Source organism: Phascolarctos cinereus, unplaced genomic scaffold (assembly GCF_003287225.1).
Source record: "Phascolarctos cinereus isolate Bilbo 61053 unplaced genomic scaffold, phaCin_HiC Scaffold_9;HRSCAF=440, whole genome shotgun sequence".
NCBI lineage: Eukaryota > Metazoa > Chordata > Mammalia > Diprotodontia > Phascolarctidae > Phascolarctos > Phascolarctos cinereus.
Window position 1 is genome coordinate 217516499 of NW_027556402.1, and position 144179 is coordinate 217660677.

General features: G+C 41.2%; 5 protein-coding genes across 6 annotated transcripts; all 5 read right to left on the minus strand.

Moving 5' to 3' along the window:
- Window positions 1-919: 919 nt before the first annotated feature.
- LOC144455206 (solute carrier family 15 member 2-like) lies at window positions 920-16379 on the minus strand. Its single transcript, XM_078148309.1, has 7 exons — window positions 16299-16379; window positions 16105-16151; window positions 5550-5657; window positions 5130-5226; window positions 4861-5004; window positions 4536-4640; window positions 920-1438 (listed from the first exon to the last, which is right to left on the minus strand). The coding sequence occupies exons 1-7, from the start codon at window positions 16338-16340 to the stop codon at window positions 1322-1324; spliced, it is 660 nt and encodes a 219-aa protein (XP_078004435.1). The 5' UTR covers window positions 16341-16379; the 3' UTR covers window positions 920-1321.
- On the minus strand, window positions 16376-26871 carry LOC144455207 (solute carrier family 15 member 2-like). Of its 2 annotated transcripts, none has more exons than XR_013483919.1 (4): window positions 26668-26753; window positions 26392-26473; window positions 25322-25456; window positions 16376-16463 (listed from the first exon to the last, which is right to left on the minus strand). XR_013483919.1 is itself a non-coding variant. In XM_078148310.1 (4 exons), the coding sequence occupies exons 1-4, from the start codon at window positions 26754-26756 to the stop codon at window positions 23611-23613; spliced, it is 381 nt and encodes a 126-aa protein (XP_078004436.1). In that variant the 5' UTR covers window positions 26757-26871; the 3' UTR covers window positions 22791-23610. The 2 variants fall into 2 exon arrangements, 1 of the variants encoding a protein (XP_078004436.1); XM_078148310.1 differs by lacking the exon at window positions 16376-16463 and adding an exon at window positions 22791-23685 and having other exon boundaries at window positions 26668-26871.
- A 9184-nt stretch (window positions 26872-36055) lies between these two features.
- On the minus strand, window positions 36056-63847 carry LOC110218903 (solute carrier family 15 member 2-like). The gene is made up of 11 exons (XM_021001895.2): window positions 57441-63847; window positions 57198-57282; window positions 52123-52264; window positions 49088-49177; window positions 48733-48832; window positions 46544-46634; window positions 44665-44739; window positions 39919-40001; window positions 39447-39533; window positions 38715-38804; window positions 36056-36115 (listed from the first exon to the last, which is right to left on the minus strand). The coding sequence occupies exons 1-11, from the start codon at window positions 57492-57494 to the stop codon at window positions 36056-36058; spliced, it is 957 nt and encodes a 318-aa protein (XP_020857554.2). The 5' UTR covers window positions 57495-63847.
- An 89-nt stretch (window positions 63848-63936) lies between these two features.
- On the minus strand, window positions 63937-70759 carry EIF3F (eukaryotic translation initiation factor 3 subunit F). Its single transcript, XM_021001901.2, has 8 exons — window positions 70409-70759; window positions 68285-68355; window positions 67917-67996; window positions 67242-67379; window positions 66294-66385; window positions 65352-65488; window positions 65032-65145; window positions 63937-64175 (listed from the first exon to the last, which is right to left on the minus strand). Exons 1-8 carry the CDS (start codon window positions 70728-70730, stop codon window positions 64098-64100), a joined length of 1032 nt encoding a protein of 343 aa, XP_020857560.1. The 5' UTR covers window positions 70731-70759; the 3' UTR covers window positions 63937-64097.
- A 52403-nt stretch (window positions 70760-123162) lies between these two features.
- LOC110218987 (transcription factor LBX2-like) lies at window positions 123163-129930 on the minus strand. Its single transcript, XM_021002029.2, has 6 exons — window positions 129545-129930; window positions 128895-128972; window positions 128026-128146; window positions 127081-127304; window positions 126652-126729; window positions 123163-123422 (listed from the first exon to the last, which is right to left on the minus strand). The coding sequence occupies exons 1-5, from the start codon at window positions 129698-129700 to the stop codon at window positions 126667-126669; spliced, it is 642 nt and encodes a 213-aa protein (XP_020857688.1). The 5' UTR covers window positions 129701-129930; the 3' UTR covers window positions 123163-123422; window positions 126652-126666.
- Window positions 129931-144179: the final 14249 nt, after the last annotated feature.

Below are 144179 nucleotides of genomic sequence, written 5' to 3' on the forward strand. Positions count from 1 at the left end.
TCCCCCCCAGAGGAAAGACATACAGCATGTAGTCACAGGTAACTTGTCAGAGAAAATGGAAACTTTTAGTGTTAGATGTAGGCCCTTGTCTGGATTAAAATTTGGCCCTTCATTTTTGTGGAGACCTCTGGAGAGATTTTCTTTCTAGGACTTTTGATTCCAGATACCCTAGAATGTAAAATTCTAGAGAAATTTGGGGAAAATATGTTGTAACTGTAGTTTTTTAATGCTATAAATGTATAGGTGTTTCTTTGTACATCAGTTCTACTGATTTAATTTAGCATCATTTTACTGCTACTGAAATGAATTGAGAACTCGATCTAGGACTCAGTTTGCAAGTGAAGCCCTGAATGGTGTTGCTGATTTGTGTAGTATAAGGAAACTCAGAGGTAGTCTCGTGTTTGTATGCCCCTTGATGATAAGACTTGTCCCTTTGTACCTACCTCTATCCCCAGCCATACAGTATTTGGCCTAAACAGAGGCATTCTATTCCTCCCCCTGCCACCTTTTATGGTCTGGACCCTTGATTCCATCCATATAGGGAATTCCCAGTGTACGGATTTCCCCAGCCACTCGTCTTGGAGAACTGAGAGTCTAGGTAACTTATTCATGGTTGCACAAGCCAGTGTATATTGGGGGCAAAGCTTGACCTACATCTTCCTGATTATCCATTATATTACAGTGCACCTTTCCTATAGCTTCTTTTCTTTCACTCCCTTCATATATCCTGCCCCTCCTACCCCCAGTAGCAAGGGTGAAAAAAGTAGGGAGCCAGATTTGTCTCCATAGGGTTTATTGTGTGACTTAGAACTTTATTCAAACTCAGGATGGAGGCACTTCCCTCCTGACCCTCCCCTCATTCCCCTACTCTGATCCTGGGATCCAATCACATAGCCAGCTACTGTTTCTTTGTCTTTACTCTGTTCTTCCCCAAATACCCTCCCCACACTCACTCCCCAGCTGGGGAGACATGAGTAGACGGTGGCCTACTGTTCGCTGAAGCTTTCTCCCAGTCAGCCTCATGAGTGAGAAGAGCTCATCTTGTATCTTTCCCCTTCCTTCTCACCTTGCCTTCCCCACTACCCCCAACCCCAACCTCTTAGCTCCAAGAACACACACACACACACTCTGACCCAGAGTTAAATGAAATTGGTCTCTAGCCAATGTGTAGGACCACTGAGGAGAAGGGCTGGGGAGAGAGAAAGTCCATAGGAGGGTCAGAAAGGGGGAAAGGACTGGGATGGGGATGATGGGCCTGGGTCAAATGTACAGTTTCTCCATCTGTTCCTCAAATGTGGTTGAGGGGGGTGAGGGTCTGAAATCAGGAGAAAGGGACTCTCCACAATTTCAGTACAGTTTCTTGGTAGTAATAGCTTATGACGAAGAAACTAATGACCACAGCCAGCAGGATGTTAGAAAGTAAGAAGTCCTCAATCCACTGTAGAAGGAAACAGACACAGAATCGGAATGGATTTAAGGAACTATGGAATCATAGAATGGCCCATATATACCATAACAGCTCTTGTCTGCCTTTGCACAGTATCCCCTATGTTGAGAAGGGGTGTCTCTCACCGTTGCCTCTTAGAACCCTTAGCTTCTGTCAAAGCTCAGCTCAAGTGCCACCCATACTTGAAACCTTTCTTGATGTCCCCAGGAGCTAGCACCTCTTCCAAATTATTTTATAGTTGTTTTTCCCTCCATTATCTTGTAAATGTGTAAATTGCTTCCACCAAAAGAATGTAAACTGCTTGAAGGTAGGGATTGCTTTGTTTTTATCACTATCTCTAACATGTACCAGAGTCTGGCACCTAGTATGGCTGGATATTTGTTTCATGAATGGAGCTACTATTAAAAGTCACCCAGTTCAACTCCAACTTACAGATGAGGAAACTGAGGCCTAAAGAAATGGACTTGACCAAGGCCCTCTGACTCCCAGCTCAGTGATCTTTTTTTTCCCTCTTAACTCCTCCAGTCCCATTTTCACTGGTAACTTTAACACTTCATGTTGGTGATCCTATAATACTCATCCCTTTGTGTTCAATGACTTTCATCTAAATCATACATTGGCCACTCCATCACTGTGGTTGTTTCCTGGCCTTTGTCAATATATGGTACAATTTCACTAGCTAGTTCCTCTTCTTCTACCATAAACTTTACTTGCTGTCTTTCTTCATTCATGTCATGCCTACTAACCATGGGTGTCCCCCAAGGCTTTGACCTGGGCCCCTTTTCTTTTCTTTCTTTGGTGATCTCATCAGCTTCCAGAAATTCAATTATCATCTCTATGCAGATGATTCCTAGAACTATATATCCAGCCCTAGTCTCTCTCCTGAGCTCTACTCCCATAAGCCTTTTGGACATCTTGAACTGTAGTACCTAGAAACATCTCAAACTAAAAATTATTAAATTGGTGTTTTATCTTTCTCCTAAAGCCACACTATCTTCTAAACTTCCTTGTGCTGTGGAATGCACTGCCATCCACCCAGTTACCCAGGTTCACAACTTCAATGTCATCCTTTACTCAGTTACACCCCACTAATCCAATACAGTGGCAAATCATATTGTTTCTAGCTTGACAATATAAACTCCTCTCTTTGTTTTAAAAATTCTTCCCAACCTGGCCCTTCCCATTTTTAATCTTATGCTTTGTACTTCTGCACAAATTTAATGATACAGCTAGCTATGTAACAGCCTATTTGCTGTTGCCCATACATGACACTCAGTACCTTTGCACTGGCTGTAAGCCATCCCTGGAAATGCTCTCTCTCCTGACCTCTGCCTTTTAAGTGTCCCTGGCTTCCTTCAAGACTCAGGTCAGCTCCCATCTTCCACAGGAGGCCTTTTCCAGTATTCCTATTGCTAGTGTCTTCCTGAGATTACTTTTCAACTACTGTGTGTGTGTGTTTGTGTGTGTGTGTGTGTGTGTGTGTGTGTGTGTGTGTGTGTGTGTGTGTGTGTGTGTAGGGGCAGGCTGTGTAGGTAGCTGGTTATTTATATGTTACCTTTTCTAACAGAATGTGAGCTACTTGAGAGCAGAGACTGTTTCCTCCTACCCCCTTCTTTGAACCTCCAGAAGTGCTTATCATGGTTCTTGACACATCGATGATTAATAAATACTTGTTGGCTGTCATGTCCCTCCTGTGATTAGCACTCCTGATGCTGCTGCTGCTGCTGCTCTGTGTGTGTGTGTGTGTGTGTGTGTGTGTGTGTGTGTGTGTGTGTGTATAAACTATACTATATGTATACTATAAATGCTTTGACAAACTGAACTTTCTGATAAGTCCATCATGTAAACTCTCAACCTTAGGTCTTTCTCCTTGTCCTTCTTCCCTTCCATTGATTCCCTAAATGATCCTCTTTAATCTGTTATGCTACTCTTTGTCTGCATCAGAGGGCATTGAAAAAATCACAGAACCATGCAGACATTGCATCCTCTGACATATGTTGTCCATCTTCAACTGAGTCCTTGGTATTGTTTAGAACTGGAGCCAGGAGATGAATGCAGTACCAAATGGAAAGAACATGATTTCCTCAGATAAGAGCTGAAAAGCTTGCTTAATTTGGGGTTAAGGAAAGGGCTGTGATATCATGACTATGGTGCTACTTTGACTTGAATACAAAGGAATGAATGAAGCTTGAAGGGAAAAAGACCTTTCTCTTCCAAACACCATACATCAGCAAGAGGATAAGGGTTAGATTCCCTATGGATAAAAATATATCAGGACATGAGGGTCTGTCTGCTTTTTTCATCCCCCCTCCCCACTTATTCAGTTATAGGCACTTGTCTTCATATACCATGAGCCAAGGTCCATCTTTACCCTGAAATCAACTCTACTCTAGAAAAAAAAGAAGCAAAGAAATGACCTCTGGGAGAGTTACCCCCAGATCTAGGACTAGCCTACTTTCTTTGTTTGGATGAATGGCTGAAGACAGGAGGAAGGCATCCAGAAGAATTCTAGCAAGGCATCTCCTAGAGCTGGTCTGCTTTGACTCCAAGAAAGCAGCTTGCTTTTCATCTTAGTTAGACCACCCCATGTCCCAGAGGCAAAAGCAAGCGGCCTCACGGCCAGCAGTAGGTGATGACAGCCTGGGGGCAGCCAGTGTGACTGTGCCATGGCTGCACCAACAGCTTGGGTAGTGCCACAGAGTTGTCTAGGAATGGATTCTGCTTGGCCTTAGTGAGGCCAGCCTAGGGCTGCCTTCCTTGAGGGAAGATAAGGAAGGGTGGCCATCACAGAATCACAGAATTTGAGAGATGGAGGGGACCTCAGTGGCAGTCTGGTCCAACCCATAGTGGCGTCTTAGCAGCAGCCAAAAAAAATAGCCCCTGCTATAGTTACCATGGTTATGGTGAGGTTTCTTACAATATTTGGATCTCTCCCATGCTAAGGGTCTGATATGGGTGCCAAAGACTGGGATTGGGGGCAGCATGGACCAGGGGAGGCCCAAGGCCCTAGAGAAGCTGGAGAGAGGTTCTACCTGGGTCTGGGGCACGTAGTCTTACAAAGGGCAATATAAGAAGGGGGGGTATATACCTCAGGCAGGAAGGAGATGTAGTTCACAAAATACAGGATCAGAGAACTGCTGAAAAGCGTGCTTGTCCACAAAGCCTGCATGGTAACTTTCATGCCTTCTGGGGCCTACAGCACAAAAGCCAGTTTAGTCACTCCCACCAAGATCCAGGTCCTGGCACATTTCCCAAAGACTTGAGTTTAAGCTTAATCTCCCACTCCTTCCCCCCTGTTTTTCCTTATCATTCCCCCTAGTCCCTAACACACCCCTTCCCCCCCACCTCCACCATCTTCTTCACCACTCTCCTTCCATTGTCTGTATTATTTCTAATCCTGAAGAATCTCTGACCTTGTAGTAGAAAAACTCCATGCAGGAAACAATGAGTAAATATTTTCCTATCCCCATTATAAGTATCTGTGGTAATTGCCACCCAATGCAAAGGGACTTGATTTCATTCTGCCTTGTTTTCCAGGTTTTCAGTGTTGGGGTATCCTGAGGAAGTAAGTGAAAGCCAGAGTATATATGGTGGTAGAGGAGAAAGAGTCTGGGGTGGGTAGGAGGATAGGGATAGGAAGCTAGGCTCAGACATCTTGGCTGGCCTTGCTTTGGTCACTCACCTCAGTAAGAAAGACCAGGTAAGAGGCTCCAAACTCCAGCAAGCCCAGTTTTATCACATTTTCCTTCTTCTCAATCATACAAAGCAGATTTACGTTTCTGGTGAGAGTCAGTCAGTCAATTAAATGCCTACCTTATGTCAGGCACTGTGTTAAGTGCTGGGGATACAAAGAAAGGCAAAAGACAGTCCCTGCTCTCAAGGAGTTCAGAGTGTAATGGGGAAGACAACATGCAAACAACTATGTAAAAAGCAAGATATGAACAGGATAAATTGGAGATAATCAAAAGAGGGAAGGCATAAACATTAAGGGGGATCAGAGACAGCAGGAAAAGTTTTGCTGCTTATACTAAGTGGTGATGGGGCCCAGGTTGCCCATTCCCCCAAATTAGTCATAGGGATAATAAGGGAGATGATAAGTCACCTGCTTATCTTAATGCTTAGCTCTGAAGAGGTCCCATTGTATTTCGGGAGGTTGTAGGTGTCCACAGGCAAGATGATATAAACATCTTTGTTCAGAATATTGATAATCCTGTGAATAAGAACCAAGTCTGAGTCTAAGAGCCAAAGGCATGCAAGTGCAACTCTCCCCAGGCCATCCCCTTGCTTCCATCTGTTCTGCTGTCTGCTAATATCTGCCCCATGCTTCCATCAGGCTTTTTGGGTGCCATTGCTTTCCCTCTGTCACCTAACACAGAATATCAGATTGGAGAGATGTCCTGGTTTCTGGCATCTAGAGGTCTCTGTTTCACAACCATTGTCCTACCACCCTGGCCAGGTGTGGTGTTACCCAAGTATAGTCTGTAGTCACCTGGTTGCCCCAATTTATGGCACTGGATCTAAATCAGTCTTCTGCTTGCAAGTCCAGTGATTTTTGCGTGAGCCAGCAACAACAACAACAACAAAAGAACATGGCCATAAAAATCAAATAGAGTGGAAGGGAAGAACAAGGCACAAACTCAGAAAAAGACAACAATGTGAAAATAGCGACCACCGTAGACCCGAAAAAGTGCTCATTGGATCCAAGCCCAACAAGAATTCTAGAAGGCTTAAAGAAGTAAGAGTGGTAGAGGAAAAATTAAGAAAGAAATGAGAGTGATGCAAGAAAATTGTGAAAAGAGAATGAACATCTTGGTAAAAGAGGCACAAAAAATACTGAAGAAAATATCAACTTAAAAAACAGAATTGGCTTAATGGTAAAAGAGGCACAAAAATTCACTGAAATTGCTGAAAAATAATTGAAACCTGTACTTTGAAAAGAAAATTACAAAATCCCACGGAAAAAGTAAGAGTATGATCAAAGCCAGTTATGTTATTTCAAAACTCACAGCTAAACATTCAAAGTGTTTTAGTCTTCACTAAACACCCTCACAAAACACCTTTGTGAATTTGTGAAATATATAGTGAAAGTGACTGAAATTCTTTGTGCTTAAAAAGTTAAAACTTTTCAGAATATTTCACTATCATGAAATATTGTTGTGGGAAGAATTAACGAAATTGCCACTGATGTCAGTGGAAAACTTAAATCAAAACTGGCAAATTGACTTTTTTTTTATTGCAGTCAATTAAAGTATGTGCATTAGTGAACTGGTTAAAGTAGCCTTATTTATTTGCTCATATGATGAAAATATTACTGTGAGTAAGGAACTGCTTAATATTATTTTTCTTAATGACACCATAACAGGTGAGGATATTTTTAAGTAAGTATGTGGACTTTTAAAAAAGTATAATCTTCCTAATAATCAGGGCTAGTATGTGACTGCAGATAATGCAACAGCAATGACAAGGATAACAGATGAATTTGTAGTTAAATTATTAGCTAAGAGAATGAAGTTGCTGCTGATGCTAAGTTTCATTATGTTCACTGCATTATATAGCAGGAAGTTTGTGTTCAAAAACAAAGAGAAGAATGAATTTAAATGTTCTTGAGGATTGACTCAATGACAGTTTTCTTTATTACTCTTGGAAGTTGAAAGTGAGCAGAAAGATTTACTTGATTAAACAGGAATTGATGGACTTCCCTTCCTGAGGTTTTGAACTGATTTTGGCAACTTTTGCAACGAAATCAACATGTTTAAGAAATGACGGGCATTAGCCAGAACAACTTACTGACAAGAATTGGTTTCAGGATTTGGCTTTCATTGTAAATATTACAGGGCATTTAAATGAGTTGAATTTAAAACATCAGGGTTGAAATTGTGTTTTAACATTTATGTACAACTGCACTCAAAGATTCAAGATAAACCTTGGTCTTTGAGAAAGGCAACTAAAAATTGTGCTTTGACTTTTTTCCACACGTAAAAATTATCAAGGTTCATTTGGGTTTTGTAATTTCAGCAAGTATGCCTCAAAGATCCAGTAATTATATTGAAATTGAAAGATGATTTGAAGGATTCAAATGTGTGAAAACAATTTTATTTTTACTATTTAGCATTCTGTTTTCTTTTGATGTTAAGAGATCAGCAAGTAACATTCAAATGGAATTTGTTCAATGTATCATAGTGCTAAAAATAAAAATATACTGAAGTGAGTATTCTAGATTTTTATTTTTACTTTTTTTTTAAGAATTTTGTTCAGATGTGCATGTTTGCTACAAGAATCTTAACAATGTTTGGTAGTGCATGCCTATGTGAGTATTGTTTTCATTCCTGAAGACTATTAAAACTTCATATAGGGTGAGATTAATAATAAGCATTTATCATACGTACTGAAGAAGACTGTTATGACAAAACTTATGCTCAATATTGATAAAAATAGTTTCTGGCAAAAGATGCCAAGTATCTAGTAAACAATATTGATTTTGAATCATGTGCTGAAATGCTTTATAATGATTTTGAATCTATTTAATATTAAAACAAAATTTTATGCATCTTTTTGCCAATAATTAATTCCTATCTGATTTGTATACATGCATGTAATATATACACACATAAATATTGGGAAAAAATTGTCAAATTTATATTTCTTTTTAGTATATTAGTTGTATCTAGTTCTTATCTGATTTTCATGTATTGATATATCAATAGAAATAAATATGTGTTTTCCTAAGTCAGTATGTGGCCCACAGGGTCCTTATGTACAATTTAATGGGATTTTGATACCAGCGCTATAGACTCCTTGAATCTGTGAGGAATGTGGGCATCTCACACACTCAATGGTTATTTTATATATATGTTTGCGTGTGTGTGTGTGTGTATGTGTTTTGTATTATATATTGTTATATTTTTATATAAATATATTACAGATATATTTTTTCTTTTGCTTCTATGGCTGTGAGTAAAGAATTATATACAATTTTCCTGTCCTTGTATGAATGACTGTATGATAGAACCTTGAAGAAGACCAGGTTTCCAAGTGAGTAAGGGTGCCACGAGTCCTTGAAGTCCAAATAGGTACATCTACTCTTATTATGCCCCTAGACTTATGCGACAAGTGCCGCCATCCACAAAAGGTGTAAAGCAATGTAAAGCAACTAAAAGGGAACTGGTATTCATAATCTACAATGAAGGGTAGTGTGGCATCAGATTCCTGTTAGGTTTGGTGTCAAGAGCTGGGAAGCCTGTACTAATTCCCTTAGTAGTTAGGGTTCTTTCCCTTTTCAGTGTCCTTTGTTGTATATACAGGTTGTATCCCCCACGTAACACGGTGTCTTTGAATCCTCAATGTCTTAACACAGTGCCACGTATATAGTAAGTGCTTAAGAAATGTTTGATGATTAGAATAGATTTGTATTTTGTTCCCCACTAGATTATAAACGCCTTAAGGTCAGATATGGTATCTTGTTTAAACTTTGTATCCCCAAGACAACTAGCTGAATTTTCGGTCTTCTCAGTGGGGTCTCTCTTAGCCCCTGGGCATATTCATCTCATTTGATTCTCTTCCAGGTCTTTACATAAATCCTTCATAGAAAAGATATCCGATCTGCTAAAGGCCTTCCTTGGGTTCTCTGAATGTTTCATGGATAATAGCGAAGTGCTCAGACCATTTGTGGTCATTGCTCTACAACCTCCATTTCTGCTCATACATGCAGGTAATCCCCCTTGGATGCCACTTTTCATGTTCTGTCTTCATTGGTGAGGTGCTTAATGTGTTTCTTGAGTTGAATTGTTCAGTTATTGAGTCTGTAGTATCAGAACACTTGGGTGTCTTCTTGCCTCACAAATAAATTTGCTCATAAATGTACCTGCCCCTTGGTCACAAAGGCACAGGAATATCCTTAGAGACATCAAAGGCTTAGGCAAATGCAGTTAAAAGCAAAAATTTGGCTGGAAGCCTGTAAACAAGCATGCACAGGCCTGGCCAGAATATGAGTGCCACCGAATCCTACAGGCTCTTCCATCTGTGGATTCCCTTTTTATCACAAGCTCTCTTTGATCTTGCTTATTACCCTTTTTGTATTTCTCACTCAGTGTTTTAGGACTGGCTTTCAATTACTAGCTTCCTATCATTCTGTGAAGCATCTAGGACTGCATTACAGATGTTTACTACCTGTGATCAAGGCAATGCACTGTATACCATGTTCTGTATCAACTACAAATACTACTGTGATCCTTTCCAGTGGGAAGAAACCATAATCTGCCAATCCTGGATTCCTGCTTGTAAAGCAATTATAGTATCGTAGATTTAGGACTAGAAGGGACCTTCAAGGCCAACGTCTTCATTTTACAAATGAGGACACTGAGGTGGATAGAGTTTGCACGGGGAAATATAGTTAATAAGTCTCTGAGGTGGGATTCCAGGTCTTCTAGACTCCAAGTAAGTGTCTAGGTACAATGTCTTTGGGTGTGAGGTTATGGGCCTAAGTATCAAACACAGGAACCCATCCTCTACTTCCACATTTCACTCATGGAATTCCACTGGTGTTATCCCACCATGCTTTAGTAGGCTTATCTTATCTCTAGGGAGAACTGCAAAGGACTTGTGATATTGCACCATGGATACTATGGAACGGATATATTTGAATTGGACAGAATCACTGCCATTTTCTTAGGCGGTGGACTTACTTTTGCTACATCTAGTATTGCAGGTGAGAAGTTAAGCAACTAGCCCCAGATCACACAGCTAATAAATAGAACTCAAATCCAGGCCACATGTCTCCAACTCCAGTACTCTTTCCATCACACCATGCTGCCTTCCTCATTCAACAAACTTTTATTAAATATTTACTGCGAGCAGAGCACTGTGCTTGGCACTGGGGTTGATACAGAGTTTAGAAAACCTCCCTCATAGTGTTTACAATCATGCATGGGAGTTGCCAAGTGAGCGAGACTATATAATAAATATATAGTATTTATAATGCAGACTAGAAAGAAATTTGTGCATAAAACAGGGACAAATTGTTCTCTGAAGTCTGGGAAAGCTGTTTCTGTTTGCATTAGGACTTTGGCAGGAATCTGCTAACTATTAACCAGAGGCAGCTGGGCCTGCCTTAATTAGGGCTTTCTGGCCACTAAATCCGAGTTGACTGAAGCAAAGATGGCCAGCAGAGGGCATGAAGAGATAGAACCCCAGAGCTGGTTAGCAGGGATCAATCTACCCAGCCATCACTGTGGGACCAGCAGACAATAATGACTAATTTTTTATTATTATTATTATTATTTACATACCAGTCTATTTAGTAAATTTTATTTCGTATTACTTTGATGTCATGAATTTACATCTGGTGGGCATAGGGAGGTGTCAGAGAGGGAAGAGGGGGCTTGAACAGTGATTTTTGAATAACAGTGAATCCAAATAGGGAAAAAACAAGAATAAAAATGATATCTTAGGAATGGATTGGTTCTGTTCTGAGGGGAAATAGAAGGGAGGATAAGAGGAGGTAGACTCTAGTGTAGTGTATGCTAGTCCTCATAATTTGCACACGTAAGAAGAATATACAGACATGAAGGAAGGGCTCTGGTCAGTGGGCACAAGATGAACCTAGGACCTTTCATAACCCTGGGCTTGACATGATATATGAATGAGCAGAGGTGGAGAGTGTCATGGCCTGATGGAAACTGCCGAGCTCCCTCACAAGTGCCTAGATTAATCTTTCTTGCACATATGTTTTGCAAACAAGGAAATAAATTTGAGTAAAGTTATACTCTTTTGATAGAAAAGCTTTGAAAATGAATTAGGGGAAACTATGCTCAAAGGGTTATGAACTGTGCACACCCTTTGATCCAGCAATACCGCTACTGGGTTTGTATCCCAAAGAGATCAAAAAAAGGGAAAAGAATCTTGTTCAAAAATTTTTATAGCAGCTTTTTTTGTGGTGGCTAAGAAATGGAAATTAAGGGGATGCCCATCAATTGGGGAATAGCTGAACAAACTATGTTATATGATTGTAATGGAATATTAATTGTGCTATAAGAAATGATGAGCAGTATGATTTCAAGAAAACCTTGAACTTACATGACCTGATACAAAGTGAGGTGAGCAGAACCAGGAGAACACTGTATATGGTAACAGCAATATTGTATGATGAACAACTGTGAATGACTTAGCTATTCTCAGCAATACAATGATCCAAGACAATCCCAAAGGACTCATGATGAAAAATGCTGTCCACCTCCAGAGAAAGAACCGATGTCTGAACACAGACTGAAGCATACTACTTTTCACTTTCTTTTTTTAGTTTAAGTTTTCTTCCACAAAATAACTAACATAGAACGATGTTTTACACAATTGTACATGTATAACCTATATCAGATTGCTTACCATCTTGGGTGGGGGGAGAGAGGAAGGGATAAAATTTGGAACTCAAAACTTAAAAAAAAAAGAATGTTAAAATTGTTTTCAGATGTAATTGGGGAAAAATAAAATGTTATTTTAAAAATCGATTAAAGGTGGTTAAAAGAGAAAACTCCCAGCCAACCACCAGGTTTTACCTTTACCTTCTTCCTTAGAAAAATTAAATTACTGTCAGCAGCCCTTGGTCCTACTTTTGGGCAATTCCCTCCCTGATGGAGAACACTGAAGTCACCCATTTTAGATACATCTCTGAGAATATAGGATCCTACTTTATTCATTGATTGACTACTAAAAATTGATTCATAAGGTAAAAACACCACTTTAAAGGCTCAGCTTTAACAAGGTTTTTCCCCATGTATTTGTCAAAATCATTCAAGATTCCTGGACATGTGTAACAACAGAGATAAATTCATTTGATGACCTTATGATTATTAATGTCAAGTTAGGTATAAAACAGAGAGATATTGTTGGCCATTGTCATAGAGAACATCTTATGGACAACCTAAACCAACGAGAGATTCTTTGTGGATGGAGAGGTCCTCTAGATGCTTCTGTTTGCAGATGACACTATTCCGATTGCAACATGCCTCACGGCATTGTAGAGCCTCTTAAATGAGATTCATAATCACTCAAAAGTATTTGCTCTAATCACACAGTAAAAATTAAGTTTATAAAGTATGACTATTGACCAGACTATAATATCAGGTTGGGATGGACAGTCCATTATACTGATCCTTCAGTATAGTGAGTATATCTTGAATATGCTGTCAATATAGTCAGTATATCTTGAAAATTCAAAGAGGTGGATAATAAACTATGCCAGGTATTGAAGGGGTGGGCAACATTGCATTTAGGAAATTGTACAGTGCCTTTGATGACACTTTCCCCCTCTCATCCCACACCCAAGCTAGGAAACAAAGCACCATCTTTTTCATTTCAGTATCCCTTCAAAGGTGCTATATATTATCACAAAGTTATGGAATATCATAATCTTTGAAGGGAAAAGTTGAGGACCTCCCAAAGGACAATACAGAGATGCATGGTAGGTATAAGTAGGTCACATTATCACTAATGATAATGAAGGTATCAAGAATATACATACATACATACATACATACATACATACATATATATATATATACGTATGTATGTATGTATATAAAAAATCAAAAATGAAAGCTGGCCAGTCATATGATGAGAGCAAAGGAAAACTGGTAGCCAGTGCAATGCTCCACTGGCCTTTATGTAACTTTGAAAAATCTAGAAGACGCCCTGAGAAAGTTAAGTGGATGCCCTATGGAGGAGGATTTGTAGGAAGGCATGGAGAAGTCACTGAATGAGAAAGTGTGGATGTGTTTCCATCTGCACAAATGAAGGGAGTACACATACTGACAAGATCACATATCCATTGAAATATTGAAGTGCGAAAGATCGATTAGAGGGGGAGGACACAGTGAAGGCAGGAAGACCTTTCAGGAGATGATTATAATATTCCAAGTGGTTGGTTCATCTCCTTAGAAGAAAAGTTAGGGGCAGCTAGGTGGTGCAGTGGATAGAGCATTGGCCCTGGATTCAGGAGGACCTGAGTTCAAATCTGGCCTCAGACACATAACACTTATTAGCTGTGTGACCCTGGGCAAGTTACTTAACCCCATTGCCTAACCAAAAAACAAAAAAAGTTAAAGGTTCTTAAGGAATGCTTCTCCACTCTTCAGGTCATTACAGAGAAGAAAGTATTCCTTTAAAAAAAGCAACATGGGAAAAGGGTTTCAAAAATAAACCAAAGGATTTGAAGAGTCAGCAGCAGCAACAGTAGTAGTAGTTAGTAGTAGCAGCAGCAGCAGCAATAATAGTAAATATAAAGAATGAGCAATGAAAGTTTGAGAAGCACTGGCATAGTGGTGTTTGAGAGGTGCCTGAGTTATCCTTTCAGGAAACTAGGGACCCTACCAGACAGAGGCGAGGATGAGAGTGCATTCTTGACATGTGGACAGCTGCAAAGCCATGGGGACAAGAGATGTAATGTTGGGCAGAGAGAAGAACAAGGAGGCTGGTTTGGCTAGAATGTAGAGTGCTCAAGGGGGAGTAATGTCTAATCTGCCTGAAAAGGTAGTCTGGAGGCAAATTGCGAAAGATTTTCCCTATCACATGGAGGAAATTGTATTTCATCCTAAAGAGGGTAAGGAAACACGCAGCTTCTTAAGCAGGGGAGTGTATATGGTCAGACTGGTGCTTTAGTTTGGTATCAGTTTGGTGGCTCTGTGGGAATGAGGCTGGGGCCAACTGGGAGTCTTTAGCCACAGATAGAGTCTAAAGGAGACAAGAGGTGATGAGGACCTGAACTGGGGTGTGAGGGAAGGGGAGTGGAGGAAGGAGAATGGATACAAGGATTGTCATGGAAGTAGGATTGATTCCCAAGGCTCCAGCATGTCAGAGCCCATTCAGTAAGGGTCAGCGGAAGAAGAGAAGAGCAAGTGGTGAAAGTTGGTGATAAGGAGTGATGAGACAGACCATAAGAGAAGAGAGGTCTATTGTCTCACCAGGGCAGATAGCCAGGCCATGATGGTAACTCTCTCAAGACTTCTCAAAGTAAATGAATGCCACCTGTTTATGCTGCTCCTGATTCACATGGGCACAAATGATATTGCCACAACTCTAGAACACATTGCCCGTGATGATGAAGTATTGGGCAGGAAACTGAAGACCTCAAAGACATGAATGGTGTTTTCATTTCTGTTGTTGATGACAGATAACAGACCCCACCTTCTTCCCCCAAATATCAGAAGGGAAGATGGTGTGTGAAAACAGGATATGGATTTCTACACCATGGCTTAAAATATGGGAATGGCTAGCTCTTGCCCTTAAGATTGTGCCAGACAAGGACCAGTTGAAGGAATTTGGGATGTTCGGCCTGGAGAAAAGACGACTTGACTCATGGTGGATGTGACAGTTGTCTTCAGGTTATTTGAAAGGCTCTCTAGACTTTTTCTGCCTTGTTCCAGAAGGAAGACCTAGAAGACATCTGTCTTGTTACTTATTTCCCTGCACACATACGGACTCTGTGCTTTATCCTGTTCCTCTCACACAACCCTCCATCTTTCCACTCCAGACCTTTATGCTGGCTATCTTTCATGCCTGGAATGCTCTCTCCTCCCTTTGGCCAAAAAGGAAGCCAAAAAAGCTTCCCTGGTTTCCTTCAAGACTGCTCAAATCCTGCTTTTTGCAGAAAGCCTTTTTCAGGCTTCCCTCTATTGATGATGCCTTCTTTCTAAGACAATCTCTCATTTACATTGTATATATTTTGTATATATACAGTTGTTTGCATGTTGTCTCACCCTTTAGAATATGAGTTCCTTGGGGGTAGAGACCATATTTTTGTTTTTCTTTGTATGCCCAGAATTTAGCACAGAGCCATACACATACTAAGTGTTTCATAAATGTCTTATGACTGACTGAAGTTGTAAAGAGGCAAGTTTATGCCCAATAAGAAAAATCTTTCTAACAATTAATGAACTTCTTGATCAGGAGGCAGCAAATTCTATATCACTAGAAGTCTTCCAAAGAAGCCTGGGTAACCAATTGTATTTTGTTGTATTTTATTGTAGGGGATTTGTATTCAGTGTTTTGTAATAGATGATTTTTATTCAGGTATAGGCCAGGCTAGATGGCCTCTGGGCTTCCTTCCAGATCTGAGATTCTGGGAATGAAGGTATATACTTATTCTGAATGGTGGCAGTAGGAATAGTGGTTACTAATGGTGGTTAGAATAACTAGTTATTGAATAGTTATTTCATTATGAGAAGTTATTATAATGATTATACTATTATATTAATGGTACTATGTTTTTATACTTTTTCTATTTCTTTAAATCTCCCTAAAAATATGATTTTCAAAAATTATTATTATAATATTATAGATAAGTAACTTGTCATTCTTTGTTAATTTAGCAAATAATTGTTTTATCTTTATGGAAACAATATAATTGAAGAATCACTTAAGGACAGCCCCTGTAAGGGCTCCCCATCTGAGATGCGTTCTTGGGCAATGGTACTGCCCATAGGGTGTTTCCCAATGTGAGACAGATGGACGGATGAATAGGTACTGACAAATATGTTAGGACTACAGGTGGGAAAACCTAAATATTTGCTCTAAGCCCATTGGATGTGATGGACAGGGCCTCAGGACATGCTGCCTTCCACTGCCCCCAAAAGATACCTTTCTTTAGTTGAGAACTGAATCATATATACCTCACATATGCAACTCCAGTCTCTGGTTTGGTAGTTGTCTCCTTGATCTAAAGCAAAGAGAGGGAGAGAAATCATAGACAGTGTCATCTTTCTTCTCTACTTAACCCTTCCTTTTTGTCTCCCCACTTCTTTCTCCCTCCTTCCCCCAGGGCTGCTCTGTCTCTTCCCATCCAGTGTCCACTCCCAGCTCTCACCAGTATGATTGAGTAAAACTTTCTGTTTCCATGCAGAATCATAGCATAGGTCGTCCTCTTCTCTAAGAGAATCTCTTCTTCTTTGACCAATGTATTGGTATGCAGTTTTATCTGGAAATACTGCTGGTCTGAGTCCAAGTATATTCTGTGGTAATCATCTGCATTCTAGAAGAAAACATTGGGTCAATTTGGGTGCCTCGAACGACTAAGAAAACCTCAAACAATGTTGTCCTCTGCAGCTCGTGTTCTGGGAGAGAGCTCGTAGGAGGTAGCAGAATATAATGGAAATGGCAGCAGATTTGGAGGCAGAAAACCTTGGGTTGAATGTAACTTTGGGCAAGTTAAGGACAGAGATGTACTCTTTGGGGAGAAAGCCCATACTGGTTTGCCAAAAGCTGATGATCTGAATCTATAGCTGTGTTGAGTGATCATCTAGTAACGGTCAGAGGAAGGACAGATTGGTAGTGATGACTGGTAACCACTGGATGACGGATGATGAAGTGCCTGTTTGTCAATCTAAATCTAATAGTAAAGAGGTCTAATACATCCAAAGGCATGGATTCAGGATGCACCATTAAGTCTTCCAGAATTCTCAAACTGGATGAATTCTGCCCTTTTTTGCTGATTAAAGTGGGCACACAGGATACTTACTGCCAAAAAAGGAATGTAGAAAGCATTGCTAAGGATTATGAAGTCTTGGGAGAGAAACTGAAGATTTTAGGGATATTTCCATGACTGCTAGTGATAAAAGACTGGCTTCAGAAGAGAAAGGCAGATAAGGAAATGAACGTTGAATAAGAAGATGATATCTGAGATTGAGATTTGGATTTCAGACCCATGGCTTAAAATACAGGCATTGCAAGCTCTTGGCTAAGGATAAAATGGCTCACAATGAATGGCAAGACTGGGTTGCCTAGAGTCTTATGATGCTAATAAAAAGAGCGTCATCTGAAAAGGAAGAGAGAGGGAGAAATTTATTTATGCCAAGACCCTGAAGAGCTACCAGCTTGACACAGCCTAGCAGTAGCAGAGACTCAGACTGATATAGCCATCAGCAATTTGGCATTTGGAAGTGACCTTGGTGGAGGTGAATGTTTTGTAGCAAATATTTCAAAAACCAGCTCTCACTCATGGACTTCAGTGGAATAGGGGAGATTGTGTATTTAGATGTCTAGAGAAAATGTTTGTAACTTCTGTTCTTGCTCTGTGTTCTCAGTAAGTATCCTTTTGTAAAAGGAAAAAACCCCTCAGTTCCTTACCCCCAGTTAATAAACAAACAAAAAACCTATGCATATCCACCAAGCGTGATAAGATTGAAAGTAGCTTCTATGTAGGAATAATAATAGTAGAGTCACTCAGAAATCCGCTGGAGACAAAATCCAAGCAATATATCGCTATGGCTTCAGATGTCTATATCCCAATGTACAAAACATGAGTAACAAGCAGAACCAGTGGTAAGTTTGGCTAGGAGATAAATTAGACCTTACAGGAGTAAGCTGAGTCCCAAGGCCCATTGGTATTGAGCTCTCTCCTCACTGGTGGAAATCAATGCCTTGCACCTAAACAAGGGGCAGATGGAGTTGGTGAGAAGCAGGAGAGAAGAGGGATTCTCTCTTCACTATTGTCTGGAGCAAAGATAATTTCCCGTCAATTATTTTTGCAAGAAATTTTGTGTGTGGGGGGGGGTGCTGGGGTGGGGAGGGCATTTGCTATTTTTTCTAAAACCATGCATGATTTACTTAGTATATCCCAAAAAGAAACTTTCCCCCTAAGCCTTCCCCTCTCCTACCTTTGGGCGCAGCTAGATGGTACAGTGGATAGAGTGCCAGGCCTGGAGTCAAGAAGACTCATCTTCATGAATTCAAATCTGGCCTCAGACACTTACTTGCTGGGCGACCCGGGTAAGTCACTTAGCTTTGTTTGCCTCAGTTTCCTCATCTGTAAAATGGGTTGGAGAAGGAAATGGCAAACCACTCCAGTATCCTTGCCAAGAAAACACCAACTGGGGTCACAAAGAGTTGGACAGGATTGAACAACAACTCCTACCCTCCGTATTTCTGTAGAGGGCAACACCATCCTCCAAGCCCATCAGATGCACAACTTAAGAGTTATCCTGGACTCCTTTCTCCCGATCCTCTCCCATATCTAAACCTGTTGATTTAACCTTTGCAATCTCTCTCACATATGCCACGTTCTCTCCTCTGACACTGCTACCACCCATTGGTGTAGGCCCTCATCACCTCATGCCAGGATTATTGCAATAGCCTGTTGGTGGGCCGGCCTGCCTCAAGTCTCTTCCCACTCCAGTCCATCTTCCACTCATTCACTAAAGTGATTTTCCTAAAATTCAGGTCTGATTGTATTTCCCTACCCTACTTAATAAATTCCAGTGGCTCCCTGTTGCCTCCAGGAGCAAATACAAATGCTCTGTTAGACAGTCAAAGCCCTTCATAACCTAGCCCCCTCCTACCTTTCCAGTCTTTCATCTTCCTCCTTGACAGGTACCCTTTCATTCAGTGAGATGGGTCTCCTGGCTGTTCTGAGAATAAAACACTGCATGTAGGCTTTGGGCATTTTCCCTGGCTGTCCCTCATGTCAGGAATGCCCTTCCTCTTCTGCTCCAACTACTGACTTCCTTGGCTATCTTCAATTCCCAACTAAAACCCCGCTTTCTACAGGAAGCCTTCCCTAACCCTTCTTAATTCCACTGCTTTCCCTTTTTTGATTATTTCCTATTTATTCTGTATGTAACTTACTTTGTATATATTTGTTTGCGTGTTACCTCCCCCATTAGATTGTAAGCTCTTTGAGTACAGTGACTGTCTTTTGCCTCGTTTTGTATCCCCAGTGCTTAGCACTTAGCCTGGCACAAAATAGGTTCTTAATAAATGTTTATTGAATTGAACTGAGTTGCTGATGAATCCTGAAGCCATCTCTTTTTTCTCATTTCTTACCGTAGCCCTTTGCATTTAAATGGATGTTGCCTCAGACAAGTTGTGTGAGCCTTGGGATGCTTTGGCTTAGAAAGATAGTTTCTAGAATTTTTTTCCCCTGTGGTCAGTTTTTGTTTTTGTTTTAGAAGTGGATTTTGTCTCCCCATTCTAAAAAAATTTTTTTTTTGCATTTTTTTCTTCGTAGGAAGCATATTTTTTTTAAGAGCTGTAGATAATTTTGTTTCTTCTTAGTTGTATCCTGGAATCTTTGAATGTATTTTTTATTCTTGTTTTACTGTTTTTGGAAGTAACAAGTTTATCCAAATTGCCTTGGCTTTATCTTACTGTTGTAAAGTTGCTGAATTTGTTGATGTAGTGTATTTCTTAAAATTTATAATTAATTGCTATATGTTGATTCATAAAAAAAGTAATTGGTACCATCTTCATGATTTTAATTCATGTCTTTTGCTGTACTGTTGTACTGTTTAAGCACAATATATTAATCCCATTTGCCATTGTTGCTGTAATACTGTACATTTATTAATTGTATTAATATTTGTATATTAATATGAACACATGTGGAGCGATCTCTAGAAATGATGGGAGTTAAGATAATTGAGGGGTAGTGTCTTTCTTTTGAAGTTGGAAAGCGTAGAGGTCTCCTAATATCAGGAGTAGACCCAGATGGCAAGAATGAGGATATTTTAAGGATATTGAGCAAACAAGTGAAAGGATTAGCTCAATTAAAGCCATTGAGCTTGAAGAAGGTGAGATGATTCACAAAGTTTTTTTTTTCTAATCCTGCCTGAGCATTTTCACTTCGGAGATAGATACTGAGAATCTGACAGGAGGAAGTAATTCCTCGGAATTTCAGTCTTGTCCACCCTCTGAGGGTGAAGAATTCCTTTAATGTAATTGCTAAGGTGTAGGAGCCCTTCTGATCAAAAGAGGCATCCTGATGGATTGACTGTCACAATTAAATCTTTATCTGTGAGTAAGACAGAGCCCATACCTGTGGTATACAGATATTCTGGGCTCCAAATTGGCATTTCTCTGGATGATGAACCATATTCCCTGGGAGAAAAATCCTGGGAGGCCTGAGTTGGACAGATGAGAGTGTACCTGGGACAATGGAAGGCCCGAGCCAGACAAAGTGATGAGACAGACAGATATCCTAAGGGTAACAGCTACATTATCAGTGGATGCTCTCATAGAGGAAAGGGCAAATGTTACCTGGCATGAATGTACACAAACTTTAGCTGAGATATTTGAGGGGAGTAGATCATAAGACCTCTATGTTAATTTTGTGTTAAATACTGTGTAGCACAAAGATGAAAAACTTGCTGAGTTCCTCCTCAGGTTGGAGCAATGGGTGCACAAAATAATACAGATAGGCCCTGTGGATCCTGAGAATGCAGGAAAATTTACACTGTAGAGGTCATTCCATGGCATGGTACATGACTCTCTTGTATCTGATGTCATCAGTTCTGTGCAAACACAGAAACCATTGCCTACCGTGACCGAGTTGAGACAGATTCTCCTGAGGATCAATATAATTCACAGGGCTCAGCTTTAGCAGGCTCCAGTCCTTCTCCAGCATGGGCAACAGGAGCAAAGCAGGTCAACAACACCCCAAGTGACAGAACCCGACACAATCAATCGAGAGGTGGACCAGTACACGATCCTATTCTCCTTGGAGGGGTGGAGGGCCAAGGGGATGGAAGTCACAAAAGAACACTTCTGCTGATAACCATCAGAGTAACAAATTCACATTTTGTTAATAATTGTGAATTAGACAGCCTTACTTATGGTGAGTAGATGGGCATAGAAAATGCAGCCTTAGTTACAAAGAAGTAAAAATCTTTAGCTTGAGGAAATCAGAGGACGGAGGTGATCAGCCATACTGACCGTATCATCAGTTCCTTATGGGCCTCATGCAGAGGCGTGGTAAAAATTGAGATTGTGGACTGCACTGCTGTCCTGGATGGTAGACTTCAAGTTAACATTATTTTCTCATATTTTTATGACAACTATTTGAATAAAATATCTTTAAAACATATGACAGGGCTTAGATTTGGTGGTTTAAGGGATAAAATCTATCCATACCTGGGATGCAGCCAGGGGAATTTCCCAGAGACATTGTTGGTATCAATAGAAAAGTAGACACTGTGGCTCTGGGATGTCACTCACTGGATTGTCAGCACTGATTCCAATTAATTCCAGTCTTTTCAAAATTCTAGCAGGATACTGCAGACAACAAACTGGGACCCCAAACTCTATGCAATTTGATCATCCATGCTCACTGTGTAGAGGCTTACAACATGAGAGGGGCAAGAGGTTCCAATGAATATGACAGGAACTCCAAGCATTCATCCTCTATGCTGGATTCTGAGGGATTTGACTTGGGGATACCCCAATACCACAGGAGTAGAAGGATAGGTCGAAGCTGGAACTCAGCAAGAGGATGGGTGTGTTTTCGTTGCATGAGTGGGATACAGAATGTGCTCAAGGTGCAGCCCGATTCCAGACCATTCAAAGAAAGCTCTAGGACAATTCCTGGGTCTATGAGGGAAGATCCCAGAAACCAGCTCAAAGAAATATTGGTTAATGGCATCAGCACAAAATCCAGCAGAACTTATACATTATCCATAAGTGGATAAATGGAAAGATATGAGTATGTGTGAATTGCCAAATCTTGAACAAAGGGTCTAAAATAAATCTGTACACTGTACCACGGGTGCAAGATACCCTGGACTGTGGGCTGGGCAGCCAGTGGTTCTCAGTCTTGGACTTGTGTAGTGGATACTGTGAGATTCCTATGCCCGAGAAAGACAAGGAAAAGACTGCTTTCATCTGTCCAGAACCTTACAAGTTAGCAGACTGTTGGAAAGCTAATCTATACAAAGTTATCGAGAGACTGGGTAAATTGCCTATTTACCAAATAGCCCCAGAGAAGAAAGTGTGCCCTATCGGGACTATTCACCATAACCACTTACTGCCCATAGGAAAAGTTACTTGGACTTTCTCATGAGCAGGTGGAGAAAACTGATGGACACATCCAGGCAAAGGCTGAGGAAAAGACACTGACCACCAGCTGTACAAAGACTTGCTGACCCAGATACCGGCATTGAATGATGTATTCAGGGAAGGAGACTGTGTATATTGTTATAGGGAAGGAGAATTGAACCCAGAGACTACCCCCTTCCTGCCCAAAACTGCTACAGCGACTCAGAGGGTACAGATTCAAACTACAGAGCTCAAAAATACTGAGAGCCAACTTGGAATGGTTGCCAGCCCAGGTGAAGATAAACAAGTCATTAATGAGCCTGAATGTCAGCTCATACCGGCTACTAGCTCTGTGATAGGAGCAGAGAGATCTGTCCGCAACAAGAGAATTAGGTCTAAAAGACCTATCACTAGGTTACATTATGATGTTACAGATGAGCATGAAGACATAGTGACACATAGATCTAGGCGACAATACTAGAGATCGCCCATGGATGGAACTGCATATATTTATTGCTGTACATGCAAATTGGGACAGCTAGGTGGTGCAGTGGATAGAGAGCTGGGCTCAGAGTCAGGAAGATCTGAGTTCAAATTTGGCCTCAGACACTTACTAGCTGTGTGACACTAGGCGAGTCACTTAACTCTGTTTACCTCAGTTTCCTCATCTGTAAAACGAGCTGGAGAAGGAAAGGGCAAACCACTTCAGGATCGTAGCCGAGAAAACCCCAGAGGGGGTCACAAAGAGTGGGACGTGACTGAAAAATGTCCGAACAACAGTATGCAAATTACTGCATGTTTGCATATGCTTGTTTTTTATTTTTGGTGTTATATTCATTTGATTATGTTTTATGTTCATGCTATAGCAATGGCTACTTGTTAATTGTCTGGCTTACATCTTACAGCTTATAGGTAAGCTGCATTGTATAGGTAGGTCTATTGATTGTGTTACTGCTACAGCTGGCCAGCTTTGTTAGGCACCTTTATTGGTTCTGATTGATTACTGTGTGCTACGGATATGCATGTGCTTTTGAAATGTGCGTGTACAATGTCCTGTATGTACTCAGGCATGTTATCTGTCTCCGTGGTATCCCTCCACATGATGCCCTGCAGAGTGACGTGTCTATTGCACGTACTGTTAATGTGCATTGGATTTATTTCCGATCCGCTGAACTGAAGGATGGTTATCTGGAGTGTCAATGCAGCCTTCTTGTTTTAAAGCGCTGATGCTTGTGTTTATACTGTAGAGTTGCACGTTTCAGAGTTGCCCCAGGTGATCTTTGCAAGGGACTACACAGAGGTTTGGCTCAGAGGAGGAATGTAACCCAAGAGATTGCCTCTTCTTTCTTGCTCAGTGATCTTGTCTCTTTAGTCTATTGCCTTCCTTTAGTCTCTTCAGCCTCTTTGGGCTCTACAGCTGCTGCTGGCACTTCTTTCTGGCTTCCAGCCTTGAGAGGGAAGATGGGTGATGAGAACTCCATGTTAGGGTCCTTAAGAGAGAACAAGATGGGGCAGCGAGGTGGCACAGTGGATAGAGCCCCGGCCCTGAAGTCAGGTAGGACCTGAGTTCAAATCCGGCCTCAGACCAAACACTTGACACTTACTAGCTGTGTGACGCTGGGCAAGTCACTTAACCCCAATTGCCTTAAAAAAAAAAAAACTATTCATCAGTGTGGGTATATATGTGTATATATTACACATACATACATGCATATAATTATAAATGTGTACGTGCATACACAGTCCATATATGTAGCATATGTGTAAATATATTATATATGTAAAATTGTGTGCATATGTATATATGTAAAATTATAAGCTTGAATAGGCCATGCAAATGGACAAAGATCTTAGCCTAAACTGAAGAAGAGGAAAGTAGGCTGGATTGCCTTTTAGGGAAATTGCAAAGTTCTTTGCATGATCTCAAACTTCTCCCTGAAACAAAAGGCCATCTTTTCAACACCAAGGTTTTCCTGATTATGCTATAAATCACCAAACAGTAGTTTCTGGAGAATTGAAGCTTAGGATTACCCAAAGGGCAATGGAATGGTACGTGTAAGGTGCAAGATATAAATGAGGAATTGCATAGGAGAGGCAGCATAAAGGAGATCATTAGAAAAATGGATGACTGGAAAAAAAAAACCACCCAAACCAGGTTGGTCATATGTGAGAGTGAGGGATACCCTACAGTCAACCCTCTTTTTCACTGGCATCCAAGCAATGGCAAGAGATAAATGGGGGGAGCCCTTAGCATGTTAAGCCCCCTCTAGAAGGCTGATAGATGGACATATTATGGGAAGAGTCAATCACGTTGGGCAGACACAGATGGGTGATGACCCTTCTTATAAAGACTCGCCATATGATGAGATCATAGGGCCATTGAAGTGTTTGAGCAGCTGGCCTCAGGTCCTTTCCAGCTCTAAATATATGATCTAGTGACTCTATTATTTTGCTGTTATCTTCCAGCCATTGAATCTAAAATGGGAAAGATAGAAATGCTAAAGCAATAACTTGTCTATCCGCCCATTTGATTCTCTCCTCTCTCTAGTCTATGCTGGCCATGCACTCAGCTGCTCAGGAATCTTCAGTGGCTACCTATTGCCTCCAAGATAAAATGCAAACTCTTCAGCTTTACATTTGAAGCCCTGCACAATATGGTTCCAAACTCTTTTGAGGCATTTCATGTGACTCCACTTTACCTACCCTCCATTCTAGCCAAATTAGATATTTGCTGTTCTCCTACGCAGGGACCTTGAAATAGGTTGTGGCCCATGGCCAGAATGCAGTCATGTCTGATCACAAAGCTCATCCCAGGTACCACTTTCTACCAAAAACTTTTCTCGGTCCCTCCAGAGCTTAAGTGTATGATCTTAAGTGTGTACTTAGCTGTATAGGTCTTATGGTTAAGTAAACAACATATAGGGTCTAGAAGTTACAGCTGAGACAAATGGGTAGGTAGTCTAATCCACCGTCAGAGTCCAGGATAGCACACAGATGTACAAAGACATTCACAGAAATGCACAAAGAATAAAGGCCTAGTCTCAAGACATACAAACACACGGAGATACATAGACACATACTCACCTGAAAAACTCGGGACACTCTGGAGTAGGACATAGAGCTGTTGTTTTTAAGAAAGGTCACATTAAATGAAATGTCAGCTACATTAATGATTCTCAGGAAGCTCTCTCTGGAGCCAGGCAGGATGTTGGGAGACTTCTGAAGGAACAAAGTTCAACCAGAGCCTCACTATAGCTCCACTCTGTTCCCACTGATCAACCCCATAGGAATCTAATGTAAGCATACCTGGACCTTTCATGTTCCCCCATATCCCTTCCATATATCTCTAACCTCTTCATATCTCCATCAGACCACATTCTTATATGCATGCCATGGATGAATATGTCCATGGTTGATGTCCTTTCCTTCCCTTTCCAAATAGCAGAATCCCAATTCAAACCCAGGTCCTAGAATTCCAAATCCAGCACTCTTTCCATAGGATCCCTTGGACAGGGAGGAAGGACCCATCACCTCACACTCCTTCCATGCATCCTTCCTTCCACAAGTCCCCCATATCCACACTCACCTCCCTATGTCCCTTCTGTGCTCCTCTTATCACTTTCTATCAGAATCTACCATTCAGGTGATAAGGGGATTTGGCCCTGCCCCTGAACTCCTCTCTCTAAGTTAACAGTGAGCCATTTATGGTGAGTTAGTGGCTACAGTTATTTGACCAATTCTGAATCCACCCAATGGTACTATTGTGTGCTCCATTTTGTCCATAAGGATAGCATTAAGAGATGTGCTTTAACCCAAGTATTCCCCTGATCTGCCTGCCATCCTACCCTGTCAAAAACATCCTCACCTTCCTACATCCCATCTCATCTCCTTGTCATGGATTACCTCCCTCCATTCATTCTTGGAATCACCCTCAGACCCTTTTTGTGATTAGGCTACTAGAGGGATGGGGAAGGAACATTCCTTCCCAAACTTATATTAGACACCAACTGCCCTATTGGGAAGTCCTTGCTGTGGAAAGCTCTCCCTAGTGGGGAGAATGGGCCCTTTCATGTCTGTTACCACTGGACAACCTCCCTGATTCCACTCAGGAAACTCCTTAGAGACCCCTCACTGCCCTCCCCATCCCCTTTCACCTCAATTTGTAGTTCCAGGAGGAATGATATTAGGCTTGAGAAGTAGATTAAGATCATTCCTATCATTGTTTTCTTTATTAATCTAGAAGGAGAGAGGGGGAAACAAAGTGAATTAACCATGCAGAGGAAAGTAAGGGTAGTAGCCACCATGGTGGAAAGGGTGAAGTTATGAAATACATATCGAGTTTCTCACATTTAGGACATTTAGAAACAAAGGCCCTCCACTCTCTCCCACCCTCCCCACAGGGAAGTCCAACCCAAGAGAGAGACACCTACGAGAAGTTTATTCCAAGCCACTCTGCCAAGGGGATGAAAACCAGTTCCATTAAAATGAGGTTGATCAGGAGGATAGCAGAAAAAATCATCTGGGCCAGGGAAGAAAGAAGGTCAGTGCTCCTCCCTCCTCACACCCCTCTCCCAAATCCTCTTTGTCCCTGTGACTGTGGCCCCTCCCCATATCACCCCATGACCAGCGGAGAGATTTCCAGGACAGAATCTACCATTCAGGAAGGGAGATGACTATTGGGAGGATGAGAGGGGGAAGGGAAAAGAGACCCAAGAAGAGGAAAGAGAAAAAGGATACCAAGAGACAGTGGGAGGAGGAAGGACGATGATCAGGAAGGAGAGAAGAGTAAAGATGAGACAGCATGTAGCAGCAGACTGGGTGCTAAGCCTGGAGTTAGGAAGACCTAGGTTGAAATCCTGCCTCAGACTTTTAGCAGCTGTGTTTCTCTGGGTAAGTCTCTTAACTACTCTGTGCTTCAGGGCTCTCATCTGTAAAATCAGGGGGTTGGACTCAATGTCCTCTAAGGTCCCTTCCAGCTCTGAACTTAGGATGCCATGATTCTGTGAATAAATACAGGGTGAGGGTGAGGGTGATAGTTTTAAGAAGGGGAGAAGGGTTGGATAACAAAGGAGGGGTAGGGGTGAGGCAAGGTAGAGGAAAGGAGATACCTTCATACTTGCATGCACTCATACACCTTTCATACCTGTACGTCCTCATTTTTCACAGAACGCCCCGCCTGAAACACAGTAAAAACACCTGAATGATTCAAGGATGTGCATCATCTGTGCATTAACATGTAGGCATCTAGGACCTCTGGAAAGAGCCCAAGAATCATAGGGCAAGGGACAAAATGATCACTAGTAGGCAGGCTGTGGGGGAAAGGCTGGGACCCATCCCCTTGACCCCAGAAGCAGTAAACAAGGATCAAAGCCAGAGAGCTCTCTTAGCAGCTAGTCTTCAGAAGGAAGCAGCTAGGTGCTGTGGTGATTGAAACATTACGACTTTCTGGGTTCAAATCCTGATTCATACATTCACCATCAATGGGACCACGTCACTTCTTGGGGCCTCAGTGTCCTCGTCTATAAAAGGCAAGGGTTGAGCTCGGTGGCCTCCAAAATCCCTTCCATTCTTTTCTAAACCCATAATCCTAAGGCTTCGTTGGCTTTTATTTGGGGCGAGGGAGGTGGGTTTGGGGAAGGGTACTTTCAGGATCTCTTCTTTCTCATCTGGGCCCAAGGCCTTAACAATCTCTCTTATTCTCATCCCTATCCATCCCTTGGCCTACTCTCTCTGCACCTACTCATCTATCAGCTTTTTCCTTTGTGTCCTCACAAATGTCTGTTTCATTTCTGTGTGCAAACTCTCCTAGCCTTCTATGTTTCCACCACTGTTATTTCCACCTCCTCATCATGATTGCCTTTCCCTTGATGATATCACTTCCAGTGGAAGTCATACTTTCTCCAGCTTCCTGGATTTACAGCAGGCAGAGGAAGAATTTTTAAAATTTATTTTTAGTTTTCAATACTCACTTCCATAAGCTTTTGAGTTTAAATGTTTTCCCCCTCCCTCCCCATCTCCCTACCCAAGATGGCACACAATCTGATATAGGCTCCACATACACATTCCAGAGGAAGAATCTGTCTACTCCTTGTTGTTCATTGCCAGTTCCATACCACAGCTCCACGACCATCACTCAACAGCCTCATTTTTTCATTAATACATATGCACTTATACCACACTCTCCCACATCCTCATTGCTATGGTCTAACAAGCTTCCATATTTACCCACATCTTCCTTGATGATCTCAGGACTTGGCTCACAATCCTCCTTTTTACTTTATCCCTTGCTATCATCAATACTGACTTCAACAATCACACTAAATATCCGAGGTGGTCTGGGAAGATGATGGGATAGGTTAGAAATTTTCAGGCTCTCCAGATTTCCTCCACAAAAAAGACAGAAAGACCATCTACCTTGACCATCAATATCCTCTGCACATTAGCTATCATGCTTACTGCTTACTTACTTATTACCATGTGACTCTGGACAAATCACTCAACTCTCTGTGCCTCAGTTTCCTCATTTCTAAAATGTGTGTGTGTGTGTGTGTGTGTGTGTGTGTATGTGTGTGTGATGGATTAGATAAACCTTAAGGCCTCTTCCACTTCTAAACATATGATTCTATGATATCTTCTCCACTCTTGTCTTTTCACCAGCACAGGCATATCTTGGACTACATTATCTCTTACAGTTATTCTAGATGATAGATAGGTAGACAGATGATGACAGATAGACAGCATTTATTATTCACTTATTGTGTGCCAGGTACTGGGCTAAGCACTAGGGACACAAATACAAGCAAAGTAGACAGTCCCTGTCTCAAGAAGCTTATATACTAATGAAGGAAGACAACACAAAAAGAGCCCATGGAAAGAAGGAAGGAGAGGTGGACACCAGTCAAGGAAGGAGCGGAGATGCCCGCCAGTTGCATGGAGGCATCACATGAAACTCATCGACAGTACCTGGCATCCTAGGGGCATAGTCTTAACTATCTAGTTGGGGTTGGGGACGAGGGGAGATGGGGAAGATAGCTGGAGTGCAAGAACCATAATGTAGATATGACTTGAGTGGATCTATGGCCAATATCTCCAACTTTAGTTCCTATCTTCCGATAAATGCCTAACCTTATTAGGAGGAAGTTTCTTCTAGTTATCATCTTCTTTGCCCCCATTATAACTTCCAGCCCTCAGTCCCCACGTTATGCTCCCAGATCACTGTCGCCTTCTAGCCTTGTCTTCCTAACCATTTCAAGTTCTCCCTGTCTCTTATTCTAGAATCCTTTGTCTCTTATCCTTCAGCCAAGTATGATATACTAATTTGCCATCCTGAATTGATTACTTCCATCATGCACTTTCTATGTCACTCGGTTTTTACAAATTCATGTTATCTAATCTCATCTGATCCTTCTCTGCTTCTCAGAAATCCTTTTCTTCATCTCCAGTTCACTCCATTTTTCATTCCCCAAAGAGGCTGTTCTGATCTTTTTGTTTTCACTTTGCCAAATCCAAATCCCACTTTTCTTACCATCTGAATTCAAGGCCATTTGATAAGGGCACTCTCAATTTCCTCCCTCCCTCCTTATCTCAAAATTGATCTTTTCTGAAGAAGAGATGACTTTCCTCCTTTCCAAAGCTAACACCAACCTCCACTTTCTCCACCTAAAATTCTTTTTCTGTCATGTATGCTCAGCCTCTCTCTTCACTGTCTCCTTCACCCATCTGCCTACAATGTCCAGTTCTTCCTCAATCCTTTAGGGAAAAAAAGAAAAGAAAACCTTCTTCCAAACCCCCAATTCCTCAAACTACCTTTTTGTCTATTTTGCCTTTCCCTGTCAAACTTCTGGGGCAGGGGTGGGGTAGGAATCGGGGTGGGGAGGTGGTTGATATTTGCTCCCTTCACTTCTTCACTATCCATTCATTAACGCTTTGCGTCCTCATCACACTGACATCTGTTTTCCTAAATCCAGTGGACTTTTATTTATCCTCATCCTCCGTGGCCTCTCTCTAGCATTTGACACTGTTGCTATTCTCCCCATCAACCAGCTTTGAAATCCCAGAATTATCTTTTTGATTCCTTCTTCATCATTACCTATATCTGTCTGACTGCAAGACTTTCACAATACTTCTGGCCTACACACACTCCCATCTATTTCTACCTCCAGTCTCCTAATTTAGGTACTCAGCAAATTTTGCCTGAACTACTTAGTATCCTCATAACTAGGTACCCAACCGCCAGTCTTTCTCTGCCACAATTCATCTTGCATGCCACTATCAAATGAATCTTCCTAATGAACAAAGGACCAGAGGGGGCTAAGAATCCCAAAATTTTTTAAAAACCATTTCTAAACATTCACTTAGTTATTATTACTCTAAATGTAAGACTATTGTGAAATGAGCAACAAGTAATGTCAATTTTGATGTTTTTGATATAAACAAAACAAAGGTAAGACAAAGGGAAATATCAGTTAAATAGTTAAATTAGTTACTAATTACTAATTAGTTACTAACTAAATTAGTTAACTAAGAAATTAAATAGAAGGATGACACTGATGCTCTCCTTGGAGAGACAAATTAAGAAGCTAGTGGGATTGGCTCTTTGAGTCAGAGACCATCTAGGTTTTGTCTTTATGCGTTCAGTTCCTGGCACACAGTAGGCCTTTAATAAATACTTATTAATTGGTGGATTAATTCATCAGTCCTTTGGAGTTGATTTTACTTAGCTGAGTTTCTTGCCAAGCTTTCTTTAAACATGTTTTCTTTCCCTGCTTTTCTCTGTTTCATGACATGATTCATGTCATGTCAAAGGCAATAGGAAATCTCTTGTTAGGGGACATTGGTCGTCTTGTATTGGAGTATTAATGATAAATATTTGTAATATGACTGCTGCGATAATGATTGCAGTTTATGTACCTCTATCTGTTGCAGAAATTTTAAGGAGAATTCTCTAAGACCCTCCAAGTTAAATCAAAAACTATTTTGATACTCAGTCACTGCAATGCAAAAGTGGGCATGGATAAGAATATTGCTAAAAATTGTGGTTCAGGAGTGAGGAATAAGAAAGGCCAAAGTTTTATAGGCTACAAAGAAACCTCACACCTCTGTAGCACTAATACTTCGTTTAAGAAAAGAATTGAGACATACTAGATACAGTCAGCATCAAATAAAACCACCAAAACCAAATTAAGATTGATTCTATTTTAATGTACAGGAAATGATTCATTATTGATGTGGGAATCATTCTTGAATCAGTCTGCATAATAATAATAACAGTGATATAGCCAACATTGACTGAGCCCTTAGAGGTCTACAAACTGCTTTATGTATAATTATCTGCTATTACTTACTCCCGCTTTATAGATAAAGAAACTGAGGCTGAGAGGATAAATGAATTACCCAGGGTCACACAGCTAGTAAGTGTCTGAGGTGGGATATGAATTCTGGCCTTCCTGATTTCCAAGTTTAATTCACTATGCCAAATGTCCAACTGCTGAACTTGTTAAGGGATCAAAATTAATATAAAACTAGAGGAAATAATAACAAAATGAAAAAAAAGATGTGGTATTGGAATGAAAACAACTCCAAAGTGACCTGTTTAAACAGTTACTGATGCTCCCAATGGGAAATGGAGAAAAGAACAACAGCACCGATTATGATGATTCTGTATAGAACTTTAACCAATGTAAATCAGTTTGCCATAATGAAGAGACTTAAGAAGTCTAAAATTTGTTTTAGTCAGAAAATACTTATCTCCTTGACAAATGAAGATGTGTGGCAGCTGGGGGGCAATACTAGATTAGAATATAAATTTAGAAACATTTAAAAACTCTTATGGAGGTAGATGGGAGCAGATTATGAGTGATATTGTTTCATGAAAGCTGCTAGGTGGTGCAGTGGGTAGAATGCCAGACCTGGAGTCAGGAAGACTCATCCTCCTGAGTTCAAATCTGGCCTCAGCTACTTACTAGTTGTGTGACCCTGGGCAAGTCATTCAACCCTGTTTGCCTTAGTTTCCTCATTTGTAAAATGAATAAGAGAAGGAAATGGCAAACCACTTTAGTATCTTTGCCAAGAAAACTCCCAATGGGTCTTGAAGAGTCAGACATGACTGAAACTACTGAACAACACAAATCATGTCATGAAACAGAGAAAAGCAGTGAAAGAAAATGCGTTTAAAGAAAGCTTGGATGGGGCAGCTAGGTGGTGCAGTGGATAGAGCCCTGAAGTCAGGAGGACCTGAGTTCAAGTCTGGCCTCAGACCAAACACTTGACACTTACTAGCTGTGTGACCCTAGGCAAGTCACTTAGCCCCAAATTGCCTAAAAACAAAAAAAAAATTTTTAAATTAAAAAAAAAATTCAAAAATTATAGAAAGCTTGGCAAGAAACCCAGCTAAGTAAAATCAACTCCAAAGGATTGATGAATTAATCAACCAATTAATAAGCATTCATTAAAGGCCTACTGTGTGCCAGGAACTGAACACATAAAGACAAAACTAAGATGGCCTCTGACCTCAAAGAGTTTACCCACCTTCCCTCATGGGAGATACAAGTTTGGAAAGAAATAAATACAGTATATGTATAAAGTCAATGCAGAGTAATATGATAGGAGGACAAGAAACAGATAACAATGGAAAAGACCGATAAAGATTTTTGAAAACAAATTCTTTTCACCATCAAAGACGTTTGGATTCTAACATTATGGTCCCCAGAGGCGCTGCCTGAAATAGTGGAAATAGCCTTGGAGAAAAAAAAAATCAGAAGGGACACTGGAGAAAAATAAAGATGAGAAAAGCAGTTGGCCCAGACAAAACATCTACAGAGGAGATAGGGGCTGGAGGTGACACAGTTTTGAAATGCTGAGGGATCAATTCTCAAAGAAAGTGGAGAATATATGAAAGGTGTGGAAGATTCTCACACTCAGCTGTTACTATCCTCTTCCCCTCAAAGGCAACTGGCACGAACACAAACAACCCCTTTTTTACCATCCATAGTTATGTTTTATGAAAATAATCTACATGTGAATTGAGGGCATCCTTGATGAGGGGCTAATCAGAAGGAATAAGTCTACATACAGGGTGTCCCAAAAGTCTTGGTTTTAATTGTTTATAACTACACTGAGACTTTTGGGACACACTGTATTTACTATCACTCAATTAATTTCAAAGAAGAAGTGAATACAAGACCCCAATGTCCGTGTTTATGGATTATTTTTATAAGCATTTCAGTACAGCAGAATGCTGTCTTACCATCCCTTCCTTCAACATGGCGTCCCATGCACATGTCAGAATTATCCAAGATTCCTCAGAAGATGTAACAACAGAGATGTTGTTCAACGACCGTCTGATTATTAATCTCAAGTAAGGCCAAAAAAGTATCTACCACTGTCATGGAAGAGATCCAGAAGAGTTGGTTTTGAAGAGGAATTCTCTATAGATAGAGACTTCCCAGTCACTGAAGATGGACAACGAAATGGGACAGAAATTGAAGAGAGTGGGCTGGGATGACTTTTGGAAATTGCAAACACTTAATAAATGTAATGATTTAAGAAACTGCAAAGCTTTCAATGACCCCCAAACTTCTCCTTGAAACAAAGGCTTATCTTTTCAAACAAAAAATGTTCTTCCTTTGAATCATGAGAGACTATAGCCTCTAAGGAGTCAAGTCTTGTCCCCCTACCCCCCACCTCCACCCCTGCCCTGAGGCAATGGAGAGACACGTGATGGCTACTGAGTAGGCTGCAATGTATTATGAATGATGAATTACAAACACTGAGAAAATTAAATTGGTTCGGTATCATTTTTATTGATCCTATTTACAATTAATTGATTTTGTCCTGTAACTGCCTAAGTCATGGTTCTTTGTCTCTAAACTTAGTTCAGAAATTCAGCTGGCTAGTAATGAGTTAAGTTTAGAAATCTAATTCTCCTACTAATCACTGTTCTGTTCTTGACTCAAGGAAATCTGCTATCCTTGAAGGATGCAGGTGGACACCAGGGAGTCCAGTCCACTATCTCTAACCTTGCAGGTGGACTCAAAAATGAACAATTTCATAGTCACAGGTGTTTAGCTACCTCTCTGAGTTAGTTAAAAGAAAATTTGTTATCCCTCATAACTTCAGCTCTTGAAAAATTACATGACATCTGTTTGCCACCTTTGAAGGCCTATAAGCTAACCTAGCACATTTCCAGTTGAGATATTGGCCATCCTTACCTATCTTTGCCCAATTAAAGGTATGTGGGGGGGTCTTATCTCCCTCTTAGGGGTCAGGGAGTCTTCTATTTCTGGTCCACTATCAATAGTCTCAGGATGCAGTTGGGTCCCATAAACCAACCGAACATTCCTGTAAGGCACAGAGGGGTGGTTGCTGGCTCCACATAAGTGTTGACCCACTCCTTTTAATATGACCAATCATGTCCTCACCCCCATGATGCTATCAACCCTATAACCAATTGTTTTCCTTATCTTTCCAGTTATGTTCTTTGTTCTGCACTTATAAAAAGGAGTTATAGCTCCTCCGCTGGGTCTTTTGGCCTAACTGAGGTAGCCATTTGATCCACTTTATGAACAGGTTCATGCCCTGCTAATAAACTGATAAAAGCTCAGAATTCTGTGCCTCAGTTTACCTTTATTAAATCCTATTGAGACCGCACAAAGCAGTGTAAAGGATGTCCGAGATAAGTATGCTTGGAAAAAGAGCTGGGCCCATCACATAGTAAAAGTGAGACAAATTGACAGCTCACATGCTGCCATGGCACTTATGTGATGCCAAGAAATGGAGTGGAAAACCCCCAGCACACTGGGGTGGATCCCTTGTGGAGGATTTACTGGAGAACACAGACAAGGAGCCCAGAGGATGAAAGAGTGTGAATAGGTTGTTAAACAAGTTAGAAGTTGGATGAGAAGGCAACAAAGATGGGAAAGTCTGGAAACTATATCATCTGAGGAATGGTTGCAATCAGGATTGCCAGGGCAAAGGCCTACACAAATCTAGACACAAACATACACATAAAAAAACAACACCCACAAGCCCATGGACCACATTCCACTTATGAGAAAGCCCATTCTGGGAGGGCTTGAGAATTCTTCCATACTTGGGAGTGACAGTCTTGTGTTAGTATTGCGGGGGGATCGGTGACCTCCTGGAGGCAGAGTGTGGTGGTGGCAGTGACTGGGTAAGTTCCTAGTATCTGGGGAGATCTAGGGGAGTGAGACAGAACCAACTAAGGTTATTGAAGGCCTTTCCTTTCTGGACATTCCCTTACAATGAATACATACACATGTTTATGAAATACATAATGTGCTAATATGTATGTACCCACATATAATATCATATATATTTGTGTGTGTGTGTGTGAACACTGCCACTGAGGATCTAACGCCACACTCTTCCCAATCCAAAGTTCTACCTTTGATTTCCGATGTGTTTGCATTAGTTGGAGGCATCTGAAAACACTCTTCTTGCCCTGGGATTGATCTGGCATCCAGGGTTATCTCCAAATCTAAGTTTCTCTTAATCACTCCCCCGAAAAAAGCATTTGAGCATGGATGACCTTCCTCTAGCACTGAGAGCTTTCCATACCCCTAGCGTGCAATGGAAAATCTTTTTTTCTGTACCATCTTTGCACTCATGTCTTTCCAAAGCCCTCTGGGAATACTCCTCTTCTCATTCCCATCCCTTTAGGGTTTCTGGCCACGGGTTACTTAATAGGGGTGGGGGCTGGAGTGGGGAGAGAGGAAACAAGGAATGAGAGAAATAGAAAATAAACACAAGGATGAAAACACACTACAAGGGAAAGGAGAGGAGAGAAGAGGAAAACAGTCATATAGCACTGACCACAAAACGATTCATCTTCTTAGCTTGTAAAATCCATTCTATTTCCTGAGGGATAAAAAGAGGTCTTATCATCATGTGCCTGTAAGAACCATAAGCTCCCCAAATTTTCCATGCTGGAGATCTCAAATTCATCTCTTGACTTCTACCTCCTTGCCCTCCCATATACAGCTCCAGAATTCCAGAATCTCAGAGTCACACAGTCCTCTAGAGAAGGTCTCCCCAGGGCAGAGTAAAGTAGGCCTCTGACTTCCCTAGGTCTGGACACTCTGTGTCCCTCAGCATAACTGGAGTCTGACTGGCTGTTTTAGTTACTATGTCTTATCATTGGCTTATTATTGCAGTCTACTAAAAATCTCAGATATGGCTGTCTAGGCCTGCCTTCTCCGTCTTGTATTTGTGAAGTTGCTTTGGGTCGCTTTGAAATCTAGTCTAATTAAACTTAGCTCAGTGTGTGCTACTGAGATCAACTTGTATCCTGATGCTGCCATTCAAAACACAGCTAGCTATCCCTCCCAGTGTCATGCGGATTTGATAAGTGCATCACCTATGACCGTATCCACGCCACTAATCAAACTACACGGAGATGATCTACTTCTGCGTTGATATCGAACCACTAATGTTTCCTTAGAGTCTTGAAACCACCTAATCATACGATTATCTAGCTCAAGGGGTCAGCACTGCCTGGTTGGTTTGTTTTTTAATAGCTCCCAAGCTAAGAATGGTTTTTACATTTTAAAATACAATAAAACTTTATTTAATGATACAAAAACCATTCATAGCTCACAGGTTTTACGAAAACAGGCAGCTGAATTTGGGCCACCTATGCTTTGCTGGCTTCTGATCCAGCCCACAGCTCTCCATTTTGTCCATAAGAAAAGCAGGAGACACTGGTTCAAGTGATTTCCTAAAACTGAGATAAACTCCATCAAAAGCGTTCTCCTGGTTGACCAGTCTAGTTACCCTGCCTGTCGAGAAAAGAAATAAAGCTTCTCTGGTATGGCTAGTTCTGAATGAAATTTTCCATGTCATGTCTTTATGATCACTACTTCCTTCCGGAGATGTATGCTGTCTCTTTCAAAATACATTCTAAAGTGGCAGGGTCTTAGTCAAGCTCAGTCTCCTGTGGAATGACCTTGATAGAATGCAAGCTCCCTGAAGGCAAGGCTGGTTTCATTTTTCTCGTTGTATCCCCTGTGCTTCCTAGGGTGCCTAGCACTTAGTAGCCACTTATTCAAGACTTACTGAATGATCATTTGAAAATTTCTACATGTTTCCTTCTATCTTCCCAATTTTTCCCTTCTCCAGTCCTGTGGGACTTTTCCTATTCAGTAGCTCATTTGCCAATTCTTTCAGTACCCTACTTATCTTCTGGGCTTGGTGACTTGAACTATCAAAGGTAGCTAAATGTTCTCTTACCATCATCTTATTTATATTGAATATCAACTTCCCTTTAGCCATTTTTGCTGTCCATTTCAGTCCAAAAGTCATTAGTTGCTATGTCCTGCCCTTTGTTGCTTTGTAATGTTGCCTAAATCCATTCCCTCTTTTGTGCTTCCATTTCTACCATCTTGGTTCAGGGCTTTGACTCTCACCTGGGCTATTGAAAAAGTCTCCTAATTACTTTCCCCACTTTCAGTCTCTCTCCATTCCAATGCATCCTTCACATATTGCCAGATTAATCTTGTTAACCATAGCTCTGGTCTTATCACACCACCTGCCCCCTTACTCAAAAAGTTTTGATGGCTCCCTGTTAGTAAATCAAATCTAAACTTCTTTACCCGGCATTCAAGTCCCCTTGGTCCCCCACCTAACCTTCCAGTCTTTATCTTCCCATTACCTCTCATCTATCCTAATATCCAGCCAAGCTCAACTGATTTATCTTCACCAAGCTTCCTTCCTCTCTGCTTTTGTTCACGCTCTTCCTTTCCTCTAGTGTGACGTCTCCAAGTCTCCAAATCTGCTTATCAAATGCCTACCTATATTTCAAGTCGTGGTTCAAATGTCAGCTTTATGAAGTCTTCCCTGATATCCCCATCTCCAAGTTCTCTCTCTCTACTCTGAACTAACATAGAACTATATACTTCTTTTAAATGTACTTTTACCTTCACCTTTATGCAGTTATTCATATTTGCTTCTTATTTCTCTACTACATTACTCCTTGAAGGCAGGGATGTAGCTTACATCCCAACTAGAACATAAGCTTAATGGAGAAAGTAATATGTATTTATCTTTTGACTAGACCATGAGCTCCCTAAGGCCAGAGACCATTTCTCCTTTGTCTCTCTTGCACCACTGTGCATGCAATGCTGCACACATGATAGGGGCTCAATAAATACATGAAACCCACCCTACTTCTTCCCCCAACACTACTCTTAGTTCTCCCTTGCCAACTACTGGTCTCCTACCTTCCTACACTGGCTGCCATCTACTTTTTTTTTTTTGCTAGGCAATGGGGTTAAGTGACTTGCCCAGGGTCACACAGCTAGCAAGTGTTATGTGTCTGAGGCCGGATTTGAACTCAGGTCCTCATGAATCCAGGGCCGGTGCTTTATCCACTATGCTACCTAGCTGCCCCTTGCCATCTACTTTTTAACGTCATTCCCATCAGCCCCTCAAACACAACTTCACCTGTAGAATCTCCTACCTGTTTTTCAACCAAGGCCCAGAAAAGTGGAAAGGGTGAGAGGAAGAGCAGCATGCCAAAGAAAAGCTTCACTTCACTAATATGATTCTCCTGGAGGGAACAGAGGACAGGGGAATAGGCATTTGGCCGTTGAGGGGGAAAAGGGTAGACATATTAATAGAAGGATAGATAAATAGATGAAAGGGAAAGACCGCTAGATTGGTGGGGTTAGGCAGAAGTTACCATCATCATCATTATTGTTATGGAAGGAAAGGTGAATGGAACAATATATAAGGGATGAACATGGATGGGGGATAGGAAGACGGATGGATGACTAGGGAGAGACAAGTGTAGGATAGGAAGATGGACAGGTAGGTAAGAAATAGAGGGATGAGTACATAATAGATAAGGCTGGAAATGGAGATAGGGACAGGTAAGGGGATGGGGTTTGTTGAAGGAGATTGGGAATAGGTCCAGGTTTAGAGAGATGGATAGGCTTAGGGATGGAAGGAGGTGGGGAGAAAAGGTAGGTGAATGAGGAAAAGGACAAGAGAATGGAGACAAAGGTTAGGGAATGGACAGAATGGAATGAACAAAGTAAAAAGGAGGGCAGAAGACAGGTGAATGGAACGATAGATAAGTGCCCCCCAAAAGTGGAATGTCCTTATCCAGAACCCACAGACACACAATGGGGTTGTACTTTCTATCCCTGTCTCCATCGTTCTTCTCTTGCTGGGTCAACTCTCTACTTACCGAGAACTTCTCTGATGCCCAATCCAGCCAATGATTCCTCCTTGGGGTCTTCCAAGAACAGTGACGGAGCTGATTTTTAATTGCAGACTATAGGATTGCATTAGAAAAGTCAAGACAGAAGAACAGGAAAATCCATTTCATGCACACCCAAACCCAACCCTCTTCCTCCACATAAGGGGAGCTCTTGCAGACTTTCTGTTGGTTAGATTTTTCCTGCCACACTGAATGCCTAGTATGCCTCTTTTGCCTCACTCCATTTCACCCCACTCTAGAGGGGGGAGAGAGAGAGAGAGAGAGAGAGAGAGAGAGAGAGAGAGAGAGAGAGAGAGAGAGAGAGAGACTGATTCCCAGGGCTTGAAGAACCTAACTCTAACCCAGATTCAGGACCCATCTAGGGATGTCAGGCTTTGGGAATCCAGGGGCTCATGTCCATTCATGTGGTTAGATGTAGGCACAAATAAACTCCACTCACCCAGATACACTTGAAGATTTTCAGTAGGTTGCTCTCTTGGGGGACTTCTATGAAGAATAATTTCTTGGAAAATATAAATGTCACTGAAAACAACACAGAGCATTCCAAGATTTGAGCCTCACATGCCCGCGAGGATACGTTGTGACCACACTGCTCAACAGGCTTAAGTCTTTGCATTAAAAAACCCAACCAACCAAATAACGAAACCAAACACTTGTGCTGAAGAGAGCCTGCTCTGGTAGAATCTTGGAGGTAGTTTGTAAAGGAAGCGGGGTCCAGGCCCTTCTCCCTCTCCGAACGCCTTCCTCTATCTAGTACTGCCATCTTGTCCACTCATTCAGTACTTTATTATAAACTTCCACCTTGTACTACATATAACTGGTCACATGAGTTTTCTTTGTCTCCTCTATTAGACTGGAAGCTTTTCTAAGACAGAAACCATGTCTTTCCAGTTTCTTATGTTCCCCTCACTGAGTACAGATTGTTTAACAATGCTGAATTGAACAATAAATCCTCAGAATGCTGACAGGAAAAGTATTTTAAATTTAGATTTCTAGAAACAGCTAACCATTTTCTCTAAGTACACTAACACCAGATTGTTAGGAGAAACTTATCTCCTTCCAAAAGGGAAAAATCAGTCACAAGGCTTTGGTATTTTCTTGGAAGAAATGTCATATAGAAACACAAATTTACATAAACAGCCTTTTGTTAGGGACATCAAGGCCATTCTACACATGGTTACTGGATCAATCTTTCTAAAACGATGCTTTCGTCATGCTCCTGCCCTGCCTGAAGACCTTCTATAGCTCACTCACCGCCATCCCTGGGGAGCATCTCAATGCTTGAAATAGCCTAATCCTTCTGTCCCTAACCTAAGTTGATCTGCATACACATGTGGAACACATTTCAGGAAATTTTATTTTGAATTTTTTTTTTTTGGTGAGGCAATTGGGGTTAAGTGACTTGCCCAGAGTCACACAGCTAGTGAGTGTTATGTGTCTGAGGTCGGATTTGAACTCAGGTCCTCTTGACGTGCCATCTAGCTGCCCCTTGAATTTTTTAAAAGGTAAACATTTATATAATACTCTGTCATGAACATTTTCATTCATCACACTAAAGATACTGAATTTTGAAAAAAATTACAATTAGCAACTGAACTTTCTTTAAAATATAAACTTAAACATGAAATAAAAAATATCAAATGTACTCTGTAGTGATAAGCAGGAATAAACAAAAATAAGTCCATTTTCATGATCTTTATTCTTAACCAGATAAGAAGCTAATGACTATAGAACAAAACAGATTAAAGTTTCTTCATCTTCCAGTCCCAGATAATTAGACATTGCTTACCAGGTGTTAGGGATTAAATTCTTCAATCAAATCCTCCAGTCCATGATCTATTAATTAATTAATTAATAGATGAGGCAAATTCTTCAACATACAAAACCATGAATGAGTCAAGGTGTGATGGGGCCACTACTGTTCTTAGCTTTTTTTTTTTAAACTTGTAATAATTTCTAGAAAAAAGCTCTTTCATATGAACAACTAAGACTGCAAAGCATTAAGTGAAATTGTGAAAGGCCTAGTACATGGAAAACCAATCTGATTCCTCTAAGAGTAAAACCAAGGTCTGATGGCACTCATAGCCTAACTTTTAGTTAATGCTTACAAACATACCTATTTCTTCCTGATCCTCAAAAAATTCTCCTTTAATCCCTGCAGTAGCTATTGTCCTATATAAACTCCTCGAAAAGACTGTCTCCAACTAATGCTTCCACTTCCTATTCTATCACTCTTTTTTTTTTAACTTCCTGAAGTTTGGCTTCCAACCTCATAATTCAACCTGAAACTGTCTCCAGAGAAATCAGTGATCTTTTAATTGCCAATTCTAAAGTCCTTTTCTCAATCCTTATCTTTCTTGTAGTCTCTGCCTCCTTTGACACAGCTGATCACCCTCTTTTCCTTGATACTCTTTTCCCTCTAGGTTTTTGTGATACTGCTCTCACCTGGTTCTCCTCCTACCTGAGCACTCCTTCTCAGTCTCCTTTGCTGGATCTTCATCCAGGCTGTGTCTGCTAATCATGCATGTCCTTCAGGTCTCTTTCTTGGGTCCTCTTCTCTTCTCCCTCTATACTATTTCAGCATCTCTAGTTATCCTGATCTATATCTGGCCACTGGACCCACATGGCTCTGGAGAAGAAAGTGAGGCTGGTGACCTTGCACAGCCCTCCTTCACTTAAATCCAATTCACTTGCAAGTCACCCGCCTCATGTCATGGTCCTCTTCAAGAACAAAGGACAAAAAACAACAATACTATTTCCCTTGGTGATCTCATCAGTTCTAAAGAATTCAATTGTCATTTTATGTTAAAGATTTTCATATCTACTTATCCAGTCCTAACTTCTCTGCTGACCCAAGTTTCTCATTTCCAACCACTTATTAGACATTTCAAACAGATATTCTGTAGACATCTAAAACTCAACATGTATAAAACAAAACTCATTATCTTTTCCCTCATGCCCTTCGACTTCCCGACTTTTTAAAAAATTACTGTTAAGGGCACCACCCTCCTCCCAGTTAACTGAGGCTCATAATCTAAGGGTCATTCTCAACTCCTCACTCTCTTTCCCCCATATTCAATATGTTGCCCAGTCCTGTCATTTTCACCTTTCCAACATCTCTCATATATCCCCTCTTCTGTCCTCTAATGCTGCCACCATCCTGGTGCAAGCCCTCATCACCTCATACCTGAACTATTAGAGTCTCCTGCTTCCTTAAGTCTCTGCCGCCATTTTGATCTTCCTAAAATGCAGGTCTGACCACGTCACCTCCCTATTCAGTAAACTGTAGTGGCTCCCTATCACCTCAAGGATAAAATATGAACTCTCCTGTTGGGCATTTAAATCTCTTCATAACATAGCCTCTTTCTACCTTTCTTCCTACACCATTACCCCCTTCCGTCTTCTCTGCAATCCAGTGATACTGGCCTCTTTGCTATTTCTTGAGCAAGACTCTCCATCTCTTGAACCCAGAAATTTTCACTGGCTGTCCTGTGCCTGAAATTCTCTCCCTCATCTCTGCCTTCTGACTTCCCCGGCTTCTTTTTAAGTCCCAGCTAAAAATACCACCTCCTACAGCAAGCTTTTCCTAATCCTTCTTAATTCTGGTGCCTTCCCTTTGTTAATTACTTCCAATTTATCCTACATACATCTTGTCTGCAAATAGTATGTTGTCTTTCCCCCTGGATCTCATGCCCCTTGACAGCAGGGACTATTTTTTTTTTTTTGCCATTTGTTATATCTCTACAATACCTGGCATATCATAATTAGAAGCCCTTAACAAATGCTTGTTGATTTGATGAAACAGATACATTATAAACCCCGAAACAATCTTACATAAGCTTACAACTCATTCAAGGTCCCTTTAAATTTGTTGGTAGTGATTTCTCATACCAATGTTAAAGCCTAGTGATATTCCCACCGCAGTCAGAAGTCACAAATTTTATAAGTTCCCTGTTCACGTAACTGGTAATCACTGAATCTAATACTGGGTAAAATGAAATTGGTCTTTCTTGTTTCTATCAAAGTGATGCTGGGATACAAATATATCATTAATATGAAAGGACATTTTCTATTCATATCTAGGGAAATTAACATAACATTCTCCATTCACATTTTTCATATTGTTATTGAAGATACTCTGCTGGAGTTGGAATAGAACCAAGGTGATGGTTTAGTAGTAGCAAGAACAGCCGAGTTCTCACTGATACCTCTTCCACAAAGATCTGAAAAATACACCAAACCAAATCCTGATTGGGAAATCCAAGAAAAAAAGTCACATTATGTCATTTTTTTTCCAGCCCAGGTCAGCATCAGGAGATTAGATGGAGAGGTGTGTGGGTGGGGTCTGGCTAAGGGCATTACGTTGTAGGGAGAGACAGGGCAAGAAGGAGTTCCACATCCATCCCAGAGGATGCTGGCTTGTTGTTCACTAACCAGTTCTAGGTCATAGATCCTGGGCAGATCCCTGAGAAGGGGACCTGGGCTGAGGAGTGATGTTCCACTGGTTTCAAGGGCTTGCAGGTCCTAAGCTCTCTGCTGAGCTAGGAACCTGTTCAGAGGCAAACAGTAGGTTTTCTTGGCAAGAGAGTGTCCCTTGAAGGAGCAGAGAAGGTGATTACTGGAAGGAAGAATGAAGGCACTTTGAGGAGCTTCCCTGAGTAATTGAATGCCTCCACATGACCAGGTTTGGTGAGTTTAAGGAGTACTTCAAGGCAGCTAGGTGGTACAATGGATGGAATGGTGGTCTTGGAGTCAGTAAGACCCAAGTTCAAATCCAGCCTCAGATATTTAACTAGCTCTGTGACCCTGGGCAAGTTATTTCATTTCTGTCTGCCTCAGTTTCCTCATCTGTAAACTGTTTTAAGTGTCATAGTGAGGATAAAATGAGATAATGATATTTGTAAAGTACTTAATAGGTGCTATATACATGGCAGCTATCATTATTATTAGTATTATTATTCTCAGACGGTATCATGTTATCTGACTGTGGCCAAATGGAGGGAGAGCCTTAACCACCTAGAAGTAGGCATTGTCAGTCAGGTGTAGACTGCCCTAGAGGTTTGCAATGGTATGGCCCATGCCTGGCTTTGGTCCACGGGCCCCTAGGCACCCCTGGCCATGGCTGCTGCCAGAGCAGTCCACCCTCTCTGTTCCCTACCCTCCCACCCAAGCCAGCACAGCCTACCTAAGTTAAAAGTCACAATGCCAGCTGAGGCGCTCAAGTATATCAAATAGCAGTCTTTGTAGAAGCAACTTTTTTCTGTAGAATGGAAGAGATGGAAAGTTACCCAGAGTCCCCAGCCTCCCCTTTGTTACCTCATTATTCACAGGGTCATCTGCCTTTGCTCCTTTTTCCCGGGAGGGAGTACTTCATTCCCTCTCCCTCCACCTGAGTGCTCAAGGTGTCTCGTGGCAGGAGGGGATAGCTAAGGAAGACAGCTGGTCTCCACTGCCCTGTCCTGTTCATACCTTCTGTGTATGGAAGTAAGGACAATTGAGTGCAGGAGGTGAGGGACTGCCATCCTTTGTGAAGAAAGAAAACATCTGAGAAATAGGCACCGAGCCAGGGCTCTCTGAAAAGCAGAAGACTCTTAACTTTTGAGGTCCTTCTCTTTTTCCTACGTGGTCTAGAGGCAAAAGAGGAGGAGGGAAGCACTTCTCTGGGACTACAATAGGTACAAAGGAATTGGTCTTTAGATCACATCAACATAAGTGAAGACAGAGTAACCAAGGTGAGAAGAGCTAAGAAAGATGGGATTTTAATCATACTAACATCTCACAGAGTACCAAGAATAGTACATTTTGTGAGATTTCTTGAAATTCTATACCCTTCCCCATTTAAAAAAAATGCTTTCTGCCAATTTCCCCATTGTTAAGAAAACATTCTAGAAGAATCCTTGGAAAACTTTGAAGGGTGGATTGGGTGCTTGTTTCAGGCACAGGGAAGTAGGAAATAATAAAAATGTGTTTTCATTCTGCAGGAATGAAAGAAAGAGGCTTTTGCTTGGAAACCCCAGGGAGTGGTAGCCAGGTAACCGGGGCTTTGCCTGAAATCGAAGCACACCCAAGAGCTGTGTGTATGCCCTTGCAGCCTCATGCTGGAGTCTGACCGCCCCGTTGAGTCACTTGATTTCCTCACCCTGCCTAGAATCCTGCCAACCTCACCACACCCCTTGTCTGAGACTCGGCTTTCCTCACTACTATATCCTACATCCCCTTACTGCTTCTCCCCTACCCTTGTTCCTCCTTCTTTCTGGGAGCTGTGAGTACTGAGGGTCAGGGGCTGTTGTTAGCCATTCCATGGAAATGCTGTTTGGGGATCAGGATCCCCTCTCTTCCACGTACATGCAGCTGGGTCAGAGGTTCTTTGTTGCACCATTTCAGGAGTTGTTTACCCACACCCTTCTGAGGGGGCATATCTCAAGTAAAATTGATGTTGCTGCAAACTGACTTGAGGTGGCATCCTGAGACTTCCTATTCCTCAGGTGAGCTCACCTCACCCTCAAATGAATTTTCTCTGAGCACCACAATTCCTGGTTATAGCTCTAAAGCTTTAGCTTCTTTTTGTGCTTTTCTGTGCCTCAGTTTCCTAATTTGTAAGCATTAGATGATTTCTAAGGGCCCTCCCAATTCTATAACTGTGACCCCATAGTCTTTAAAGAAAGAGAAGGTGCTAATGGAGCTGACCCAAGACAGAAAAGAAGGCCAATGGCCTGCGTGGACATCACATTCTTGCACACTCAAGGACCAGGTGACTAAGGAAGATGGAGAATCATTTATTCTAGACATGTCAAGTGGGAAAAAATACCTACATAATACTATGTGGTTCATTTGCCATCTACTATCTGTGCTTCACTTTCTGTGTCTATAAAATGTAGACAATTCCTGCTTCCCTTCACCCTTTGTGAGTTGTAATCAGAAGCTTTGCAGACATAAATTCTTATTACTTAAAAATTCACTATTTTCCATTCCTTCCTTGGATGTTATTTGGGAAAAAAAATGGAAGAACTGTGGTGCACTATGGCCTCTGCCCAACCTCTACAATCCCCAAAATAACCACTGACCCATAAATGAGGGGAGGGAGATGTCAGCAAAGAAGTTCCCAAAGACTGTAGACATGTATAAGAAGGAGAATGCCTTGTTCTTTTCTTTTACCTGAAATCAATAAAATAAATCATGTTCAATGACACTAGAGAACACTAAATCTTTAGTAGTTTGTATCTCAGTTTCCAGAATGTTATGAAAAATTCACAGCTCAACCAGGGTATTAGTATGTCTGTCTTCTCACAGCTCTGCTAACCATTCCTCTTTTAACATCATTGCCAATGTGAAGGGCATATGATGAAATCTCCAAACTGTTATCATTTTGGTATTAGTGATTTGAAGCAATTTTTCACATGGTTGGTTGATTGTGATTCCTCTTTGGCAAAATGTTCATTTCCTTTGACCACTTACCTACTAGGGAATGAACCCATGGCTTTCTTGACTTGTGTCCATTTCCTACATACTTAGATATCAAACTTTTTCAGAAATAGTTGATGCAAAGATTGTTTCTCCCCCCATGTATGTGGTATTAGGTATAGGCAAGGAGTCATATCTTCTCTAAGTCTGTAGGGATCACTGGCCCTGTACATACTCAGCATTTGAACACTGGGCAGAAAATCATTTATTTAGAAAAGATCACTGCTGAATGATAGGGAAATATGTACAGGAGAGGTTATTAATTTCCCTCTCCAGTTGTAACTATGGATTCCCCCAGAACACCAATTCAATGACCACTAATTGTAGAATAAATTACTGTTTACTTTTGGGTTTGACTAGATGACTTCTGAGTTCCATTCTAACTCGAAGATTCTGTGATTCTGAGTTGTCCTAAGCTTACTTTCCCAAGCTTTTTCTGTTCTATTGGGTAGAATTTGTTTAGCTCATATCTCCACAAGGAAGCCTTCCCTAACCCCACTTGCCTATATTCATCTGTCCTGCATCTGACAGAGACAATCATAGAACCTTAGAGCTGGGGTAACTCTTCATGTAAGGACAGAGAGGACAGTACATGTCTCTTTGTATGGTCCAAGTCAAAGTCAGTAAATTCTATGATGAATATGTCTTTGAAAATTAGAATTCCAGGTCCAGTGACATTGTCCTAATCTTTTCCTCCTCACATCTCATGTTGCATTGGTGCCTGTACCATTAATTTCATAGCATACCCTTTGCTTCTCATCATCTCCTATTTGCTCTGCCACCATCATTCAGCTGCTTTCCTTCCTTTGAAATTCCTTTGTATGAGTACACGTATGTGTGTGTATTTTCTAAAACTCCTCTGTGGTTCTGTTCGACTCAAGCTAATTTATCTGGATTTAGTTCAATTCAACCCAACATTTACAGATCACCTACCATGTGCAGAGTCCTGTGCTGGGTGGTTGGGGGAGATATAGAATTTAGATAAGATATAGACCCTGCCACAGTCTATATCACAGTCACAGTCGAGAAGGGGCACATGACCCAAACAGACAAGGGCAACGTAAATTACAGTTAGACTATTTACTAAGTTGGCATTCTCTGAGTATACCTCATTCTGTGAGGGGAAGCTACCTAGACATGGGTGGGGGTCAGGGGAGTACTAGTCAAAGATAAAACGTTGTCTACAGAATCAACTATGGGTTTCTAGTTATTAAAAGAGCAAATTCAGGACAGCATAATAAACATAGACCCCATATCAAGCCACAGAGCCTTAAACATGGCCTGCTTTTGACAGGTGACAAATAGAGCTTTCAAAAAAAATACTTTTTTAAAAAGCCCTCAGGTTAGGGGCAGCTAGGTGGCACAATGGATAGAGCACCAGCCCTGAAGTCAGGAGGAACTGAGTTCAAATCTGGCCTTAGGCACTTACTAGCTGTTTGACCCTGGGCAAGTCACTTAACTCTGCCTTTCTTTCCCCCTCTAAAGAAACCCTCAGATTGAATTTTATCTGTATTTCCTAGGAGCAAATGACAGCCTCTTACAGAGCTAAAGAATAAGCAGTGAATGTGGAGTCAAAGGACCTGTGTTCAGATGCTGGCTCTGTCACCTACTAGCTGTCTGACTTAGGCAAATTATTTCAGCATTATGGGCCTCAGTTGCCTTTTCTGTAACATGCAGATGACCTCTGAGGTCCCTGTCATCTCGAATTCTCTGATACTCTGATCCTGTAGCTGCTGGAGGAGGACGGGGCGGAGGGATAAACAGGAGACAACCCGCTAGCCTGCACACGTACCTGGTGCACTGGAAACTGGTCGCCAGCGAGACACAGCGTACAGGGCATCTTGATACCAGCGGCAAAAGCCACAGACAGTAAACCCGAGGTGACCAAGAACCTGGAGGGAAGAAGGGGACGGAGGCACTTGGTGCGAGCTCCCTCATGAGCACGTCTGTGACGGAGGGACACAGAGCATTCCTGCTGCGGACAAACGCTTCACCCCACAGACCCAGCGGACATGGAAGAGTCCCTCACCCCCGCAGAGGGAAACAGAGACAAAGGCTGAGATCCTCTCTCCCCACTCGCTCTGTTCTCCTCGCGACTGAAGAGCAAAGCCTTGCATCAGCTCGCCTGGGTGTTTGGGATGACTCACCTAGACCTCGCGATGTTTTCCGGCAGGATTTCTTCGGTCATGGCAAAGACGTGGCCAAGCAATAAGAATAGGTTACATCCGATGAAGGCACTAGAGGAAAAGATAGTCCTCAAGATCTCGAGGAACTCTGACCAGAAGCGGAAGAGAGAGCACTGAGCTGAGGCCAAGAGTGCTCACACAGAGAGCAAAGGAAGGATGGGGCAGCTAGGTGGTGCGGCGGATAGAGTACCAGCCCTGGAGTCAGGAGGTCCTGAGTCCAAATAGTGATCACACAGAGAGCAAAGGAAGGATGGGGCAGCTAGGTGGTGCAGCGGATAGAGCACCAGCCCTGGAGTCAGGAGGTCCTGAGTCCAAATCCGGCCTCAGACACGTAACACTCACTAGCAGTGTGACCCTGGGCAAGTCACTTAACCCCAATTGCCTCACCAAAAACAAACAAAAAAACCAAAACAAAGAGCAAAGGAGGGAGAGGGAGAAAGAGAAAACAGGAAAAGGAGAAATAGCTGAGCAAAACAAACCTCTTCCACTAAGGGTATAAGTTATCAATATTATCAGTGAATGATTACCGTTACCTCCTGGTTCTCTCTCTCTCTTTTTTTTTTTAGTAGACTCAATAGAAACAGTCTGAGGACAAGAAGCTATTCTGCTATTATCCTTTTATATTTAATCTTATATATTCTTTTATATTTAATCTATGTGATTTTCCTAATTGCTTTTCCTAATTGAATAAGAATATTGGCATGTGTAAACTCATCTTCTGCAGGATCACTCAAAGAATCATTAAGTCAACTCCAGTAACAGATAGGACAGCAGGGGTAACATGTACCTTGTGGTTTTAGTTGTTATTGTTATTATAATTATTATCCAAAAGTCTCATTATTTGATAAAATATTTCATTGTCAAACTCTGATTTCTGCTACTCCTGTAAAGGCAGTTTGGCTACAAGGGAGCTAGGCCCAATTCTTTTATGATTACATTCTTTTCTGTTAGCAACAGAGCGGTGGATTATAGAATAACAGTCTCCACATTGAGGCCATCCAAGCCAACACCCACCTGACCAAGAATCCTTTCTAACAAGTGGCCATGCAGCCTGTGTTTCTGTAATGGGAGCTCACCAATGGTTTATCTGTGGGAGTAGTCCTGGGACTGAGACTGGAAGCTCAGCCCCTCTCTTCCCTTAGAAAGAGAGAAAAAGCAGGAGACATCTCAGCTGTGGGGATGATGAACAGAGGGGAGGAAAGAGAGAGAGAAAAGCAGATGTTGCTGGATCACAAGGTATGTGGAGGGGAGTAGAGTGTAAGAACACTGGAAAGGGAGAAAAGGGCTAGGCTGTAAAGGACTTTTAAAAAAGAGAGCTTAATATTTGAACCTGGATGTAAATGGGCATTTATTGAGTAAGGGGGTAACATGGTCACTTTAGGAAGACTTTAGGCAGCTGAAGGGAAGATGGATTGGAGTTGGGGGGGGGAGTTATTAAGGCAGGGAGACTAAGCAGATATTTTTTTTTTGGTGAGGCAATTGGGATTAAGTGAATTGCCCAGGGTCACACAACTAGTGAGTGTCATGTGTCTGAAACTGGATTTGAACTCATGTCCTCCTGACTCCAAGGCCAGAGCTCTATCCACTGTGCCACCTAGCTTCCCCGACTAAGCAGATTATTACAATAGCCCGAGTGTGTGAGTCTATGTACCAGGGTGTAAGTCGTGCAAGTAGAGTTAAGGAGTCTTGTATGCGACAGGAGTGGTTGAGAGGGCAGAATCAGACTCGGTGATAGACCGGATGTGGGCTGAATGAAGGAGAAGAGTCCAGGACGACACAAAGGTTAAGGGGCCGGGTGGCTGGGAGGATGGTGGCGCCCTCAGCAGTATAGGAAAGTTTGGAAGCAGAGAGAATTTGGAGAGAGGAATAAGGAGTTCTGTTTTGACGTGCTGAATTAGCAATGCTCAAAGGCTTACAGTTTGAGATATCCAAGAGGCAGTTGGTGATGCGAGAGTAGAGGTCAGGAGACATGTTAGGAAAGTCATGCCTCCGTGAAGGGAGCAGGTGAGGCCCTCCTAGGGCCAAGCTAGGGTGTGACTGACAGCTAAACGTGGCGCAGAGTATCAGTAAAGGAGAAGATGAGATCATAGGCTGAGGGTGACTGGGGTGTCAGATTGGGATGATGAGATTTCAGTTTACACCCTGGCACACAGGCTCATTCCCTCACACCCAGGCCATTGTAATAACCTCCTGCTTGGTCCCTCTGCCATAATAACTCTTTCCCTGACTCCACGTCACCCCCCCTTCAGCTGTCAAAGCTTCCTGAAGTGACCAGGTCACCCCCTTACTCAGTGACAGATGGAGCTGTTCCTTCACAAACCGCATGAGGTCACTGTTGTCCTACACACCCAGCACTTGGCTTGTCATAACTGCTATTTACTAATGATGAGAGGTCTTGGGTCTCATTCCCCTCATCTGTGAAATGGGAGGGTTAGACTCAGTGACCTCGAAGGACCCTTCTAACTATAAGTTTATGATCTATAGTATCTTGGTCTTGGCTCTCTGGTCTAACAGAAGCCCCGTATCTTCCTGGGAGACCTATCCTCCTCCCTTACCATCCTTCTTTACGGCTCTAGCGGCCCTCCCCTAGCTTCTGTCCTGCTCTCTGTCCTTTTTGTTTTTGTTTTTTTAAATGAGGCAATTGGGGTTAAGTGACCTGCCCAGAGTCACACAGCTAGTAAGCATTATGTGTCTGAGGCCGGGTTTGAACTCAGGTCTTCTTGACTTCAGAGCCACCTGGCTGCTCCTCTGTCCCTTTTTGATATCCTTGCCTCATACACACAACACACACACACACACACACACACACACACACACATTAGCTACTGTTTGATCCTCATGACAATTCGAGGCAGGGAACACAGAGACTGAATGTTAAAATCCATGTGGACACTGCTTTAAAATCCTAAGAAAAGTCTTCCTCGGTAGTCTAATTCTTGATCCCTTCCTAAGAGGCCCTCCCCTATGGTGGGAAGAGAAGAAAATATTTTCCTTACTTGAAATTTCCAAGCCAGGAGTCTGTGATGGTGGCACCAATAAAGGCCAGGATGACCACAGAGCCTCTGAACATGTGTTGCAGGTAATTTTCATGGTCAGAGAAGTAAAGGAACTGAGAAATAAAATATAAAACGAGCAAACCTGGGGAGAAAGAGAGAGATCTTGAGAAGGCTGAGGCAGTTTCACCATCCCAGTGAGGGATATGAGTGGAGGCAGGAGAGAATGCTAAGGAGAAACAAGTCTAAAGGACTGATGCAAAGAAGTCAGAAAGTTCTTGGAAACAGCTGTGAGTATAGGGTCTTTGTCCCTGGAGTTAGTCTGTATGTGAGGCCAAATGACCCACAGAGTCACTGTGTGGGGGGTAAGAATGGGTGTGGAAGTAGACAAAGGATTCTTTGACCCCTTTTCTAGATATATAAAGAGAATATCATTTCACTGTATTCGTCCAAAGTCCTTGGTCTCACTTGAACGAATGATCTAACCAGTCTTCCAATTAAAAACCCAATCAACTTCAGGGGGAGCCTGGGATTTTCTGAAACTAAGATTAGGGAGAGGAAATGTCCCTTTGATAATCAAGGAAGGTGCTCCTTAGTTTTTGTTGAACCTGGAGCCCATCTTGGCTTTTCAGGAAGGCGGCTTCCTTTCCATGGTGTACCTTACACCATTAAATTCCCATGTAGCTGTTGGGTGAAAACCCTAAAACTGAATTTTGTAATTCTTTTATCTCACCTTGCCTGTCTCATGACTACTATAAAATTGTAAAATTATAAGTAGGAATGTTTCTGGCAGGGAAGTTTTTGAAGCAGGATGCTTCTCTGTCCCTTGAAACTTCTCTCTAAGCAGAGATGCTTGGATTTTAGATAATTAATAAATTTGTGTTAGCACTCCTCTCCTACCAATGTCAATGCTTCCCCATAAGGAATACAAGCTAACTCACAGACTTTCTTGTAGGGCCCACTGAGGGACCCTGATGAAACTCTCTGTCTCGTGTGTGTGTGTGTGTGTGTGTGTGTGTGTGTGTGTGTGTGTGTGTGTGTGTGTGTGTAGTGGGGGGCGTGGTTCAAAATAGGCTGCCACCTGGCTGTGGCTTGGATCTAGGTTAAGAACCCCCCAGGATTCAGAGGCTTTGCCCAGATCACCTTCCTCACCTTTCCTCAGTCCTAGGAGGAAAAAGGGCTGAAGGGGACCAGCGGTGGGAGAAGAGAAAAGGACTTCAGCTGAATCCAGAGAAGGAAATTGTGTAGGCCAAGTCAAACCAACAAGCATTTATTAAGTGCTTACTATGTGCCCAACGCTACATCCCCAACATTGGGGATACAAAGAAAGGCAAAACACAATCTCTGTCCTCAAGAGGCTTACATTCTGATGGGGAGACAATATGTAAGTAACTGGGAAATACAACAATATCTGGCAAGTCAAATTGTAAGAAAAGGTAAATAGAGTAATTGAAGGGTTAATCAAATGGCTAAAGTGGATTGGTGGGTGGGGCAAATTAGTGGAACAGGTTGGTGCAAGCTTAAAGGAGAAATAGGTATGGTCTGTGGCATTGCTGACTAAAAGAAAAAAAATAAGTAGGGGTCTCAATTTATTAAGAGATGGTAATTGGCTATAAAAGTGCATAAGGTTGAGGCATGTTGTCATCCAGTTGTTTCAGTCATATCTAACTCTCTGTGATCCCAATGGGGTTTTCTTGGCAAAGATACTAGATCGGTTTGCCATTTCCTTCTCCGGTGCATTTTACAGATGAGGAACTGAGGTATATAAGGGTCAAGTGACTTGCCCGGGGTCACACAGTTAGTAAGTGTCTGCGGTTGCTTCCTGACTTCAGGCCCAGTGTTCTATCCACACAGCCACCTCGATGCCTAAGGCTGAGGCATAAACACCCACAATTAGTTCAAAGAAACAAGGCGGGGAAAGCTCAACCCATTATGGAAGGGAGGAAAAATGGTATAGGTATTTGCATTGAGGGTGTGATTTTATAAATAGATGCAAAAAAGTTCTTGAAAAAATACAATATCCTTTTATGTTAAAATATTTAAAAGCATAGGAATACATGAATTCTTCCTTAATATGATAAATAATATCCATGTTCAACTAAGAGGTACTATTTTCCATAATGGGGAAATGCTGGAGGACTTTCCAGTAAGGATGCCCATGGTCACCACTATTTGATATAATTAGAGAAATACTAGGTATAGCAATAAATTAAGAAAAAGAAACTAAGGGGATACACAAAGGCAAAAAGGATACTAAATGATAATTTTCTGTTGCAGATAATATGAGGATTTATGTAGAAAACATTAACTTAAAAAAGTTAATTGAAATTCTAAGCAGTTTTTGTTGGATTGGATTGTGAGTACAGTAATTGGAGGCTATGGGTTTATTAAATACTATGCTACTATACTGAGTTGCTGCTGGGTATTGTCTGATCTGTTCCACTGATCAACTTTTGGATTTTTTTAACCAGTATCAAATAATTTTAGGTATTACTACTTTGCAGTGTAATTTCAGACAGGGTACTGCTAGGCTTCCTTCCTTGCCACTTTAATTCATTACTTCCCTTGAGATCTTTGACTTTTCTTCCACATGAATTTTTTTTCCCTAATTCTATAATATAACCCTTTGGTAGTTTGATTGGTATGGCACCAAATCTGTAAATTAATTAGGTAATGTTGTCATCATTTTTATTATGACATGACCCAACCATGAACAACAGTTGCTATCTCTGTAATTATTTAGATCTGATGTTATTTCTGAAAAAGTGAAGATTTTGTAGTTAATATAATTTCTGTGTATGACTTGTTTGATGAACTACCAGATTTTTATATACTCTTCAGTTATCTTGAATGGAATTTCTTATTCTCTCTCTTCCTGCTGGAATTTATTGAGAATGTACAAAAAGTTTGATGATTTTTGTGGGCCAATTTTATATCTTACAGAGACAGCAACTACAATGTTGTAAATGGACAGCAACTATTAAAAAACTTAAGGACTGATCCATACAAAGACCAATTATAATTCCAGAAGACTGATGAGAAAAGCATGCTTCCCATCTCTTGGTAGAAAGGGGATGGTCTGTAGGTGCAGAATAATGGGAGATGCAGTATGAGACACAACCAACGTGTTAATTTTTTGCTTAACTATACTTGTTTGTTATGAGGGGAAAAAAGAGAGTTGTGGGAATAGGGAGGTCGTGATTGAGATGCAAAAAACTGCATCATTGAATGTTTAAAATGCACAGAAAAAAAGCAAAAACAAGTTCAGACAGGGATACAAACAAGAAAGACAATGGTGGTACTGCCACACTACATTTAACATGTATATGACATATATTTTAAAATTCATTTTAATAGATACAAACTTTATATACAATCTTTTTGGGTTCATTGTGTATGGAAATGTTTGTATTAACTGGTGTTTGTCGAGTTCATATTATTAAAACTTGGAGAAAAGATTAGGCTAGGTCATAGGATATCAGTGTTCATGAGATAAACATCTCATACAGAGAATTCATGACCTTGGTATCCATGGAGTCACATTACTCTAGGGCTGGTGAATCCACCAAAGGTGATAGGCAGAGAGCTGGCCCTGCCACTAGGAGAACATGGGTTCGAGTCTTGACTCTGACACATACTGGCTATGTGACCCTAGGGACCTGATAGGCAGTTCTGAGGCTAAGTTTGAGAAAAGTTGCAGGCAGGCCTCCATTGGTAGAGCTGGTCCCCTCCTCTGGGAGGTCCTTATTCCGATGAAATCACAGGTCCAGTTTCTATACCAATTTCTAGTGTATCTATGGGCCTAAAGAATATACAAGGCCTGAGTGTTTATGGCTTCAGAGTGTACAGGGACAGAACGTCCATGTATATAGGGTTGGATTGTATGCACGTGGGTTTGGAGTGTCCGTGATTTCTCTGGGGCCAGAGTTTGAATGGGAGTAGAGCGTCCATGGATCTGAAAAGTTTGAGACCCCAAGAACCCAGAACGGGACGTAGGCTATAGTGTCCACGGGCCCAGAGTCTCCACGGGGCTAGACTGTCTATGGGGTCACAGAGTTTGTATTTACCACATATTTATTTTTGTGCACTCATTATTTACTTATAAGCGTATGCTTTACACCCCCCTATAAAATTCAGGTTCCTAGAGGGCATTTCTATCACTGAGCACTATTTGGTATATTATGGGTGCTTGACAGATTCTTGCTGATTGGTTGAGTGACTGGTGAGGTCTACAGTCAAGTCTACATAATGTCAGCGGATACATGGGACCTAAAATTTATAGGGCAGAGTGTCGAGGGCCAGCACTGACAAGTCAGAGGGTTCAGGCCAGGCCTGTCCTTTAGCCAATGGCTGCCTAAGTCAGCCATGTGGGCTCTGCAACCCCTCCTTGCTCTGGCTCTCTTGAGAACAAAAGGACCTTGAAGATTACAGGTGAGGAAACTGTTCAGGGGGGGACTCCCCCTGGTTACTGTTCCTATGAGAAAAATAATTGTTGATGCTTTGCCTTTGCTACTCTGAATTCTGTTCCCACGAATGAGGTATAAAAACCCTAGCCCTCGGATTAATAAATGGAGCTGGTCCTCTACCTGTCTGCCACCTGGCCCGAGTGTATTTCTTTCTCTCTCTCTCATACTCGACCGGCAATTAAACACAGTCGCAGGAGCCTGTGACAGCAGAGTATTCTTTTTTTGTGCATGTGTCAATGAACCCCATTGGTGTCTGGTGAAGCCTAAGGACGCCTTCTTAGAATAATGTTTTTAAATCCTAAAATTCAGTTAGAAGTTAATGAAAATAAAGACTTTTTTTCCCCATCCATCCACATTCACACACCCTCGTGGCGGATTGTGAATCTCAGGTTAAGAACCCCCGGGTTAGTGTCCATTTGTCTGAAGTGTTCATAGGGCCAGAGAGTACATGGGGCATAAGTGTATATGAACCCAGAATGTCCACGGGCTTATTAGTGGCCATGAAGTCTAAGTGCATGCAGGTGTTAGGATAGAGAAGTTCTGAGGCAGTAGTGCAGGGAATATTGGTTGTAGGAGAGCTTGGCTTGGGAGAGGTAGTGAGCAGGTACATACCATACATTCCACTGAAGCTGATACTGTCTAACCACTTAAGGGTCAGCAAGATTATCACAGATACTGGATACTTATCTCCAATCTTCTGTGGGGACAAAGGGTTCAGTGAGAGAGAAAATTTGCTTGGAGTCAGTCCAGGGAGAGTGATTTGGGGAAGGGACTTCAAACGGTTTAAGAAACTGGTTTGGGGTAAAGACTGGCGAGGGCAGTTGGGGGGTGGTCAAGGTGGGAAGTCTATCATACCTTCATGTTTAATAACTGATCCACTTTCTGTGCCTCAATATCTGAAGCTTCCATGTTAGTTACAACTCCCAACGACCTTCAATGGATCCCTGGCCTCCAGGGGTCACGGAATCCTGGGGATCCTCTAGGGGTCACTGCTTCCATCTTCCAGTTAGGGCTAGGTAGTGTGTTGGTCTCTAGCTCGGAAACCTCAGTCTTTTATTTTACTCCTCTCAGATTCCCCAGCTGAATAACGATGAGCAGTGTCCTGGTAGCGGGCAATGGTGCTACCTGTAGTCTCTCCCCTGTCCAGCCAATTCTGAACACTACTGTTAGTAATCTTCCTATAGCATGCCACTCCTCCGTTCAGAAACTTTCAACATCTTGCTCTCCTGCCTTCAGCTGAAACCCCTCAGCTTTCAAAGCCATGTATAACCGGCTTTGGCTATCGAACCTAACTTCCACCGCTTCGGGACATAAACCTTTCACCAGCTTAGTCTTTTCAGTTGCTCCCAGTTCCATGCTTTTCCTTATGCTGTTTCTACAACCAAGATGCCTCCTCCCAATCTCTCTATATCCAAATCCTGTTCATCCTTGAAGGCCCAGATAAATGCTCATAACTCTTCTGTGTAGCCTTTCCCAACTACTTCAGTCTAGTCTCCCTTCCTTGACCTGCCACAAAGCAGTCAGAACCCTCTGGCTATTCACTGTCTTAGGCCATTCTCTAATGGTTTACAAAATAGACTTCAAGCAGCTTGAGGGCAGTAACTCTCTCTGTGCCACAGTGCTCATAGAGGAATTGTGCAGAGACTTTTGCTGCCGGGGGGTGTCCAGGAATTCAGAATCTATAGCCAAAGTGTTCTTTTGAAAACCAGAAATAACATTTAAGCAGCAAGTAGCAATGAGAGATGACAAGTGGAGAGAAACATCACTTTCCATGTCTCAGAGTAGCTCAGGTTTTTAAGAAAAATCTTTTTGGGGGTAATCCATATTTGCACTGTTTCTTCTGGACTTTGTGCCCATACCTATTTTTAGAAAACTTTTAATTAGAATGGTGAATTTATAGCATTGACCTTACATTTCCTCCTCCTCCATCTCTTTCCATTTCACAACTACTATCCACTACCCCTTAGAACCTGACCCTTGGGGAGAGGTTGTAAATGTGTAAAATGAGAACTTTTGCCCTCAAATTGTCTACTAAAGAATCCCTAATATAACACATCTGGTAAGTGGCCATTCACTTGTTTGAAAACTCCTAGTGAAGTGGAGCCCACTACTTCTGAAGGCAGCCAACTTCCCTTTCAGACAGCTCTAATTATTGATAAAGAACATACAAAAATAACATAAAGCAGCATGGAATAAGAATTTGTCTACCACTTTCTGCAATAGCATATAGCTAATTAAACAGCTTGAACTGGAGATGTGGTGTAGTTACGTGCTCTCTTGGTTACTCTCCCCTTGGGAAGTGGTGGTGGTGGTTGTGACCCATTGGCACTATTATTTCTGGCCATGTTGTGCCCAGCCTGGGAGCCAATGCTTTTGTGTTGACAAGTGACTGGTTCTGTTCATCCTCCCTGTCTAAAGACACGCTCTTTGGGCCACTCTCCTGCCACACACACCAAGATGTGTGTATCTTTGGTTGGCTACAGGGCCTTTCAAGGGTTCAGTACTAGGCCAGCAGCTTTAGCTTTAGTCCTTTTCTGTGGTAGCTGTTGCCTCTGCCTGCAAAAAGGACAAGCCACCTGTGCTCTCAGAATGGTATCATTTGGTCTCTGGCAGTTTTACTGACACAGAGAAGTAACTGGGAATAGGCTGGAAAGATCATGGGATGACTGCCTTGGGTTTCCATAAAGTAATCTTTGCATTCCCTGGGCCAGAATCTACAATGGCTTCTTAAGGACTGCCTACCAGGTAAAGTGGGCCTGTCATACTGGTTCTGACCAATCTCCTCTATGCTTTTACTCCCCAACCAAAGCAGCCTTGTGGAGCAGACAGCTGGACTCACTGCCAACAAGACTTGGGCTCAAATCTTGTTTCTTACACTTAAGGAGTGTCAACAAGCAAGCCACTTACCTCCTTTGGGTTTATTTCCTCAAGGGTAAATGGGGGAAGTGCCCCACTCACAGGGCTAGTCCAAAGTGCCAATGAAATGTACAGTGCCTTGAAAATGTCAAGTGAACTGATGCTAGCGTGGTAGAGGCAATACTAAGTACCACCTTTGTAGGAGAGACACTGATATCCATGAGGGCTACAAGGACAGGAGGACACAAACTGGCATTATGTGAAGAATGCTGTATGTCATGTAAATGAAATAGTTCAGGGAGAACTGAGGAAGGGACAAACTAAAGGAATTTGTGTTTGCATTCATCTACACATGGGGCAGATGAAAGAGTTCCACAAATCCACAAAGGGCTACCTGAAAAGCAGCATGGCATCCTGGTGGCTCAAGCACCAGACCTAAGTTGAAAGACCTGGATTTAAATCCTATTTCTGAGCTCACCTTCTCATCTGTAAAATTGAGGTAACAGCACAGGGTCATCATAAGGCTCAAGTGAGACAACTGTAAGGTACTTTTCACACTGAGACGTGCCACAGAAGTGTGATTATTTCTTTCTCTCTCGCGTCCTGCTTTTGGTTGTCCAGATTGTACTCGCAGCTTATCGACAGCGCTCCCCACTGGCGGGCCAATCCAGCAGAGTCCGAGTCCAAGAGGGATCCCCAACGTGTGGTGAAGTCCCCAGACACTCCTGCTTGTGTAGGACACTACACACTGCACTCAGTCTTGAAATACTGCTGAGCCTCCTGGAAGATTTGTCACAACTCGAGTCTGGCTCGACTATGGATGAAGAATGTCTGCTGCCCAGAAACAACCGGATTGACAATCAGGCCTAACACGGAAGTGGATGAACACAGAGAGCCTGTCCACTTGCATTTGGAATAAACAGAAAGAGAGATGGTTCAATGACCTTCACGAAAACAGAAAGCTTCTTTAATGACCTGAGACTTCTTCCAGAAAAAAAAAGCCCATCTTTTTTTAAATAACAATACTCTACTGGTAGTCTTTCTCATGAATATAGAACACACCAGTCACTGAAGAACTTAAATTGAATCACAGAGGGCAACAGAGAAATTCATGGTCAATGAGAGGAAGCTGAAACATGGAACTAGAGGACTAAAGGATTTCATCAGGGAAATGTATGCCAGAAAACGAAGGTGGACTGGTCATGGAGCAAAGGATGACAGATAGCTAGCATCCCACTAGCATCCTCCTCACAATGTAAAGGCCTCTGCCACACTGGGGGAATCCTCTGTAGAGGACAGGAATAAGTCTCTCAGGATGGGCAGGCAGGGATGGCTTGGGATCTGTATCACTGGAAGGAAGATCGAACCAAGGAGACCAGAGATCCACTAAAGTGCCAGCATTACAACAGCTACTTAACAACTCTGACAACAGTTTGGAGAAATTCCTGAGCTCATAAAGAATTACCAATTTGTTTTAAAGTCTCAGAAATAGCCACCAATTCCTTCTGAGTTGGTTAGATGCTTGCTTAAGACAATTGCACAGGTACTAGATAAAAGGAAACAATAGCTTACATTTTTAATGTGCTTGAAATGCATTTCCTACTTAATCTTCATGATAATCCTGTCAATATGCAGGTCAATTATCTTTGATATTTCTAATCTGGTGACAAGCCTCTTCGAATAAACTAGGCTGGTCCTCAAATGATAAAGGTGCATAGTCCATCACTAGGCTCATGGCCTGTGCAGTCCACACTATGCTGGCATAGGCATTGAGAACCAGAGGCTTTCTTAAACCACAAGGTCTTAGGATAAGAGTTTAAAGGAGGTAAACAGAGGAGCTGAGGCAGAGATGTTAAACAACTTGCTTAAGCTAGTAAATGACTTAAACCCAGTTCTTCTAAACTCCAAAATCAAATCCTGAAAACATCAGGGTGAAAAAGCAGGTATGACAAAGAACTAGATTCTAGTATTCTAAAAGCTCCAGGTCCTACTCATTCAATTCTGAAACCAGCTCAATGTACCACCAAAAAATTCACCATTTTGTCCACAAGAATATCCCGCTTCTGTCAAACATCTTGATGAAATCCAGATATATTGTTTCAGATTTCCCTCACATTGTCAGTCATATTTGACTGTTTTTGATGAATACATTCCCATTTTCGTGTGCTCATAAATCATTCCTTTGGGCTGTTCTACAAGCCCTTTCTTCTTTCTGGGCCTGTTCCTCCATCTGTAAAGTAAAGGAGCTGGAAAACACATTTTAAAAAATCCCCTCTAGGTCTAAATCCTAGAATGCCACATTCTAAAATCCTAGGGCAATGATGAACCTCAAACTTACCGACACTGCAAATCTCTTTCTGAAAACCAGGACACTTGCCTGTCTCTATCCAATCCTGGAACATCTTCCCTATGCTCCCATTCTATATTTCAAAGACCAGCAAAAGTAAATAGCTCAGCAATCACAATTCTCCATTCTCTAAATTCATAGAACTTTTTGACTTGTAGCTGTGAGAGGATCCCCAACCAGATTTCATCTATCTTTGCAGTTTTCTTTGGTGGCTAGGATGGTGCTTTACACACAGCAGGCACTTACAGGATCAGAAATTTAGAGCTAGAAAGGCCCTTAGAAGTCACTGATTTAGTCCTACCTCGTTTTACACACGAGGAAACTGAAGCCACTTCAAAAAGTAACCACTTAACATCTGCTGCAATCTCCAATCTCACACTTAAGGATACGAGACACTCCATGTATTACGAGTACCCAAAGTTACAAATGTAGCACAATGGCACAACTATGTTTTGAATCCAATTGCTTCAATTAAATAAATACAAAATATTTCCACTGGACCATGCTGCCAATATTTGTTAACAATTAGATTGAATGGGCTTGACTGGCTGCGTTCCTTGTTACAGGAGATAGAAGGTTAAATTAGAGAATCTTAAGAGCTCTTTTTTTTTTTCCATTCTAATTCTCTCCTCATTCCTCCTGCCACCAACTTAATACTCCTTTATTACAGCCCAACTCTACCCATCCTTTAAGGCTCAGCTCTCTGTACCTATTACATTAAATCCCAGCTTGTTGTCTCTGAACACCAGTAAGCTCTACTGGTGCCTTTTTTTAGGTTTGTTTCATGCACATGTTCAGCCTTGACAAGTAGATTACAACCTCCATGAAGGCAGGGAGTATTTCTTAGTATCCTCCTTCTCTCCCAGCACAAAGCTGGATATGAAATACGTGCCCAAGGAATATGACAGCAGAATACACAATCACCTGAACTTTTCTTCTCGCTCACCATTTCACAAAGTAACCACTTAACACCTGCTGCAATTTCCAATCTCACACTTAAGGATACAAGATACTTTGTGTATTATGAGTGAGTGCTGACCTAGATCTGACACCCTGAACACACTCAAATCCAGAGCTGTGCCTGTGAAATGTCAGACCAGCATGCACTGCTAGGGTCTCAAGCCTAGGCTTGGCATAACTTCCATTGTTTTTCAAACACTGTGTATGGGCATCAACTGTTTTGTTTCTGCCTTTGTAAACAGTGGCAACTTTATTGCTTACTGAATGGAATTTCATCCAATTCACTCAACACCTGTCACTGTGCTCCACATAAAGAAGTTAGTGAATACATACATGCTTGTTATAGGTGAACAAGATTGCTGGTAAGAACTTGCTTTATAAAAATACCTTCTCTGAAAAACACTATTGTATAAAATACGAAATACCATTATTTAGGGTTGCTAAAACACAAAAACGAAAAAAGGACGGCCTCTGATTGAAGCAGGGATTTCCTGGTCTATGGGAAGATCTCCAAGGGGCAAATGAGAGCAACTCTTCAGCAACAAGCACAATGGGCATAACATTTACTACTTGTGCAACCTTTGGGTGATTCATTCAACCCCCCTGGGCCTCAAGTTTCCTCATCTGTAGGGTGGGCAGATGACTTCTGAGACACCTTCCCTTCTAGACTTACAGCCCAATATCCCCAGGATCTCAGTCAAATCAAAGTTTAACCGTCCTCGCTCCCTCGAAGGATGGGTAAAATGTGGTAACGAGGCAAGGGCACAGCACAAAAGTGGCAACGACTCCTAGCAGTGGCAGGAGGAGAATCAGAAGTGGACGAGCCTGCTGTGGGTCTCTAGCCCAATCTCTGATTTTACACATCTTCTCCACGATATAAATGAGGCAATGACAGAACAACAGGCTGAGGAGGAACAGAAGCAGCTAACCTGGCATGTCAACTCAGTCATCAATTAAGCTTGCCTGGCTGAACGTAAGGACAGAGGGGATTGGGCAAGGAGGGCTGAGAGGAAGAGCCTCAACTGCCCCAGCTGGTGGAGATCGGGATTTGGAAGAGCTTCCCAGTGTCCAAGGAATCCTTCCTTGCCCAACACCTGCAGAAGTACTCATTTCTTGATTTCAAGGAGTCTCCAGGTTAGTAACCCCCTCCCCCAAGGGAAAGGTCACAATCAATCCCTTACCCAGAGGGAAAAGGGATGTCTGTGGTTTATTTGGAGTTATAAACAGCTCATCTACAGAAACAGGCAACTTAAAGATGACGGTTAAAGAAGAATCCACTGTTCTTCTGCTCCAAGGGAGGACCCACATCGGATGGAGTGGCTAGCTGTGGCTGCTGCTCGCTGGTTTCCTCACAGGCTCACAAGTTTCTCGTTGAGAGCAATCTGTGACTGGGTTAGGTTAGCAAGGTAAGTCACCATCAACAGGTCCTGGTGAGGAAAGGTGATGTGATTAGAAGATAGGAAAAAGAGCAAACAGGGCACAGTATACTTTTCATGAGGTGCTGTGAATTAACGCTAAATGGAGAGGGGGAGACAGGGTAAGGAGGACACTCTGGGGAGGAAGGGAGCCAAGAGGACTGAATGCAGAATGATCTGGATGAAGAGAATAAGCTTCTGGCATAGCTCGTGGGCTGCTTAATAACAGGAATGTTTCCAAAGTCAAGACTACCTTCTTTAGGCCCTATAATTTCTTGCCTGGATAAGTTCTGTTCTCCCATCTGCCCCACTAATGGCCTGAGAAAGGGAGAGGGACTTAAGGAAGTCACATTCCTGAAACTACAGACCCCAAAGGAGCCTTGGGTCTTAGGAAGCAGGACTGAATTTTAAAGGAAACAATGTGTCCCAAACAAGCACCAGCTTTGTAGGGTGAGGGCCGAAAGGCCTGTCTGGAAATCTGTCCAAAGGGCTTGCCTTGGATGTTGGACCCAATGCTACTCAACCTCTTGCTTGGACCCTGAGGTAACAAAAGGAGCTAAGGGGAGACAAGGAAGGGAATGCAGCCTACTAGACTGTAACCAGCCTATAAACTCCCCAAAAGCCCATTTTTAAAAAAACCTGTTTGGGTCCAGCCCCTAAGCACAGTATATCACATTGCAGTTCACAGACATTTAAAGGCCTTATTCTGGCCTATGGAGCTGGTTCAGGACAGAGTTCACCCTTCACTCGAGAGTGGCAGAAGCTATTCTCATTGCCCTTCTTTAAGCAGCCACCTCATTGCCCCACTATAAACATTCCCATCAACTTCATGGAAGGGCAGGCAGGCCACAAGACTCAGGAGCCTCACATTGATGTTGCTGTTCAGCATGCTCTCGAAGTCCTCAGGGGCAATCTTGGGAACTTGGTTAACCAGGCCCATCAGGAAGCGGCCCACAGTGTTGTCTGCTGACACCTTTCCAGACTGAACACCAAAATGAGATCTCATTATAACAGAAACGACACATTTTTTGTCTATGGAAAGCAAGAGTAACTCAGATGGTCTGGCTTCCCTTCACCCTCGGGGCCCCCCATCCCCTTCCCATCCATGCTATTCCCCTTCTACTAGCAAATCCATCCCAGATCTGCCACCCACCTTCACCACACACTTTCTTCCCTCCTCCTCCTCACCAGCACATCCTCAGCATACTGCAGCACTGTGCTTAGCGCATCCTGTATCCGGGCTGATGCCCCACCCACTTGCTGCAGATCACTGGAAAGGCCAATCACACGGTTGGGGCTGAAACAGGTCTTCATGATCAGGTCAACTGTGGGTCAGGCGAAAGGAAATGTTCATCTATTTTGGTGACCTCTGTGGCTACTAAAAGTCTTACTAAAAGGCTTGTCTCCTTGTCTTTCCAGCTACCCCTCCCCTCCGCCGCCAATGTCCTATAGGAAAACAGGAGCACAGAATTCCAGCCTCTGTGAAAACATACAGTCAATTCCAGAATTCAAATTTGCTACTAGCAAAGGAGGACACAGGGCAATTGTAAGGCATGTGAGGTAAGACTGCATAGGCCTCATGAACCTTCTACCCCCTCTGCAGAGTCAAGCACCACAAACTAGCTAAAGGACACCTGAGACAAACAAGCCCAGAAATGCTCAGAGCACGTAGGTCTGTCTGACTGGTTTGTATTTTTGTTCCTTTTGTGATCTACAGTAGGGGTACCACAGTTAGGGAATGTTAAGGAAGGAATAAAATGAGGAAGTCTAAATTAGAGAAGAAGAGGTGGCAGAGGTTGGGGCCGGAAAGCAAGTTTCTCTCCTTAGCATAGCCTAGTTCCACAATGATGAAGCAGCAGCAGCAGCAGCAGCAGCTGCAAACACGTGAAATGAAGTCACTGTTACTCAGGCTGCCCACTTACAAATGGTTTCATGAAGCCACTGGGATTCTTATTCAAGGAAACAGTTGCCTATGTAGTCTCAGTAACCCCGACAGCACTGACTCTCAAAGACCTGCCAGAGGGCCAGCTCACAGGCAGGCACAGCCAGATCAAATGCCTGGGTCTGTTACAAACCCTCAGGCCACACACCCAAGGGCTCTACAGGAATAGTAGAGGGAAAGTTACTCACTTCCAATTCGCTCAGTATCATAGTAGACATATTTCACTGTCAGTGGAGTGAACATCACTCCCATCGTTTTTCCAGGAACACCCATGGAAGCACTGGGAAGAGAGAATATCAATATCATAAGTATCTGATGAATTTAGTTCAATCAAGCAGACCCTGGATAGACATTCCCACAGCCATGATATGACAACGAGCAAAAACAGAGTAACTGAGAAGCTGGGGTAAAGAATGCCCTCAAGGTATAAGCAAGTCTGGAGTAGCAGCTAAGATTTCCTTGCCAAGGCTCAAACAACAGTTTTTGGACATTTCAACACACCAAACCTGTTATAACAGCTTTTTGCAGTAACCACCTTCCTTTTTAGACCACGTTGATATGAATAGCTCTAACTTTACTCGTCAGGGCAAGGCAATATACCTTTCCCATCCCTTCCGTTTTAGCCTCCACCAACCTCTAGGATGCCCAAATATAAAGTAACATGCCTGCTCACACATCTGGATGATGTGGGACTCGTCACCCTCAGGCCCTATTTTCTGCCTCGCCCCCCAAACCTTCCATAACTGAGGGACCTGTCACATGACCTGTCCTTTCTATCCACCCCAATCAGAGAGGGAGCTCTTTGATCAAAGGCAGTCTGGCCTTGTCTATTTGTACCCTCAGCACTTAGCACAGCCCTCGGTACATAGGAAGTACCTTTTAGTTCATTCCTTCAAGGAGTCGTTTGGTAGATCCTGGGGAGTAGAGACATTGATGGCCAGAAGGACCAAGAAACCATGTAGCTCTATGAAGAACTGTTTGTGCAATCATGACAGAGTTTCAAAGATCTAGATGACAGGTTAGGCAGCTTGTTCAAGAGCAGATGTATGTTTGTTTAAAGTTAACAGATGCACAAAGGTCTTAATGTCTGTGACTACTTTCCCACGCTGACTCACTGGTCCCTCCAAGTATCATACCTGACATAAGCTTTGATGCTCATTCGCCCATTCTGGAGGCTGGTATCCACAGTAAGATGAATGGGGCTATGGGCCTCCCGGCTGTAGTACTCGTGAATCAGTACTGAGTGTTCGGTGATGTCATGACCTGTGGCATACCTGGAAAATATAACGTGATAGGATTGAATAATTCAACTAGCACATATTAGGCACCTCTGACATGCCAGACACTAGTGGATAAAAATATAATTTTTAAAAATGAGTGTTGGAAGGAACTTCAAATATCATCTAGTCCAATGCCCTCCTTCTATATGGATGAGCAACTTGGGGCCTACAGAAATCAAGTGACTTGCCTAAAGCCACAAAGGTACTTCTCAGTGTACTTGCTGGCTCCCACACTGAATGTAAACTCCTTGAGAAGTAATTTTTCATTCTTTCAATAGACTGAATACCTAGTAGCACAGTGACTGGCACATAGCAGATGCTTAAGAAATGTATAGTGGTTAAACTGAGCCTCTAAGGAAATGGCCCCTAATTTTAACTTTACTCCATGGAAGGAGGCTACAGAGCCAAGCCTGGGACATCAGAGGAAAATAGCTAGCTACCCCAAAGGCAGCATGTTTATTACCAAAGTCTCACAAACTAGTACTAACACACTTTCCATCTTGCCTTGACCCAATCTGGAGTCTAACTTACCAACCCAAAATAAGCTCACTTGGAGAGACTTTCTTGTGTAATTCATACATATTCTTAGCAAATTCCATGTCCACAGCAACCTGTAGAGAAGAACATGAAATTCATGGTTAAAACCCAAGCAACTGATTCCTTGGTGATGAAACTTGGGAGATAGGAGAATAAAAAAAAGGTTACCTAAAGAAGCAGTCTCTATCTCATAAATGGTAATATTAGATTCCTACCACAGAAGCAGTAAAACTGACTATGGTCTTAGAAGTTCTTAACCTTGTGCTCTGCTGCAGGGCAAGTGCAGGGTGCCCCGGCCACAGACTAGCTGCCATGAAGCAGGACAGCTCCCAATTCCGGTCCACCCCCAAACTCCCACTCACCTCATCCTCAGACTCATTATGCGGCACTGAAAAGCAGTTGGTGACTTCTACTGAGTGTTTGTCAATGGTTCCTACAAGAGAAAGCAAGCCAGTGATGGGTCAGCGCAAGTGTTCCATACACTGATGATGCTCACGCCCACCCCTTCATCTCCCCGGGGGCTGTGCATCACCTAAGCACCTGCTATGTGCCAGTTCTAAGCAGCAAGAGGTAAAAGGTTATAAGACAGAGTCTTGGCCCCAAGAGCTTATGGTCCTATGAGAAGTTAAGAGGAAGCCGTAACAAGAATAGCTAGCGTCTACACAGCACTTTAAGGTCTGCTAAACACTTTACATAGGCTCTCTCATTTTATTCTCATTACTCTGTGAGAAGGGGCTATTATTACCCCAGTTTATAGGTGACGAAAAGGCTCATAACTGCCCAGGGTCCCAGAACAAATAAGTACTGGAGACAAGGGTCCAGCCATCGTGTAAAAAGAATCAGCAGTTATAGAAGCACATTATCCAAAATGAAGGTACTTCAATTCCTGCTGAACTATGCCCTACTGGTGGGGGCAGCATAGTGAGTAAGTGGGGTGAAATTCCTATTCGGATTTTTTTGCTTAATTCAGCAGTCTTCAAATTTTTTTTTTTTGGGGGGGGAAGCAGCTAGGTAGGCAGTGGGTAGAGCACCTAGAGTTAGGAGGACCTGAGATCAAATCTGGCCTCGGACACTTGACACTGTGACCCTGGACAAGTCACTTAGCTCTACCGCCTAGTCAAAAACAACAACAACAAAAGAAACAAAAAGAAACAAACTTTTTTTGACAAGTACACTTCCCCAATATGTGTATATTTACTTAAACGTTACTTACATAGACTACTGTACTAATAATTATATAATTATAAAACAATAGATTTTTTTAACAGGAGAGTGACATTGTCAGAATTATGTGTTACTTGGCAGCCATATGGAAGATGGATCAGAAAGCTGAAAGACAAAGCAAGATGGCCAATTAGAAAGCTGTTGCAGCTAGTATAGGGTGGTGGCTCGAAGGATGTGGAAATAAAAATGACAAGATACGGCAACTAATTGGATATGCGGATGAGCTGCAGATGACACTGAGATGCTGATCTGTGTGACTAGAAAAACAGTGATACCCGTGACAGTAATAGGAAAATTTGGAAGAGAGAGTAGGGGGCTAAAGGCAATACAGTGAGATCTGTGATGTGTCACAACTCACCCATGCCTGCTTATCCGATGTAACTCCGATGCCCCCTAAGAGAAAAGAGGGGAGCCTGCCCTCTGAGAGGGGCCTGCTACTGTCGTGAGGTGATGTGGGTGGGTGGAATTTCCTAAATGGTACCTAAGTGCCTGCCCAAACTGTCCGCAGGCCTGGCTTAGGAGGGAGGAAACCAGTTGGTCTGCACGGAGCAGGGGGTGGAGTGTTTGTACTGGAGAGGCTGTCCTTGCACAGAAGTGACTGACTATAAACTCCTTGGGATCAGGTCCCCATTTTGGAAACCACTGATCTCAACTTTAGACTTTGGAGTGATGCTGTCTTTCCCAGATTTGTGCGACAAGAAAATTTAGCAAATGTGCCATTTCTGTCTTTACTAAATCACTGGGGAAAACCAAAATTAAACACAGGACCGTGGGATCCTCACCCAGAGCCTCTTCTTCCAATTTGACACCGAGCCATTCGCTAACAAAAAGATATTCTTTGAAACACAATACAACAGCATAGAAACCAGTCGTTCCCGGAAAGTTTCAGATTTAGCTGAGCTGTACTATTTTCTAGCTCATATCTTTCAATTCTGTCCACGACCACAAGAAACTGTCAACATCTCGGGAACGTCAATCCAATTCAGCTAAGGATTTTGGAAGCGCCTTCTCCACGCCTCGATCCTCCCCCTCCGCCAGGCCACAAGCAGACAAACATGACCAGTCGATGGAGGATTAAGAAAGGCTCTGAATGCCGGACAGACTGTCGGTGCCACACTTTGAAAACCATCCAGTTCAACCCCCTGGTTTTACAGATGGAAAAAATGAGGCTCCGCGCGATGGCTTCCCCAGAGGGAGCACGGAGGGGTGCTGGGGAAGGGGCGGAGAGACTCTGCGGGGGGCCAAGCTGGGGCGCCGCTTACCCAGCAGAGTGCCGATGACGCGGCCCGCGCCCTCGTTACGACGCTCGTAGCTGTCCACGATGGACGCGAGGATGACCGGATGCAGCCGGACCACGCGGCCGCCGGGGAACGGCCCGGGGAGCCCAGGCCCGAGGGGGGCCGGCGCCGGAGTCGGGGCAGCCGGCGGAGGCGCCGACGCCGGGGCCTGGCCCTGGGTCTGTGGCTGGGCCGGGGCAGGCGCTGGGGCGGAGGCCAGGGAGGGATCCGGGGCAGACGCCGGGGTCGGGGTCGGGGCTGGGGTCGAAGTCGGGGAGGAACCCGAGGCTGCCGTCGCAGCCGCCATGTTGCCGAAGCGCGAAAGGAAGGAGAAGAGGCGGAAGTAAAGAAGGAAGGCCGGTCCAAGGAAGGGGAGCCTCGCTATAGGTCCAGCCTCAGGCACAAAACTTCCTTCTTGGCGCTTATTGGCTAAGAGTCAGTCACGGGAAATGAAGGGACCTCGCTTGATTCGGCTGGCTGCGGGCCACGAGAACTTCCGGTTGTCTCTTCAGTTCCGTCGAGAATTGAGCCCCCGGATTTGTGTCTCGTTCAGGAGAGTTCCGGGATCCGCGGGATCGGTAGTCGCTAGTTGTAACCGGACAAAAAAAGGAAAACAGAGGGGCAGCTAGGTGGCGCAGTGGATAGAGCACCGGCCTTGGATTCAGGAGGACCTGAGTTCAAATCCAGTCTCAGACACATAACACTTAGTAGCTGTGTGACTCTGGGCAAGTCACTTAACCCCATTGCCTGGCCAAATAAAAAAAAAAAAAAAAGCACCGAACCCGACCCTGCTAGTTGGGCAACCGACAAGGATACCTTCGTCTGAAGGAATCTTTGTGTATTCCCTTCCCCCTCCCCCCCATACCTGGGGTTGATAAGAGAGCAATCATGTTATTTATTGCCATCATGTCTAACTTTTCTTTCTTTTTTTAAGTTTTTATTTAGTATTTTATGTGAACATGTAAAAAAGTTACATGTAAAAACATTTTAACCTTCCTTTTAAAAACTTTGATTTCCACATCCTCTCCCTTCCCCAACACCCCCTACCCCCACCCCCATTGAGAAGGCAAGCAATTCGATGTAGGTTATAGGTGTGCAGTCACAGAAAACATTTCCATAGCAGTCACGTTGTGAAAGAAAACATAGACAAAAAAACCCTTAAGAAAAATATAGCTTAAAAAAAAGCATGCTTCAACCTGTGTTCAGACACCATCAGTTCTTTTTCTGAGGTTGGACAGCATTTTTCATCACAAGTCCTTCAGAGTCGTCTTGGATTGTTGCATGGCTGAGAAGAGCTAAATCATTCACGGCTGATCTGCCCACAATATTGCTGTTACTTTGTATACAGTACATTTCACTTTCCATCAGCTTGTGTAAGTCTTTCCAGGGTTTTTGAGAGCATCCTGCTCATCATTTCTTTAAGTTTTTAAAATTTTTATTTTTTTCTGAAGAAATCTGTTTTATTGTATTATTCACAAGGAAATAAAAGAGGAGAAAAACTGTTTTGACAATTTTGCAATAAGATTTACCTGAGAAATTTTGAGCAAGCAAACAATAAAAGTACTTAAATATAGCATTGTTGGCAGAAGAAAAGGATTGTGTGTAGAATTTCTTCCCACCCCATTTATCTCATTACATATAGTAAAGAAGAGGCCAACAAATACCAGCTCACCCTACCTACATACCAATTTCTTGTTATCCACTGAAGGAATATCTTCATTTTAATGAAGGAATCAGCAGTGACCTGTCTGACCTGAATATACCTACTGAAAAGATCAGCCTGTGGTTATTTGTGAACATAGTTATGTGATGTCCCCTGTGGCCAAAATATTTGTTAGAAAAAATGCACTTTAATGTCAACTAAAGTCCTTTTTTTTGGAGTTTTTAAAAATTTATTTTATTAATTTATTTTGATTTATCAATAATCACTTCCATATGCTTTTGAGTTTAAAATTTTTCTCCCCTTTCCTCCCCACCACCCTCCCCAAGACGGCACACAATCTGATATAGGTTATACATTTATATTCCTATTAAACATATTTTCACATTAGTGATGTGGCAAGTAAAAATTAAAACCAATAGGAGGAACCATCAGAAAGAGGAAACAAAACTCAGCAGAAGAGAAAAAAAAGATAGCAGTTCAACTTCCATAGTTCTTTCTTGGGATGTGGATAGCATTTTCCATCACAAGGCCTTTGGAGATGTCTTAGATCCTTTTATTGCTGGGAAGGGTTAAGTTTATCAATATTAGTTATCGTACAACATGGCTGTTACTGTGTACAACATTCTCCTGGTTCTGCTCACTTCACTCAGCATGAGACCATACAAGTCTTTCCAGGTTTTTCTGAAGTCTGTCTGCTCATCATTTCTTATAGCACAATAGTATTCCATCATAATCACATACCACAACTTGTTCAGCCATTCTCCAATTGATGGGCTTCTGCTCAACTTCTAATTTTTTACCCCCAGAAATGAGCTGCTAGAAATATTTTTGTACATATAGGTCCTTTTCCTTTTTGTTTTTTTATCTCTTTTGGAATACAGACTTAGTAGTGCTATTGCCAGGTCAACTGGTATGAATGGTTTTGTAGTCCTTTAGGCATAGTTCCAAATTACTCCACAGAATGCTTGAATCAGTTCAGAACTCCACCAACGGTGCATTAATGTCTCATTTTCCCCACATCCACTCCAACGTTTGTCATTTACCTTTTCTGTCCTATTAGCCAATCTAGTAGGTATGAGGTAGTACCTCAGAATTGTTTTAATTTGCATTTCTCCAATCAATAGTGAGTTTGAATATCTTTGTCGTATGGTTAATGCCTAAGTTTTCAATGTGCTGGACCAGGCAGACCAAACTCAGAGTAAGCAGTATATGATTATTGATGTCACCAATTTTTTTCCTCTAACTCTGTAACTGAGACTAATCAATAGTAGTTTACTTTAACTTGGGAAGGAATCTAGGATATGCTGACTATGCATCTACAGGTTATTTGTACTCTTCCTCATGTCGTTAAGTTTTGGTGACCAAAGAAGTAAATGAGGTTTCCTTTCCTGAAGCATCCCTACATTGATGATGTAATATTGACTGGGCCAGAAGAGTTATAGTGACAGTAAGTTTTAATACCTTAATAAGATAGTAGGTATAAGCTTGTCAACTTTATACAACTGACTCCATTTTGTTTTAAGCCTCTATTTTGTGATTAAGGTGTTCTGAGTAACTTGTTTTTCTATAAATTGTTCTTCAATAATAAGATAAACATGTGTATGGTATGATGTATTAAACAACTTGTGTATGTTCTTAAACAGCTAATAAATATAGATGGACGTTCTGATAAAACAGACCATTAATGAAAAAATTATAAACAACTTTTAGTATTTTATGTAGACAAGTATCAAATTATATGGCATGCAACTTAGGAATACCCATGTTAGAACCATATTTATGTAAAAAACCCCAAAACCACCGAAGGCCACAGCCAGCAGATGAGCCTGAGACTGGCTCCTGCGTTCCCTTCACTTGAGATGTAAGCATCCCCATATTCCAAGTGAGGACAGTGCAAATTAATTGATTGATGGAGACTTGCCAGGTGACCTGAGGGGAGACACATGGCTCCTCCTAGACAGAGAAGGAACTTTGTCATGAGTCCAATATGAAAGAAGCTTACTGGACTTCTGGATCATGTGAGCAACAGGATTGTGGACTAGACGTTTTCTCCAAAACCCACAACCTCTTAAAAACAGAAATTATGTGACAAAGATAAAGCAACTTCAGTTGTTTCTATGGTCTAGGATACCCAGGATCCAAAAGAAGGTTAAGGCCCCCACCAAAGTGCTCCCCACCTAAGGAACTGACACTCCCTGACTCTGAGCTCACTCAGCAACCTTCCATCACCTCCCATGTTATGGGCAGCAAGGCAGCTTGGCCATGGCCCTTCAGGAGCAAAACCTGCTCCATGGAGTAAAAGCAAGGAACCTCTCGACAATGCTATTTTTTTTCCTTTTAAGTCATTTTTTTTGGATCCCCATAATGGAGGTTAGGCACTGTTCCCCAATCATGACTCCGGGATCCAAAGAGATCTTGTTGCACATTCTCATAGTGCTCTCTGTCCAGGAAGGCTTCAAAATCCACGGCCAAGACTCGTAAATCCTGGTATGGGGTTTTGTCACAAAGCTTTGCAAGGATTTCATTCAAATTGTTTGAAGTTTTCCTCAGCCTTCAGTTAGTCCTTAGGGTCACTCTTTTCAAGTTGGGAAATGGCAAGAGGCACAGAATGCTGAAGAGGTCTTTATCCTCTGGAAAATTATGGAAGGGATAAAGAAAAGCATATTATCTAAGAACTGTGTACCTACTTATTCTTCATTCCTGCCTCCTCCCTGGAATCTCTTCTATATTCCTTGGCTTTAGGATTCTCCTGTAATGACCCCTTTTGTTTAGATTCTACAAGAGCCATTATATCTAATTGTTTACTGAAGCTCCTTACCACAAGGTATACAATAGACCTTGGAGGACAAATGAATATTTGGTGGCTCAGAGGAAAACTAATCTGACCAGGTGTCACTGAGATTCAGAGAATCAGACCTAAGATATGCTCACATCAACTCTTGATCCTCAAATCACAGGGAACAATAAATTTTGGGATGTCATTGTATTTTCAATCACAAACAAGTTCAATATTTGTAAGTCATCCCCTAGAACCTATCCCCTTCACTAAGTAATCCAATCAAGATTTATATTTCCAAGTGGGAGGGGTGACTCAGGATCTTCTGGTCCAAACCTTTCAGTTCAACATGATCCATGAGCCATAGCCTTGAAACCAGGTTCATAAATTCATAAGTTCATGGCAACACTCAGGAACAAATTCATCTGAATGTTCTGTGAACTTGAACCAAGATTGGAATTCCAACCTGGTGGGTGTGAGAGACCAGTTGTATCTGAATGAAGCTTCCTCAACCCAGACACAGCTTCCTTCCTCTGTGCAATCTGACTGGCCCCAGCTCCTTGGTCTCAGGGTATAAAGGTCCCAAGTTCGCATAGTTGAGGTCTCTCAGACTTGGTGGGGGCCCAAGACCATGGGAGTTGCTGTACCCTGATGACTAACCAGATGCATTTCCAGATAGGGACAAGGGGGAGGGGTACATCCAGAGAAAATAATGCCACTGTATCTTGGTGTACAGCTTTGATGTGTTAGGACAAAGTAAACCTCCTTCTTTGCTAAATGATCAGTGACTTAAAAGTGCCTCACTTTCTCCTGACATCAAACCTCAACTAGGAGTGTACTTGCTTTAGAGTTATAATTACAATATTGCAGCAAATTCACCTGAGCTTGGGGTGTGGCTCAAGGAGGGGCCACTGACCTATCTTAGGTATTTCCATTACTGCCTATGGTCATGAGAATGAAGGGTGTTCAAAGAGGCAGGAGCTGGAGGGGTGGTGGTGATGGCAAAGAAGCCTGTAATCCAAGGACTAAATTCATTGAAAGGGAGCTACTGGGCTTGGTGGCTGGTTGCTGTCCTTTGTACTCAAACAGGACTAAAATGATGGCACTATGTTGAAATCAAGTTAAAGTGTATTCCACCGTGGCTGATCAGACAGATGTGAGCTTGGAAGGCTCTACCACAGGTCAGGCACAAATAGTCCATATGAACATTTGGAGTGGAGGTGTCTCTAAATTTGTGCATCTCGTGTTTCTTTTGAACTACTGCAATTATGCTTTGCTCATAAAGCATAGCACCTTATTTAATGTAGGCACTCCATATTGCTGGTCCTGTGCCAGTGCCTCCCATGTCTCATTATAGATTCCAAAGTTCTTTAGAGAGACCTTGAGAGCATCCTTGTATTGCTTCTTCTTACCTCCATGTGTGTGCTTGCCTCCTGTGAGTTCTCCATAAAATAGTCTTTTAGGCAAGCATGTATTTGGTATTATAATAACATGGACAGCCCATTGCAGCTGCACTCTCTGCATTACAGTTTGAATGCCGTTCAGTTCAGCTCTAGAAAGGGCCACAGTGTCCAGTACCTTATCTTGCCAGGTGATCTTCAGAATCTTCCTAAGATAATTCAAATGGAAGCTATTCAGTTTTCTGCCATAATGCTGGCAGAATGTCCAGGTTTTACCAGCATACAACAATGAGGTCAGCACAACAACTCTGTGGACCTTTAGTGCGGTAGGCAGCCTAATACCTCTTCTGTTCCACACTTTCCTTGGGAGACTCCCAAACACTGAGCCAGCTTTGGTAAACCTTGTTTCACCTCAGCAGCTATAAGTACATCCCTGGAAATTATGTTTTGTTGTTGTTCGGTCATATTTCAGTTGCGTCTGACTCTTTGTGACCTCATTTGGGGTTTTCTTGGCAAAGATATGGGAGTGATTTGCCCTTTTCATTTTACAGGTGAGGAAATGGAGGCAAACAGGGTTAAATGATTCTTCCAGGGTCACGTAGCTAGCAAGTGTCTGAGGCTGGATTTGAAATCATGAAGATGAATCTTTCTAACTCTAGGCCTGGTGCTCTAACCACTTTGCTATCTAGCTCTCCCATCTCACCCCACGAAAAAGCATACTGTCAAGGTAAGTAAACTTATCCACATTATTCAAAATTTCTCCATTTGCTGTAACCAATGGCTCCATGTATGGGTGTGCTGGCTGGTGGAGAACTTCCATTTTCTTAGTGTTCACATTGTCAGACCAAAATTAGCACAAGAAGAAGAGAATTGCTTCATGCTCTGTTACATCTCAGCCTCAGAGGCATTGAATGCACAATAAATTGTGGACAAAAAGTCACATACCAACTCTCCCTCCACTTTAGACTTGGCTTGTAGCCTTTTCAAATGAAATAATTTACTGCCGGTGTGGTAGCTGACTTTGATGCTGCTTTCATCCTTGTTGAAGGCATCTCACAACATCACAGAAAACATTATGCTAAAAAGCATGGGAGTAAACACACAGACCTGCTATGTGAGAGCATGAGGGCATCATCCATTATCCAGAACCTGTGTGAACATGACATCATGGAACTCGAATACAATCTGATGAACTTCTCTTGGCAACCAAATTTTCCCACAATTTTCCACAAACCCTCGTGGCTGTTAGTATAAAAGGTCTTGGTCAGATCAACAAACACTGTGTATACTATGTTCTGCTCCTAGCATTTCTCCTGGAGTTAATTGGGCAGCAAACACTGTAGCAACCATTTCTCGGCAATTTCTGAAGCTGCACTGGTTCATTAGCCTATTAAATTAAGGAGAACTCTGGCAAGAATCTTACTAGCAATGACTAAGGGAGAGAACCCTCCCTCTACCCACCATGATTGATAGTCTGAGGGCTCGAATTTGAAGAATCAACTTTTCAGTCTGATGTTGGAAAGACTTGAGCCTGGCGTAAGACTTTTCATCATTAAGCCCAACAAGTTAATTGTTAATCCATTCAACTGTTACTCCTGCCAACAAGATGAGCCAACTCCAATTTATTTCTTTGTATTTTTATTCTCCCCCCTCCTCCCCTACCATTTAACAATTGACAGATTACATTTGTAAAATACCTTTCCTTTAGTTACATTTAACCAAATGGCATTTCTTTAAGACATAGATCTCATATTGGGTAGAACTGAATGTGCTCGCAAATTCAGCCCAGCTACACTGAAATTATGGGAAACTGGGAGAGAAAAAGAGACATTTAAAGGTGGATGATAGTTGTTAACAGGAGGAGTATAAATATTCATTTCCATTGTATTTGATTGTAAAGGACCTGTGGATGGAGGTCTAGAAGAAGCTTGGTAACTCCAGTTGCTTGAATGAAGATTTTTTTCTACAACAGTCTGCCTGGGGAAGAGAGAAAAGAATTATTACTAGGTCATCCCACTGATGAAACTCTTAAACATACCTTTGTAACATGAATTTCTGTGGCCCTCAACAATGGCCTATTGTATACCTCATAGCTTGGGACCATCAAGCAAAGAAAGTTATGGTCTTGAAATAAAGGGGCTGAAGTATTGGGAGGAGGGAGGAAATGAGGTAGGAAAAAAAAAACATCAACCCAGGAGTCTTCTGCTCTTCATTCCAAAGCAGCTAATGCCATGAAAAAACTCAAACATTTAGGATCATCTCAACTCCAAAAGAATTGACTGGTCAAAAGAGGTTTTCCAAATCAGGGCTCCAAGTTTCTCCAACCTTTCCTTCTTTCCTGGAATTTGGCACCTGTATCTGTAGAATAAGCTTTCCACAGTGAAAAAAGGACTAGCTCAGATTAGCAGCACCTGACTACAGCCAGTCATCACTTGACCTGAATGAGGGTCATACACATTCTATGCTTCCCTAATTTTCTTACTCCATAATCCAATCTGAACATTCCATTTTTCTTCCATCCCTGTGACAGCCTTCTTCCTTTGCTCCCTCACGCTGTGGCCCTGTAACATTGCACACCACCTCTTATGTGATAAGAGCACAGAGTTTTGTGTCAAAAGCAAGGGCTCTAGAAAGGCAGACATTGAACACAGGTCATCGGTACTGTCAAGTTTAGTGTTAGCCTTTTAAGGCAGCTTTCTCCCATGCCCAGTTATTTCTTGATATTTGATAGCATCTGCTAAAGTGTTTGTCGTTAGCAGGTAAGCTTCTCCACCTGGACATTGTCACAACCACCTCTTTGGAGCTCTCTTTGAGGTATTCAAGGCTTTTGCATATTTCTATGACATAGTTCATGAATTCACAGGGCTTAGAGGACCAAGTTTACTTACCTGGTCATTTCTTTTCATGGGGCATTCTTTACATTTCCTCTTTTTTGCTCTTTGATTACTAAACCAGTACCTAATCTGTCAAAAATGAATGTTAAAGACAAGTCATTCAACAAATGCTCTACTAATCTGTCATGCACATGTCAGACTGATGATTCTCTCAGAGTGGTGCCTGGCATTGGCCAGGTGGGGAATGAATATAGAGAAGGTAAAGGAATCATATCCTTCAAAAGAGGGATGCTATTGGGGCAGTTAGATGGCACAGTAGAATGCTGGGCCTGGAGTCAGGAAGACTTATTTTCCCAAGTTCAAATCTGGCCTCAGACAATTAATAGCTGTATGACCCTGGGCAGGTCACTTCACCCCGTTTGCCTCAGTTTCCTCATATTCAATGATATGGAGAAGGAAATGGCAAACCACTTCAGTACCTTTGCCAAGAAAGCCCCAAATGAGGTCACAGAGAGACAGGACTCAAAAAAAAAAACCCAACAACAACAAAACAACTGAATATCGCAGGTTCAAACTTTCACACTGCTGACAAATGACACCTAAATCTAAGCATACATTTCTTTAAGCTAAAGTCTCCATCATCAGAAAATAAAGCCATTCTACTGAGCCCAAACTTCAGTCCCGCCAGAATTCCAAGTTATAAAGAGACAGAATAAATATAAAATCCTGAGCATATTCACACAGTAGAAGATCCATACCTGAACTGGAGTCAGGCCTGTTTCAGCAGATAAGACCTTGACTCGGTCATGGTCTAAATACTGGTTTCTATTAAAATGCTCTTTAAGGGTTTTCAGCTGGTGTTCCGAGAACTCATTTTTTCTTTTTTTTCTTGTTCTATATCTATTTTGCTTTCTCTTTTCTTCCTCATTTGGCGAGTTCTCCAAAGTAGTGGGTTGGAAAGGGGGATCTGAGGAATAGTCATGGAGAGTAAGGCAATTAGATCAAAAGGAGATTCAGGTGAAGTTCTAGATTGTGCTGAGATATAAAGATCTTATTTTAAGTGAGGAATGTTTTAGAGTATATGATGATCGATTGCCAGGCACCCAATTGCTCCCCAAAGGTCCAACTTGAACTCACCATAATCTTAAGTCCCATATACCCACCCACACAGTCTTCCTGAATACTAGCAACCTGGAATTGTTTAAATCCTGGATCTGTAGCAGATTTACACATCGGGGGGAAAAAAAACAACCTTTTTTTATTCAGCTCAGATTGCACTGTGGTCCTCGCTAACTGAGGTACATTCTTCCCATATTCTGCTATGTTCATCATCTTTTTGCTAGGCTGAATTTCTATTAAGTCAGCCAGGGAAATTTCCCTGAATTTTGGTTTCGTCTTGCTGGATGGAAGAAGACTATGTTTATTAGCTTGGGTTATCTGGAATGGAGAAGAGAAATATGCTAGGATATTCCCCCCATTTTAGAAATTCACATTCTATGAATGGATCCAAAAGACTGATGAGGGAAAAGACAAACTTAATTATTTGGAAGTTTTTGAAAAATGTTAAGATTTTGATGGAGAACGGGTTCCCAAATGAACAGTATTGAGAAATTTAGTGTCATTACTTCAATCTTATCATTTAAGGCTAGTACCTTAGTAGTACCTCTATCTACTGATAGAGATTTGGGTGTAGGAGTCAGAAACTCTCAGTTGCGCCCTTCCTCTGACACTTTGTGTCAACCAGACAATTCTCTAAAATATGTAAGACTAGAATATAGAGGCAAAATTAATAAATTAATTAACTCTTAATCATGAATGTATAAGACCAGAAGTTACAACATAATTAAGACTAGAGGTTACAGAGAAGGGGCTTATCAGCATTGGTGCCAGAAGGCCCCCTTACACCAAGGAGATCACAAGTCCAATTGGAAAAAAAAAATTAAAACAAATTAAAACCATTGAATTAACTATCTTAAACCCACAGGCAGAACTGGACAACTACCAAGACATGAATGTCAGGGGTGAGCACGTATTAGTAAGTGGTTTGTTTTGATCAATATGCCAGAATGACAATTTCTAAATGTGTGTTTACAGTGATTTGTACTCATTTCCTAATTTTCCCTAATTTCTCTTTTATACATGATTTAAACATTCCACTTGATTAGTCAGCAGAAAACAAAATAAAACTCACCTTACAATCCCAGTTCTCACCAGCAATTTCTGATCCTGCACGTTCCTTCACACAGCATCAGCTTTGGGTCCTAACCATTTGGGGCCCTTTTAAAGAACCAGGCAGCATCTTAACAGCTGTAGAGCCTTAACCTAGTGAAGTTTAACACCTTAATTAAGCTCTTTGCTGAGAGTTAAACTTTAAATTGCATTGACTTTTTAAAGAGATTTAGATTGATGTTAATTAGTTCCTCCAGTAAATACTGTCTTCACAACTTTTCTCCCCTCCATTGAGTGTTTGAAATACTCCTTGCTGACCTTAGCTCAGAATTCTCAGTTTTACCTTACCATAAAATGTTCTATTCTATCCCTGTCCAAGCAGTTCCTTCCTCCCCACATAAAAAAATAAAGACTTGTAAGTAATTTTACTTTGTTAAAAAAAATCGGGAACTTAACAAATATGACTAGACATGAGCATTTCCATAAACAAAAAATAGAAAAAGATGATTGTGGATGATGGCTAGCCAGGTAGATGAAACATTTATTGAGCACTCACTGTTAGCCAGGGACTAGATCTAAATGCTAACAGTATAAATATAAGTAAGAAAGTTTCCACCCTCAAGGAACTTACATTCTATTGGGAGAAAACAATACATAAAGAGGAGCTGGAAAGTAAGGAGAAGTTTGGGAAAGCAAGGAGAAAAAATACAATTTTCAAGTTACCTGGTGTGAGTGAGGAGAAACATGATTGGGGTAAACCAGAAATTAGTGGTCTCTGGGTGGGAGTCACTAATCAGGACAGGGGGGCAGAGCACAAGTTTATATTAAACCAGGAACCTCTATTACACATTTTTTTCCCCAAAATATATAATGCATTTGGCACGATAGTACTAATCATGCACTGTTTAGCTTTGTCCCATTTTAATTTCTTCCTACCATCTTTTATGTAATTTATAATGATTAACTGACTTTTTTTTCTTTTTGGAATGGTCATATCACTACCTACCTGGTTTGCCTAGCTGTTTCTCCCTCTCCTCAAAAACAAAATAAAACAAAAAACCTTTCCCTTTTTAACAAATAAGTATGACCACCACCTCTCGGATAAGAGAAAGTAATTGACAATACTTACCATCTGTCTTCTGAAATCATGATTTATCACTGTATCAGAGTTCTGAAGTCTTTAAAAGTTCTCCTTTTTAATGACCATATTAATTCTATAAATTTTTCCTGGTTTAACTTCTTATGGTTTTCAATAATGATGGGGTACTTGGATCCCAGCCCTAAGATCATGTCTCTGGAAGCCTCCCAATTTCTTAGTAGGCCCCTGTCCTATGGGAAAATTTTCTCGTGTTGCAGAACACATTCTTTTATCTGGATTATTTTTATTTGGATTTCTTATTATTGGTGATTAGTAGTATTTTTTAAAACATGGCAATTGACAGCTTGTAATTCTTTACTTCACAACGATGTGTTGATATAGCTTTTACCATTTATCTTTTGTGGAACAGTTTTTGTTCTTATGTATTTGTATCTTGTTTATTTATTTTTATTTTTTGAAAAAAGTTCTTTTTGCTTAGTCAGATAGCATGATCGAATGATTGTTTTTTTCTCCCAACCACTCAGTTTTATTTTGTATATCCTTGGTTTTTTTTTTGACTGTTTCTTGTAAGCAACAGATTGGTGGGGGTTTTGTTTTCTTATCCAATCTGTCACTATTTTATTGGATTGTTTAGTCCATTCACATTTAAATTTAAGAGAGTTGTTTTTATTTTCCCCATTTTCATCTAATATTGGATTTTTTAATGTTATGATTTCCCCCCCTCTTCTGCTATAAATGTAGTACTAGGTCTCTTCAGTTATGTTAGCTTAATGTTTCTTTAAGATGGCCTTATTCCCACTGGCTTTCTTCCCCTAATCTCTGATTCTTCCTTCTTATTGGTTACCCCTTTCACATTGGAGTTCTGTTTATTAGTTCCATTTTCTTTCCTGTTTTACCTAATTACTCAATTCTTCCCTTCTTTTTTCGCTCTTAGTCAAGTAGATTTTCCTTTCCTCTCCTCCCCCAGATAGTCCTATTTATTGGTTTTTCAGTGTTCATTTTTTGCACTCCTTTTCAGGAAATACTTCTTTTTCTCGCTCTTCACTATCTATCTTCCATTTTTGTCTGCTCTAGGCCCTCGTTTTCTGGCTCACTGATTTCTCATTTTCTTTATTCCTTATGAAGCCAAAACTTCTGAGGTAACCATTCTGGGCTGTCCCTTCTAAGCAGTTTCTGCACCTGCCTTGTCAAGCTTGTCCCTTCCTCTACCACCCAGTTTCTCCTCTTCCATTATGCCTTACACCTACAAAATGCCAGTTCCTGTGGGTGATAGAGAGGACAGTGTCCTATGACAGGACTGTTCCTTCCCTTCAATTATGTTATCACTGACCTCTATGGGACCTCTTGTCACCTCCCTTTCCAATTTGCTGCCAAATTTCCCTGAGTTCATGCTGTCCTACTCTCCCAGGTGCCATTTGCCCCCCAAAGCTCTAATTCTCCCTCCTGAGGCAGGAGGAGTAGTCTCTTTAAGTACCAAATCCCTGAAGAAAACGCCCAAAAGAAGGTCCTCGTCTCCCTTCACAGAACTGCTCTCTTCTCCTGTATCTCCTATATAATCAGTGGTATATACCACCCCCACCACAACAAAGCCTTTCCATCCCTCAACTCCACCAATCCCTACCTCCTCCTTTTTTCTTCCCGAGAGGCCTCAGAAGTCACCTTCCTTTCATTGCTGGCCCTCAATTTGACTTGGGCACATCACACATTCCCACTTTATTTTTCACCCCCCCCCCACTTCTATGCACCATTTTGTAATTTAGCTTCACAAAAAAAGCAATTCGTCTGTCAGTGGGCTGTTGAGAGGTTATGCTCATAGTGCCCCAGGCTGGCCTCTTCCCATTCAACACCAACTGTCTTCTGCCTTTGCCCTGTCTTCTTATGTCCATTTAGACAGGAGCCTCTTAATGGTGTCTCTGCTGTCATTCTGTTGCCATTGTTGTACCTGGTTGTTGTATTTGTCCACCCTTCCTATATTTCTGTCATCGGAGGTATTGGAGGCAAATAATGGTTTCAGCTCTGGTTTTCTTTCTAAAAAGATTTTGAACAACTCTTTATTATTGAACAACTGTCTTTTTTCATCTATTGTTAACTCATATTTGCAGGGTAGGTCATCTTGGGTTATATCTTGAACTCTATTCCTTTTTGGAACACATCATCCCATTTCCTCCTACATTTTCTGATGGCTGCAGAGTAGTCTTGTGTTATTCAAATTTCTTTTCCTTGGTCTTTTAAATTCTTTCTCTTGGTCTCTTGCAGAATTTTTTTTTTTAGCCAATCTGATAGGTGTGTGGTGGTAGCTCAGAGTTGTTTTAATTTGCATTTTTTTTATCAATAGTGATTTAGAGCATTTTTTTTCTTATAACTGTAGATGGCTTTGATTACTTTGTCTGGAAACTGCTTGTTCACATCAATTGAGGAATGGCTCTTATTTCTATGAATTTGACTCAGTTTTCTATATATTTGTGAAACGAGGTCTTTATTAGGGAAATGTGCTGTAAATTTTTTTTACACTAATGATTATCATGTATTTCCCTCCAACTATTTTCCCCCTGCTTATCCTACTCTCTCTCTCCTTTCACTCTGTCTGTTCCCAAGAGTGTTTTGCTTCTGACTTTTACCTCTCCCAATCTGCCTTCCCTTCTATCAGCTTCCCCCACCCTTCTCTTATCTCAGGCCTTCACAATATCTTCGGTTGATTATGGCCCTCAGCAAAACTGACTATGTGAAGTTCCCTTAGGGCAGACTTGCACAACATAAGGCCACTTGTGCCCACCAAAGGATTTTGGGTGGCCTGCAAAAAATATCCTTCAGGCCACTTTAGCAGGCCAAAAGTGGCCTGTGGGTCATGTGTTGTGCCGGCCTGTCATATGTCTTTCCCTTTCTATTTCTTGTATGGCAGATAGGTTTCTACACCCAACTGAGTGTATGTTATTCCCTCTTTGAGCCAATTCTCATAAGCTCCCCTCTCTGCTTCCCCCATTTTCCTCTCCACTGTAAAATCTCTTGCAGGCCTCTTTTATGTCAGATAGTTTATCCCATTTTACCTCTCCTTTTCCCCTTCTCCCAATGCACTCTTTCTCACCCCTTAATTTTATTTTTTTTTAGATAATCATCCCATCATATTCAACTCACACCTGTGCATTCTGTCAATGTATATACTCCTTCTAAATGCCCTAATAATGGGAAAGGTGTTAAAAGTAATCATTTTCCCATGTAGCAATGTAAACAGTTTAACCTTACTGAACCCTTATGATTTCTCTTTCCTGACTATGCTGGTTAACATTGATTCAAATTACTGGATGCTCCCTTAAGGAAGTAGGAGAGAAAGGGGGAGAGAATTATTTATAGCAGGAATTATCACCACATGTCTTTTTAAGGGAATATATTCATTTTCGGAGAATATTTCCTTTTAAAGGTCCAAGAATATTGGATTTAAAGCAAAAAATTTTTTTAGCAATTATAAATTCACATGTTTACTGTTCTGTCCACAATCTGGAAATGTAATTATGTTATCTGAAGTTTATTGTTTGTGTTACTACTGTATTTCTAAATTGTATTGTATTTGTAAAACTCTTAGATTGTAAAATTTGAAGAACCATTGTGAGATAGAAATGGTGTAAAGTAACTCTTGACCTGGAATAGGTCTTTTAAAAGGATGTGATAAAAATGAGATAATTTGAAAACTGTTAAATATCTAGTGAGGTATATTTGGTTATAAGCAAGTAATAGTATTGATATTTACTATGATAGCAGATTTTCATTTAAAATCTTGACTATTATAAAAATTATATGGCAGTTTAAAGTTATAATTTCAACATATTAATTATGAGATGAATGATTTTCTGTACAAAATGACTTTGAAGTGCATTCATCTAAATTGATAATGGGTTGTTTCAAAGTTTATTGCTATTGTGGAAATAATTTTATAATGTATGCCCTGTGGTACAAACATACTTTATTATGAACAACTTACTGATATGAACTGTTTTGGAATTAATGAAGTATTCCCCATATATCAGGGCCTTAATTAGAAATTAAAAAAATTCAACCCAGGCCTTCTTTAGGCCAAAGACTGGGTTTGTTGGGGGATGGGCTGTATGGGCCAGGCTCTTGAGGACTTTGAGCATTTGTGGTGATCAACTCAGGGACTAGCAGGTGTAGGAAAGTCTAGGCCACCATTGGCCAGGATGGATCTTGTATGCAGGAGGACTGTGGGAGGAGTCTGAGAGTGGCCAGGCATCTAGATTAGGAATGTCAGGGAGGCTGAATAGGGTCTGGATGGGATCTGGAATCTGGATGTGGCTTGAGGCTACCAGATCAGTAATAGACAGTGGAGGGTTAGACTTCCGTTAGGTTAACAAAGAATTGAGAGAGTGGACATAGTTAATAAAGAAAAGCCAGTCCTTTGTGGTGGGAGTGCCCCCAGGAGACTGTTAGACCAGGTAGAAGGGTTCAGAAAGACAGATTTTTTTTTTGGAGGGGGGTGGCCTGTCTTGGGCCCATACCCCATCATTACTGTTAGTGATTATAAATCCAGATGTGGTTTACTGAATCCAACTAAATTAAGGTTATCTGATGGTAATTAATTGGTTCTGTTTCAAGTTTTAAGTATATTGCTTATATATTTCTGAATTTTCTTATATGATTAATCCGGTAAGCAATTGTACCAGCTATGTTGTTAGAAAAGCAATTTCTCTTATAATCCAAAATGTTGTTAGATTGAGAATTATGCAGTCAGAGAAAGAGAAAAAGGAATGGGTTGGGAAGCTGTTGGGTCATTCTATATGATCCCATTTTGTAACGTTTCCTTTTAAGTACTGTAATTTAAGAAGTGTGAACTTCCAAGTTTTGTCTATATTTAAAGGGAAGTTTTTAGCTGGGGCTATCTGGTTCTCACTTATGAAATTTAAGATTGTTAACTAAGCTATTTGGAGTTATTGTTTAAGTCAGGTACTGCTAAAAAGTATTGTGTGTGTGTGTGTGTGTGTGTGTGTGTGTGAGAAAAGAAACTTGGTAATTATGCAAAAAAGAGACTTTGTAAGATCTCATAATTCTTATCAACCCTGTGCTATGGAGTTGTTTCGTGTTATGGAACTCTTACTGAATAAATGGCTCATTACAGACACCTTTCTGACTAGAGAATTTGGGTAACTAGGAATTTTGTGGCAATTAGGAAATTTTTAAGAAAGGGAAATACTTTTATGAAGAAATGTTTTGATGAAATCTTTGATATGATTCTTTAGAGAGCCTACTAAATTTCTACTTGCAAGCCAATTTGCTGCAGTAACAATTTGTTATTGATGAAAATTATGTCCAAACCTACTATGAATTTAGAGTTTTATTCCTGGGTTTGTTGTATTCTTAGATTGTACTTAACTGGGTGCTTTTAGAGAAACAGTCTCAATGGAAGCAGCATCAGAGATCTAAGGTTAGTGATTAATACTAAAGCATCTAAATTTCTGTAATAAGCTGTAAGTAGGGAAGATCTTACTGTTTTGGTATGAATTCATTCCATGGCCTAGCACCAATTAAAATTACTGTTTGAACTTATCATATGTTTAAGATTCAAATCCTGAAAATGTCTCATTCTTTCAGATTAAGTATGGTTAGAGAGGGATAAATAAGCTTGAGAAACAGAGAGGCAAATCTATTTTAGAGCAGCAATTTATGATCTTAATGGAAATTTGATTTTACTCAGAATGTTATTATGAACTAGAACTTGTGTAGGAAGTTATGCAAACTACTTAGAGCTCACTTTGGAGATGTTCCCTAATTAATGTGAAACTATTGTCACGCCTGAAACCCTGATGAGAGAAATTTGCTATCCAAGATCTTGGGGACTGTTAATGAACTTTTATTCTGAGTCTACCTCCAGGTATGATTAACAAGGAACTGATTGAGCTACTGACCCATGACATCAGCAGCCAGTGAGGGGTTTGTGACCTGCATCTATGAGCTGCAAGAAGGTGTTCTCATGGGAAGGTTGAGAGGATCACTTTTTTTCATGGCTGAGGTAGGATTCTCCTGACTCAATTTCCCCACTATGACACCTGGCAGACTTTAAGCCTGGCTCAATGCAGTTGGTCATTATATAACTTATGCCTGGAATTGACATGAATCTAGGGAAGCATTGCTCCCTTACTTTAATTATGCCCTTGTTCTTTCATGGCAAATTTCTATAATCACAAGTTTTGTAAGCATAATATCAAATCTATTAAATAATAGATTGATGCAGGAACAGCTGAGGTTATTACAGTAAGATTTTTCTTCTACCTCTCTTATTTGACTTTTAAAATCCTTCTTGACCTTTTCCAAGAAGACTTTTTGGGCTTGAGATCAGTTTTGAGGTTTTGGATGTGGGAATATTGACAATGTCCTCTCCTGAATTTGTGTTTTGATCTTCCCTGTCACCATAATAATTCTCTATGATCATTGTTTTTCTTTGTTGCTATTTGCTCATGGTGTTTTACCTCTTTCCTGGCTTTTAAAGTTGATTCCTGATTCTGGGGCACAGGGGCACTGTCCCACATTTCTTGTGCTGGGGGCTAGGGGCCTCAGGTGCTGGCAGCTGAAGGCTGTAGGAGTCTGGTCGCTTACCTGGTGCTGAGCTGGTGGTGGCGGCTGGTGTGTGCTGAGGCCAGGTGGGTTTTTTCTCTGCAGGTGGGAGGTGGGGGGTGGGGGTAGTCTGGCTTTGGGAGCTTGCCTCCTCAGCTGAGCATGCTACAGCATAGGTAGATTCAGCTGCTGGGACACCTGTCCTTGAGCACACATGTTGGTTTTCTGCAAGGGCATCTGCTGGTTCCCCTGGCTGTGTGAAGGCATGCTGGAGGTGCTGCTCCACCACCCTGGGGCTCAGGATCTCCCACTGGTTTGCTGAAGTGGGGCTTGCTGCTGGCTTGCTAAGACGCCTCCGGTCCTGTACTGGTCTCCTTCAGTCACAGCAAAAGGGACCTTTCCTGTTAATCCCCCTAGCCTCCTGAGCTAAAACACTGCTGTACCCCTGTTTTTCTGCTGGCTCCACCGTTCCAGGATTTTTCCTGGGAGGGTATTTTCTGGGTTTTTCAAGGTCAATAAGGGAGGGTGAGAGTGACTTACTGTTTACTCCACCACCTCACCTCCCAGAACCAAAAATTTCTTTAAGTATGACATCCAGGTCCACCTTTGATTATGGTGTAGAAATAGAATAAATAATGAGTTTACTAATCACCTTAATTTGCTTGAACTCTCTTATTATCCAGGAGAGGCTGAAATAACCTGGGAATCAAAATCAGCTGATCAGGAGGCAGAATGAGTGTTGCTTGAGTTTGATATACCAGTGATCCTTTGCATGCTCATTGGGTGACCTGGAAACACCTCTGTTATGCCAGCAACTCCAGGGCTGGCTCAAACTGGTTCCTACTGGCCCCAAATGGACAGAGCTTGCACAAATATCCCGGTTCTGGGTATTCTGCATTCCTCCTATTCTCTTGCCTCCCTTTGTTGTAAAACCATATAAACCACTTCCTAAACCCCAAATCTTTAAAACAATAGAGTAGGTTCTGCTGTTCTCCATAGGCACATGTTGTACTCGCCAATAAACACTTGCGGGTTTTGCTCCTGAACTGTGCCTTTGTTCCTTCTGGATGTTGTACCCCAATTAATCATTTTGCCAATTAATCAATGTTTTTCAGGTAGACTAATGATTCTTAAAATCTCTCTTTTGAATCTATTTTGTAGGTCAGTAGTTTTTCCATTTTTTTCTTTCTTTTGATTTTGTTTTGTTGTTTCTTGATGTCTCAAAGAGTCATTAACTTCCACTTGCCCAATTCTTATTTTTAAGTAATTATTTTCTTTTCCATTTGGCCAATTCTACTTTTTAAGGAGTTTTCTTTTTCTAATCTCTTCACTCTTTTTTTTTTTATGATTTTCTTGCATCACTCTCGTTTCTTTTCCCAATTTTTCTTCTACCTCTCTTACTTGTTTTTTAAACTCTTTTTGGGCTCTTTCATGAGTTCTTTCTGGGCTTAAGTCCAATTCTCATTTTTCTTTGAGGCTTTGCACATAGGTATTTTGACATTGTTGTCTTCTTCTGAGTTTGTGTTTTGATCTTCCTTATCACTATAGCAACTCTCTATGGTCAGGTTCTTTCTTAATTTTTTTTTCCCCCTCATCATTTTCAGCCTTTCCCTTACTTTTAAATTTGAGCTCTGCTCTTGAGATAGATGGGGCACTGTTCCAACCATCTTATGCTGGGGGCTGCAGGCCCTGGCTGTTGGCCTGGTGCCAGACCGATGTTGAGGGGATTAAAATTGTCCAACCTACAATAAAAGAGACTGAGGCAAAAATCTGAGCCAGTGACACTTTATTAAAGGTTCCGTGGTCCCCTCTAATGAAGTGGACCTCAGATCTTCCTCATGATCTGAAATGCCCCATTCTTCTAGGACCTTGCATTTATAGTTTGGTATGCAAATATGCAAAAGAGGCATAATAAAATATAGAATCTCATTGGTTGATAGACCTTGTTTTTGAGGTCCAAAAATGACATATTGGGGGGGGGTCACATATTAGGTGAAGCATGGGGCAGCTCCACTGACTAAGTGGTCATAAGATGGTCACCTGCTCATGTGGGACAAAAGAGAATGATCCAGAGATACCAAAATAAACTAGAGGACTTTCCCTGCAGTTGAGTCACCTCCACCACACTGGGCTTGGTCACCATGACAAGGAAAAACAGAAGCAGAGGGCCTTTAATTAGCTTTCTATGATTAAGCAAGTGAACTTATAATCTGCAGCTCACAGCTTGGGGACCTAATATACAGAACTTATAATTACTACCCATATGGAATCATATCAAATTGATTGATGCTGATTGGAATAGAGTAGGGGTTCAAATGAATTATTTCTCACAGTGCCCTAGTGCTGTACTGAGGGAGCGGGCTGGGATGTGGGTGACTGTTGGTGGTGAAGGCTGCAGGGATCTGGCAGTTTACCTGGCACTGCCCTCAGGCGCATGGAGGCATCCCTGTGCAGGCATCTGCCATTTACCTGGGGCTGCACTGAGGCACGTGATTGGTCCAAGTGCTTGGCATTTGCCCATTAGCCTGGCCTATACTGAAGCATGTGGGGAGTCCTGGTGTTAGCATTTGCCTGCTTGCCCAGCACTGCCCTGGAGCTCAGGGTCTCCCACCGGCTTGCAGAGGCAGGGCCTGCTGCTGGCTTATCAGGGCACATCCTGTTCCGGACTGTGCTCTTCTTTTACCTGAGTGAGAGAAACCCTTCCTGGTGATCTTCCAAGTTTCTTGGCCTAGAAGATTGTTTCACTCCATCTTTTTATTGGCTCTGCCATTCTAGAATTCATTTGGAGGCACTATTTTGTAATTGTTTGGAGGGGAGTTTCCTGCTTATTCGGCAATCTTGGCTCCGAGAAGTCCCTGGAAAGTTTAGTTTTAATCTCAGAGATGGTAGCTTGGCCTCCTTGGCTCCTCGGCCAAGTGCATGCACCAAACATCTAAATTTGTGGCTGCTCTAGTGCAGAGCAGGACCATAATATCAATGGCCCTTTACCAGTAAGGTAAAGCTGCCCTTTCTCGTGACTGTCTAAATTCAGCTTGCATTCCCTGTGAGTGGGCGAACAATCTAACATTTGGTGAATTCTGCTTCTCATTGAGAGGATGAGGTGATAGAGAAGGATCAAAAAGCAATATCTCTATGAATGTGTGGCCACCACCAATCAGTTATCACTGAGATAATTTTTCTGACACATTGTGCTTAAAACCCCAAACGTCAGCATGGAGAGGTATAATGAGGAAGCTCTGCCCCTTAGCTGGTTCACATCAGGTTCAGCTCAACCGAAAAAGGACAATGGATGCACAGACGGGAGACTCAAACCAGTTTAGTCCTTGCGTGGTGGCTGGAGAGAAGGAAGTGAGGAAAATCACCTGCACCCCTCAGCCTGTGCCCACTTGATTTATAGAGAAACAGACAAAGCAGGCATTTTGCCAACAGTAGGCTCAGATGATTATATTAACTTTAGCGATATCATAGTGAATCAGTATAATGCAGGCACAGTGGATGTTTACGACTTAAGCACAAATGTTTATGCTATGTATGGTTATATAATGATGCCCAATCAGAGTGGAGTTGTTTACAAGCATGATCCTGGGAACTAGTATCTAAAAAAGAAAAGCAAATCCATCTTACATACAGGAGGCTGAGCTTTGAAGGTCTGTGTTTCTAGGTGGCACAATAGATGGAGTGCCAGGCCTGGAGTCAGGAAGATCTGAGTTCAAATCTGACTTCAGACACTTACTTGCTGTGTGATCCTGGGTAAGTCACTTAACCCTGTTTGCCTCAGTTTCCTCATCTGTAAAATGAGCTGGAGAAGGAAATGGCAAACCACTCTGGTATCTTTGCCAAGTGTCAAACTCAGCTGACTGCATCTAACCTTGTTCCCATTCCCAGACCCATGAATTGCCTGAGGCTGAGCAGACATTATCACCACCAACCTCTGACTGTTTTGTAAATGTGCCAGACTCTTTCCTCCAGAGATTCCCAAGCTTTCTCTGTGGACTTTTGCTTGGCTTTTTTAATTTAATTTTTTTGAGGCAATTGGGGTTAAGTGACTTGCCCAGGGTTACACAGCTAGTGTCTGAGGTCAGATTTGAACTCAGGTCCTCCTGACTCCAGGGCTGGTGCTCTATCCACTGGGACACTTAGCTGCCCCTGGACTTTCATTTGTTAAGCAAAACAATTTACCTTGCAAAATTGTGAGATGCTCCTGAACCCCTCCCACTTGCAGCCTAGCCATTCCCTCTGCCTAAACCTCTCCCACCTGCAGCTTGGCCATTTCCTCTGCTTTCAGTGATTAAGGCTTAATAAGAAATGAGGCAGAGAAGAAGACCATGACGTCAGGGAGGTGATCGTGACATACAAGTGAATTGGATTTAGGTGAGGGAGGGCTGTGCAAAGTCACCAGCCTCACTTTCTCCACAGTCACCTGGGTCCAGTGGCCAGATAGAGATCAGGACAACTGGAGATGGGCCAGGATGGAGTGGGGAACTTGGCCTTTTCAAACCAAGGTCTTTAGCAGGTCTCAGTTTGACTGAGGCCATGCCCATTCAGTGATTAAGGCTTAGTAGAAATGAAGCAGAGAATGGCCTCTTTACCTGGTCCTCTTTGAGAATGAAGGACAAACAACAACTTCTTTGAGTAGAAAAGGAGCTGGAACTGATTTGATTTGGGGTGCTGGAAAGCTGGAAATGTCAGGGTACTAGGCAGCATCCACCTGGAATGAATTCACAACTCAAACCTTCTTCCAGTCAAATGACAAGGTTTATTGTAATGCCAATAAGAAGTGGACAGTTTCTAGTGAACTTGCAACTTAATGGGGGTGGAGGTGGGGTGAAACTGATGCTTATATACAAAAAGGATTGTGAAAGGATGGGATTAAGGACCAGTAAGTAGTCTGGGGTGGGCCAGGTGCAAGCAATGAAAGGACTATCAAGTAGGGTAATTAGGTGATCTAGGTGGGATTTAGGAGTGGTCAGTATACAAGTAGTCTAGGGTGGGCAAAGAGCAACAGTGAAAAGAATGTCCAGTAAGCTAATTAGGTGATCTAAGTGGGCTGGGGTGGGCCACTTGCCTTGGGCGGAGGCACCAGTGATCTGGGCTGCTGAAATATAGGGGAAAATTCAGGGACTGGGTTGCTTTCAAAGACACGGTCTTTTCCTTTTAGGGTTCCAGATCCTATCACCCCATCAGAACTGGACATTTCTTTCTTTTCTTTTCTTCCTTCATTCTTTCCTCTTTTCCTCCTCCACTCTTCCTCCCTTCCTCTCTTTTTTCCTTCCTTCCCCTTCCCTTCCCTCACCTGCGGGTATTCTGCCCAAAGGGAATGTAAAATTTCATCTCTGAAACCTTTTTTTGTTTGTTTCTTTCTTAAAGACCAGCCTTAACCCCAAATCACTCTGGTTCTCTGTGATTCACTAACAATAAGTCTCAGCACAACCCCTACTTGGTCTTCGTTTGGGCTCTGATTGACTCAAAATAGCAATTGTTTTTGTTTTGGCTAGAAACCCTAAGGGTCTTGCTCTCCCAGATAGATTTTTTTTTTGACTAGATAAAGAGGCCATTCTCTGCTTCATTTTTTATTAAGCCTTAATCACTGAATGGGCATCACCTCAGTCAAACTGAGACCCGCTAAAGACCTTAGCTTGAAAAGGCCAAGGTCCCCCACTCCATCCTGGCCCATCTCCAGTTGTCCTGATCTCTATCTGGCCACTGGATCCGGATGGCTCTGATTCGGTTTATAGGTTCAGGGGTGCTGGGACCCCAAAATCACAAGATGCAGGTCCTGCCCGAAAGAATTCAACCCAAGCCTTCTTTCAGCCAAAGACAAGGTTTATTAGAACATCCATCATATTGGGCAGACTCTTAAGGAGTCTGAACATGGGTAAGCAGTAGCTAGATTATAAGAATCTAAGCTGTGTCTAGTGTGTGGGACAGCGAGTCTAAATCAGTTAAACTCAGAGACTTCTCAAGGTAGAATCAAAAGTTACTTTTTATTACAATCTCCCAAGAAGGGGTATCTGCTCCCCTGGTACACTTCCAGGAGGAGAGAGGCAAGGCACAGAAAGCCAAATAAGATTATATACCCTAACACAAACAAACCTCCACCTACCACTATCCCTTATTCCCATTGGCTGGGGAAGCAGGCTTACATTCTTAGGCTAAAAAAATTCAAAGACAAAGAACAAGGAAACAGGGTATAGCCAATCCAAACATACATGTCCTTATTTAGTAAATCTAATGCTGACATGGCAGTGGTGTGGTGATCAGGAAGGGGTTTAGGGCTGAATTCCCATTAGTTAGGTAATGCCTAGGAAACTGAAATTTACTTCAATTTCCCCTCCCTAAGGCCCTTCTCCTTATCCCAGAGACAAGAAAAGGCTGGAAGCTTTTCAAAGGGCAAGCAGTTCAGGTTGGGGGCAGGGCTGTTCTTTAAGGCAACAATCAAGAAATATTAACAAGAGCTATTGATCCCCTGAGGAGGCTTCACTTTTTAGAGACCATCTCTCACACCAGCTTATAAGAATCTGAGCATCTTAATGGAGACAAGGTGGACCTTATATTCAGAAAGACTGTGGGAGGGACCTAGAAGTGGCCAGTAAGCTGGGGTGAACAGAACCCCTGGGACCTGGACCGTGGCCAAGGGAGAATGGAGCCTGGCTAGAATTAAGGGTAGGAAATGGCCAGGGGCCATAGGGAGGTAAGACAATGGAGGGGAGATTGGGTGTAGCCACAGTGAAAGGCCAGTTGATGGGATTATAGGCTCAAGCAAATGCCAGAGATTTGGCCAGGTAGGAAAGTCCAGAGTTTTTCCTTTCTGGTGCCCAGATCCCAACCCCATCAGCTCTAGAGGAGAAAGTAAGGCTGGTGACTTTGCACGGCCTCCCTCACTTAAGTCCAGTTCACTTGTATGTCATGTCATCACCTCCCTGGTGTCATGGTCCTTTTTGAGAATGAGGGACAAACAACAGCCCTCTGACCTTGTACCCTGTACAAACTGTTCCCAGCCCCCTCCTCAGGTACCCCAGCACTTGCTGTGCAGCATACTGAGCAGCAACTCACCCGCCCCAATTAAAGACCTCAATTTTACATCGGCTATTTTCTTTTGATTCAGGTTGACACAAGAAAACCCCAAATGGGGCCATGAGTTGAACACAATTGAAACAAAGCACTGAACAAATCCCCACTCACTGACCAGTGCCCTCTTGATTTATAGAGAAGTATACCAAGAAGGCAGTTTGCCAATGATAGCCTTACAATTTTACATTATCTCATCCTTATATCTCACTGCAGTCACATTAGAAATTGTTTACAATGTGAAATCCTGGGAACTATTATCTAAAAAAGAATGATAAATTCCTCTTTACTTACAGTGGCACTATTGGCTAAGAGAGTGAAAGTAACTGGGCAGTATTTATCTGCAGCTTCTTTGAATTTCTTCCTTTCATATTCAGGGCTGGCAAAGAAATGGTGTGGCCTTAACAGCTCACCCAGGCATTTGCTATGCTTTATTTCAGTTGAGAAACAGTCAGATGGTCCTAGTCCACCACGGTTCTAAGTCAGCCCCACACCTTCTCTGCTGTGGTCCTCGCAGCAGGAGAGGAGAGTGCCAGAAGCTTCCTTAGGAGGAACTGGGGAAGGAGAGATGACTAAGCTGGGGTGAGAAAGTAGGGGGAAGAATTCAAAGAAGGTCCTCTAGGGAAGGCAGGCACCCTAGAAAATCCCCAAGGAAATCCTGCTGCATGCTTTGAGGGCAGGCTCCTGGGCACCCCTGGTTGGCTGCCACAGCTGGGGCAATCTATGGGAAAGGCCCTCCAGAGTCACCAACTAGAATGACCACAGAGTCCCCAGTCTGTCTGGCCAGTCTATCCTCCATTCAGCCACCAAACTGATTTTTCCTAAAGCACAGGTTTGACCATGTCAGCACCATACTCAGGAAACTCCAGTGGCTCCTTATTACCTCTAGAATGAAATAAAAACCTATTTGGTGGTCAAGGCCCTTCATAACCTTTCCAGTCTTCTTACACACCCACTCACTCTGAAGGCCAGTCTAGCAACACTGACCTACTTGTCCCCCCTCTCCCTCCAAAAAATCCCGCCATATCTCTCAGCTCTGGGTATTTGGCTTTTCCTCACATCTGGAATGCCCTGCCTCCTCATCCTTCCCTTCTGATTTCCCTGGCTTCCTTCAAATTACAGATGACTTCCCTTCCTTCTTCAAGAAGAAGGCTTTCCTAATTCTTAATTAGTTGTTAATTTGTTTACTATTTCCTATTTACCTTGCATAAAGCTAGTTTGTACTTGTTTACATGTTATCTCCCCTAAGACTGTGAGATCTTCAAGGACAAGAATTGTCAAAGGCAAAGATCTTTCTTTATCTCTAGTTCCCATCACAGTGCCAGGGACACAGTAGGCTCTTAGTAAATGCTTAATGACTAACCGGGGTGTATGGAGGACTAATACCTTTGGTATGAGGGCTTGCTGAGCCCTTTTCACAGCTGTTCATCCACCTTTGGTGTCCACCTTTGCCCAATTCTCACCCGCTTCAAGAAGCTATAGTATGCACAGTGGCTGAACCCTGGTAAACCCTCTCAATAAACCAGATTAAGGGTAACCAACAAACCTTAAACCCATTGGTGAGTTAGGAGGATGTCTACCCCAAGCATGTGAATACTTCACCTGGCAGGTGCTGTGGACCACTTAGAGCTCGGTCAGACATCACAGAGGCTAAAGTAATCTACTGTGTCCTAGGCCATCACCAGTCATCTTAATTTTTGTCCTGTCACTAGAATTCCATGACTCTGGAAGAGATAGTGAAACTAACCACTTTGCACAACTCTGCCCACTTAAATCCAATTCACATGCAAGCCCAGAATCACCCCATGATGTTTATATGGTAGTTCTTTTGAAAGTTCTGAAAAAAAATGTCTTCAGCATAAGAAAAAGTTTCCTGATATTGCATCAGTAATATGTCAACTGGGGAAAATGTTTGGAAAAGAGAAGAAACCAGAGTTGTTTGATCAAGGACATAAAAATTGGGGTGATTTAGGTGAATTTTGTAGTCTCTTGCAGGCTACCTGCTTGCATGTATTTAGCATACAAATATACATTCTGACTACTGCATGTGACAATCAATAAACTTCTCATTAACTTTAGATAATTTCTGCCTCTGATTTTTACGACCTAACAATTATGACAATGAGAAGGAGGATTACTCTGATGGAGTTGAGAAGGGCTATAACTTTTGCATGGAAAGTGACCACCACTAAGGAGGTAAGAGAATCTGAAATATCAAACACCTCCTCCCCCTAGTTGCTCCTACTCTGCCAGTCTGGAAGGGGAATCTAAATGAACTAAATTGACATTTTCACATGTAGTCTAGGGGTTCAGGCAGTCTAGGAATCTGGACAGTCAAAGATACCATCTGGGACTTCTTGAGAAGAGCAGGTTAACAAATCAGCCAATCAGGTATGCTTCAGGACAAATTAGTCAATCTGGTGTGCTCCATGAACTTGAAGTGTCAAATGTTTTATTTGTAAGCATTGTCTGTTTTGTGTCTTGGTAAATCCAAATTGACTTTTTCCTATGGCCTGACCAGCCAAAAGGAAAAAGGGAAAAGAGTGAAAACTTCTCTGTGGAACTTTCAAAGCCCTCAAAAAGAAATATGCTCTGTCTCTTTTTCTCTAGTCTTCAGGAATTTATAGCATTGTAAACTAATTAGAAACAATCTGTGAATAAATTGTAATTTCTCTTTTGTGAATTTCTAAATTGTGATTTAAATGGTTTCATAAATGCTGAAATTTCTTAGTAAGTTTTAAGGTACCATTCCGTAGAATTTCTTTTAAGGAAAAATAAGAATATAGATACACCTGATTTTATTGCATTTTTTCTTACAAATTGGAGGTTTTGACAACCTTGTATTGAGCAAATCTATTGACACCATTTTTCCAACAGTAAAGATGTCATTAAGGGCTCTGGATAGGAAATATATCTTAAAATAGGAGAAACTTTTAACATTAATATCTAAGAATTCTGCTGTTTTATTTTCCTAGGAAACAGTATGTGACCATTTACATAGGAAGTTTTACCTTATTGCTAAATTTAAGCAACTCCTTACACTGTCTACTAAGCTAAACATTTTTTTTTGGAAACATACAAGTATTTTCAAAAGATTTTCATTTTCAAAATGATTATCTTTCTGAGAAATCTTCCATCATACTGAAATTTTAAAATTATCAGTTGAACAACAAGCCATTTCTAGTGTACTGTTTATTAAACCAAATGGGTAAAAACACAATCATACATTCTGGTCTTTACAAATGAAAGGATTTAAAATCAGAAGCTAACTTGATTTCTTTCTCTTCCTCCTAAATTTTTTCATTATGTACTGGGTGGCAGTCACCCACTTCAATTTCAAAAAATGAGTGTTTTGAAACATTTCAGGAGTAAGTGGACTTTTTTTACATTTGACCCTCAACTCTTAACAAGCATCAGAGAGTAGAGTTCTAAGTAACCTTTGAGCTCTGTTCAAGGCAAGAAGATTCAAAACTTACATTAAATGCTTCACTGCACAGCTATGCCAGCTGCTTCAACATTGTAGACAAAATTAATATGAAACAGTATATCACCATCATTACAAACTGCTTTAAATCTGTTAAATATATGCATATAAAATTCATCCAGATAAGCTAGTATTTCATAATTAAAATTTTGAGAGTAACATCTGTACATGTCCTGAATCTAGTTAGGAAGAAACCTTGATCTAAGTGCAGGCCCCTTTCTAATGTACCATTAACACAGGACATGATATTTTCCCTTGCAGACTTTACTCAAACTGAAATCACCGCAACAGCAAATATTCTGTAGGCTTTCCAGAGGACTTATGGAGGATATGGTGAGGCAAAATGTAGGCAGGAGTTGCAAGTGGTCTCAAGGTTTAGATTTTCTTTGTCTGCTGATCAAATTCTGTACAATGTTTTCCTGTGGGGGGGAGAAGTGTAAGGAAGTTTATGTCATTTTACAACAAAAGGCAATGTTCATACTGCACCATGTTCTGGGCAGTGAGATTATTGAGAAGAATAGAAAACTAACTGGAAATTGCTGGTCATAAATCTTCTGCCCTTTTTTTCTGGTCAGACACGTATATGGAGCACAAGCTCAATTTTGACAACCACATATTAAGAAAAATATTGCAAAATTGTCCTGAAGCCAAATGAGGGTGGCAGTGATACTGAGAAGGCTGCAGAACATGCAGAACATGCCATATTAGGATGTATTTATAGAAGTGGGGATGTTCAAGCCAGAAGAAAGAAAACACAGTGCAGTGGCACATGTCAGCAAGCTTCAAATATTTGAAAGTATGTTTTACAGAAGATGGATTGGACTTGGTTTGCTTGGTCCAAGAAATGGAGTTAAGTGTGATGGGCAGAAATTTCAGGGGAAAATTTTGGTATGCTGTAAGGAAATACTTCATAAACAACTGAGATATTAAAAAATGGAACGGCTCTCTAAGCAGGTATAATGGGTGCCCTTTCTGGCTATCTTCCATGTGTCTGCGTTGGCCAGACCACCTATATTTGTAATATTGAAGAAAAGCCTCGAGTGACTTTTAACATGTAGACTATAACTATGAAGCCTGCCTTAAAGTTTGGAGGGTGGATTGGGCTAATCAGAAAGAAAAATTGATCAGCCCTGCTCTCTGTGTGTATCTCAGTTATTTGATTCTTTACACTCCTGAGCAGTAATCACCATTGTTGAAGCATGCAAAAAGTTATTAACTATAGATAGCAAACATCTGGAACAGAATGATAGCTGTTTTATGGACTCATAAGGTGTGGGAATGTAGACTTAAAAGAGTCTCATGAAGACATAGTTAAAACTTTGAGTAAAGTTGTGTTCCATCCCTAAATCTAGCTGTTGCTCTCAAGTTAATCATTACCTAGGAATTCTGATGAGCAAGGAAACTAGTTTTGTTAACCATCATGTGCCACAGTGGCATTTTTTTCCGGGGGAAGGGTGGAAAATTAGATTCCCTTCTCATGTTGCTGTTATCTCGAAAGCTGAACCCAATGGTATTGACACTTATTACCTCATAGTTGTCATGAGACCATATCCTAGGGATAACCTCTCATCTGGATACATCTGAGAGGACCACAATAGCTGGTCTTTTTGCTTTCACTCTGACCAGTACAATTGTATCTTTAGATTGTGATATATTTAGGTAAGAAAGCATATTATAAGGAAAAAAGGAAAAGGAAAAAGAAAAAGAATAACTGCATATGCAGTATAAGAAAATAAGTATGAGGGGCAGCTAGGTGGTATGATAGACAGAGCTTTGGCCTTGGAGTCAGGAGGACCTGAGTTCAAATCCAGCCTCAGACACATGACACTTACTAGCTGTGTGACCCTGGGCAAGTCAGTTAACACCAGTTGCCTCATCAAAAAAGCAAAAAAAAAAAGAAGAAGAAAATAAGTATGTTTCTGACAGTGATTTGTAGCTTACTCCATGCCAAGCTATCATAGATGAAGTTTGCTTGCTTGCTTTGTATCTCTAAGATGAGACATTCTAATAGGAGTGTGTGGGTTGTTGAGAAAACATACTTACCATCATTTCAACCATTTCTAAGAGGCATTGCACTGTTTTTTGAAAAGACTCTTCTCTCTTTCTTTTGAGAAACTTTCCATCCTTCAATACAAATAATATAGCATGCCATTACAATGGGAGAAGGTTTTATCTTCAGGGAATATTTTCTAATTAAATGGAATGTTTGAGGGAATATTTTGGAAGAAAGAAAAATTGGGGCCAATTACTGTTTTCTTCACAGCATTTTTAAGCAGGAAAATGTGGGCACATGTGATGATTTGCCAGAAAATCTAGGTAAACCAAGGTATGAAAATTACTTGTATCTTTGATGTCGTCTTACTGAAACAGACATTCCAAGAATGTCTGGCCACCTTGTTTCATGATTTATGAGTCTAACTTAAAATGATTCCAGAGACTCTTCATGATTAGGATTGTTATGGGAAAATTATTTTGGATTAAGTGGACCCAAAATACAATGGAATTTTGTTCAGTCTTACCTCATTATCTTTCCTTTTCTTCTTCCTTGTCACTTTCACCTTTGATTCTTTTGGTTGCTCATGGGACAGGTCAGTTTGTGAGGGTGGCAGGATTTCTAGATGACTACTTGGGTGGAGTAGACTTATATTCGCTATGACTGAGAAAGAAAGCAGGAAAATACCAATGTCTGATTAATGAAGTGAATTGTATGTCCTTACTTGAGTGCATTGGGCCAGAAATGCTACCATGTTCAAAAGAAGTGACTTCTGTGAAAAATACAAGCTTGGTAAGAATTATAAATCAATAGCACATGGCTGAATGTTCTGTTCGGAGTTGAAAAGAATAGAGGGAAATAGAAGCGAGTGTAGTGTGATATCAAAACACATCCAGGAAGAATGTTTCTTCTTAAAATTATTTGGCATTAATTTGAATTGCTGGGAAAGCTGGAAATATGGATGGGAAATGCCCCAAAAAAATTTCTGTGAGAAATTACCTGGTACATCTGGCTCAGGTTTCTCTGTACTTCTGTAGTCAGTCAAAGTGGATCCAAGAACTCCATGCTGTTTTGACTTCCCTTCCTCTAGGCTAAAGTTTTGTGGAAAATTAGCAAGGACTTTTCCACTAATTTTCTGTTTGTCATCCATGGGTATCAATGCATGATGGGGATCCAGGGATGATGGGAGTGGTCTTGAATTTACTGGGCAAGAAGAGAACATGTTAGTGCTTCCTTTCACTTTGGGGAAAGCTTTTTCTGTGATCAGATTCCAAATAACTATGAAAGTCTAAGTCCTGATCATCTCTTATGTGATGCCAAGAAAACATCTGGAAAAAAAAGGTGGAGTAGGAAAAATAGGGAAAAACAGAGACATCTCTGAAGGATTAGTTTTAAGATAGAATTTTGGTGTTACTATGGCATAGGGTATTTTATAGAGTACTAGGTATGAGCTTTGGTAATCAGTTTGACTAGTTGCTATGAATGAAATTAATTAGACCTTTCCAAATCAGACAAGATGTGTATTTCCATGATTTGCTATTTTCAAAAAATGACTTTAGAACTTTATTAATTTTTATTTTAATGGTCTTATACCAAGTAGGAATTCCTTTCTTTGAATTATTTTAATTCTACTTTATGTGCAACAAAGGACCAAAACTGAATTGTTATATTCACATTCAATTTTTCAACAGAAACATTATATTCAATACTCTATCATCATCCTCCCCTTTTGCTAGTAAGGTTCCAAAAGACTGAGGTTTTTTTTAAAAAGACAATCAACAATCCAAAAAAGGGAAAATTTTTCTTTTGAGACTATTGAAATAAAAGTAAAACAGGTCTTTTCTATTCTCTATTGGCAGTGTATATCCCTACACAGCCTTATTTCTCATTCTCCTCAAATGAGAACAAAGAAACAAGAAAAAATGATCGATCTCTTCCTCAAAAAGATCTAGACCAAGACTCACCTATCACCCAATTTTGATTCTGTTCTTTTACAGCTGGAAATTTAGTCAGGAGATAAGGTTGGGTGGCCAGTAGGTGATTGGTAATCTGAAATTCACCATGTTCCTGATTCTTAGGTTGACTTAAATTCCTCTGCTTGAACTTACTCCTCCTAGCAGTATTATTAGCACAAAATTTCTTCATACCCTTTTCTAAGGCACCTTTGACTTGGGAATCAGAAATAACTAATCTTAATGAGAAAAGAGAAATGTAAAGCATGAAATCTACTAGGAAAGGGTGACATAGCTAGTCTTCACAGCATTTTGTCCTCTGCATTCTAGAAAATGAGGCCTTTCAACAGGAAAGAGGTAGCATATTCCATGAAAGAGCAGGTGAAGAGAAAGAAACAAGGAAAAGGAACGGACATTGCTCAGTATAGGGCCAAGGAGAAAAATCTCACTCATCTTTTTGGACACTTTAATATCCAAACTTTGGAAGCCATGTTTTTTGGGAAGGTACTTACACAAGAATGGAAATTTCTACAGAATTAGTTTTTTTCTTTCTCAAAGAAATCAATTTGGATAGCATTAATTTCTAATTTTGTAGCCTTAACCTTTGTGCAAAACCTTGTAGGAAAGTAACTTTTGGAATTGTTTTTAGATCCACTTCAGGAAGAAAAACAAAATGTCAATTATAGCACAAAAACTCATTTCTAATAGAAACTGTATCTTTAACTTACTCATTTTTTTTCTTCCTTTTTCTTTTTACCTTATCTTAAAACAGAGTGCTCACAAATGAATTTTAATTTTTCATAATTAAAGACCAAGTAAGTTAAGTCTCTTCTTCCTGGCACCAAATTCTGGGCAAGTGCTTACTTTCCTATCCATTTTTGTTTCTTATCTCTAGGCAACTTTGGTGAAGTCAAAGAGTGTGAATTTTCAGGAAGGGAAGAAAATATTCTCATCCTTTTCCTCAGTTATGTAAGGACTCAACTTAACAATAATGAAAAGCTCAGGTTTAAGAGCAGAGAATTTCTCACATGACTAAAGAACCAGATTTGAAATAATCTGAATAAAATTTCAGAATCCCAGGAATAATTCTGAAATCACAGTCTTGGAACTAAAGGTAGAACTTGGCCACTACAAAGGCCTGAGTACCAAGAGGAGCCTTGAATAAGAGCTTTGATGACTCAGCTGAATTATGTGTGCATTATTGTGATTGTGCATTATTACTACTTAAAAAACACATGCAAGAATTTGTAGTCCCATGTGGTTAGTTATTTCAAAGTAATATTCTTAGATGGTTATACACACTTTTCAAAATGGTCTTACTATTAGATAATGGATAGCATTAATTTCTAATTTTTCTAATTTCTAATTAATTTCTAATTTCTATAAAGAAAATTTCTTTTCCAACCTCCTTTAAAATCTAGCTTATTAGCTCAGACAAAAACTGAATTTATAGTACAACCATACCTCATTTTTCCATATAGAAAATGAGTTTTCAACTCATAATATTTTCACTTAAAATCTTGTTTGTATGTTTCTTCTTTACAATCTAGATGTCATCCTAGACAAATCAATCTCCCTCACTTCTCCTATCCAATATGTTGCCAAGTCCTGTTGTTTGCCACATCTTTTATCTATTGCCCATTCTGTCTTCTGGAATAGTCATCACCCTGGAGCAGGCTCTCATCACTTCATGCCAGTAACACTGCAATAGTTTTCTGATTATTCTCAATGGCTCCAAAATACCCACTCCTTTAATCCATTCTTTAATCACTTGCCAAAGTGATCTTCCTAAAGCTTAGATTTTACTATTAGGTTTTACTGCTTTACTCAGTAAACTCCATGGGCCCCCACTACCCACCAAGGTCAAATATATAATCCTTTGTTTGGCTTTAAAAATTCTTTACAACCTGGACAGTTTCTACCTTTCCTATATTTCGCTCCCCTCTCAATACTACTCTTCTTGCTTTTCTTCAAACGGAACTCTCCATTTTCTGATTCCATGATTTTTCATTGGCTGTCTCTCATGCTTAGAATTCTTTATTTTCTTGTCTCCATTTCTTGGCTTCCTTCAAGATTCAACTCATTCTTCCTTCTGCAAAAGTATTTTCCCAATTCCTACCACTGCTAGTGAGATGACCTCCAATTTAACTTTATATGACTTGAGAGTACATGGTTGTTTGCAAGTTGTCTTCCTCATCCTCTCTTCATCCTCTCCTCATCCTCTTCTCATCCTCTTCTCATCCTCTTCTCTCCTTTACTCTCCTCTCCTTTCCTTAAATTTCAGAACAAAATCTTTAAAGAACGAGGCTGAACACAATGGAAAGAGCCTTGACTCTGGAATTGGAAGACATGGGTTCAAATTCTGCTCCTGATGCTAGTTTTTGTGACCTTGGACAAATAATTTAAGTTCCCTGGGCTTTAGTTTTTTCAGCTGAGTAATGAGCTATTTTGATTAGATGGACTCAATGTCCTTTCTGATGGGGTGCATGGGTGCTTGTGTTTGGGTGCTTGTACTTGGACCCCAATTCCTCCCTAGCCTCAGAAACACTATCCCTGGCAGTTTCTCCTCAGCCCAAAGGCTCTGTGCCTAGCAATTACTCTTGAGTAGGTCCCAGCAAGACCCATAGAGACTTTCTGCACATCTACCATTACACATTGTTAACAAATTGAAGAGAAAAAAAGATTATGGAAAATCACCTAAATTCATCCTTTCCAAAAAGTGAAAAACACCAACCACAAAAAAAAAAACCAAACCAAAAACCAAAAACCCTGGACCAAAACTCACCAATCCCTTGGTTGTGACTCGGTTCATTCTTTTCCTCACTTAATTTGACCAGGAGAGAATCTAGAACATCAAATGAGTTTGGCATATGACTGATAGGCTGAGATGTTCTCCCTTTTCCCTCATCTTTAGGTAGACTGGATGTCTGTGTCCTATACTGGGTTGTTCCACCAGTCTCACTGGGGAATGTCTTCTTCACACCTTTGTCCATGGTGTTTTTCTGCACAATGTGAAGTGATGAGACCTAAATAGAAATAGAGATATGCTTAAGACTAATTTGTATGGGGAATTTTGAAACTGAGAATATTTAGGTCTTTCCTGCTTATTCCCTAGGAGATCCCCTCTTCCTCTCTCTTTCTCTCATATTTAGAGTGTAAAGGTCCTTGTAAAGGCTTTCTTCTAGAGGCTTCCAAGAATAGGAAATCTTATGCCTTCTGAGGCAGCCTATTGGACTTCTGAACAACTCTGATCATAAGGAGGTTTTTCTGACATCACAAATTTGCCTCTGCAGCTTCCATCCATTGTTCCTTCATGTAGTCTTACAGCTGGCCTGAGCCACCATGTCTCAGGAAGACTTAAGTTCAAATTCAGCCTTAGACCCTTCACTAGCTGTGTTCCCTGAGAAAGTCACTTAATCTCTAAATGCCTCACTTTTTCTCAGCCATAAAATGGGTGCTTGTGTTTGGGTGCTTATACTTAGACCTCTGTCTCCTCAATAGGCCTAACAGAGTAGTTGTGAGGATCAAATGAAATAATTTTTTTTTACAGCACTTACCACAGTGCTTGGAATATTATAGGTATTTAATAAATTTGTGTCCCCTTTCCTTCCTTTCCTCTTATTTCTGCAATGTATAGTTAGTGCTTCAGCTGAGTTCTACTAGGCTCCCACAAACAAATATTTTCTGTTGCCCTTCACCATCTTATAGTTGAAAGCCATTACCCATAAAAACGTTCATTTATTTTCACATCTGCCTCGAGCAAACTCTGAACAAAACCACAGCTATCCTTCTTCCCATTGCTCACTTACCTGAGGGTGAAAAGTTCATTCCATATTAAAACCAGCAAGCCCAAGGTCCAGTTTCATGTGATCTAGAATTGAAGGGGGAGGAAGCCTCTTATATCTTCTGGGAGAGTCAATCAACAAATTCATCAATAAAGGAATTCACCCCTTCAAGGTCCTGATTAAAGTCAATTGACGCCATACTTAACACACTCAACCTGAATGGATGCTTGAAACATTATTCCCTAGTTTGGATATAGATCTCCAGTCATATCCAATCAAGCCATTCTAAACTACCAAACCCAATGTCTATTTACAAAGTGTGTATGAAATTATGAACACAGAACAAAGGATGTAGGAATTTGGAATAAAAATGTAGAGCAGTTTAGACATTTTAATGCTTCAGTAGACTATAGAGTTCTTGAGGTAATGACTGTCTCATGTTTGTTATTCTGTTCCCATATACTAGGCTTGTTTTGAAAACAAACCTCCTGATTGATTGATTGATTGACTAGTAGGTGCTAAGTCAACCGTTTCTTCATAATCAGCAGTCTCCTTACTGGGAGGTGTGAAGTAGGAAGTGGCAAACTTTGAACCAACAAATACTTGTAGAAAGCTTATAGAAGGAAGCTTTGGTGCCTCCTCAATTCCCAGCCCAACCACCATACTCTCAAAGCATTATCATTTTACAGCTGGGAGGATCTAATGGATCACTGAAGTGACTCTTTAGAGAGAGGAAGTGACTCACTCAATTCATGATGAGACTGAGCTGATGTAGAGTCAAATAGGTTTCAAGATGGATTAGAAGGTACAATGAAGGACTTGGATTCAGGAAAATCTGAGTTCAAATTCTGCCTCAGACACTAGTCGTCTTGTCAAGTCACTTAACCTGCCTCAACTGAGATACCATACTTAAAGTGTTTACCAAATCTTAAGACTCTATTTGATGGTAGCAATCATCATTGTCATATATTCACCTACCACTAGAGCTGGAAGGCACCTTAAAGACTGCTTTTTTCCATTCCTTTCATTTTCATAATAATAGTAGCTAATATTTAAACAGGGATTTATGTTTTACAGAGCATTTTATGAGTATTACCTCATATGATCCAGACCATAATTTACATCACAGGAAGCAAAGTCTCGGAGTTAGAATCTGGACAGAGATTGGAACCCATTTTGTGTCAGCCAGATCATTGCAATTTGACTTCCATCAGTGGCACAAAGATATAGGACACAAAAAAAGATCGTACCTGAATGGTAAAAAAGGTCCTGAAAATATAAATCCACAACTGCAGGAAATCAGCCTTTTCTTGTCTATTTTATGTGAGATAATTTACCCCATTCTATCTCTCCCTTTCTCCTTCTCCCAGTGTAATCCTCTCTCACTCCTTAATTTTATTCTCCAGATATCACCCATTCATCTTCAACTCACCCTGTGCCATCTATCTATCTATCTGTCTATCTATCTATCTATCATCTATCTATCTATCTATCCATACATGCATATATTTTTTTCCCCCTCCAACTACTCTAATACTGACAAAGGTCTGTCTCATGAGTTACAAATATCTTTCCATGCAGGAATATAAACAGCTCAACCTTAATAAGTCACTTAAGATTTCTCTTTGCTGTTTACCTCTTCATGTTTCTCTTGAGACTTGTATTTGAAAGTCAAATTTTCTGTTCAGCTCTGGTCTTTTCATCAAGAATGCTTGAAAGTCCCCTATTTCACTGAATTTCCATTTTTCCAACTGAAGGATTATACTCAGTTTTGCTGGGTAGGTGATTCTTGGCTTTAATCCTATCTCCTTTGCCCTCCAGAATATCATATTCCAAGTTCTGCAGTCCCTTAATGTAGAAGCTGCTAAATCTTGTGTTATCCTGATTGTGGCTCCACAATACCTGAATTGTTTCTTTCTAGCTGCTTGCACTATTTTCTCCTTGACCTGGGAACTCTAGAATTTGGCTACAATATTCCTAGGTGTTTTCCTTTGAGGATCTCTTTCAGGAGGTGTTTGGTGGATTCTTTCCATTTTTATTTTACCTTCTGGTTCTAGAATATCAGGGCAGTTTTCCTTGATAATAAAATAAAAACCCTTCAAAAAATTTAGAACTCCGAATCTTAGAGAAGTGAATGTTGAAAACTAAAACTACAAAAATAATTAATTTAAAAAAAAGAATCTTACAACTTTCTTAAGTGATAGTTGGATACTTTTAGTCCTGTGAATCTGCTGAGGCTCACCCTAGTAAGAAGCCTCAAAGACCTAGTGCTAGCCTAAATCTCTTGGGAGCCTGGGCTGTCTCCCAAGAGGAGGAGGAGGGCTATAGCGTTTCAATCACTTCATTTCTTTGAGGAATGTTTCATTGTCCCACACTGGCACATTGGAGGCCAGTGCCTTCACTGAAGGGTCCGATCATTGGTGAGCACAACCAGGAAACGTGGATGGGGCTGGATCTGGTCATTCTTAGAGAGAGGCATGTTGATCTTGGCCTGAACTCTCTGGTAGTTGAGGCAACTTTGTCTTTCCTCTACACCCCTGAATCTTCCTTTGTGGAGAATACAGGGCAAAGTTAGAAAGCTAAAAACATCTTAGCAGGTTCTGGAGGGTTTGTGATTGATCGTTAATCAAGGAGTTCTCAAACACCTCCTTACAACTTTGGTCACACCCTTCTCCCACTGCGTTCCCTGGAGTCAAGAGAGTATCCTGTTCTAGCAGAAGAGAGTTTTACCCTCCCCCCCACCTTGGAATTCCCCCTTCCCCACCTGGTGAAAGGAAGGAGGGGGAGGGGCAGCAGCTACAGCATGGGCCCCACTGCCCATGACCTTGGGCCCTGGGGCAACCTTTGCCTGGAAGCATCATCCAGGTTCAGCACATCCTGCTCACCCCCATCTCCACCTCAACCCCCAGGAGCCATGAGGAGAGAGGTAAGGAGGATGGGTCAAAGTGAAGAAGATGGCTAACCTACCAACCTGGGTAAGCCAAGATCTTTCCAAGTTGTGGTTTTAACACGTTTATGATGAGATGTAAAGCAATTTGGAAATGCATTTAATTTTTAAAAAAATTTTTTTATTTTTTAGGCAATTGGGGTTAAGTGACTTGCCCAGGGTCACACAGCTAGTAAGTGTCAAGTGTTTGGTCTGAGGCCAGATGTAAATTCAGGTCCTCCCGACTTCAGGGCCGGTGCTCTATCCACTACACCACCTAGCTGCTGCTGGAAATGCATTTAACAAAACTGAAGTCACCTGACTGCTAATGGCCACCCTTGGTTGCTCCATGCCTTCCCACCCTTCTGAATTCTAGTCACCCCCAAGGGCTATGATTTCCTTTATCCTTAGAAATGATGTTGTTCTTTGTGCTGTACAAGGGTCTTGGAGGAAAGGCCTCCATCTCTCAGGACTGAAGTGTTTACAGTTGAACCCCAGGCACATAAAAGGAAATGAAACAGAGTCGGATCACTGATGAAACACATTTATTGTATGAGAGAAAGACTTGTAGGGGAAAGGCCTGGAGTTTCTAGAGGCTTTCACAGGGGAGTGGAGGTTCAGGGAGAGGACATGTGTAGACAGAAGAAGCCAGGCAGTGGGATGTTAAGAAAGTCCTGAGTAAGGTCTGGAGGCTGCAGCTTCTGCTCGAGATTGCCCTTGAGCTGATCAAGGCTGGTTCTGTAGTTTCTGGCAGCTACAGGCATCTCCAAATCTGGCCAGAGTTCACTGACAAAATGACATACACACTGGGTTATCAAGCAGCTCTGAACCTTGGAAATCCTTCTAACTGACTGGTTGCTTGTTGTACAACTCCAATGTCCTGCTCTTTGGCGAAGAGGCAAGTTCTAATGAATAGTATAGTCATTACAGAGCTAGTGTCCACATTTGTCAGACCTCTCCCCCTCCCCCTGCCCCCCGCCCCCCCGCCTAACAAGATTTAACCATGTCTTTGAGGCTTACCAGAAGTTAGCAGGTATCCTTAAGAGACAAGGGACACACAAAAAAGTTCAGTGTCTCTAAGGCTAGGGGAAAAGTGTAAGCAAGGGGAGTGGAGGATGGACAGATCAGCAAAGTCACCAAAAAACTCAGTCAACAAATCCCGCGAAGCAATAGGCCAAAGTAATACCATAATGGCCAAATAAAACAGTGAGCCAGGTTCAGTTCAGCTGCACATTTTGTCTTGAGGCCCTCCTGTCCCACACAGTTTTCTGGTCCCTGGAGCCATCTTTTTTTGGGGCAGTCTGTTAAATCTGCTGTCCTCAGGCTCACCTCTCCAGCAAGTTGACTTTCCTGGCTCCAAGGATCCTGCAGAGACTCCTCAGATGTTCCATCTAAAAGCTTTTGCAAAACAGATCTCAATGCAAGATTTCAATACTGTTTAGGTTAGAAATACCCCAGGCTCTTTACATCTTTATCTAAACCATGTACCTGACATAAACATTGCTCAGAATGGGCTAAAGGGTTAATGATACATTGGCATATGTAAGACATTCAAATGAAAACTAAATATTGAAAGCAAAAAACACAGAAGGCAGAAGTCTCAAGCCCTTCCAAGTTTCACAGGTATTCACTTGGTCTTGTTGTTTTCTCAAAATTTTTTCTCAAGAGTTTACTATACTTTTACGCAAGTGTTCACTCAAGTTTTCACTGTTAAAGACCCAGGAACTCCAACTTTAAATACCACTAAATTTAAATACATTCCAATTCAATTCAATTATTCAATGTCCCTCTTAGGAGGAGCAGAGATGGCTAAGGTTCTCATCCTCACACAAAAAACCTAACGTACAGAACACATTTATGAGATCATGATCTAGGATATGCATGTGAATTTACCTAAAATTTGCCAAGTTTACTTCCACTACCACAAAAGGCTCTGGATGGTGCTTAAGCAATCAATTTCCAAACAGCGCATACATTTTACAAAACAGTGCAACAGGCAAGCAGAACCCTCTCAGAGCTGCCCTGAGAATGAGGCCTGTTCCAGAATGTCCAGGAGATGAGATCCAAGGACCAGATGACTACATCTGGGACTCAAGACAAGATGAAATGATTAAATGCACATTGGGAGTGGATTGCTAGGATACAAGGAGACTTGATGTTATTTCATATTCATGATCATCATCATATTGTTTTACCTTTTATTTCATGGTGTTTATGTTTGAGTTTTCTTGATGACTTTCTTATATATCTATCTGCATTCCTGTGTGCCTCTGTCTGTGATTTCTATTAAACCTCTTTTTGGGATCTTTGAATGTCTTCTTCTGTCTTCCTTGAGTGGGTGCCAGAAATAATGACCATTCTTGGTATCAAATGGGAAAACGACATTATGGACTTCTACTTGATGAATGAGCCTCTGCTATGAACTTTTGTGAAGCTGGGTGGAAAGGGAAAAGGAGATCTAGGAAACATTGGTTTCAAGAATTAAGGATGTAAAGATAGATAGATAGATAGATAGATAGATAGATAGATAGATAGATAGTTAGATAGATAGATAGGACAAGATGACAGAGAGACAGGAAAGAGGAAAAAAAAGAGAAGGGACAGGAGGAGGAGAAAGAGAAGAATTTAAAGATATTTACATGAAAAATTTTAAAAAATTATTTTAAAACATCCCTTTCCCACACTGTAATCAAGGACCAATTTTAGGTTCTAATATTATGACAGTAACCTCAAATGACTTGGTAAAGAATTGTACAACTTGGACTTCCAGGATCCAAGATGGCAGAGTAAACAGTAAGTCTCTCTCAGTCTCCCTTATTGACTCTCGAAAAACCCAGAAAATTGCGCCCCAGGAAAAATCATGAAATAGTGGAGCCTGCATTAAGCTGGGGTGGAGCAGCCTTTTAGCCCAGGAGGCTTGGGAGATAAGGGAGAAAGCCCCTCTATCTCTGGTGGAAGGAGAGCCCAGTTCAAAATTGGAAATGTCCCAGCAAGCCAGCGGCAAACTCCACTTTAGCAAACATTGTGAGAGATCCTGAACCCCAGGGTGGTGGAGCAGGAAAGTGCTAATACCAAGACCCCTGTGTGCCTTGGCACAGCCAGGGGAACCAGCAGATTCCAGCTCAGAGAATCACCATGTGCACCAGCCAGTAGGTATCCTCCAGTGGCCACACCTGCCCATGATTCAGTCCAGCCCCAAGCTGACAGGCATCCTCTAGCGGCCAGATCCCCATGTACTTCAGTGGAGCCCTGGAGAAACACAGAAAAGCCCACCTGGCCTCAGCACACACCAGACATCACCACTAGGACCCCAGCTAAGCACCAGGTAAGCTGCCAGACCCCTACAGCCTCCAGCTGCCAGCATCCGAATCCCCAGCACACAAAGCCAGTGAGTGACCAGGCCCCTGACCCCACCACAAGAACCTTGGGACAGAGCCCCTGTGCTCCATCAGGAGAGCTCCACTTTAAAAGCCAGGAAAGAGGCAAACACAGGAGCAAAAAGCAGAAACAGACACTGGCCGTGGAGTCTGCCAGCACAGGCAAGATAAAACACAGGCTCAGAAGAGGACAACATTGTCAACATGCCTACATCCTAAACCTTCAAGGGGACTGTGAACTGGCCTCAAGCCCAAAAAGACTTCTGGGAAGAGCTCAAGCAGGATTTGAAAAGTGAAGTAAGAAGAAAAATTGGGAAAAGAAATGAGAGGTATGCAAGAGAAAGTCAACAGCATGGAAAAGAAGGACAAAAATCATGGAAAACGATTCCCTAAAAATACAATTGGCGAAATGGGAAAAAAAATTCACTGAAGAAAACAACTCCTTAAAAAGCAGAATTGGCCAGTTGGAAAAGGAGGCACAAAAACTCACTGGAGATAAGAACTCCTTAAAATGTAGAATTGACCAAATGGAAAAGGAGGTAAAAAAGCTAACTGAAGAAAACAATTGGTTCCAAATGAGAATTGGGAGAGTGGAAGCTCATGGCTCTAGGAGACATCAAGAATCAGTCAAATGAAATCAAAAGAATGACAAAATAGAAGAAAATGTAAAATACCTCACTGGAAAAACAATTGACCTGGAAAAAAGATCCAGGAGAGATCATTTAAGAATTATTGATCTACTAGAAAGCCATGATCCAAAAAAGCCTTCCATGAACTGATGCTGAGTGAAGGGAGCAGAAGCAGGAGGGCATTATACACAGTAACGGCAACATTGTGCAATGACAAACTTTGACAGACTTAACTCTTCAGAGCAATGCAAGGATCTAAGAAAATTCCAAAAGACTCATGATGGAAAATGCTATACTCCTCCACAGAAAGAACTACAGAGTTTGAATGCAGATTGGAATATACTCTTTTCTTTCTTCTTTTGGTTTTTATTTCTTCTTTCTTCTGCTTTTTCCCTTTGGTTCTAGTTCTTTTTTACAACGTGATGAATGTGGAGCTAGGTTTAATAGGAATGTATATGTATAGCCTATACCAGATTGCATGCAATATTGGGGAGAGGGGAGGTCAGGGTATGGGAGAAAATTTAGAACTTAAAATCTTATAGAAGTGAATGTTGAAAGCTAAAAATAAATAAGAATATAAGAAATAAAAACCCTTCAAAAAATTTAGAACTTAAAATCTTAGAGAAGTTAATGTTGAAAACTAAAAATAGAAAACTAAATGATTAATTTTAAAAGAAGAATCCTACAACTTTCCTAAGTGATAGTCAAATACTTTTAGTCCTGCAAATCTGCTGAGGCTTGCCCCTAATAAGAAGCCTCAGAGATCTAGTGCTGGCCTGAATCTCTTGGGAGCTTGGTGCTGTCTCCCAAGAGCAGGAGGAGGACGATGACATTTCAATCGCTTCATTTCTTTGAGGAATGTTTCATTGTCCCACACTGGCACACTGGAGGCCAGTGCCTTCACCCGAAGGGTCCGATCATTGGTGAGTAGAACCAGGCCACAGGGATGGGGCTGGATCTGGTCATTCTTAGTGGGAGGCATGTTGTTCTTGGCCTGAACTCTCTGGTAGTTGAGACAGCAGGATAGGATGTGGTCATCTTTATTTCCCTGCTGGCTAAGGAAATCCTTCTTGTCATAGGCAGTGGTTTCCAGCTCTTCCCCATGGCTGCTGAGGGCCTTGAGGTGAGGGTTGGCAAGTTGAAATTGCTGCTCCAGGAATTTGATGGACTTTTGGGCCTGCTGCTGAGGCTCACAGGAGTGTGTCCCAGCCTTCCCATCTCCTTGCATGTCTCCCTGCTGCCCCTTGGCCAGGCCACTGAGCTCATGGATTACAATCAGGGGCACTAGAAGGATGTGTTTCCTCTCCTTTAACAGCTTGCTGAGGCTCTCTAGGTGTTGAATGAAGCTATTGGTGTCTATTACCAGGAACCTGGGGCTCACCTCTTCTTCTGTCTGCCTGTCCTGAGCAGGCGCCTCCAGAATAGCCTCGATTTTCTCTCGACGCTGCTCCTCTTCAGCTATCTTTTTGGCCAGCACCAGCTTCTTGGCCTCCAGCTCCCTGATATCACAGCCAGGAGCTCCCCTACCTTCCACAAACAAGTCTGTGAATTCTTTCCAATCTTCCTGAAGTCCCAGTCTTCTCTGCTGCTGCTGTCTTTGCAGTTCCTTCTTGACTGAGTCTGCAGCAGGTGCCAGGGCCTCAGGTGGCCCTGCATTTCTGCATTCCAAGGATTCCTTTGTCTGCCTTTGCCTGCATTCCACTACTCTTGCATGGCCAGTCTCTGGATGCCAAGGATTCATCCTTTGGCGGCAAAGGGCTTCTAGCAAATCTTTCAACAAGCTCACTCGCCTGCAGTTCCCCGCCACGACCTTGTCTGAGTTTGTCTTCAGGTAGCAGGGGTCTCGGGGAGCGGCCAGTAAGGGGGCGAAGCCCGAGAAGAGCCGGTCCTCTTCCAGGGTGAGAAGGATGAGTTCATTGCCCGGTTTCATGTACAAGGGCACCTCCGAAGTATTCACTGTCATCAGTGTCTGACAGAGAAGTTCTAGAGTCCCCCGCACGTCCCTGGAAACCTCTGGGTAAGGCTTCAGGGTGGTGGGAGTAGGGTCCCAGGCGGCCTTCGAGATGAGCATCCATTCCGACCAAATTTTCACACTGGGGAGCAGTGCTTTGACGGCGGGGCTGAAGGAGGAAACCATGATTTGACGAGCTTTCTCCTCACCTTCTGCGGGGGACACGGGAGCTCTAGGACACTTCTCCAGCCAGTAGGTGCAGCACCTCACCAGCACGTTAAACATGGCCAGTCCTAGCCCCGTAGCTTCTCCCTGGACCGAAGGACAGCGTGACTCTGAGGACGTCTCCGTCTTCTGAGAGCTGTGGGCAGCGAAGATGTTGATGGTCACGAGGCGCAGCATTTGGGGATTTCCTACAGAAGCGGGACTTTGTTGTAGGAGGAGCTGGAAAGTCTGGAGCACCTGATCAGCCACTTCAGGAAACGTCTCCAACTGGCCTGTAAACAACTGGCGGTGAGCTTGGAGAAAACTGCGGGTGAAACTTCGCTGAAGGTCCCCGGCGCCGGGACTGCTCCCCATCGCCAGCCTGCTTCTGTCTGCTGCCTTGCGTTCGGTTGCTCCCAAGAGGTTCGCGAGGTTTTTCTGGCTGCAAGCACTTGGGCTGGCGGCAGCTAAGCTTCTCATGAAGTAGCACACCGCCTCCAGTTTCCTCTTGGTGTACACCGCCAACAGTGCCAGCTGGTTATAAGGGCGGGAGTCTGAGGGATCAATCTGTTGAGCTTTGAGGTACCAGCTTCGCGCTTGCGCAAAGTTCGTTGCGCCCCTGGTTTGCTCCCGGTACCTGGCGATATCTCCTAGGCAAATCATATACTTCTGGGCGCAGGTCAAGGCATACTTCAAGGGGTCCTCTGACGGCTTGGTGCAAAGGCCCAATCCATCCGTGTGGTCGGCCAGCCGAAACCTGTATTGCTTCTGGAGTTTTTCCAGCAAACTCTCAAAGAAGGCAGTGCCCTGGTCCAAGACTGCCAAGAGCCTCTCGTGCATGTGCTCTGGGTTCATGGTCTTTGGATGCCGAAGGAGTTGCCCTAACCTCTCAATCACCTGATGGAAAGCATTCTTCCAGAGGGCCTGGCTCACGTTCTGCACTTCCGAGAAGCCCACATCAGAGAGGATGACTCTTTCATAGTGGCCCAGCAGCCCTGCTCTGCACTGCGCCACCTTCTCCAGGTCCTCTGTACTGACTGGGTCCTTAGAAAGCAGGCGGCTGAGCTGTACTTCTTGGTCCCTGGCCAACGCAAGAATCTGAAGAAGGACCTGCGGCTCGCTATCTCTTCCACGCTCTTCTGGCTTCCGGGGGCAAAGAGGGCGGTGCAGCAATGCAGAGTCTTCTCCTCCAGCACTGCTCCAGCCCCGTCTCCAGGATCCCAAGGCTGTGGCTTCCGGGCATGCTGCTGCGTTCCGCGGCAGTGCTTGTCCCTGGCCGGGAAGGGGGGAAATTCGATGGCCAAGTCCTCGGAGCTCTGGCTCGTATGGGCTTTTCTTCCTTCGCCTCGCGGGGATTGGATCCTTGTTGCTTGACTTCTTCTCAGCCTTCCCTCCGTTCTTAGGCCCCCTGTTCATCCTCACGATGGCAAGTAGCAACAGGGTGACTGAGCCTGATGGAGGCAAGAGTTCTGGAGTCTTCCTGGCTGTATTTAGGTGAACAGTGCTCCTCCGGGATAAGAAAAGCAAAGGGGTCCGGGAGGGGGGGAGGGAGGTTCAGAGGAGCGATATGGCTACTGAGTGACCTGCACGGGTCAGTGATTCCCTGAGATGACTCTTCTGACACCTTAGGCTTAAAACGTCAGAGTAGAGAAAGTCCGCTCAGAAGAGCTTCAGTGCTTGTGCTCTGCTGGAGTTTCAGCTGCTTCCTGCTGCTCAGCCTCCCGGCTGCCCTCGTTTTAAAGGGCCTAGCTCCAGGGCCCGCCCACCTGTTGGGCAAGGATGCAACCTGGCAGTAGCTGATCGGAGCTAAGTGAATGTGAGTAAAGGTGGCTGGGAGGCTCCACCCCTCTTCCCCTGAAGGGCTAATGCCCCGCCCACTAATTGAACAGCAAAGTCACCAACGGTCAACAAACCCCACAAAACAAGAGAACAAAGTAATGGCCAAATAAAAATGTGAGCCAGGTTCAGTCCAGCTGCACATTTTGTCTTGAGTCCCCGGTGTCCCAAGCAGGTGTCTGCTCCTTGGAGGCATCTTTTTTTGGGGTAGTCCATAAAATATCACGTCCTCAGAGTCACCCCATCAGCAGGTTGTCTTCCCTGGCTCCAAGTGACTTGTAGAGACTCCTTTGATGTGCCAGCTGAAAGCTTTGGCAAAATAGATCTCAACGCAAGGTTTGAATCCTGCTTAAGCTAGTCGGAAACTTATAATCTAGCCAATGCTCACATTCTTTAGGAGTTAGCCAAGGGCTTAGATTCTTAAGATCCAATCAGCCCGCATTAGCCATAGAAATACTTTGATTCCTTAAGAGTCTTGCCAATATGGCAGATTCCTTAAATCTCACCCACCCCTGATAGATGTTGGAATAAACCTTGTCTTTGGCTGAAAGAAGGCTTGGGTTGAAGTAGTTGGGGCAGGCCCCAAGTGTTGTGATATTGGTGTCCCAGTACCCTTAAACCTCTTAAGCTCAACATTTTGGTGGCTTGTAAAGGGAAGCTGCCTAACCCCAAGCTCTTCCTCAGCCAAGACTGGAAGGTATGTGAGCCTCTTGTCCCTCTCTTACTTGCCCTGCATTTGGGGTTGCTCTCCAAGCACCTAGGAAGGCTTGGAGGTGCTTTTTGGGCAGACAGCTATGAGGCTGTCTGCACTTATGCTGCCAGCTCTCAGGCTCTTGGTTCAGGGGTTCAGTTCGAGGCCATGGATTTGTGTGTGCCTTCGGCAGCCTAGAGCACAAGGATGGACGCCCTATCTGGAAGCATATGCCCAATTTTGTCAATTTTCTGGGCTCTAGGCAATAGGGAAAACTGCAGGTGCTTTTTGGTTCCATGAGGCTTACTTACCCCCTTTCCTCTACACCCTTGAATCCTTTTTGGTGGAGGCTACAGGGCAATGTTAGGACAGCTAAAAACCTCTTAGCAGATTCTAGAAGGTTTGTGACTGATCATTAATTAAGGAGTTCTGAAGCTTACAAGCTTGGTCATGCCATTCTCCCACTGCCCTCCCTTGCTTCAAGAGGATATCCTTTTCTCCCAGGAGAAGAGAATTTTACCCTTCCCCCCCCTCACCTTGGAATCCCCCCTCCCCCATTTGGCGAAAGTAAGGAGTGGGGAGAGGCAGCAACTACAGCGTGGGCCCCACTGCCAATGACCTTGGGCCCTGGGGCAACCTTTGCCTGGAAGCACCACCCAAGTTCAGCACATACTGCTCATCCCCCACCCCCACCTCAACCCTCAGCAGAGGGGGGGAGAGAGGGAAGGGGGATGGGCCAGGGTAAAGAAACTAGCTAGCCTACCAACCTGAGTAAGCAGCTCTTTTAAAGTTGTAGTTTTAGCATGTTAATGATGAGATGCCAGTTCTCTGGATAAAGCAATTTGGAAATGCATTTAACAAAACTGAAGTTGCCTGACTGCTAATGGCTTTGTTTCAAGTTTCCAATCGGTAAACTTTTTGTATTAGTTACGTCAAGTGACTTTTCATAATTTGGTTACAGCTAAAGCAATTTGGCTATTGTTGGTTATCGTTTTAATGTGTAAACTTAACAAAAAGCTTATTGGGGCTATGGCTTGTCGAGAATTTTCAAGTACATGGAAATCATCTCTAACAATTGGCTTTTTATGCCAGGACAAATTTAAATTTGAGATGTAAATCCAGGAAAAGTTTTTCCTAAGCTGTGATGAATGAAACCTGCTGTTTGAGATAGAAGGTGAAGGGACCATACGTGATTTTATTTTGAGTTGTTTGATGGATCATAATAATCTATCAACAATCAATAATCCACCATCTCTGATAGAAATGCCACAAGCTACTCAGAGAATGTGATACAGGTGGGAAGTCTACATTGGGAAAAACTGAGAAGACCATTTTAGCCTCAGTCTAAGATGGGATCCTCCTGGCTCAGTTTCTCCATTATATTCCTTTGAAAAGGAATGTTAGCCACCTGGCTATTCCTGAGTCTGGCTATGAGGTGGATTTGATACTGCATGGTTGGAAAATGGAATTATCTGAATCCAACTGGAGCTGACGATATTTTATCCTGTCATATTTGGGTCTTAGATCTTGTCCCTGCTTTACCCTTTTGTAGCAAATTTTTGTCATGAGAGCAAGTGGTCAGTAAAAGATCAATGCAAGTATGTGAGATCTTGCTGTTTTGAACCGAATGGGTAGTCATTCAATATCCGAAAAAAACTGAAATGAAATCGGAAACATCTTCAGTTTGGTTTGGGAAGGAAAATTTTGGTGATAACTGAAGTGAAAGTCCTTCTAGCACCCGCTGATTGAAGCAAATTGAATGGGAGTAAAGGTGCCAAGCAGGCTCCACCACCCTTCCCTGGAAGGGAGAATGCCACACCCACCAAACTTAGAGAAAGGGTCGGGATTGCAGATACTCTTCACTGTCCCTTTCTTTCCTACAGAAACCTTCCCCTTAACCCAGCTCTTGTGGATTGTGACTTGAAGCAGCCCTTTCCCATTCGCCCAGCATTACAATCTCAATGTCACCCTGGACTCCCAGCTTCACTCCCTTCCTGGCATTCTCTCCCCAACTTCTTCCCTTCTCCAGCCTCCCTGCTCACAGACCGCGCCATTTACCAGCACACATTCAATCCACTTTCAGATACAATCATTTGTGCTTTTACAGCACCTACATGCATCTTATGTCCAAGTCCCCTTCTCACCTCGGACACCACTGGAGTAGTATACAATTACATCACCTTTCACCTTGACTATCGCAAGTGCCTTCTCATCTACCTTTCCAGCTCAAGTTCCCTTCCTGCAGTCTTCCCCTCCAATTCACCTTCTCCTTTGTTGATAGAGATGGGGAAGAGTAGAGACGAGGAACATCGGGAGGAAGAGTGAACAAAAGAGGGGTGGATGAGACTGAGATGAAGTACAAGGGGAGAGAGAGAGAGAAAATGGGGAGAGATAGGGGGGCAGAGAGAATTCTATCACGAGCACCATAGTCCTGATTTAGAGAGTACAGGCTGCCCCATGGGCAAGAAGCTGGAAACATTAACCCCAGGCACAGTGTTGGGGAGAAGGTGCCTGGGCCCCTCAGCGAGAGATTGGCAGAACACACGTGCATTGCCCTGCCTTACTCAAACTAGAAGAATCACTGACACCACACATGGGCCTGGACTTCAAACCCCACCAGGAAGAGGCTGGAAATGGGAGTCATGACATTGTCCACAATTTTGTGTGTGTGTGTGTGTGTGTGTGTGTGTGTGTGTGTGTGTGTTTATGTAATATCCCTCTCTACAAGATAAATGACAAAGATATTTGCCTTATCTATTCTTTGTCCTGCTCTTTGATCTTTCTTCATTTACCTGCACAAAGCTGTAGATTAATTAAAAAACATATTAAAGTTTACTGGCAATGATTTTCATGGTGTCATTTGTGTGCCTCGATTTAGAAATGTTTTTTACACATTAATATCAAGTCATTCTGAAACCATTTATTAAGTACTTACCTTGAGCCAGGCAATGTGCTAAGTACTGGGAATAGGAATTCAGAGAAAAAGACAGTCCCTGACCTCAAGGATGTTAGATTGGAAAGGCAGAAGACAAGACATAAAAAGACATGGGGAAAAAAAGCTAAGACTTGTGAAACTTGAAGGCTCGAATATCCCTGGCACAGGGATTGATAGCGATTGAAAATCTGTGCATTCATTTTGTACTATGTTCATTAAATGATTCAGCCCCAGTAGTGACTCGTAAGAAGGTGAAAGAACCTTACCTTGTGAAGTGACAAACACTAAAATGCTGAAATAAGCTGACAAACAAAAAGCCAGACCATACTGAGACCATAGCAATTTTCCACTCAGTGGGATAGCATTAAAAATTTATTCAGACCCTACAAAAATAATGGACTAGTTTGGAAGGAATTTGGGCTTCCAAAGCAGTTGAGCTTAAAACAAAGTGCAACAATAGGTTTTAATCACTGGAGATCACGTGCTTAATAAATGTTTACTGATTTATTGATCAACGATCTCATGGTCATCATAGGAGTATGAAGAGGGGGTTCAGTGATGATCTTCTGAGAGAGTATCCTTGGACTTCATACATCTTGATCTCCTGTTCGACAGTAAGCAGTGATAACTTGATCTTCATAGTTTCTATACCAGAGAACCTCAGAATGGCTAAGATTTTCATGAGAGATGGAAAACAAGTTATTCTCTTCCTAAGTCAGACATCATAGGTAAGGGAACTATGCAAAGTCAGTTAAATGGTTGGTCCCCTTTTCTAATATCTAAGCAGAGGTAAGCTATCAATAGCTCAGCATAAAGCGACTGGGGTGAGGTGAAGGGAAGACAAATACCATTCCAGGTATCAGCTACAGCCAGTTCAAACGTATAGCTTCTGGAGACAGAATGCCCTGTGTCAAAAAGAGCAAATCAACCGGTGTAGATGTATTGAAGCATTTGTGGAAAGCAGTAAATCTTAAGGAGATTGGAAAGATGAAAAAGAGGTGAAATCATAGAGGATTTGGAGTGCCCAAAAGATGGTTTGGTATTTGATTTAGAAAGTAATAGAATCTCATTGGTGTTTGTTTAGCACAAGCATACCATGCTCATGCGTGTGTATGTGTATATGGAGGAAGAGGGGGAAATATATATTTTCATCACTTAATTTTCCTTTGTGTCCTTCTTTGTGTCCTTTCTGGAATGGCTTAGCCAATTCCTTCATCAATGAGAATACTGAAGTACCTGTATTATAATACCCACATTTCTCAGCATACTAACGCATTTTTATAGGACATGATAACGTACTAGCAAATAAAGAAATTATAATCAAATGTTAAAGGGTTGAAATAATAAATTAGTCATTAATATATAACTTGTCATAGTATTTAATATTGCATAGCCATTAAATGATTTATATCTTTTTGATCGAATATCGACTGTTTGCAAGTTGATGATACTATTGACAAAATATTTTCAGCCCAGACTTTAATGAAGAAATTGGTCATTTGAAGCATAGGAAGCACTCCCTTTGTGCTGACTGATAAATGTTTGGAGGGTAAGTTCATAGAAGAATGAGTATTCATCTTGCATTATGATGGTTATGGAATGAAGAAACAGCAGTAACCATGGGATTCTGGGAACTTGAATTTGGGAAAACAGCTCCTGAATATCTGGCAATCTAAATAAGAGAAAGAAAAAAATGTTACTTTCTTTAGTGATAGATTTCTGAAGACATGATGTTAAACTAATTTACAGTTCCTCTTACTTTGGCAGGAATAAAATCACGTTGGATAGAAGCATATATATATATATATATATATATATATATATACATATATACATACATACACATATATACACATATACATACACACACACGTGTGTGTGTGTGTGTGTGTGTGTGTGATAGTGCAGTCAAGAAAGATAATGAAAAACTTTTAAAGGCTCCTTGGAGAAGGCCTGGAATTACCCTTGAAGTTGAGGAACTAACAAACAAAGTGGAAAAAACTTAGGAGTTTTTCCTTCTCTCCATTCAAGGACATTTATTGGAAAGGTCTGATAATTAGTAGGGAGGGCAATAAGAGAATGGTTCACTCAAAGGGGATCTAAGGACACATCACTTTTGTAAAGTCATTCCCAACTTCCTGGATCAGAGACTTCCTCTTCTGCTTTCCAACAATAATGGGTTAAACAGTAGGTCACTTCTAAGCAGAGAGAAATGATTTGAAAAGAATCATCCTAGTTAGGAATTGCTATCAAATCCATGCTCCTGTTTCCTTTTCCCATAAACTTCCTTGGGTATTTCTTTTTCCTTTCACTCAGTGCCTGGCAGACAGACTTTTGGTTCTTAGAGATGACATTTTGCAGAAGGACCCCCATCCCTGGATGTTGTGATTAAACAGCTTGTATACGCTTGCTTATATGACATCTTTGCCTTTCTGTCCAAGTAAGGAGCAACCTACTTGAATCTCTGCCCTCATCATGAGGGCTTTCTTTAAAACATGTTTTAATGTTTTCAAAACTGTCATAATCTCTCAATTCCCCAGCCTTCTTAGACTCTCACAGATTTTATCTTCACTTCAAAGAAATATGGGCACTCTCATATGCTTAATCTTACCAACAGTTGCACCTTTTTTATCAAGAATTTCAAATTTCCCAATCCTTTTGGGTTATTTTATTTTATCTTTATCATCAATCAACCTAAAAAATACCTAAAATACACCTAAATAATACCTAAAAAAACCCTCTCTAGAATATCCATATTCTCTCCTTTTTTCCAGGCTCTGGTGAAAATCTTGGCATTTTCCTATGGTGTATTAGTAAATGTTCAATAACTGATTCTTCTATGAGTATATGTGCACATATCTATAGATAAATACATATCGATATATTCTGCAGAACAAACTATTAAGTTTAATCTGCATTATTAACATTATTAATAAAATTAATATTTTCTCTGTAACTTTCTTAACACTAGATAATTGGCAACATAACAAATTTGTAGCATTTGCTGATTTCTGATATATGTGTATATGTGTGTATATATATGTATACTCACATATGTACTTATATACTTACATGTATACACACTCACATTGAAAATTTAAAAAGAGATTCTCAGGAGACAGTTTTAGCTGGCTCTAATGTACCCCTGCTTTCTCATTTATGAGTGTAACCCTTTTACTTGTGTCCATGATTGCATCATTCTCAACTCTAAGAGCTCTCCCTCCTAAACATTTCCCTCTCTTTCATCTTCAGTCTTTTATAATCTGCTGGTTCCTTTCCCACCACCAAAATGTTTAGATACTTCCAAGTCATCCAAGATAGGGACTGAGAAATTACAGAGGGTTTTTTTTCATAATTTTGGAAATGAGATTATTCTAGGGAGGGACATTCCCCATTGAGCTTGGAGAGACAAAGAATTCTCTTCTGTATAAGGATAAAGCTAAGGTGATGAGTTGGTAGGAAACCAAGAGCGGGGACATTGTTATATTTTCCCCTAAGGTCCTCACTAGAAATAGAAACCAAGCCTTTAGGGCCCATTTTTAAGGACATATAGGATGTCCCTGTAATTTCTTGGACATTCAAATTTTCTCCTTTACCATTTGTTTAACTTTGTCTAATGCCATTCATAAAGGTTGACATCAATTGACTCCTCCACCCCTTTTAAATGTAATTACTTTTGCCAGTTGAGAACCAGTTAAGTCAAGCCACCAATCATTCACTGTGCCAGGCACTATGTTGCTTGATTGAATCAATTTTCAGTCAGTTGGTGAACTAGCATTTATTAAGCATCTTCAATGCTTCAGACAGTAAGCTAAGAACTAAACTTGGTGTGTGACCAAGGCCTGGATGCCTCCTTGAATCAACCAAAGACATTTCCCCTAGGAGTGACAGGAAGTCTGTATGAGAAATTTGGTAAAAAGAAATAATCTGTAGGGCCCAGAGACAACCAGGGCACTTTTTCATAATGTAAGAAATGAAGTACCTGACAGCAGATAGGATATGGCATTCTCTCTAATCTCTTGAGAACAAATTAATTTGAGAGAAGTAACTTAGACTCTTGGACTAGTCTCCTCTAACCTCTGAAAGAAGATCCCAGATGAGAAGGATTTGGGAATTTCTGTCCTTGCGTTAACCTCGTAGTGCCATATATGATATAGCTTATAGTAGCTTCTGTCTGCATCTGGACACAATGAGAAAGTCTTTGCAAAGTCAAGGCTTTAGAGAGTTCCCAGTAGAAAAGTCTACGTCATACCTAAGAACATTCTGAGGACTCCAGATAAAGAACTCCCAGGAGCTTTGAGTTACCCCTTCACATGTGCTCTCTAAGGCTTGAGCTGACCTTCCATTGGACTCCAGCAGCACTAGAGGGAATCTTCATTTTTTATATTTCCTTGAGTGAATACCCATTTCTAAAAAAATTGGTGTCTGGCTGAAAAAATTGATAATCTATTGTCATGGAGGTAAGCGTACTGGTGGGGGATTGTGAGCTATATAGCACTAAAAAACAAACCATCATCTCCTCGAGGTTAGCACTAGAGCCTGACAGGACGTGGAGCAGCATTGATCTCAGCTAAGTCAAAGTGAGACTTGGGAAAGTAATGCTAGAGCCTACATGTGTGACACATTTATTAATCTTCCAGCCAAGTGGGAGTTCTTAAGGTATTATTTTCATTCTGAAGTTTCTGAAGTATGAACAATTCATGATAGTAAAACTATTTCCAATTATTGTCATTTTACTTATATTTACTACAAATGACTAGTATGAGTAAAAAAGTGATGTGAACCTAGCTGTTTGTGAATCTGTGACCAGCTTAATTAAAACAATCCAATTCTCCTCTTTGCTTTAAAAAAATTGGACAGTATTAAACGCTTATTGGATCAAACTTTTGAAATCTACTTACCTCCATATTTCATGTTCAGTTGAATGAGCCCTCAAATTTCTTCTTCTTTGCTCTCTGGTTACCAAACCAGAATCTGATCTGCAGGAAATACAAAAGTTGTACAATTTTGTTTTATTGCTGAAACTTCACAGCCTGAGTATTATAATTATAACCATTTCTTATTTGCAATATAATAGAAAACAGAGGAAATGATGTTAGTATGGAAACAATACTGAAGATCTTATCAAGGACAGAGTATTCAAGAAACATCAAGAAGAGGAAGAGAGGAATTAGAACAGAGCCCTGAAGTGCAGCTAGGTGGTGAAATGGATAGAGCACCAGCCACAGACATTTACTAGCTGTGTGACCCTGTGAAAGTCACTTAATCATGATTGCCTCCAAAAAAAAAAAACCAGTCCTGAGTATTTCTACTCAAGAGATGAAACACACCTGCTGAGGAGTTAGATCCAGTGACATAGAAAGAATCTGGACTTCATCAGGCCTTATATATTCATTTCTATGAAAGTATTCAAGGAGAGTCTGTAGTTGATATCCTGAAAGCTTGTGTCGTACTTTCTTTCCTTTTTGATTATCAGATGCTTCTATATCCTCTGCCTTTTTCTCTTCATCTTCATTTTTGGATCTGCTCAAGGCTGGAGTTTGGGACAAGAAATCTGAGGAGCAAACAAGATAGGACAAGAAAAAGTTTTTTTAAAAAGTGAGCTAAATGAAATTAGACCAAGCCTCCTAAAATCACCAAACTGAAAATGATGTCGCCCAGTGATGGCCATGATGGGTCACAGCCAGACTGCATGTTTCTTAAGAGACAGAAAATGTAGAAGCTCCCAGTAGCCAAACCGGACCTGGGCAATTTCTCTAGCTGTGGCCCAGGGTACATCCCAGAAAGATATAACCAGGATCCTCAGGCCCACGTGTCTACTCTGACATGATGTCTGACTACAAGCAGCTTTCATTTGTTTTCTACTTCATTTCATCTTGTGGCACAGAGACAAACCTTGATTTCTTGTTCACTGTGCTTGTAATATGTAAGTTACAGCAGATCCTTTGAGGTAAAAAGGTTTATATTTGGGGCTATGTGTACTGTCTGAAACTCAGCCTCAACCATTTGGGGAGGATTATCACTGGATTGCCCAGAAAGAGATGAGTTATTAAGCATAGTCATTCATAAATAACATCTCATTTTGTAGAGGGATTGTATTCTGGGAATGGTGAGGGAGCAGACCACATCAATGAAATTATAGATCCCTAAACAGTCAGAGTTGGTAAATTAGATTTATAAGAAAAGTACTCTGACCTGTGAGTATAAGACACCCTATCTTGTCTAGAAAAAAAAGTACTGTGAATATTTCTCTGTACTATTTACCCCTTTCTTACCACTCTCCTCAGGATTAGAAATCACATCTCCCCCCCTCAGTCCATCAAGTCCTTCCAAGTTCTGGAACATTTTCCATGGAGTAGAATTGTTCATACTCCTGGCTGGGATTCCATCAGCTGCCTGTGGGGGTAAAAACGACCCTGCATTATTCAAGCCCATGACTTTGGTGTCATAAATACATTTGAAATTCTTTATCTATTGTGATTCATAGGTTACTTTCTATCTCTCACCTTGAACCACTACAAAGAAGGTCAAATCGTCAAGCATTGAGAACTAAAAACTATTTTAGGGATATTTTTCAAAGATAAAGTTAATCAGATGCAGATTAGAATTCCCTGGTGTTGATTCCTCATTATCTATATCTATATCTATATCTATATCTATATCTATATCTATTTCTATATCTATATCTATATATAGTGTGTATGTGTGTGCGTGCATGCGTGTGTGTATGTATGTGTGTGTATAAAATCTTCCCAATAGAATCATGGCTCTTGAGACCGAGGACTGTTTGTTAATTGTCATCATAGCCCCAACATGTTGCACAGTGTTTTGAGCAATGGTGTTTGACCCAGCCCTATACAGAGATATCTTCCAATGATAAGACACCAAATATTGATCAGATAGTCACCCACTTGGGTACTTAGAGTCTTAGGAAGGTGACTGAGGCAGTGAGATTTGCTATATGTTGTCCAGGGTCAAATAAATGTAATATGTATCAGATGTGGGACTCAATGATTGATTCCAAGACCAGCTGTCTATGTGCTCCACCATGTTGTCTCTTCACCTTGTAGGCAGTTCCTACAGTGTTGGCCTGTATTTGGTAATGTTAAATACTTATTGGATTAAATTTTCAAAATTGACTTACTTGTATATCAGATGCTCCTTTTAATGAGCCTGCATATTTAGTCCTTTTGGATCTTTGATTACGATACCAGTGTTGGATCTAGAGGAAATGCAAAAGCTTATGATATAATAATGTTTGTTAAACAATCCTATTACAAATACCAAAATTACCTTCCAGAACACATTTGTGTTTATTCTGGAAATAGTCAATGTTTATAATAAAACATCTTCTTGGGAAGGAAATAATCATCTTGAAGAAATATAGACACTCTGGGTGATGTTAAAACTTTGAAAACAGTGGGGAGATTTTAAATATAATCTAACATTGATATTTTAAAGAAGAGACATGGGCTCAAAATGGGCAGTTGTTCCCAAGGATTCTTGGGCATTAAGTAAAAGTATTTCAGTTTAGGTCTTCTGTAGCCCAACCCAAGGCCCTTTCTACTAGATGAGCCAATATCTGAACCAATTTCTATCCTTACACATTACTGAGAGCTTGACTTTGGCAATCTTCTCTTGACCCCAAGTTATGATATTTTGAGGGAAAACCAAAATGAATTCTAAGGAGGAAACACCAGAAATGTCATCAGCTATTCAAGAAGCACCAAGACCAAAAGTAAGAGAGGATGAGGACATCATCCTGTGCGTTTCTACTCAGGAGATGAAACATACCTGCTGTGGAGTCAGGCTCAGGACCCCAGAAAGAAAGTGGACTTCATCAGGGCTTATATATTTATTTCTATGAAAGTTCTCCTTGAGAATCCCTAATTGATAGTTTGAGAACTTGTGTTGTACTTTCATTCTCTTTTGCTCATTAGATGCCTCCATGTTGTCTGCCTTTTCCTCTTCATCCTCTTTTGTTGGTCTGTTCAAAACTGGAGAGTCGGTTAAGAAATCTGTGGAGCAACCAAGAAAAGAGAAGCGAAACTCAGAATAAATGAGCTAAGCAAAATTAGAGCTATCCTCTTCAGATCACCAAGCTGAATACTGTGTCACCCAGGAATGATCAGGCTCAGTCAGCCGGTCCACATGTTACATGACACAGAAAGCATTGAAGCTGCCAGTAGCCAAACTTCATTTGTGTACACGCACAGAACATTCAACAATGCTTAAACCAGGAGCCGTGCGTAATTGATGCCTGGCTACCACAGACTTCCACCAATGTCCTACAAGATTGCCATCTTGTGGTACAGATGACCCTGTTTTCTTGAGAGCTATGTTGATAGTGTTCCAATTGCAGCAAATCCTTCTAGCTGAAAGGGTTTTTGGAAGGGTTATGTGTAGCATCTGAAGACCAGCCTTGTCCACTTGGGGAAACATCACCAGGTTTGACAGAACATCATTATTTTCCTGGTACAGCCACTCTGAAATACAATTTACTGAATTCTAAGGGATCTGCAATCTAGTGTGAAGGAGAAACCCACACCAAAGAAATTACAGATTCTTGAAATATCATAGTGGATTGCCTAGAATTAAAGGAAGTATTCTGGCTCTCATGTATGAAAAACACTACCTTGTCTGGGAATAAATGAGCAGTACTTCATATATTATTGTGCATTATATAACCCTTACTTACCAGTCTCATTGATATCCAGCACAAACTCTCCCTCATTAGTGCATCAAGTTTGCTACTGTCTCCTAGGTTCTGGAAGACTTTTTTCAATGGAGTAGAGCTGCTAGGGATTGGGGTTGGGGTTCCATCAGCTGGCTATGGGAGTAAAATTAACCTAGGGTTATTCAATTCTCTGAACCTGGGATGGCAAATATGTACATTTCATCACTATGTAATCTGAACCAAGAGATTCTTTCCATCTCCCACCTGCCATCACTACAAACAAATAAGTCACAGTCTCATTTGTAGTCAACTGAGCAGAGACAGCATCTACTCAGCAGAGATATTCAACTGGGCATTGAGAAGGGCACTAATAAAGAACTGTACCAAAATAAAGAGAATCAGACCTAGAATAGAATTCCTCCTTATTGGTAATTCCACTAATAGAACGATAAAATTGTCATTGAGGCAAATAAAGGAGGAATCAACTGCCCAACTTTTGTCATGCAGTCAACAAACATTTGTTGATTTTGTGCTAACACTCTGCTCAGTTCTAGGGATACGAAAAAAAATTAGGAGCATTTTCTCTGCTTTCAAGGATCTTGTTTTCTAATGAGGGAGAGAATATGTCACTATCTAGGTAAATGCAAGCTATATACAGTGTAAATGGAAGATAATCTCAGAGGGAAGGCACAGGCAATTGAGAAACAAGGGGGACACTTGAAGAAGGTGGAATTGTGTTAGGTCTTGAAAGAAGCCAGGAAAACCAAGAGACAGAGCTAAGAATGAGCCTTCCAGGAATGTAGCTAAACCAATGAAAAGCTTTGAAGTTGGGGGAACAATATATTGGCAAGTATAGCTGGGTAGTAGAGAACATACATGGATGACAGTAATGTGTAAGAATACCAGGAATGTAGCAAGGGGCTAGGTTTTGAAAAGCTAAAGATGCCAAACTGAGGAGTGTTATTTAATTCTGTATGTAATTGGGAAGCACTTCGTTTTGTTAAGCCGGGTGTTAATGTTGTCAGAACAGCACTTGAGGAATCACTTTGGCAGCTGAGTGGAGGTTAGAGGTAAAAAGAAAATCCAAAAGACTATTGCAAATTGCAGGACCCTGCATATGAGGTGATGAGGGCCTAACCTCGATTTGTGAAAACTCATTTGATTGCAGATAGAGAGATGTAAACGTGATTTTATGAAGGTAGAGTGACAAGACTTATCTACTGATTGAGGGAGGAGTTGAGGATGACACTGAAAGTGTGAGCTTGGGTAAACTGGGTGAATGATGAAGCCATAAATGTCACACTGCATTATAATTTGTCAAAACTCTTCACTAATGAAAGCTTATGAATAGTATGCAAAAATACATTGGAAAATAATGGGTTTGGATCAATTTTTTATGTTAACATAGTTCAAAATGTAATGTAACCCTAAGTAATAGTAATAGGAAGGCATATATGGAGACCATGGGCATTTGACATTGAATATTGGAATACAGACATAGAATATTACACTTGTTGTCTAATCAGTGCTACCCGAGTTCTGGAAGGGAGGAAATTTATACCTACTGTCTCTTGGCTTCTTTCCTTATGTTACCTGAATGCAATTGGAAGCTGGTCTCTCTTGACTTTGTGATTGGTCTGATGGTGATAAAATTGTTTTTGGATTTTTTTTACCCCAGATTGTAATGAGGTCAAGTGTTCGTTTCAGCTTACCTTGTCCATTGCTTCTTTCTTTTCACTTTGCGTTTGTATCCTCTGTTCATCTTTCTGTTCTTCAGGCAGTTTATTAAGAGGTAACGTATTTGTGGAGAGAAGAAATTTCCAAAATGAAGTCGGACCCATGGAATCTGGGGGGGTAAGGGGGAGAAAGAATTGCATCACATTTTTTACAGTCAATTAAACAAGTAGTGCTTTCCATTCAGAATCCTCCAATGCATACAAGCTATAAATTCTTAGAGAGCATAGTAAAGGAAAAGGAAAAGGTAGATTTGAAAGAAATGAGAGGTTACAGTACATTTAAGGAAGAAGTCATCTCACTAGAAAGTAAGGAAATTGAAGGAATTTCAAGTTAGAAAAAAATTCTTCAAAGGAAAAGCAGACACAGACAAGGCCAAAATGGTGTTTTCTTAAGACATCTTCTTTTCCCAGATGTGACTACATTTTGAATAGTTGCTTGTCAGTTTATGGGAGTTTAACCATAATGCCATTTGCGTTTGATATGAAGAGATATGAAACTTTCACTCATTTCAAAAGAGATTAAATGTTAAATTTATCTCAGATTACCATTCTGAGATTTTATTATGGTAATATCGAAGGTTAGAATCATAAAATGGATGAGGAAACTAAGGCCCAGTTAGACTAAGTGACTTATCCAAGTTCACATACTTGGCACAAATAAATCTTTTGATTTCTATCCCAAATGATATCTGTACTATATCATGTTTGTTTCCTTCTAATTTTATATTAGTTAAAATGATGCTTAATTATTGTGCTCTTCAAATAGTTTCTGAAATTCAGGGTCACTGTCATCTCTTCTTTTCGAAGAATCTTAAAATTTCATTTTCTGAAAGGTTTAAATTTAGAAAACTCAGACTCGAGATAACTGCGATAGAAAACTGCTAATAGTCCACAGTAAAAGTGTCAAATCAAATCCAAGTGAAGCTAGGGCTATCAATTTCTATTTGTATGTGTACCTATGAGTTGGAAATTGACTCTCCATTTTTTCCACTGCTTTCATGCTGTGGCCCTCTACTGCTGGTTATGTGCCATTATCAGTTTAAAAGTCTATTCAGCTCTTGAGTTTGCCCAAACTACTGAAAAAAATAATTCTGAAGACCCCATTCTCTATACTATATTTTAGAGACTTCAGAATGAGTGAAACTCCTGAGAGATTGAATTCTCTATTGGAATAAAATATTTAATGTAAGGTTCATGTGTGTTATACCCGTTAGTAAAATAAAAGCCCTTATTGCTTGGGAAAAAATAAAAATAAAAAAGACATCTTATTTTCTGTTAGTGAGGATGGTAAAGAAAATGAATGTGGAAGAGATGGTGCATGAGGGGGTGAAAAGTGAAAAAGTTGGAAAATAGATAGAGTAAATGTCAGAGCCTTACCTGGGATATTTGGCTGGAATACTCCTGAACTACATGTGTTTTCTGCCAAGTCGGGTCGAGATTTAGAGCTTCTTGTTTTCTCTCCATCTGGGCTAAGTTCCTCCTGAAAGCTTGTACAGATTTTTCCATCAAATTTCTGTTCCTCATTTTTGACAAAGAGTGAAGGTGATAGTGGTGACTTTGAATTTCCTGGAGGGCAGACACATGCTTATTAATATCTCCTTTCAGTTTTAGGATAGACCACCCTATGAAAGGACCCAAAGCAACACTGGATGAAAACACGAATATGTGATACCAAGAAAAGATTTTGAAAAAAATGAATCCTCAGGAAAAGACGAGAAACTTAGGAATAACTGATAAGGAACATTCTTGAAATCATGGAGAATATTTATCTTCTTCTAGAAATTTGGTGACTGCCCTGAGTATATATAACACCTTTTTAGAACATCATGAAAGAATATGTATTGCCACATGATAATATTCCCAAAATAACCACTTTGGGAAGTTAATATTTTTTGATTTGAATCATCTTTTTTCTTTGGGTAAGACCATGTAGGAATCTCCTTTTCAAAAATTACTTTTAGATCCACTTCAGGAGACAGAATGGAATGAAGATAATTTTCATATCACACCCCATTTTTTAAACTTTTTTTTAAACAATTGGGGTTAAGTGACTTGCCCAGGGTCACACAGCTAGTAAGTGTCAAGTGTTTGGTCTGACTCCGGATTTGAACTCAGGTCCTCCTGACTTCAGGGCTGGTGCTCTGTCCACTGTGCCACCTAGCTGCCCCTACAGCCCATTTTTCAAGAAAAGTGTTGATTCTTGTTCAATAATCTTTTTTTTTTTAAATAAAAAAGATTGTTCCTTTTCTTAGAGTCTGGTTCCAAATGACTCAACTAATTTCAAACAACATGGACTGCCAAGGAAAGAGAGTTTTTCCTTTGGCAGAGTCAACTGAAAAAGAAATCTCTTCTTTTCCCCATTAGCCATGCCCCACACAGTCAAGCTACTCATTATCCCCATATGAGAGCATGAAAAGAAAGCAAGAAGATGAGAAGATATGAGTGATACCCCTCTCTTCCACTACAATAAAATGGACCAAAACTTACTTGCCACCTGGCTCTGCTTTTGATATACCATCGAAAGAGAATCTAAAGTGTTGAATGGTTTTGGGCGGTGGTTGTTAATGTGAAATCCTCCCCTATTTTCTTGGTTTTCAGATTGGCTGTAATTCTGTTGTAAACTTTTGCTCATTCCACCAGTGACTTTGTCACTCTCCTTTTCTGAGATGTCTTTGTCTTGAGTGTTGGAAAGAGCTGGATGTGAACAAAAAAGAGAGAGAAATGGTTAGGATTAAATATATTTGAAATTATGATTTTTACCTGATAACATTTGTTGTTTCCTCCTCCACAAATCAGGAAGGAAACAAGGAGAAAAGGAAAATAGTGGAAAAGAGGCAGAGAAAGGAAGAAATGCAAGGGAAATGTGAATGGTTGTTGTGTGGGGTATAGTGAAAAGTCTTACCTATTTTTTTGGAGATATCCACATCTAAGTCTTGGAATTCATTTTCTCTATTACGTTTCTGCAATATATGAAAGACATGCAATATCTGACGGTTAGGTCATTACTTATTACTCTGCTCCCTCCTCCTGTGATTTCAATAATTATCCTTCTATTTCTTGGGTTTGCTATTTCTTTTCTCCTCTTTTATACAAAGTCATGAAAAGCGCTATGTACTTCCTATGCAAACTTTTCAAATGCTTGTAGGCATTCACCATTTTCAAACCCCCCAAATGAAGGATTTTTTAAAGAAGTGAGAGGGGTGGTTAAAAATAGTTCACTAAACTCTATTCTTAAAATGTTTTTGTATATTCATTCATATAGTTTTATTTCTTTTTGAAATTATGGTCCCTGGTCCTGAAAATCCTCAAAATATAATGGCAGGGATGGCCAGGCGGTGTAATGGATAGAGCACCAGCCCTGGAATCAGGAAGACCTGAGTTCAAATTTGGCCTGATACATTTACTAGCTTTGTGATTCTGGGAAAATCACTTAACTCCAACTGCTTCTAAAACAAACAACAAACAAACAAACAAAAATATGGTGGTAGATACATGAGTATGTTTTTATCTTCAATGAAAAACTTTAATGAAGAGCTTCAGACAATTACTTGAGAAAATGTCTCTGAACAAATATCATCTTTTGATCCATTTTTTTCTCTTAACAGTCTTTCCAATCCCATATAATCTGAAGTTCCTTCCACCTGAAGAATGTGCACATTCTGAACGTGAGCATCTGTCATTGAATACTGGCATCCCTAGGTATGTAATTAAATGCCAGATCCTGGTGTCTCTTGTGCTCTGGTTTGATGAAGATTCATGGCTTACACATTTTAGTTTTCTGCTTCTGGACACCTGAGTGCAGTTTAAAACTAGCCTCTACTAGCCACAAAATTGGTCTGATTACACCAAGCTTCTTTTGCACAGTGTGGTCCCAAATTAAAATGTAATGTGATAGTCCTAATTACCTTGTCCTTTGGCTCCTTCTTCCTCTTCAATTCTACTTCCTGCTCTCTTGTTTGACATCCAGGGACTTCAGTAAGAGAAGCCATTGAGTTTTGGAGAGGGTCCCTTGAGAGCAGTAGACAACATGGCTCTGTAGGAGAGAAGAGCTATCTGTCAGGACTTTTCATTCAATTTACTCAGTGAACGATGCTTTCCTACCTGAGTGCTTAGCTCAACAAATGTTACCAAATCCCACAGCAAAACAAACAAAAACAAGAAAAGACAGACCTTGAAGAAATGTGATAAGACAGGACAAGAGAAGAGTACAGTATCTAACTAGAGTGCAAGAGGATTGAAGAACTTTCAATGGAAGAAAAAATTCTCAAGAAGAGAAGCAGAAACACAATGCCAAAATGGTGTCTTTTTTTCAAATGTCTTTTCCATTAGTGAGGATGGCAAAGAAAACGGATGTGAGTGGGGGAATAAAAGATGGAAAACTGAAAACATAGATGGGGAATTCCAGAAATACTGGCAACCTTACCTAGTGTAGTTGGATGGAGTGTTCCTGATTTACATGTGTTTTCAGCCAAGTGGTGCCTAGGGCCTCTAGAGCTTTTTCTTTCCTCTCCTTCTGAGTTAAGTTCCTCTGGGAAACATGTATTAACTTTTCCATCAATTTTCTGTTCCCCATTTATGGCCATCAGTGAAGACGAGGGTAGGGACATCGAATTTACTGGAGGTAAGAAAATGGACTAGTTAGTATCATCCTTTAGTTTTGGGACGGACCATCCTATAAAAGAACTCAAAACAGCAATAAAGGAAATAACAAGTGTAAATGCACAAAATTTCAAATGTGATATCAAGAAAAAGCTTTTGGAAAAAAAAGAATGAATCCTCAGGGGGGGAAATGAGAGGCTTAGAATAACCGATAAGAAAAAGTTGAAGCTACAGTGAATACTTCACCATTGCTAAGGTCTGACTACCACGTATCTTCCTCTCTCAGAGCTTTGGGCTCAAAGCACTGGACTGAATGTGTATTAATTTAGAAACTCATGGAAGAATATACGTACAAACATACATGCACTCATATATGTGTGTGTAGATATATTATGTACATATGCATTATGTACACATATGCATATAATATAAACATACATATATAATATATATTTCCACATGATGTATTATTTCAAAGTGTTCACTTTGAGAAGTTGCTCATGAGAAGTTACTAATTTTTATTTGAATCATCTTTTCCTCCAGGCACAACCATGTAGGAATCTCCTTTGCTGAATTACTTTTAAGTCAGGATGCAGGGCAGAATGATGATAATTTAAGAATCATATCCCAATTTTTAAAGAGAAGTGTTCTGTCTCTTGTGCAAGCATCTTGTTTTTACAAACAAGATTGTCTCTTTCTCTAGAGTATAATTCTAAATGACTAAGTTTCAAAAGAACAGGAACTACTAAGTAATGAAAGTTGTTCTCTTGGCATAAAAGAATGCAAAAGAAATTTTCCCACAAGAAAAAGAAGAGTGACATTCATCACTTACATTAAAATAAAATGGATAAGCTTACCTGCCACCTGACTTTGATTCTCTTCTTTGCTTTTCTTGAGATACTCCATCAAGTAGGAATTTAAAATGTCCAATGGGTCTGGAGTCTGGTTGTTAACCTGAAATGCCCCACCAGTGTCTTGGTTCTCAGATTGGCTGAGCTTCTGTTCCATACATTTTCTCCTTTCACCAGTGTCATTGCCACTATCCCACCTGTCCATGACTTTTCTGAGATGTCTTTGTCTTGAGCGTTGGAAATAACTAGATGTGAACCAAAAAGATAAATGGTTGGAATTAAGCATATTTGAAATTTTTATTTATGCTTCATAATACATTGTGTTTCCTTCTCCAGAAGTCTTGCAGGAAACAATGAAAGAAAGAAAATATGTAGTGGAAAAGAATGTGAACAGAAAGGAAGAAACATAGGTGAAATGTGAATAATCATCATGTGTGATATGGTGTCAAAATCTTAGTGATGTCTTTGAAGATGAACACACCCAAGTCTTGGAATTCATTTTTTCTAAGAATATACAGAAAGATGCAATATCTAAATTTTAAGTCAGCACATAATGCTATGTCCCCACCCCATCTCTCCTTTGCTTATCTTTTCATTTCAATTTCAATTTTTTTCTTCTTTTCTGATCTCTCCTTTTCCCATAAAGAAAGAGAAATCTACATCTCCTATGAAAGCTTTTGGAGACAGGCCTTTCAGATACTCACAATTTTCAAACTCAAATCCTTCAAATGAGAGATTTTTTTAAATTAGGAGGAGGGATGGTATAAAAAAGTATTTTCCCAAACTCTGACTCTTCCTACTTATTCTTTCAAATACAGGTGGATATAATGTAATGTTCTTTGCTGGGAGATTTTTGACTTCAAGTCTAGAATCTTGCGAAATATTCTGAAAGGTAAAGAGCAAAGCATTTGATAAAATCCTTAAGAGCCTATTTTATCACTCCCTTCCCTTTCATTCCAACAAATCCTCCATACTTTCTGGGATTGAGAATGATTTCCCTCTGTTGCCTCCTGCCCTCTCCCCAAGAAGGCAAATGACTAGTGAAGTTTCAATGTGTCTGCTTCTCTTTCTTCACCCAAACTCAGATTCAAATGGAGAAGGTATTGCCTTTCATTATTCTAGGCCACATTTTTCTTACCACCCCACTCCCCAAATAGGATGCCATTTCCCTTTTCTGTAAGGCCACCTTTGGGACTGATTACATAGTATTGCCCCACACCTGGTTCCAAAAGAGATGATGCTCCTCAGGTATCCACAAATCCTCCAATCCAAGACCCTAAGAAATTGTATGGGCTACCAGCTTTTTTGGAAACATCCGTAGGTTTGCCCTGCTGAAGGCATTGCTTCACTATCCCTCAAGCATAACTGGTTGAAAGAGTTCTTTCAGAAGATAGTTATAAGAATGCAACTCAATCTTTGCCCAAGAGCCCCACAAGATTAATAACCAAATAAAATGCAACTCACCTCCTGGGAAGGAAGAGGTTTAACCTTTAAAAAAAAGTAGCAGTACTGACACCAAAGAGCCAAGGACTGTGCTCTGGCCTGGCTGACATGGGTATTTATAGTCTTCTTTATGAAGGTGTTTACCAGGAAGTCTGTTGGGTCAGGGAGTTGAGTTCACACATCAATTATTTCCTCAATTCAAGTCAGGTAATTCTTCAAAATATTGATTTCACTCTTCTTCAACCTTTTCAGTTTCACCTCCACTAATATCTCTGACCTTTTTTAATTACTTGTATATTGAAAATAATTTCAACTCCTATTCATCTTTCAGTCTATGAAGATTTCTCCTTTCCAGCTGTGGCTGGAAACCATAGAAGAGGTTTCAGAAAGACTTCCTTATTCCTGCATCCCCCCATCCATCCATCCATCCATCCATCCAGCAATCCATACATGCATGCAAAAATGCATTCTTTACATCAAGCATTGATTCACATGCCAAAAAACTTTCATAGGTAAACATGGGAATACTCTTTTAACCAAAATTTTAAAAGCTGATACTGCAATGACTAAGGCCTCTTGTCAACTCAAATATCTAATGAGGTCATTGCTGAGTTGTGAACTCAGGGCCCTTTCTGAGGAATACCTTCCAAGCTGTGAACTTAAATTACCAAAAATCTTATTTAGAGGAAAATGAAGACTCAAAAAGAAAAGAAATTCACACCTGTCAGGAGAACATAGTCCCTATAAAAATTAGGAGACTTAAAGGATAGATAACCATTTTGAAAATGAAACTGAGAGATTCAAAGATGAGCTTCCCAGGGAAGCAAACCCAATATAAAGGTAGGTGTGTCACCAGAAAGTTTCAAGAAATGAGGCTCTAGGTACCTCACTTAACATTTCAGTGCCCTCAGAAATTATAAATCTTAGCTAGTAGCCTTAGCTACTTGGTGTGAATGGAGGATGGGTTTTTGTGGTCTTCTGGGGAGACTGTGTTTTGAGGCCAACTTCAGATACTAATGAATGATTGCACCAATTGGCAGATGAGTTGCTGGAGGTTCTGTTTCTCACAATACAGAAAATGATTCCCCACAACTCTCCAGACGAGTAAGCAATGCCTTCAAGCTCTAAGATATGATAATTTGCTGTTCCTCAATATAGTTTTAGGTTGATTTCTGAGTATTATGGAATTGGTTTATTTTGGTCAATGATGTTTCCAAAAAATGAGCAAAACATTTCCCAATGCTTGCTACACCCCATGGGAAGGGCCCTTGGTTATTGGTTTCCAGCACTAGAAATACCAAGAATCGTTCAGGGTATAGAAGGGAAAGTTATCAACCTGTATTGGAGAGACTTTTTCTTTGTGAAACTACAGACAATAGAAATGACTACTGCCAGGATGTTTGGGATGTCTCTTTAATGCAGTTATCTCTTTTCCACTCTCTAGAGAGAAGCAGAGGTTCCCAGTAAGAGGTCTACCAGACTCAGCTTTTAAGAATCTTTGCTTTCTTGCCTTATCATTCTAAAGTATGTATTTTCACTTGTTGCCAGGGAAATTGATAAAGACTTAGGAAAGAAAATCTGAGCAAACTAATTTATTAGCCAGGCCAGCAGTTGTGTAAGAAATTGGATCAAATGCTCTTCAGTAGCCACAAGGACACCAAATAATAGATAAGAAAGCTTTCTTATAGTCAATAATGAGGAACAAGTAAAGTTACATAATATTGAGCAACAAGGGTGTTTTAAAGTTTTGATTGGCCAAAGTATGACAAAATTGGAAGGTACTCATCACAAGTTGTACCATTATTTCCAAGATCATTTTGTAGTTAATACTTTCTGATTTACATGGAATCATGTGAACAAAGCTTTTGACAGGGATACAGAACTTTGAAGTCACAAAATGGATACTGTTCACAACAGCGAAGTGGTTTGGTTCCTTCACTTCTCCCCTCTCATCCTTGAGGAAGCTGTTCCCCATGAATCACTTATCCAATGCAATTTGCCTAAGGTTCACTGTATATTCAGTATTGGTATTTGAGCCATCATCAGATGATTAGGGATCAATTTTGAGCAGGCTTTATTTCAACAAGTAATACAACATCTAACACAAAGCTATAAGATGATTATAGGCATAAGATTATAAGAGCCTATTTGATTATGTTAGTCAATGTGTTAATGTGTTAATCAGGAGAATAATCAAGGACACCTGGAAGAGGGGGGTCTCTCCATGGAGTATCTGCATCTTATTCAGGCAATTGAGTATCTGTTATAATTTGTTGGATTTTGTGTAGACTTGTCATAATTTTCACCTGATTGGTTAATGTAGGGGCAACAAGATTGACTGATAATGTGCAGACCCCTCCCTGTGAAGCAGTTATAAGATCTAAGATTATATGCTTTAGCATGACCATCTGGGATAAAGAGTCTACCTCAATTTCAAGGGAGGTGGTGGTCGCTCTTGTGGACTGGGCCAACTTCTCAGTCTCAAGGGAGAGATTTCTCGCTGCTTTCTCCATGGTGGCAACCCCAAGGTGTGGAATTATGGGCCAGAGAAATTTTATTCCTGTCTTTTACAAGGTTTCTGATATGTTTAGCTTCATTTTACCACTGTTGGCTCTTTGGTCACCATGCTTCTAAATTTCTAGTGGAATGTTTCCCCACTAGTCCTATGGAATGATTGAAAACTGATACTGGAGGGAACAAATAAGTGATCCTACATGTCCCAAACCAGATTAGGAGAAGAGTGGTATAAGCTCCTTCCCCACAGATAAAAAAATAGACCAGAAACTCCAAACTCCATGTGAAATTTGAACGTTGGGGTTGCTTCAAAATTTTTTGTCATAAGTAGTAAAATTGAATCATTGTAAGATTTCCAAAATTAATATATTTAGTTTTGTAATCCACCTCCTCTATTTTGTTGTAAATGATTGATGTTGCACAAATAAATGGTAACCTGTTTGCAAAAGGAAGATATTGTGTGCACACCTAAACAGTTCCCAAATTTGATGAATTACTGGGGGGTTCTATTTCTCACAATATACAAAGTAAAATTTGGAAGAGGATTATTAGCTACTGGTAATGAGATTGTCCTAGTTTTGTAGAAAACTATAGTCCGTCAAGTTTTGTAGTTAAATAATTGTTATAAAGATGGGAGAAAGTGATTGACTTTGGTTTGGTACCTTCTATAGATCTATTGGGACCATACAAATGACATAATGCCAATTTAAATGGTCCAAAGGGTCCAATAAAATACGTTGGGGTTGTCTTTTCCAACGGGGAATCATTTGGAGTAACAGGGAAAGCTAGGAACGGCTCAGACTCATCTTAATGAGTATGGTGACATATCCAGCATTCATAAAGCCCAGTTGCTTTAAGATGACAAAGAGCATGTCCTACTTCACCATGAAGTTTACTAATAGCTTTTCCAGTCCTCCTGAGAGGAGTGGAACTGAGGGGAAAGAGTGACTTACAATAGCATCAGAATTAAACAACAGCAAGGAAAAGTGAGAGGTGTAGAACATATGACAAGTATGATCGTGAGGCACAAAAAAAATGGTAGGGTAAAAAATATTCATTTTCAATAGTTAACAATTTTTCATTCCCAAGATAACAGTTAGAGTTTTTGTTCTCGAGTTCTCTTGTGAGGAATTAACTGGAGAGAGAGAAACACCAGAAGGTAGTATTAAGGCAAAGCAAAACAAAAACATTACTGGACATGTAGCTCTCACATGAAACAGTAAGGAACAAGTTTTACATAGGCACAGTGTATACAAGGGTCTTTTTCTCTGATCTTGATTGAAGTTGGGGTGGTCAGCAATACTTGAAATGCACCTTCCGAGATGGGTTGAGTTCTGCTGGTCCACAGGAAATTCTTGATGTAAACATTGTCTCCCAGGTGGAAGTATTTAGCAAAAGGTCCAATCTATATGGCAGTTCCTGCTTTGTGAAGTTCCTTCTCTTTCTTGTGTAATTCCTGTATTTAAGAAGCTATACACACATCTCCTTCCAACAATGATAGGATCATTCCAATATGATGACTGGGAAGAAAGGTTTCACTTTTATGGGAAGGTGACCAAAGAACACTTAAAAGGAGGGAGCTATAATTTCTCCCCTTGCTGTACTTCACAAATAAAAATAAAGCAAGTCAAAGTACCTCAGGCCATTTTAAGTGAGTTTCAGAACATAATTTTCCAATTAGAATTTTAAGTTCCTTGTTCATATGTTTAACCTGAGAGGGGGGAGATAAGGAGTATGAAATTTAGGAGAAAGTGATAAACAGGAGCTGCAGGTGAATGCAAAAAAAGGTAGACTGAATGTCAGATAGGAGACACCAACTATGCCAATTGTAAGGTGGGAGCCACTGAAGCTTTTGGGCTCCAGCTCCTAGCAGTTTCACTTGATCTGGGTAGCCAAAAGGACAGGAAGAAAGACATAATGAAGGGTTAACTAATTACTTGCTTTATTCTCAGGTGGGTTGCTGATATTAGGAGCACCAAATCCTATAGCATCCCTTAACTACTCTTCTCACAGGGGCAAGTGAGACTATAAAGTAGGAGCACAATTCCTACATTCCTAAGTCTCAATCGGGACAAGCGCACGCATTCACACATCCCTCCAAGCATTGGTGGGGGCCAATCAAGGCAAGCACAGCATTACACTGTCACATTTCCCCTAAACCTTGATGGGGGCTGGTCAAGGCAGATATGCGTAGCTTTCCAGCTTGTGCATTCCCCACTTACTGACCAGTGTCCACTTGATTTATAGAGAAGCACACAAAGAAGGCAACTTGCCAGTAATAGCCTCACAAGTTTATATTAACTTTAGCAATATCTTGATGACAGCACAGTGCACACACAGTAGATTATTTACAACTAAACTCAAATATTTACATTATCTCATTACTATATCTCACTGCACAGATACAATAGAAATTGTTTATAATGTGAAATCCTGGGATGGCCACAGATCCCGGGAAGTATTATCTAAAAAAGAACAACAAAATCCACCTTACTTAGGCTGAGGTAAAGACTCTGAGCAAGATCAACTTATTAACAGTGATGCATATAACTGTTAACAAAGTGGGTTACTCTGGCAACTTCAGGAAAGCCAGTGACCCCAGTGAGAAG

Excerpts from the sequence above, each read along its gene's own strand:
- LOC110218903 (XM_021001895.2), bottom strand. The coding sequence starts at position 57,494 with ATGGAAGCTTCAGATATTGAGGCACAGAAAGTGGATCAGTTATTAAAC. Across the intron at positions 57,283-57,440 it reads ATCAGTTATTAAACATGAAG|AAGATTGGAGATAAGTATCC; the intron begins GTATGATAGACT and ends TTGTCCCCACAG. Across the intron at positions 36,116-38,714 it reads GGGCCTTGGTTGAAAAACAG|GAAATAGAATGGATTTTACA; the intron begins GTAGGAGATTCT and ends TTTATCCCTCAG.
- LOC144455207 (XM_078148310.1), bottom strand. The coding sequence starts at position 26,756 with ATGATTTTTTCTGCTATCCTCCTGATCAACCTCATTTTAATGGAACTG. Across the intron at positions 26,474-26,667 it reads TGGCTTGGAATAAACTTCTC|ATTAATAAAGAAAACAATGA; the intron begins GTAGGTGTCTCT and ends CTCTCCTTCTAG. Across the intron at positions 23,686-25,321 it reads GAGTGTCCCGAGTTTTTCAG|GCTGGAAGCCAGAAAGAAGT; the intron begins GTGAGTATGTGT and ends TTCCCTCTCAAG.
- LOC144455206 (XM_078148309.1), bottom strand. The coding sequence starts at position 16,340 with ATGATTCTGCATGGAAACAGAAAGTTTTACTCAATCATACTG. Across the intron at positions 5,658-16,104 it reads ACTGGAGTTGCATATGTGAG|GATTATCAATATTCTGAACA; the intron begins GTATATATGATT and ends TCTTATTCACAG. Across the intron at positions 4,641-4,860 it reads TGGAGTTTTTCTACTACAAG|GCCCCAGAAGGCATGAAAGT; the intron begins GTCAGAGATTCT and ends TTTGTGCTGTAG.
- EIF3F (XM_021001901.2), bottom strand. The coding sequence starts at position 70,730 with ATGGCGGCTGCGACGGCAGCCTCGGGTTCCTCCCCGACTTCGACCCCA. Across the intron at positions 67,997-68,284 it reads ATAATGAGTCTGAGGATGAG|GTTGCTGTGGACATGGAATT; the intron begins GTGAGTGGGAGT and ends TCTTCTCTACAG. Across the intron at positions 65,146-65,351 it reads AGTATGCTGAGGATGTGCTG|TCTGGAAAGGTGTCAGCAGA; the intron begins GTGAGGAGGAGG and ends TTTGGTGTTCAG.
- LOC110218987 (XM_021002029.2), bottom strand. The coding sequence starts at position 129,700 with ATGGAGGCATCTAATGAGCAAAAGAGAATGAAAGTACAACACAAGTTC. Across the intron at positions 128,147-128,894 it reads AAGGAGCATCTGATATACAA|GCAGCTGATGGAATCCCAGC; the intron begins GTAAGTCAATTT and ends TTACCCCCACAG. Across the intron at positions 127,305-128,025 it reads TTCTAATCCTGAGGAGAGTG|ATTTCTTGTCCCAAACTCCA; the intron begins GTAAGAAAGGGG and ends TTTGCTCCTCAG.